This window comes from Phoca vitulina, unplaced genomic scaffold (genome assembly GCF_004348235.1).
Source record: "Phoca vitulina isolate PV1807 unplaced genomic scaffold, GSC_HSeal_1.0 scaffold25, whole genome shotgun sequence".
Taxonomy (NCBI): Eukaryota; Metazoa; Chordata; class Mammalia; order Carnivora; family Phocidae; genus Phoca; species Phoca vitulina.
Genome location: NW_022589728.1, coordinates 40,198,150 through 40,335,691, shown reverse-complemented (window position 1 = coordinate 40,335,691; position 137,542 = coordinate 40,198,150). Strand labels below are relative to the sequence as shown.

Sequence of the window (137,542 nt, the reverse complement as noted above, 5' to 3'; positions counted from 1 at the left end):
GATCCCAGGACCCTGAGATCATGACCTGAGCTGAAGGCAGATGCCGACTGAGCCACTCAGGCACCCCAGTACTAAGCACTATTAATAGATCTATCAACATCTCTCTCATTATTAATATATTAATCTTTTTGCATATTGCTTTGAAAAATTGATAACAAAACAAAACAAAAACCACACACGGAAGGGAGGTATGTCAGATGAACACAGGGACCAACTGAAAAAACTTCCAATGGGCAAAGCTGGAAAAATTTGAGCAATAAAATACAGTAGTAATGGATTATAACCTGAGGTGAAAAACAAATGGCCCTGAGTCCATGCTGAGATCAACGATTGAATGAATAAAGGACTGAATAAATAAGTACATGGGAAAGAAGAGACAGATCTCCCATGCAGAGAATACCAAATAATTTATGCAGGTTCTCCGCCCTCAAAGAGGTGAAGCATAACTACCCACTCCTTAAATGTAGGCAGCACATAGTGACTTCTTTCTAAAGAAAGGGAAAATAGAGTATCTTTACAGTGGAGAAACATGACAAACACCACCTCAACCAGGTGATTAAGGTCAGTATCAACAGTGAGAGTTATGTTACAAGTATGTACCTTTTATGGGATGTAATGATAATGGTAACTTACACTGTTGGTCTTCCTCCTCAAAATCCATAACTTCAGGGTGATCGTGAGAAACACATCAGATGAATCCAGGTACAGGGACATTTTACAAAATATCTGACCAGTACTCCTCAAAACTGTCAAGATCATCAAAAATAGGAAAATCTGAGAAACTGTCACAGTCAAAAGGAGCTTAAGGAGACATGACAACTAAATGTAATGTGGTATCTCGGATGGGATCCTGGAAGAGGAAATGGACATTAGGTAAAAAGTAAAAACTAAGGAAATCTGAATAAAATATGGAAAAAAATAAAGCAAAGTTCTTTCACTTTTAGAAAAAAAAGAATACATATTCATTATTAGAAGTTCAATCAAAACTTGAGAAGTGTAATAAAGAAAAAAATGCCAGTGTTATATGATACAATGTTATGTTAATATTAGGTGAACATTTTTCTAGATCTATCTATCTATTTTTCTAGATTGATTTATCTATCTAGCTATCTGATAGGTAGAGGTAGAGCACATATATACATATATACATTTACATATATATAGTAGACATGAAGGCAAATAATCTTATAAAAATAGAATTTTTGTGTGTGTCTTAAATTTTTACTTTAGGCATTATTTAATTTTTTTTTTTACATTAGGAAATATATCAAACACACAGAAATAATTAACTGAGCCCTAGATATTCATTGGGCAGATTTTACCATATTTGCTTCAGATTTTTTTTTAATAAACAAAAGTTCCAGGTAGGTTAAAACCCCACCCCTTCATCTTGTTCCTTCTTTCCCTTTTTCTTATGATAATCACTATGTTCAAAGTGGTACATATTCTTTCCATGTCTGTTTATATACTTCTACTTTATATGTATGTATTCATTAATGATATGGTATTTTTTATGTTTTTAAACTTTTTATAATTGGTATAATATTTACATACCTTTTCAAAATTTACTTTTTTTAACACAACATTATGTTTTAGAGGTTTATCCATATTGCTACATTTAGTGCTGTGTAGATTTCTATTGTGTGAATAAACTAGTGTTTGTATTCTTCTGATGAATATTGGTTGTTTCCAATTTTTCGTATTATAAAAAATGCTGCAATATATATGTACCTTATTTTCTCTAGAGTATCGATATAGAGATGGCTTATCTTTTCATGTTGTTTGTAATAACTTTTGCAGAACAAAAGTTTTTAATATTAGACCTTTAATCTAGTTGGAATCTATTTTTGTATGTACTAGAAGGGAAGGATCTAATTTTATTTTCTTCCATATGGATAACTACTTGTACCAGATTAATTTATTGAATTATTCATCCCCTCCCCCCATCCCAACTGATTTTTATCACTACTTGTGTCACATGTCAAGTTCCCATACGTAGTTTGGCCTTTAATAGGCATTCTGTTCATTGGCCTATTTGGTTATAGCTGGGCCAATTCTAAACCATTTTAATTAGGGATATTTTGAATGGATCAAATTACTTGAAACCAAGAGAAACTTGCCTATAGATCTGTAAGACAAATCAAGTTGGCCTTAATGTGAAAAAAAACTTTTTTTGTTAAAGATTTTATTTACTTATTTGAGAGAGAGAATGAGAGAGGGAGAGAGAGAGAGCATGAGAGGGGGGAGGGTCAGAAGGAGAAGCAGACTCCCCCGCTGAGCCGGGAGCCCGACGCGGGACTCCATCCCAGGACTCCAGGATCATGACCTGAGCCAAAGGCAGTCGCTTAACCAACTGAGCCACCCACACACCCATGAAAAAAAAATTTAATGGATAGGACTACAATTTATTTTCCTAATCCTCCTTTTTAAGATAGCTTTATTGAGATATAATCTACATACCACATAATTCACCTATTTAAAGTGTGCAATTCAATCATTTTTAGTATATGCACAGATTTGTGCAATCATTACCACAATCAATTCTAGAGCGTTTTTATAACCACAAAAAGAAACTCCATACACATTAGCAGTCACTCTCCATTTCTTCTCAATCCCCCCAGCCCTAGGCAATCAGTAATCTACTTTCTGTCTCTATAGACTTGCCTCTTCTTGACATGTCATATAAATGGAATCACAGTGTGTGGTCTTTTGTGATTGACTTTCACTTAGCATAATGTTTTCAAGTTTCATTCATGTTTTAACCTGTATTAGTATTTTATTCTTTTTTTTTTTTTTTTAAAGATTTTATTTATTTATTTGACAGAGAGAGACACAGCGAGAGAGGGAACACAAGTAGGGGGAGGGGGAGAGGGAGAAGCGGGCTCCCCGCAGAGCAGGGAGCCCGATGTGGGACTTGATCCCAGGACCCTGGGATCATGACCTGAGCCGAAGGCAGTTGCTTAACCGACTGAGCCACCCAGGCGCCCTATTTTATTCTTTTTATTGCTGAGTAATAGTCCATTGTATGGATCTACCAATTTGATTTACCCATTCATCAATTGATAGACATTTGGGTTATTTCCACTTTTTGGCTATTATGAATAATGCTGCTGTAAACATTTCTGTACAAGTTTTTGTGTAGACATATGTTTGTATTTCTCTTGAGTATATACCTAGGAGTTGAATTGCTGGATCATATGGTAACAGTACGTTTAACCTTTTGATGAACTTCCAGACTATTTTGCAAAGTGGCAGCGCTATTTTACATTCCCACTAACAGTGTATTAGGGCTCCAATATCTCCACATCCTTTGAAACATTTGTTATTTTCTTTTTAAGATTTTATTTATTTATTTGAGAGAGGTGGGGGGCGGGGCAGGGGGAGAAGCAGGCTCCAATTGATCCCAGGATGCTGGGATCATGACCTGAGCCAAAGGCAGATGCTTAACCAGCTGAGCCACCCAGGCGCCCCACAACATTTGTTATTTTCTGAGTTTATTGATTTTAGCCATCCTAATAGGAAGAAACGATAGCTCATAGTGGTTTTGATTTCCACAGTGGTTTTGATGGCTAATAATAAGCATCTTTTCATGTTCTTATTGGCCATTTGTCTTTTTTTTTCTTAAATTGAAGTATAATTAACATGTAGTGTTATATTAGTTTCAGGTGTACAGTACAATGATTCAACAATTCTATACATTACTCAGTGCTCATCACAAGAACTGTACTCTTAATCCCCTTTATCTATTTCACTCATCTCTCCACACACTTCCTCCTGGCAACCACCAATTTGTTCTTGTATTTGAGTCTTTTTTGTTTGTTTGTTCGCTTGTCTCTTTTTTTCTTTGTTCATTTGGTTTGTCTCTTAAATTCCACATATGAGTGAAATCATATGGTATTTGTCTTTGTCTGTCTGACTTACTCACTTAGCATTATACCCTCTAGGTCCATCCATGTTGTTAGAAATGGCAAGATCCCAATTCTTTTTTATGGCTGAATAATATTACATGATATATATATATATATATCACATCTTTATCCATTTATTTATGGATGGACACTTGGGTTGCTTCCATATCTTGGCTGCAATAAACATAAGGGTGTGTATATCTTTTTGAATTAGTCTTTTCATTTTTGGGGGGATAGATACCTAGTAGTGGAATTACTGGATCATATGGTAATTCTATTTTTAATATTTGGGAGACTCTCCATACTGTTTTCCACAGTGGTTGCACCAATTTGCATTCCCACCAATAGTGCACAAGGGTGCCTTTTTCTCTACATCCTCACCAACACTTGTTATTTCTTTCTTTTTGATACTAGCCATTCTGACAGGTGTAAGGTGATATCTCATTGTGGTTTTGATTTGCATATCCCTGATGATTAGTGCTGTTGAGCATTTTACATGTGTCTGTTGGTCATTTGTATGTCTTCTTTGGAAAAATGTCTATTCAGGTCCTCTGCCCATTTTTAATTGGATTATTTGTGGGGTTTTTTGTTGTTGTTTTGTTTTGCTTTTTGGCATTGAGTTGTATAAGTTCTTCATATATTTTGGATATTAACCCCTTATTGGATATCTTATTGGCCATTTGTAAATCTTCTTTGAAGAAATATCTATGTAGATCCTTTGCCTATTTTTAAAATTGGTTATTAGTCTTTTTATTACTGGGTTATGAAAGTTCTTTATATATTCTAGATACAAGTCCCTTATCAGATATATGATTTGCAAATATTTTCTCCCATTATATGGATTGTGTTTTCACTTTCTTGATGGTGTCTTTTGAAGTACAAAAGTCCTTAATTTTGATGAAATCCACTTTATCTAATTTTTCTTTTGTTGCCTGTGTTTTTTAGACATAGATGGCTTTGTTTAACCTAAGGTCATAAAGAATCACTCCTATGTTTTCTTGTAAGAATTTTATAGTTTAAAAAAAAAAAAAAAAGAATTTATAGTTTTGGTACCACATTTCTTTCTATGGTCAGTTTTGAGTTATTTTTTTATGTATGGTGTAGGGAAGGGGTTGAATTTTATTCTTTTGCATGTGAAAATCCAGTTGTCTGAGAACATCATTGAAGAGACTATTTTTTCCCCCACTGAACTATTTTGGCACCCTGTTGAAAATCAACTGGCCATTAGTATAAGGGTTTATTTCTGGATCTTAGCTCTTTTCTATATATTTTTATGTTGATTTATATGATTTATACCTTGATCCCTATGCCAGTACTAGGCTGTCTTGATTACTATAATTTTGTAGTAAGTTTTGTGGTGGTAGGTTTAGAAATTGGGGGAAAATAAGATATTTTTAAGACATGGTTTTTAATTAAAATAACTTTAATTTTATTGAATCTAATGAGAGAGGAAAAAAATAGAGAAAAGGATGTCTTGAAATTTAGGAAATAAGTTTCCCATCCCACAAGATGTTAGCTTTTAAAAGATCTAAGATTTAAAAAAGGGAATATTACAGAAGTCATTAAGAATTGAAGTTTTTATATTTTGTAAGCATGTAGTTCAATTTCAGATTCTATGATTAACTCTGCTATGAAAAATAAAGAAATTAGGGGTGCCTGGGTGGCTCAGTCGTTAAGCGTCTGCCTTTGGCTCAGGTCATGATCCCAGGACCCTGGGATCGAGCCCCGCATCAGGCTCCTTGCTTCGCGGGAAGCCTGCTTCTCCCTCTCCCACTCCCCCTGCTTGTGTTCCCTCTCTCACTGTGTCTCTGTCAAATAAATAAATAATAATAAAATCTTAAAAAATAAAGAAAAATAAATTAGCATCTTTATGCTTTCTATCACTTCCCTTTCCTCACATTTTGTTTTTATTAATAATACTATTTTTTTATATTATCAATGTTACTAAAAATATGTTTGAAACTATAACCCATACGGTGGTTTAGTCTTGGTTGTACATTTACATTGACTCAATGCTCCCTATCCAACCATTTCATCTAAGTTATTGACTTTATAAGCTCAAAGTTGTATGTCATATTCCATTATCAGTATTTTAATATCTGTGGGACCAGTAACGATGGTCCTTCTTTCATTTATGAGATTTGTAATTTATGTCTTCTCTTCTTTTTTCTTGATTAGTCTGGCTAGAGGTTTATCAATTCTAATGATCTTTTCAAAGAACTAGCTTTTGGTCCCATCTGGTTTCTTTTCTCTCTCTACCTTTCCCTCTCCATTTCTTTTTTTATTTTCTACCTCCTGCTTGTTATAGGGTTAATTTGCTCTTTTTTTTTCCTAGTTTCTTAAGACAGAAGCCTAGATCATGGTATTTAGACCTTTGTTCTTTCCTAATATATGAATTTAATGATATATAAATGCTATGCACTTTTCTCAAGCACTGCTTGTGCTGCATCCACAAATTTGAATATGTTGTGTTTTTCTTTTCATTCAATTAAAAAATATTTGCTAATTTCCCTTGTGGATCCGTCTTTGACTCCTGAGTTATTTAGAGTTATGTTGCTTAATTTTCAAATTTTACAGATCTATGTTATTGATTTTTAGTTTAATTCTGTTATGATCAGACAATATACATCTTATGATTTTGGTTCTTTCATATTTGTGGAAGGATTTTTTTTTTTTTAAAGATTTTATTTATTTATTCGAGAGAGAGAGAATGAGAGACAGAGAGCATGAGAGGGGGGAGGGTCAGAGGGAGAAGCAGACTCCCTGCTCAGCAGGGAGCCCGATGCGGGACTCGATCCTGGGACTCCAGGATCATGACCTGAGCCGGAGGCAGTCGCTTAACCAACTGAGCCACCCAGGCGCCCAGGATTTTTTTTTTTTAAGTAATCTCTATCTCTGTGCCCAATGTGGGGTTTGAACTCATGACCCTGAGATTAAGAATCACATGCTTTACTGACTGAGCCAGCCAAGCACACTTGAAGGATTTTTTTTTTTTTTAAGATTTTATTTATTTATTTGAGTGAGAGAGAATGAGAGATAGTACGAGAGAGAAGAGGGTCAGAGGGAGAAGCAGACTCCCTGCTGAGCAGGGAGCCCGATGTGGGACTCGATCCCAGGACTCCAGGATCATGACCTGAGCCAAAGGCAGTCACTTAACCGACTGAGCCACCCAGGCACCCACTTGAAGGATTTTTTAATGGCTCAGAATATTATCTATTTTACCACCTCACACCAGTCAGGATGGCTAAAATTAACAAGTCAGGAAACAACAGATGTTGGCGAGGATGCAGGGAAAGGGAAACCCTCCTACACTGTTGGTGGGAATGCAAGCTGGTGCAGCCACTCTGGAAAATAGTATGTAGGTTCCTCGAAAAGTTGAAAATAGAGCTACACTATGACCCAGCAATTGCACTACTGGGTATTTACCCCAAAGATACGAATGTAGTGATCCGGAGGGGCACCTGCACCCCAGTGTTTATAGCAGCAATGTCCACAATAGCCAAACTATGGAAAAAGCCCAGTTGTCCATCGACAGATGAATGGATAAAGAAGATGTGACACACACACACACACACACACACACACACACACACACACTGGAATATTACACAGCCATCAAAAAATGAAATCTTGCCATTTGCAACAACATGGATGGAACTAGAGGGTATTATGCTAAGGAAATAAGTCAGTCAGAGAAAGACAATTATCATATGATCTCACTGATATGTGGAATTTAAGAAGCAAGGCATAGGATCGTAGGGGAAGAGAGAAGAAAATGAAACAAGATGAAACCAGAGAGGGAGACAAACCATAAGAGACTCTTAATCTTAGGAAACAAACTGAGGATTGCTGGAGGGGAGGGGGGGTAGGGGGATGGGGTTACTGGGTGACAGACATTGGGGAGAGTACGTGTTGTAATGAGCACTGGGTATTATATAAGACTGATGAATCGGGGCACCTGGGTGGCTCAGTCGTTAAGCGTCTGCCTTCGGCTCGGGTCATGATCCCAGGGTCCTGGGATCGAGCCCCGCATCGGGCTCCCTGCTCCGCGGGAGGCCTGCTTCTCCCTCTCCCACTCCCCGTGCTTGTGTTCCCTCTCTCGCTGTGTCTCTCTCTGTCAAATATATAAATAAAATTAAAAAAAAAAAATATAAGACTGATGAATCACAGACCTGTACCCCTGAAACAAATAATACATTATATGTTAATTAATTGAATTTAAATTAAAAAAAATTAAAAAAGAATATTATCTATTTTGGTGAATGTTTCATCTGCTTTTTTTTTTTTTTTTAAGATTTTATTTATTTGTCAGAGAGAGAAAGGAGAGAGAGAACAACACAGGGAGTGGCAGAGGGAGAAGCAGTTTCCCCGCTGAGCAAGGAGCCTGATGTGGGACTTGATCCCAGGACCCTGGGATCATGACCTGAGCCGAAGGCAGCTGCTTGATGACTGAGCCACCCAGGAATCCCTGTTTCATATGCTTTTGAAAAGAATTTGTACTCTGCTGTTGAGTTGAATGTTATATAAATGTTAATTAGGTCAAGTGATTGGTATAGATTTTCTATAACCTTACTGAATTCATTTCTACTTGCTCTGCCCTTTATTGAAATAAGAATGTTGAAGTCTCCAACTGTAATTATAGATTTGTCTTTTTCTCCTTTCAGTTCCATCAGGTTTTGTTCATTTTGAATCTGTGTTGTTAGTTTCATATATATTTAGGTTATGTAACATATTGATATATCTTCTTGATAAAATGATCCTTTAATGATTGTGTAATATTGTTCTTTATCTCTGGTACTATTCCTTAATCTGAAGACTATTTTGTCTGATATTACTATACTTTTCATTAGCGTTAGCATAGGTATAACCTTTCCCTTCCTTTTACTTTTAACTTATCTATGTCTTTATATTTAAAATGGGTTTCTTGGGGCACCTGGGTGACTCAGTCGTTAAGCGTCTGCCTTCGGCTCAGGTCATGGTCCCAGGGTCCTGGGATCGAGCCCCGCATCAGGCTCCCTGCTCAGCAGGGATCCTGCTTCTCCCTCTCCCACTCCCCCTGCTTGTGTTCCCTCTCTTGCTGTCTCTCTCTCTGTCAAATAAATAAATAAAATCTTTTAAAAAAATAAAAAGATAAAATGGGTTTCTTATGTAGTTAGGTTTATGATTTATCCACCTGATGGTCTCTGTCTTTAATTGATTTGTTTAGACCATTTACATTTAATGTAATAATTGATGTAGTAATATTAAAATCTACCATTTGCTAGTTGTTTTTTATATATTCTATATTTCCTCTGTTGGAAGACCTAGGTCCTATTATATTTTGATGTCTTTGTTAATATCCTGTGTCAGGGCCTTCTCCATGTAATTGCAGTAGATCCTATGCCTATGGTGGGGGTTATCTGCTAGCTCCAATTCAGCATGTGGCCATGGGACGCAGTTACTTCAAGAGATTCCTCTAGTGTAATGGTGCTCAACTCTGGATGCATGTTAGAAATACACCAATGCCTGTGTCCTACCAATAAAAATCATAATTTATCTGGAATGCAGCCTAGAATTGATAATCGTAAAAAGCTTCCCAGGTGATTCTAATGTGACTTAGGTTGCAGGCCCTGGGAAGATCTTGAATGAAAAGTAGCGAATTCTACTCTCATTGATTTTCCTTGATGCTTCTCTGAGCTGCCTACTTACTCTCTTTTCTCACTTCTCTAAAAATTTGGGGGTGAAAGGGAGAATTCCCAGGATTTAGATGAAGTCAATATTTTCCCTTATAACTATTCCTTGGAAGAAGATATGGGATTGTGATCCAGTCATGGCTGAAACTTTTCAAGGTTTATGACATGATTTAGTATCCTTTACTGTGTTTTACTTTTGCTTGTAACTTTTTGGCTGGTTGTTGTGATTTTTATTTATTTGCTTATTTTGTCAGATATTGGAGAGAAAGGATTCTGTGATCCAGCTTTATTCTTTTATCTTTACCTGGATGTCCTTACATTTTTTATTGTATTATACTATTTTCTCCAATCTTCACAATGACCTTGTGAAGTAGTTGTTGCAACAACAACTACTACTATTACTACTATAGTTATAGATGTCCTCATTTTACAGATTCTTAGGCTTCTTCATCTGCACAAAGGTGACAATAATGATGTCCACCCCATATGTTGCTGTGGCGATTAAATGAAAGAATATAAGACATTTGCACAATACCTGGAAAACGGCAAGTGTTCAATGACTGTTAACTAATAATAATTGCTCTATATTAAATATCACCCATGAATATGAAGACAATAGTTATATTCTACTCATGGCCCATTAATTTCATGTCTTGGTCCTAGTAACTTTTTAAAAGGATAAAACTAAATATAAATGACCATTTTTTTTTTTCTGACAGAAATTTAAAAATTTTCAAACTACTATATTTTGGGCATACTTTATAACTTTTTTTTTGTCCTTTAGACTGGAAGATTATCTTTCTTAACTATAAAAGCATGTGTTAGCAACCAGTTGTATTTCACATATTAGCTTCATAGTTCTGTCCATATGAATTTTTTTCTTTATTGGTTTTCGGTGTTGATAACGGCTTTTCTGGGTCTTCACAGATATTTTTAGTGAGCAGTTGGATATTACTTAGTCAAGGTATTACAAGTGATTGCAGCCATTATTCTTTTTGATGTTCCAATTACCCAAGAGTTGGCCAGTGGGAGCCCTTCCAGCTGGCTCCTGTGTTTGACATGTTCCTTCTCTTCTTAAATGTGTCCTGGGTTCTGGCATAAGATGTCCCAGACATGACTTGGAATCAGCGAGTTCTCCAAGGAACAGCTAGAAATCACTTTAAACTGAAAACTCCAGATTTCTTATTGAAGCATTTTCTTGAGATTGTTTTGGGAATAGCTAGCCTGCTGAGCAAGAGTTGAGAGCATCTATTTTGACTGTTAGCTGTAATGGTCACTGAAATAATAGGTTTATCTTTTTAACAAAGAATATCACAGTCAAAATCTAGGTTAAATCATAGCTCATTGTGCTCTTCTACTTTCAACCTATAGAAGCAAAATTTTAAAATAGTCTGTTTGAGACTGTATTTGTATCAGAGACAATTTTGTGCAGTTTAACATACTCGTAGGCTTAGCCAAATGGGAAGAAAGCGTAATGTTTCTTCAGATCATCAGTTTTTGGAAATACTTCTCATTCTAATAGTGAGTAAGATCTAATGAATACAGTGTTTCTATGACAAATACCATGGAGTGAAAATTCAGTCATTTATTAGAATATGTCCAGATCTATATTCCAAAAGTAACTGAAGCATTGAAATAATTTTCAGAAACATTTCCTTTTTTTATCTAGATAATATTATAGAAAAGTGTATATTTTATTATTAAAAAAGAGGGTACCTCAAACTTTTATTTTATTTAAAAATTCTCACATATTTATTGCTTTGTTATTATTATAAAAGTTACAATAATTTTTTTTTTCTTTTTCTTTTTTTTTTTTAAAGATTTATTTATTTATTTATTTGAGAGAGAATGAGAGACAGAGAGCATGAGAGGGAGGAGGGTCAGAGGGAGAAGCAGGCTCCCCGCTGAGCAGGGAGCCCGATGCGGGACTCGATCCCGGGACTCCAGGATCATGACCTGAGCCGAAGGCAGTCGCTTAACCAACTGAGCCACCCAGGCGCCCCTTTTTTTTCTTTTTAGATAGCCTGCAAGATGCAGAACCACTGTTAATTACTTCTCTATTTGATATCTCATACTTCTCCTCTGTAGCACTGGTCACAATTATAAGTACATACTTGATTGGGTAATGAGTTCTATTTGTGTCTGTCTGTCCCACTAGCATGTAGACTGCATGTGTGCAGACACCTGTATTCATTCACCACTGCATGCCCAGGAGCTAGAATAGTGTCTTACATGTAATAGACGGTCAGTAAATTTTTGTTGAACAAATTATATTTGCTAAAAATATTTTTTCTCTAATTTGTAACTTGTCTCTTAAGTTTGTGCTTTAAAACAAACAGATAATTACATTTATGTGGTCCATTTTAGCAGTATTTATCCTTGTATTTGCTTTTATATTTTGAAAGCCCTTTCCCAATTTGAGATCCATTAAATATTTACCTTTTCTTCCTCATAGCTTTTATAAGGTTTCATCTTATGTAATAACTTTTGAATCCTTTGAAAATTTATTTAATTCTAAGTTGTGAGGAAACAGTGTTAAATGGCCAGTATGGCCAGTATGTCTAATTAGCCATTTTCCCCAGTACCATTGATTTAATAATACATGCCTTCTCTGATAATTTGGGGCTCCAGGTATTTCTTTTCCTCTTATTGGTCTCAAGGAAGCTTCTCTAAAATATGTGCCTAGGAATGGAACCAGAATTCTAAACCACAAAAGTGTTCTTGACCCTATCCCTGCTCTTCACTTTTGCACATTTTGCTCCAGAAATGTTGAATTTGCCCAGAACAGTGGGAATACTCATTGAGCTCTGGGCCACATTTGAACTCCCAGCTAGCTCTGTGTCGCCAAGTCTGCCCTATGAAAACAGTTTCGATTAAAAAATATATATATGTATATATACATATGTTCTGGCAATTTGCTTTAGGAATTGCATTAAGCAGCAGGCCACAAGGGTGAGGGGGACTTATACAAGATAGAAATTAATTTTTCTCGGGCGCCTGGGTGGCTCAGTCGTTAAGCGTCTGCCTTCGGCTCAGGTCATGATCCCAGGGTCCTGGGATCGAGCCCCACATCGGGCTCTCTGCTCAGCGGGAAGCCTGCTTCTCCCTCTCCCACTCCCCCTGCTTGTGTTCTCTCTCGCTGTCTCTCTCTCTGTCAAATAAATAAATAAAATATTAAAAAAAAAAAAAGAAATTAATTTTTCTCTCACATAAGAGAAGTACCAAGGTAGGTAGTCCAGTCCAGGGCTTGTCTGGAGGATAAATTAAGTTATCTGGAATGTAGATTTCTTTCTTTCTTTGCAATAAGTCATTATATACAGATTTTTGGCTGCCAACAACTTTTGGAAAGGCTGAGGGCAAAAAGCCTTTCCCTACAGGTTTGTTCCCCTTTTAAGGAGCTTTTTAAAAGTCCCACATATCCGTGTGTGTATGTACGTGCATATATATATATACACACATATATATATATATGCAACTGTAGTAATTATCCCATCTAAAACTCTAGCCAATAGAAAAGAAATACACATAGATTTTCTATTAGTAGAAAAACATACAATGAAATAAATTAATTTTTTAATTAAAAATGTGAGAGACAGTATTAGTTTTTTTACACCCTTGCCTTAAAATTCTTGCCAGTAGTGAATAGTACTTTCTCATTGTTTTCATTTGTGTTCCTTTGAATAGTAGTGAAGTTGAGCATCTTTTTAAATACATATTTTTTTTATCTTTTAAAAAATGTTTCATTTGGAAATAATTTCAAGGCTGGAAATACAGAAACAGTACAAGTAACACATGGATAGTCTTTATCCAGGTTCATCTATTGCTAACATTTGATTCCATTTGCTTTGTCATTTGCTCTGTGTATTTTTGCGTGCGCACGCGTGTGTGTGTATAATTTTTTTACCAAACTGTTTGAAGTTACATATATGATAGTCCTTTATTCTTAAATATTTCCACATATATTTCCTAAGAATAAGGATACTTTTTTTTATGGAACCCATGAAGTTATCAAATTCATAAATTAATATTGATAGAATACTTTATCATTTATATTCCAATTTTGTTCATTGACCTAATAATGTCCTTGATAGCATTTTTTTCCTACTCCAATAAAAGATCCAGTCTAGGGTAAGGTATTGCATTTAATTGCTATGTCTCTTTAGCCTTCTTTAATATGGAACATTTCCACAGCCTTTCTTTGTCTTTTATGACATTGACATTTTGTGAGAATGTAATCCTCCCATGTCCCACATTCTTAGTAGAATGTTATTTTGTGCTTGTCTGATGTTTCCTCATAAAAGACTGAGGTTATGCATTCTTGACAAAAATACTGCACTGTGCATTATAGATGGTGTGTTCTCAGAGGATCACATCTGGGGCCCATGTTCATCTCTTCCTTATTGGTTATGGTAACAGTCATCTGCCAAGTCTTCAATGTGCATCTCTTATGAGTTAAATATTGGGTTCAAAGATGAATAAGATAATTCCTCTGTCAAGGAGATTACAGTCTAGAAAGGAAACAGAAATGGAAACAGAAAAAGGACAGTGTGCTGTAATAGTGGAGTAATTACTTCAGGAGTAACTCTGGCCAGGGAAGTTGGGAGAGCTTCACAGAGATAAGTTACTTGGGAACAGGGACTATGCTTATGGGTGTTTGTTTCCTTTATAGCATCTTGCCTTATTCTCATTAAATAAGTATTAAATAAATGAAAAAAAATCTATGTACCTCAAAATAAAACTGTCAAAACAGAGTACATAAATACATGATTTTATCTCTTCTTTTAGTTCACCATTGATTACAGAATTGAATGTTTTAGACACTAAGGAAATATATTTACTTGCGGAGAGAAAATGCTCATCGTAAATTATGTGCAAAAATGTGGTTTATAAATTTATGAGATAAGCTTTTCTTATATCCAGTTAGAGACCTGGATTACAAAATTGAAATATGTACAGAATCATAGATCTTGATGCAGAAAAGTGCTCAATAGCCACATGTAGCTAGTGTTTACCACATGGTCCAATACTCACGGCGTGTGTGTCGGACAGTACAGATCTAGAATGACCCTTGGTAATCTATCTTTATGTTTTGCATTACTTAATTCCACCTGCCAAAGGGCAAATGTCCCAAAAAAGGGTTTCTTCTCCCACCAGACTGGACTTTGACATAATCTCAGGGTTGTGAGGGCAGATTCTTATGTAATTCTTTCAAAGAATTGCAGAGTTTTGGAGAGGGACAAGACAATATAGTAGTACTTCAATAAAAACATACACACAACCACTTACTTCTCATGCCTCTGGTATTAACAGCTAGTTGTGCTGTTTTCAGAATTTGATCATGGATAATGTGATTATCAAAATTGATCTCCATGTTCCTTTTATAGATTGATATATCACAGCATCAAGATAAAATTGCTTACTTTTAGATTTATGGGGAGAAATAGAAGGAAGCTTTCATAAAAATGACATTCAGATTTTAAAATCTTTATTTCATATATTGATAGGAAACATTTTTCTTGGTTGCTATTAATGGCAGAAGCCTTTAATAAGATAACGTTTCAAATTAGTGGGTAAAGATAATGTAGTTCATAAATCATCTCAGGACAACTAGGCACAATCTGTAGAATTGGAAAATAATAAAGTTGGATCCCAATTTACTTATATATCAGTATAATGCCATGTGAAACTAGGACATTTTGTCTCACATACTGTTGGTGGAGTGCAAAATTGGAGGGCAACTTGGCAATCTCAATTTAAATTGTTTGCTTCCACCTCTAGGAATTTATCCAACATATGTATTCACATGTGTACAAAGAAGTATGTAATATATAATTCACTAAAGCAATTATTTATAACAGCAAAAGCAACCAAAATGTCTACCAATAAAGGATTGGCTAAATAAATTATGATACATCCATAGAGTAGCTTATAATATATTCTTTTAAAAATGAGATCTCTTTAATGTCCTGATACAGAATTCACTCTAAGATATACTGTAAAGAGAGAAAAACAAGGTACGGAACTGCATTTAGATCTGGGGTCAGCAAACAATCCAACTTGCTGCCTGTTTGGTAAATAAAGTTTTACTGAAACACAGCTTTTCCCATTTATTCACATATTGTCTAGGGCTGCTTTTGTGCTACAATAGTAGAGTTGAGTCATTGCTACAGAGACCATATGGGCTGAAACGCAGAAAATATTTACTATCCGCCCTTTAGAAAAAATCTTGCTGAGCCCTGTGTATTACTATCTGTGTTATACAACTTTACTAAATAAAAAAGAATACAGTAATCTCCTTATCTGCGGTTTCACTTTTCACTATTTCAGTTACCCATGGTCAACTGTGCTCAGCCCTGGTTTGGAAGCAGATGATCCTCTTCCTGATCAGTTGTGCGAAGGCCAAGAGAAGGCTAATGCTACGTCATAATATTTACGTCATTCCCCTCACTTCATCTCATCACCTAGGCATTTTATCATCTCATATCATTACAAGAAGGCTGAATATAGTACAGTAAGATTATAATTGTTCTATTTATCTGTTTTATTATTATTGTTGTTAATCTCTTACTGTGCCCAATTTACAAATTAAGCTTTATCGTAAGTATACATATACTTAAGAAAAAAACAGTATGTATAGGGTTTAGTACTAAGTGTGGTTTCAGGCCCCCACTGGGGGTCTTGGAACATATCCCCTGGAAATAAGGGAATTCTACTGTATAAAATAATGGGAAATATTCCCACCTCCAACATTTTACAGTTGTAAACCTGAAGATATTCTCAGTGTCATGTTTGTTGAAATTCCCTGTTTTTAAGGAGGTTGCAATAAAAATAATCAAGGATACGTTTTTAAGTGATTTTTAGTATGATCAATCCATAGAAAGAAATTCCATTTTTTTTTTTTAAAGATTTTATTTATTTATTTGAGAGAGAGAGAGATCACAAGCAGGGAGGAAGGGTAGAGGCAGAAGCAGACTCCCCCCTGAGCAGGGAGCCCGACACAGGACTTGATCCCAGGACCCTGGGATCATGACCTGAGCTGAAGGCAGACACTTAACTGACCAAGCCACCCAGGTGCCCCAGAAATCCCATTTCTTTATGATGGGATCTATACTGTGCCAAGAAGAGCCATTAAAAAGTGGAAAAATTCAATCACTTCATCATTTTGTGTACAGAGTAACTGGTTTGAAAGCTTTTTCTTTCCTTCCTGAACTCACTCTAACAACTGCCTTGCCTGGAGACAAGTTGGCAGAGTAGTGTGAGCTGCTGGCTCTCTGGATGACTAACACCAACGGTTCTGTGGCCCAAGGATAAGTACTTCCCTTTTGCCGTCCCAGTTCTGGCCAGCTCCCCTCCCTAGCGGCTGCTGGTTGTTCTGACACACGGATGCATACACAGAATAGAGCCATGGTTGTCTCCTTGACATCCCTCAGACTTCCTCTGACTCTCATTTCTTTGTAGTTCCTGGTTCCTTGCTTGCTCTGATCCTGGGTTATCTACCTGTAACAACCTGGATTATCTGCCAATGGCAATTTGTCCTCAGTTAGCCTGGTCACCACCCCTCACTGGGACCCTTCCTCTCAGTTTGCTGCTTTGCCTGGTTCAAACCAGGCCAAACCAAACCTAAAACTGTCAACACCCATAATCGCAACACCGCCCTTCTGCACCTGAGGGCATGTCGGCCGATAATTACGTACTAAATCACCTTACCCCATCCCAAGCTATGTTCCTCTGTGTCCCCCAGACACACAGTGCTCTGCCAGGGGTCTGTTTCAAGCTGCTCCTATGCTGGAACATACCCCGGGCTCTGGCCAGAGAGCATCTCTCATCCTCGCTCAGTTGTCTCTTGACTCCCCTGGAGAGATTTACACTCTTGTTTTCAGTCCTCCACATTTTATTCTTTATTACAGTGTGGAGATTGTACCGAAATTATTTGTTTTTTGTGCTTGTTTGCTCCTGGATGGCAAATTGTGCCGCAGACATTTTGTATACCATGTCCCTTTAACAATGTCGGGCCCAGAGTACGTCTGTCACAAAAGGCTGATGCGTGAAGGTGCTGTTCTTGAAAACTGCTTGCAACCCTAAGAGCCTCGGGTTCTGCAACTATTGACAAAATGACAGCAGCGAATTTATTCAATAGCAAATATGCATGAAGTACCCAATATGTGCTGGACTATGACACGGTGCTAGGCAGGGGTCAGAGAACAGATTCCCTTGGAGTTTACACGGTGATGAGGTGTAGGCCAAGAATAGACGTTGTAAGTTATCCAATTCTGTAGTATGTTAGAAGGTGTTAAGTGCTACGACAAAAGGGAAAAACAGAGCAGGGTCCAAGATTAACAGTGTTGGTGTCGCAGTGGAGGACGGTTTTCCAGTGCCTCATGGCTGCTTTCAGGCATGGCGTCCAACCTAACAGTTGAGCCAAACACTTGGGGCACTATATGAGCCCATTGAATTCTCACACTAGCTGTATGAGGTAGGTATTATTTTTCTTATTATCTTCATGAGCAAGGGACAGGCAGGCTAGGTAGGGAGAGATAGGTAGGGCGCTATGGGATCAGGCTCAGAGAAATCCCAAACTCCCGGGAGGTATAAGGAAACCAGAGATAAGAAAACACACCAGAGGGCACCTGGGTGGCTCAGTCGTTAAGCGTCTGCCTTCGGCTCAGGTCATGATCCCAGGGTCCTGGGATCGAGTCCCATATCGGGCTTCCTGCTTGGCAGGAAGCCTGCTTCTCCCTCTCCCACTCCCCCTGCTTGTGTTCCTGCTCTCGCTATCTCTCTCTCTGTCAAATAAATAAATAAAATCTTAAAAAAAAAAAAAAAAAAGAAAACACACCAGACCACCATGCCCTAGGTGTCAGAGGTGGGGTCTTGTTAAAACAGTCACTTGGGACCAACAAAGAATTACCAGACCCTAAAAAGGAAGTAAGCCATTAAAAGTGTTATCACTAGCCCTTACTCAATGGTGCTATCGGTGGAGATGTTAAAAGGATTTCAGTTCCCCGGTCAGCCTTCAATAAAAGACCAACCCTAACAACCCCCACTGGCAACCAAGTCCGTACCACTCTCAGTCCTGACAGCTTTTTCTATATCCTTGCTTAATAAAACTTTATCGCTTTACTCACTGTCCTATGTCTGAGAGATTTATTCTTCGACTCCGTGAGACAAGAACCCCTCACCCTCCCACTTCAATACTGATTAGGAAATGAAGAGGGAAGTTCAAATACTAAGGTCACACAGCTCGTATAGGGCAGAATGCGGTTTGAATCCAGTTGGTCTGATCTAAAAGTTCAGATTACTAATCAGTATTAATTAGTACCCTCGTATCTATAGGAGGTGATACATTTCCTAAATTCTCCACTACACTTTTTCAATTTACAGTAATTTTTTTCTTTTAATGATAGTAGTTTTATGGAAAGATAAGGAATTTCTTTACAGCCAGGGGGCAGCAAATGATTGCTTTTGAACTATGTGTAGGGCAGATGAAAAAAATCCAGAGATCTTTTTGAACTGTTTAATTGTAGTTAATAAGCTTCAAGATAAGTAAATGGAAGTCTTCCTTGCACATTTCTTTAATCTTTTAGAATAAAATTACTTTGTTAAAAGTAACATTTAAAAATATTTCTTTAAAATGATAAATTTACAGAAAGAACACCATCTTGATCTGAATCTTGATCTAAATATCAGTATCCCTAATATATTTCCACTTTGGCTTTATAATATTTTAAGTTGCCAGAATATGTATATTCTTTACAAATAAACTGAGTCGCTTAGAAATGGAATTTCTTTTTTGTTCATTAGAAATGGAATTTAAAATTCATGTATATAAAATATTTTTTAAAGATTCAAAAAGGAAGACAGTGGTGTGGAAAGATGACTAACTTAAATAATAATTTAGGTTTCCTGAGTTGTAAGAGGTATACTGTTGACCCTTGAACAGCGCAGGTGTTAAGCACTGACTCTGTGCAGTCAAAATCCCACACTTTTGAATCCCCCCAAACTTGGGGTGCCTGTGTGGCTCAGTCAGCTAAGCGACTGCCTTCAGCACCCATTAGGTTGGGCTCCCTGCTCAGCGGGAAGTCTGCTTCTCCCTCTCCCTCTGCCCCTACCCCCTGCTCATGCAGAGTCTCTCTCTCTCTCTAATAAATAAAATCTTTAAAAAAAAAAATCTCCCCAAACTTAACTACTAATAGCCTACTGTTGATCAGTAACATAAAGTGAATTAACAGATATTTTGTACATGTATTATATACTGTATTTTTATAATAAAGTAGGCTAGAGAAAAGAAAATGTTATTAAGAAAATCATAAGGAAGAGAAAGTTTACAGTATTGTACTGTGTTTATTAAAAAAAAAAAATCCAGGTATAAGTGGACCAGCACAGGTCAAATGTCTTGTTCCCACCTTGTTCAAGGGTCAACTGTAATTCGCTAGAACTGTAGGTGAAGATTTGGGGGGTACTTTTAGAGCTTTTTTAAGGGATCACACACAGAATAGCAGAATGGGGCATTTGGTCCTTAGGGAATGTTAATAAAGAGCAACTCAATTTTTAGATGGTCTAATGGTAAAACGGAGACTTAGAGCTTATTTCCCCAAATCAGATGGAAACCATCGGCGTGGGGGGCACAGGATCCCTAACATTCTGATGGACGTTTTGAAGCACAGGGAATTCATAATTGTTCATTCGGCGGCAGGCAGAGACACCAGTCCAAGTGAGGAATACAAGCACTGCCCTGGGAGAAGGGCAAGGCTGCCTGCGGGGTGGAAAGTCGGGGGCAGCACGGTCAGGCCGGCGGCGGGGCGGGGAGGAAGGGGTGGGGGGAGGGGGACCGGGCCGCCGCCCGGGGCGGGGATGGGGTGGGAGGGCAGCTCCCTCTCACACTGCCGGCCTCCTCCCGCAGCGGCCGGGCTCCGACGCCTGAGGTCCCAAGCGCCTGCTCCCGGGCCGCCACCCAAGGTGGGTTTCGCACAGTTAGCTCTTTACAGACAGCCCGTGCGCTCCAAGGACAACGTGTGTAACCGCCAGTCCGTAGGAACACTTCGGGGTAACGTCCCGGGGATGACGTCCTTGGCCCATTTTCTGCAGAGTAGGGCGGGGGTTGGGGCCGCCGTCCGCGCTCACGCTGCGGGTCCTGGGGGTCCCCGCCGCCTCCCGGGGCCTCCCTGCCTCCTCTCGGCCGACGCCACAGCCGCGGGGGCTGCCCCGGTAGCTCTGGTCCCACCGTTTCCTAACCTTGGATGACTTGTCTTCCCCGCCGCGGGGTGAGCGGGTTTCAGTCCCTGGGGGGCCCACGGCCCGGCCGGAACGGCGACGGACGGAGCGGGCACCCGCGGGGGCTGCGCGGAGGAGGGGGAGGAGGGAGGGGGGAGGAGGAGGAGGGGGACGAGGAGGGGGCTGGGAGGGGGCTGGGAGGGGGAGAAGGAGGGGGCTGGGAGGGGGCTGGGAGGGGGAGGAGGACAGGCTGGCGCCCGGGGCCCCGTGGGGGCTCGGCACGTGGGAAGGGCGGCCGCGGTCCGTCTGAGGCCGACAGCGGGAGGGGAGGGAGCGGGGCAGGAAAGCAGGCTTCAGGGTATCGCTAACTGGGTGTCTCCTGCCAAGGCGAGAGAAAATAGTTACCTGGACTCTTCTGGGTTCTGAATCAACAGCCGGATGCCATTTCCTACCCCTCCTGCTGCCTCCATTTATAAGGCTTTATATTTGACAAAGAATTTTTTCACTTCTTTTTCTCAGATAAATGTAAGAAGACGCCCATTTCATAGATACATTTGAGGGGCCAAGGCAAGTTTTATGCATAGGGAAATACGATCTATTTAGTCTATGTCCAAACATTTTATGTATAACAGACTGAATAATACTTTTATGTATAGACTTAGGTAACATACATACACAATATTTATGAGTCAACATGGTATTTAACATTTCTATTTTCCCCCTATTTTGGTCCTATGTCAAGTTGGCCCCATGCATGCCGCTTCAGTGGCCGACATGCTTTGCACAAACTCCTCACAGATTGGGACTCCTCCGTGGACCCCACTGTAACCCCACCTCACCCTGCCTGCTGAACTTTCCCAACTATGTTATTGCCATGGAATCTGAATTACTATGGAATCGCGTTTGTATCTCTCTTCCAACTCTTAAAACAGTCTACTTGATATTAGTTTTAGTACATTTGTATTCTAAGCTTCCTTACTAGAGTCTTAGCTCTTTGAACTTACTCGTCTTTATATCCTCTGCAGTGCTTAGCTCTGTATGTAACAGTGTTCCTACCTCTAGGCCTTTGCACCTGCTATTCCCTTCCTCCAGATACCTGCATGGCTAGGTCCTTCACCTCCTTGAGATCTTGACTCCAGAATCACTTTGTCACTGCCTAAAATCCTTCTGCCCCTCAGTATTTTGTAGCTCCCTTTCTTGCTTTATTTTTTTCTCCTTAGTACCTTTAACATCTAGCATTTTCTGTATTTTACTCATTTATCTGATTCATTTTCTATCTAAATTACAATTCCATGAGGACAGAATTTTAATGTATTTTGTTCAGAACGGTATCCCTAGTGCTTACCACACAGTAGGTGTCCAATAAATATTTAACAAATAAAGGAATAAATAAATAGAAGCATTAAATAAATACAGTAGAAATGAATCAGAGTATATGGGCATTGGATCTGAGCCTAGAACTGATGTCAAGGGAAATGAATGATTCTTTCCAACATGTGTAGAAGGGCACTAGCTAAATTAATTCACATTTACCTGGGTCTGTTAAGTTTATGAGAAGCCAACTGATTGTTTCATTAATGTTTCAAAATATATACTTTAAAAATAAAGAGTGGGCATATGAGTATTTCCAACTTATCTTCACAGACCAAAGGGATACATAGGTCTTTGTTTCCTGGATTGTCAGAGAAATGATTATGCTTCTAAGACATCTGTTCAGCTCATCATTTTCATTTCCTCCTGTGGTTTATACAGTTGAGCCCATTGGTACATATTTGTTTATATAATATGGCATATGGTATCGGTCAGTTCTGACCATAGAAATGTCCTGAAGATTTGTGGTAGCGCTGGGTCTTACAATGTGTGGTTTTGTCATGGAAAAATTAGATTTCTGTTCTGGTACACAATTGAGTACTGAGTATATTAACAGGAATTTTGAATAAAGATATTTAGATTTCTCACCTCACTGCAAAATAGTGAGTTGCAAGATTTTGTGAGCTAATACTAAATTAAGTAGTTCTTTCATTCATTGAAAGGTAAGCTTGGGGCTGGGCACATTTGGGGAACTTGATATATCAGGATGAAACTTGGAAAATCCTGGGACTTTTAGTAGAATTTGTAAAAAAACAACCAAACAAAAACAAAACTAATTTCACTATTCAGTTGAATGCAAATATTTTCCAGGAAGCAATGCCCTTGTAAAGTTTTGGAATTTTATCTTGGGGTAAAGAAAAGATAGGAGAAATAGGAATATCCTTATGTTACATTATATGATTTTGCTTCTAGAGTAGGAAGACTTTATCTTATAATCCCGATCTGTTTTATTTAGTCAACTTCCCTCAGCTTTAGAGTTCTTGGTTTTGTCAAATAAAAAGCAAATCCGGACTTAGTAAGGAGAGACTTTGTTTGAAAGGATTATTGCAAGGGGGGATGGGGCTATTGCATTTTGTGAGGGGGCTCTTTCAATAGGGAGAACACTGTGACCATGTGATCTGCAGGTGTCTCAAGAATTAGGCCCAAAGGGCTTCTTTTATAAGAGGAGTGAACAGGGCTAACAAGAGCTAGGTATAGAGAAGTGGGGTGAGAGCATGGCATATAGGACAGAAGGTCAGAGAATGCCTTACCCAGACACTAGCCTGTTTTCCAGGAGGGACCCATAAATAGGTGTTGTATGCTGTTTTGGGCTGAGAGCGGGCTCAAGTTCAGGGCCCCAAAGCAAAGGAGAGAAGCTTAACCAAAGTTTGGTTAACAAGTGTTTTATTTCAGTTAATCAGTGGGGACAAGGGTCTCAGCTAATCATTTATGAGGCCAAAGCTGCCCTTGTCATAGGGTGAACAAGTGGGGCACCTGTGAATTTTATCTGAGTCATATGGGAAGGGTGGTTCTTTGCAGGAAGCCATTTTCCAGAACACAAAAGCGAGGGGAAAATTCCTTTAACCTGTGCTGTTTTCCAGGCGCATAGGGCTCAGGTAAAATTCAACTTTGTCAGCTTCTCTACCTAGAATGAATTTGGAAAAATACTCTGGCCTTGTTCTGTCTGCTTTATAAAAGGATTACAACGAAAACAATCTGATGGTTGCTAATTTTTGAAATTTGAAATTTTTTCTCCTAGAAAAAGAAAAGGTGAATATATTAAATATCTCATTAAAAGAAAAAGGTGTGTTTGGAGCTTTATTCTTGCAGGTAAAGTACATATGAAAGGATGTGATTTTCTGGCTTATGTAGTAGCAGACTTACAGAGGCATTGCATATTTAATCGTTACAAAAGAGAATGGTAAGGGAAAATAAATCTTCTTTAAAACATGGATTAATCAAAATCAATATTTAGAACTTTACCAAAAAGGCAAACACCCAGGTCACTCTAAAGTACTTGCTTTATGAAAAAAATTAGACTATTTCCTGACCCCCTAGGAAGTTTCATTCTATAGTGAATGACTATGTTATGGCAGAAAGTTGCATAAAGATAGAGGGAATTAAAGATAAAAAGCTAGGTGTTTTATTTTGTTGCATTGTGTTAAAAAGGACCATAAAACCACAAAATGTAGATTTAAATCAGTTTATTCTTTTCAGAAACATATTGTATTGGATAAATCAACTTAGAGATATATGCCCATTTTATTTTCTCTTGTAGCTATGTATTTATATTGAATTCTAATTTTCCTCAAAATAGCTCAGAGAAAGTGAGGAAAATATGTATGAGGAAAATATATAATTTTATTAAGCCTCTGAAATTCCAAACATATGCAAAACAAATAAAAAAGGGCTGGAGGTGGGGAAACTTCTGAGGAACATTTTGTAGGTGTGGCTTCCTTGCTGGAAAATTGATTCTTACAGGGCCCAATCCAGGAGGAAAGCTCCTATCCAGTTTGTGTTCTGTCACTCACCAGCTGGGTGACCCCAAGGTCACCTACATTGTCCTAGTTTCAGTTCCTTGACTGTTACATGCAGACTAAGATGGTCTGTAAGGATCAGTTTATTTGTAGAAGTTTATGTATTGTCTTAAAGCCAGAAGTTCCTTAATTTATGAAGCAATTTTTAAAACCTTGGATCATTTCCAGCTCTAGATTTGTAGAAGGTGCTGTTAGGGTGAGGGGTGGGAAAAAGGGAGAAAAAAGAAGTGTATATAAAGTAAACAACACAGGAGAGAGATTTTCTCTGAAAAGAGCTAAGTGCTCAGGGAAAATGTAATTCCTGCTGGCTACACTTTCCTCAGGATCCTGCATTCTTCCTTACCTCTTACAGAGGCTCATCCTGGCCCAGTATCTTTACATGGTCATCATTTATGCCAAAGTAACTCTCTTCTTTCTGTTTTTCTTCTCTTCCTCCTCCTCGGTCTCCTTAGAATACTCCATACTCAGTACCTCTCACCAGCCAAGGCTCATGCAGGTTTCCGGAGTGAGCTACACCTGTGACGGCCTCTCCACTTTTTCCCAGCACCCTCCCCATGCTGGGTAGGACAAGGCCTCCACGACTATTTCCATTTTCAGACTGTAGATGTCGCTGGCTTACTGTTAAAAAGGTCTTCCTGGTTGTCATCCCTGTTCCCAGGTACCCTAAATCAAGTTCTGCGTTGAACCACCTTAGAGTTAGAAATGTTTGATTTTTACTTGTTTATAATCATATCTTCTAGGCAGTAGTTTCACAAGTTTATGTAAACTACTCAAACAGTGCTTCCCCATTTTAGAAATCTCTGTAGAAGAGTTATTTTCTGATTGTGATGCCAGTGTGTGGGGAAAACTAGCTCCCTGCCGTACAGATCTTCATTAAATCATGCCATCCTCCATGAGGTGTTGAGACGCTGCCTTTTGGAAAAGGGATTTAAAAAAAAAAACTTGTATAATTGACAATATCTTCCAGCTAAACCTTTGAAGTTCTAGTTCTAATATTTTAAAGAAACTTTTTAAATTGTATAACGCATTTGATTTTTATTCCTTTGTGTATTTCCCTTCCTCTTTAAGCTGTAAGACATTCTTCAGTCTTAAAGGATGCAATGAGAATCCGTTTTCTGGAAACAGTTTGCCATTTTCTCCCTAATGCTGTGCCAATAAGCCAAAGGGAACATTACAGAGCAGACATAGACATCTCCATGATAGAAAAATAAAATATACTGCCACCAGAAGGGTCTGCCTACTTTTGTAAATGTCTCAAAGGTGCCTTCATGGGAGGTATCTGAAGAGTTTTCATGGAAAACAAAATTACAGAGATTCTGAGGAAAATGTATCCTATCATTAATAAATGTATAATTTTTGTAACTCTAGGGGCAGGTTTTCCCAGTGTGCAATTTTGTTTATTTCACTGAATGTACTTTTAAAAAAATTTTTTATTGTTATGTTAATCACCATACATTACATTATTAGTTTTTGATGTAATGTTCCATGATTCATTGTTTGTGTATAACACCCAGTGCTCCATTCAGTATGTGCCCTCTTTAATACCCATCACCAGGCTAACCCATCCTCCCACCCCCCTCCCCTCTAGAACCCTCAGTTTGTTTCTCAGAGTCCATCATCTCTCATGGTTCATCTCCTCCTCCGATTTCCCCCCCTTCATTCTTACCCTCCTGCTATCTTCTTCTTCTTCTTCTTTTTTTTTTTAAACATATATTGTGTTATTTGTTTCAGAGGTACAGGTCTGTGATTCAACAGTCTTACACAATTCACAGTGCTCACCATAGCACACACCCTCCCCAATGTCTATCACCCAGCCACCCCATCCCTCCCACCCTCCACCACTCCAGCAACCCTCAGTTTGTTTCCTGAGATTAAGAATTCCTCATATCAGTGAGGTCATATGATACATGTCTTTCTCTGATTGACTTATTTCACTCAGCATAACACCCTCCAGTTCCATCCACGTCGTTGCAAATGGCAAGATCTCATTCCTTTTGATGGCTGCATAATATTCCATTGTATATATATACCACATCTTCTTTATCCATTCATCTGTTGGTGGACATCTTGGCTCTTTCCACAGTTTGGCTATTGTGGACTTTGCTGCTATAAACATTGGGGTGCACGTACCCCTTTGGATCCCTACATTTGTTTCTTTGGGGTAAACACCCAGTAGTGCAATTGCTGGATCGTATGGTAGCTCTATTCTGAATGTAGTTTTTAAAATGGAAATTCTTTCTTCCGTTTTTCCCCTTGCCATGTAACAAAATGCTACTTAAAACCAAAAAGCTGAATGTATAAATTAAAGAGGGTTTTTTTTTTTAAAGATTTTATTTATTTATTTAATTGACACAGAGAGAGAGAGAGAGAGAGAGACAGCGTGAGAGGGAACACAAGCAAGCGAAGTGGGAGAGGGAGAAGCAGGCTTCTCGCTGAGCAGGGAGCCCGATGTGGGGCTTGATCCCAGGACCCTGGGATCATGACCTGAGCTGAAGGCAGTCGCCCAACCAACTGAGCCACCCAGGCGCCCCAAAGAGGGTTTTAACTTTCCTTAAAAAGGTCTTTAAAACTCACAGTTTTTCACAAAAACCCGAGTCATACTGGCATTTTTGGAAAATGTCTATTTGATTTTAAGAAATTAATCAATTCTTGGTGCTGCAATTTAAGCCAGTAATCTAAATATATTTTAAGAGATTAGTTACACTTTTGATGAGCTCTGTGATTAGAATTTCAAACACTTAGGGGCGCCTGTGTGGCTCAGTCGTTAAGTGTCTGCCTTTGGCTCAGGTCATGATCTCAGGGTCCTGGGATTGAGCCCCAAGTTGCTCCCTGCTCAGTGGGAAGCCTGCTTCTCCCTCTCCCTCTACTGTTCCCCCTGCTTGTACTCTCTTGCTCTCTCTGTCGGATAAATAAATAAAATCTTAAAAAAAAAAAAAATAGAACACTTAAAGATCTCCCATATACTCTCAAATCTGGTGATGTGAGGTCCTGTCATTTCACTGTTGCCCTCCTGTTCTCAAATTACCCAAATGTCTACATGCTGAACATGGTGCCTCCCTGACTTGATGATGGATTTATGTAGCTGTCAATTCTAGATTTATTGCTTAGCTTGGGAATGCGCTGTTTCAATAGCACGTGCCCTGCAGATCTCTCAGAACTAGCAAAAACCCTTCATTGGAAGCAAAATATTAGTCTATACTTCATATGCTTGTAATTCTGAGATTATATAGTTATTTTTCCCTGAATAAAGTTAGATTAGAAATCCAAAATGACAACAAAAATTTCTTAACTTCATCCTAACTCTGTGATATTGCTGTCTGGCAACAGCTATAGCCAAACCTATGATTTAAATTTTAAACTTAGTAAGTGAGAAATCATCTTTGAGAGCCAGAATACACAAAGCAGCAATTGCAACAATATCCTTCTATAGCACGTTAGGAAGAACATCACAAACACATTGCCAAAATTATTAATTTTCTAGAAGAAAAACACATAAAGCAAATGTTCTTGAGGGACTAATACATATATGCCTTGAAAATGGCTTTAACTAGCAATAATGTATAATTGTTGAATTATATGCTCAAGACATTGGAGTTCTTGTTAATTCATACTTTGTTTCGTAACTAAATGTACTTGAGGAAACCAAATAATTATCTTTAAAAGCTGAAGTTCTGAGGACTCAGAATATTTTCTGGGACATAGCCCACTGCTTTATATCTAAGAATTAGACAAGGAAAGGAAAGGTTGCAGGGACTGTTTGCTCTTTCTTTCTCTCCTTCATGTTTCTCATAACCAGTCATGATTTGATAAAACAATTTCACTTAGGTGATCTGTCTTCAAGTTCAGTATCTCAGACATAAACCAACCTTTCTTCCAAACTATAGTATTAAACTCTTAGCTCTTCCTTCGGATTTAAAAACCTGTGGCCATTTGGAATCTTCTCTTTTGTCCCTCCTCTAAACCCTTGTGGTCACTAAGTTCCTCCTCTGCAATGCCTCCTCTTTTTGAGCATTAAAATAAATGTTTTTACTCTTCCATTCCCATCTGGTTTGACAGGTCAAAATTCAAATTAGTTTTAGGTCAACCTTGTTTTTTATGTGTTTCCCCTCATCTTCCCCACAATTTAAGTAGAGACTCTGTTGCTGGTAGATTTTTCAAAAACTTGACCCAACTGGTGTAATTCTTACTACCCTTCCCAAGTTGATAGCACCTTTTCTCAGATACCTCTTCACTGCCTCTCTATCCCTTTTCATGATCATTCTACTTCTTGGCCTTTGTTCCATGCCATCTCTGCCCCAGCTTTGTTTTGCCTACTCAAATTCATCATATTCATCATTGAAGTCCCAGAGCAAGTCCAAGATGCTGCATTGTTTCCCCAAAGAGCACCCACATGGCCTTTTACCACTGGAAGTTCTTAGCTGGTACCTCTAATGTACATCCTGTGACTTTCCTTGTGTTCTTTCTGTGGCCTTGTGTGATCATGGCTATGTCTCCAAGAATATTTCAAACTTTTGGGGCTGAGAATATTGATGATCTTTTTCAAATTACCCACCATGTTTTGTTGGTGGTGGTAGTGATGACATTTATAGTCTCCTTCAGGATCCTGATGTCTACTCCTCCAAGTAATCTTTACATAGGAGACCATGGTTGTTGTTCATTTGGAAATCCCTCTCTTTTTCAGAGAGAGAGGATTGGTGTGTGATTGCAAACGCTTCTTCTTTTGGCTTTTTAAAACAGCTTTTTTGAGATATAATTTACATACTCTAAAAAGCACCCATTTTAAGTGTACAAATCGATGAATTTTAGTGTATCCACAGAGTTGTGTAACCTCCACTACAATCTAATTTTAGAATATTTTCATCACCTCCAAAAGAAACCTCGTACCCATTTTCAGTCATTCCTCTGTTGGTTGGCATTTAACACACCAATATTTTAAAATACTGAATGCAAAAAAAAAAATAATGAATGCATTAGAACATCTCCATTCAATAGTGTGGCTATTGTTGAGGGAAAGCTATTAACCAATTTTTAATGGATTTTTAAATCTATTACAAGTTTTCCCATCACTCACCAATGCTTAAAGCTACTTGGTTAGGCACTCTAGTTGTAAAATTCTGTTTGTTTTTTGATGCATCACACCCCAATGCATAAGAACATTTGGCTGTTGTGCAATGGCAGATCATTTTTGTTTTTTAACAAGAAACTGTGTCAACAGGACAGCTAATTCAGCCATCTTGATTGAATTGATGAGTCAATTTGGTGTTTACAACACTGTTAAAAATGATTATTTGATCAAGAACATTTGTCATCTTATTTAAGATTGTCAAATAATTTGAGTGTGTGGACATAGTCTTATTATCTGCATTAATTAATTTAAAACTTGGAGAAATAGGACCTAACACACACACAAAAAAGGAAACATCTTTTTGGAGTCTAGCTGTGTGTCCAGCTCCAAAGCTCCATGTACTTCTTGAAAATTGACAATAGTAATTTAAAATATCTCATTAAACAAATGGGCTTGGTTTAGTGAGTAAAGACATGGATTCATAGATGGCAAATCAGGACCTGCTGTTACTGGAGGGAACTTAGTACTTGTGACTACGGCGAGTATTTGGAAACCATTAGTCAAAGGCTGACATTTTGATACTCATTTACTTCTTCACGGTTTTATGTGTAACCTGTTGATTTTACCTTCTAAGCATTTCTTGGATCTGTCCTCTTATAGCATCTCCCAGCAGAAGCTCTTGTGCTTGTGCTCGCTCTTGGGTTTCTGCAGCTCAAGCCTAACTCATGTTCCTGCTTCTACTCTCACACCCCTTGCCTCTAACCCCGTCCCCAAGCTGACCTCTACACGGCAGCCAGAGTGATCCTGACCCTTAAGACCAAATCCATTCAGGGCAGCTCCCTTCCATGTACTTCCACCACAGAGAGAACGAAGGGCAGGCTTCTTAGCACAGTTGATAAGGCCCTCTGTGTCCTGTGCCCTGCTCAGACCTCCTTTGCTGCCATTCCGCTGCACATTTGATGTTCTCATAACACTTTATTGCTGGATGCTTCTCTGCACACAACCTAGTATTTCATGCTTCTCCTCAAGCGGTTCATTGTGCCTGCAGTGGTTGCCCTCCCATCTTTCTTCACATGGATAATTTGGATTCATTTTTCAAGACAGTTCAGGTGTCATCTTTATTGGAAAACCTTTCCTGGACTGCAGCTTAGGCGAATGGTCCTTCACTGGTATGCCAACTCCTTGCTATCAGGGAGCATGGTTTAGTCATCTCCATGTTCCCGGGGTCTGGCAGGAAGTACCTTATAAAAGTTTGCCGACCTGAAGGCAATTTTGTTGAAAAAGTAACTAAATTTCTTGATTCATGGATTGCTTTTGCCTTTTTCGTGCCTTCTTTCTGAATGCGTGTTCATCTCATTCTAATTTATAACCAGTGTTTTTAGAACTTGGAACCTAAGATCAAGCCTGATCTTAGGATGCAAAAAGAGAGGTAAAGGTCTGTGTGGTATTTCTTGAACTATAATAACCCTAGGCCAAAAATGCTCTTTGATAGCTTTAGTGTCAAGCTTATATCAACTCTTTATATGTTTACATTTATTTGTCGATCAGACATTTTCCAGACTGAAAGTTAGATTAACATATTAATTATTATAGCTACCATTTCTTCATTTATTAAGTACTTACTATATACCAGCCTCTGTAAAAACCCCTTTGCATTTATTATATTTAAACCTCCTATCAACAAAGGCGGAAGAAATTATTGTTCCTATTTAATCCAGGGAGACTGCATCTCAGAGAGGTTAAGTAACTTGCCAAAAGTCACACAGCTATGGATTGCATAGCTAGGATTTAAACTCTGAGGTGTTGAGCTCCAAAGCCCATGTTCTTTCCACTTAGTCTCAGTGCCTCCACGAAAGGATATTTCTGTAAGAATGAGCCCCACAAAGTAGGTACGCTGTGATAATGAGGTAGAGAGCAGGCAACAGTCAGACTACTTGGAGGGGTAAGCGTGGAATAGGTCATGACTGAGATTAGGGTGGCAGAGTGGGTGTCCCTGGTGGGAGAAAGGCAGGCCTCTTACATGTGTAAAAAAAGACACTGGCCTGCCAAAGACACAGTGTACCCAAACCCCAATTTTTCAAGTGACTGGCTCTGATGGGATACATTTTGGTGCTTGTTGCTCATCACATGAATGAGGAAAAACTACGAATGGAGGAATCCTTCCTCTGCCCCTCAGTTTTTTTTTTTTTTCCTTAGAAAGTAATGAGAAAGACAACAAAGGGAGAAATTAAAGTAAAAGGAAAAAAAAAAGAGTATATATAGATTGGTAAAGAAATACAGAGAAAAGGTTGAGAAATAATTATAACAGAGCTGGGATGGGTCACCAGGCAGTTTTATATGCAAACATCAGATCTTTGGAGAAATTATTCCTTTCCAAAATATTTTGGAAGCCAAAATTATATATGCCACAAATTATTTTTCAAGAAAATCCATTTGGCTGGATTTAACCTTAGTATTTAAAGACTGGCAATCATTTTTCTTATTTACACTTTCTGATTTTTTGAGGTTTTATTTTCTCAAGATTTGACCATATTATTAAAACAAATGGAAACACATGGATTTCTCCCAGATGGTGTGAGCATTGCTTTATAATTTGGTTAGCATGTAGAGGTGATAGAGTGTTATTTCATTTTGTTTATAAACTGGGTGTGGATGTTCAGTTTTAAAATGAACATCATTTGTGAAAGTTGTTATATCACTTGCTTCTAGAATTTTTACAATAAATCAATTTCTTCTATCTTTTTGGTACGGAGTTAAAACTTTCTTGTAGGTGAGCTTTTTCCCAGTATAAAGGCAGATTTGAATTCACAATCTTTTTGACATTAAAGAAAGGGTAAGTGTATTGATAAATTGTGTGATAAATGGTTGTATAGAAACCATTGACAGACATTGCATGGTGAGTTACAATTTAAAATAAGGCTTAATTTTCATATATATATATTCATTCTTGTAAATTAGACTCAATCACATGCCTTTGCTTTTAGCTACATATCTGTGTAAAATAGTACATTTGGAAGTAGTTTATTTTAAAATGAGACAAAATTTAAAAATTTGACTTAGAGCAAAATTGAACAATGGGGAGAATGAACTTCCTTTGACCTGGGGTAAATGAAAAAGTGATTTCAACCAAAAATAACGTTTCTCCCTATAGAGCAGGAAGGTAATATATGGAGATACCTTTGCAGCATCCAGACGTGTGATTTCAGGATGCTGCCAGATGTTATATGGGCTCCAGGAGACCTCACAGAATTGGGGAGAAAGTTTGGAAAATGCTGCCTGAGCCACACACAAGGCGGACCGTGGACCAATAAGAAAAGATTGCTGCATAAATCAAGATGCTCTAAGAGGAGGCTTAGGAGTGTCCAGTGCTTGCCTTAGTTTACCCCCATCAAATAGGAGGCAAGGCCAGGTGGAGTGAGGAGAACCAGATCCCAAACATACTCCTAATCTCTTTCCTTCTCCTCTTCCCCTTGGATGTGGGACGAAACGGCATGTACAGCATTCACTTCAATTTAAATTTCAGGCCATAATGATATGACTACAATGGTTAGGCCTACCACTTATTATATTCTCCTGTTATATATGGGCCAATTTTTTCATTTATTTCTTCATTTCTTCCTTCCTTCCTTCGTTTAGGTATTAAACATTAATTGCATTATCATTTTGCGAGGAGCTGATGGTGAGACAAGGCAGGGACCCAGCCTGCAAGGAACCTCTGAATGGGTCCCTGCCTTGGGGGGCACTGCTCTTGGCATTCGGTCTAGTTGGGGATATACTCAGTAAAGTCGTAAATTGAACAAATAAATTGTCGCTCATCGGGATGGCTGCCGTGAAAGAAACGAACAGGACCATGATAGAAAACAATGCTTGACAGCCTTTTTGAGGAGGGGACATAGAGGCTCACACTGAGAGTAAAGAGGAGTCAGCTTTGCAAAGAAGGGGAGAGAACATTCCAAGCAGAGGGAATAATAGCATGTGCAAAGGCCTGGATGTTTGCCCTCCTTGAGGTGTGAAGGAGTGTGGTATTTTCAAGGCACAGAGAGATGACTTTTTTCTTCCACAGCTGGAGGCGTGAGTAAGGGAGAGAATGGCATGAACCAGGAGGATGGGGAGATGCACGCCAGCCAGCTTATGCAGGGTCTTTTAAGGACAGGTAAGGAGCTTGGATTTTCTTTGAAATGAAATGCGAAGTCATTTAAAAGGGCTTACTTAGGGGTGAAATTTGAACTAGTTTAGGTTTTAAAAAGAATGCCAGGCCTGCTGTGTGAAGAACAGATGGAGGTGGGCAGAAGAAGGAGGAGAGCCATCAGGAGGCTCCTGAACCGGGCTGGGTGAAAGGGCTGTGCCGGACACCCACCAGTGTCCGGTGGCGGTGGCGGTGGAGGCGGAGGCGGAGGCGGAGGTGAACACGCCAGGCTGGGGCAGACTGCAGCGAGCACCTGCATGCCCGACTCTGGGGCTGTTTTCTGCTTCCCATGATGCCCAGCTCTGGAGCCCTGCAGCGTGGGGAACACAGTTTGAAAATCACAAATCCGTGTATCATACGTGTAAAAACGAGGTTGACTGACGTTTTCAGAGACGTAACCATCATTTGACTCGACTGATCTGATGACCTAGTGGTGGGGTCTAGGGTTCTTCTGAAGCCAAGATCCTAGTTTGTCATATTCAAAGGTGACAAGACACTTTTCGATGGTGGGAGTATATTTATTGAGGTACACAAAAACTAGACCACACATATTTTATTTAAAGTATTCTTCGGAGGAAATACTTTCCAAATCCTTGACTTTCAGTCTTTTGATTGAAATCTCATGATTGGAAGTCAAGATCAAGGGGACGACCTGAGCAAAGGAAAAGTCCATCAGGAGAAAGAGCAAAGAGAAATTGAATCAGTGATTGAATGGCATGCACACACACACACATACACACACACACAATCAATCAAACTAAGTCATGATGCCGGGCTTGATCTCAATTTTGAAAAACTATCGACCCCTCTCTCAATGAGCGGCATTTGGGAGAGGAAGACAATGGTGTTTTGCTTTTCAGGCTTTAGGCAGGTTGTGCTTCTGTATTTTTGCTGCAGTAACACATGTCCTGATGGAGCACAGGCTTGATTATTGTAATTCTCTTTTAGTAGGACTTCCAGCAGGGCTTTTCTGTCACTTGCTGCTCATGCAGAATGCAGCAGCACATCTGCTGGCTGATTGGAGAATGGGCAATCAGATTACCCCATCCTGTATAATTTGGTATGTGTGGGTCACTGAGGACTCTGGCGATGTTTCTTTGTTTCTCTCTGTCTCTCTTTCTCTCTCTTTTTAAAAAGGATGAAAATTGCATTTCCTCCATATCCAAGCCTATCTATTTTCACAATCATTTATCTTTTCTTTTTTCTTTTTTTTTTAAGATTTTATTTATTTATTAGAGAGAGAGGTGAGAGAGAGAGTGCAAGAGGGGGTAGGGTCAGAGGGAGAAGCAGACTCCCCGCCGAGCAGGGAGCCTGATGTGGGACTCGATCCCGGGACCCTGGGATCATGACCTGAGCCGAAGGCAGTTGCTCAACCAACTGAGCCACCCAGGCACCCAATCATTTATCTTTTCTTAGAATTGTGAGGCAGTTTACCTACTCTCAAGTCACCTGTCATTTTAGGCTAAAGGTGTATCCATATGCTGTTTTTCATATGATGACAGGAAAAAGAATGAGACTATGTGGTAAGATTATGAGGCACTGTTTTAATAGATTTTATTCCTACTTAGTGAAAGAAGCTTATATCCCATGGAAGTATGAAGAGTTTCTCTTCTATTCCATCTATTCTACTCTATTCTATTCTATTCTATTCTATTCTATTCTATTCTATTCTATTCCATTCCATTCCATTCCATTCCCTTTTATTCCATTTCTTCCTTCCACTCACGGATTCTTAAGCTTGCCAACAGCCTGGAAGAGGGAGACAGCTGCTGTGACCATTGCAGCTTTGCTGGTGGTTGGTAATGTCGCTTTTGACCCACATGGTTAGTGAATATTGGAAAAACTGTGGATGGGGAGGTCAAGTCAGAGTCATGACCCTGTGGACTTCTCGGGACTGCCAGGTGCCTCTGCTTGTTGTTCCATGAGCATCCTAGTTTAAGGTTGTTCGGAATGGTGGGAAATCGGATTGGAAGAAAGATGAGCCATTTGTGTGCACAACGCTGGGCTCCTCCCCAGAGGGGAAATGTAAGACAAGGCGCACAGGTCGGGGACACACATCCTGCCTTCAAGGCCAGGTGGTCATTGGACCTCTGGTTTCCTTCACTGGCAAGTTTACTGATGTTAAATTGAGTGTGGGGGGAGGACAAAAAGATTGGAAAGGGTGGCAGGCTGCTCAAATGGTAGATTCCAGTCACCGCAGGTGCCCCCACAGGTAGAGGCACCTCTCCTCTACTCTCTAGGGAGAGTACCTCGGGGGGCATCATTCATAACTCACCGTTTCCTAATTGTCTGCTATTTTCTGGATAAGGAAATCAATCTTTCTCTATGGTCTTTTATAGCATTTAGTTTATTTATTCTTTTGAAACTTTTAGTCACTACTGTCAGTGCTCGTTTAACTTTTCAAAAGACAAAAACAAGTTTGAGGAAGGAAATAGAGCTCTTGTAGAAACTGTAATTTTCATAATTAAGCACTAGTGTAATTTGCTAGAGGCGTGGACTACCTGGTTGTAGGCTGGGGTGGAAACCCTAGCCCTGAATCACAGCACCAGTGTCTCTGTAGGCAGGTTCCTTTACATCTCTGCTCTTCGGTGTCTTCATGTGTAAAATGTGGATAATCATATCATCCTCTCAGTGTTGCTGTGAGGATTAAATGAGATGATAATTGTGAAGCTCCTGCCAGCACCTTTTCCTGCCTCCTTCAAAGTTAACCTTGGTTCTGTCAAGGAATAGAGTTAATTTTTTTCTGTTATTTAAGTATAATTTCTCTCTTTTGTGATGCATTTTCATCTTGGGAAATAGCTTTATTCAAGCAAGTTTCTCCCTCCCTCCCTCCTTCCATCCTACCTTCCCTCCTTCTTTTTTTTCCCCAAAATCCAGATAGGTCTTTTTTTTTTTAAGATTTTATTTATTTATTTATTTGAGAGAGAGAGACAGAGAGAGTGAGAGAGCATGAGCAGGGTGAGGGGCAGAGGGAGAGGCAGACTCCCCGCTGAGCAGGGAGCCCAATGCAACGCGGGACTGGATCCTGGGACTCCTAGATCATAACCTGAGCCAAAGGCAGATGCTTAACTGACTGAGCCACCAGGCACCCTCGTTCCTTCCTTCTTTCCCTCTTTCCTTCCAATACATTAGTCAAGGTAGGCAGACACAAAGTCTTTTCTAATTAGTCTGAAGACCAGATTAGTGATTATGTGACTATAGTAAACTAATCAAATTCTATGATAAATTTGTGAAAAACGTTCACTTTAACGTTCTTTTGTCTTTTAAAACAGAGTAGTGTACCTGAAAATTTATCTTCTACAAATACAGTGGAAGCATTATGTGAGAGACTAACACAGACTCTAATATAGAGTGAAGTCTAAGAAAAGCCAGAGAAGAAGGAATCCTAATGAGTAAGCATTTTAATGGATGCACTGTTCCACTGAGATCAGAGAGTGGTTAGTAGAGAGAAGTAGGCTGGCTGTAATTAGTGTTGGATGCTTAAAGCAAGGAGGTCTTATTTCATGGAGCAGGGAAAGCCATTCTTGCTGTGTAAATATCATCGCTTCTGTTGGAATAAACTGTACAGTGTCAGTCTCAGCTTGGTGATCAGAGAACCTCATTCTTGGGACACTTCTGAACCAAGGAGTACTAAAGCTCTTGAGAGAGTGTGAACGGCAAGGTTAAAACCCTTGGCTTTATAGACTTACAGTGATACATTGGTGGGTTTTGTTAGAGAATAGATTTAATTGGTTTTTGGAGGGACTTCAGTTTAAATTTGGACTCTCCAAGCCAGGAGTGGGACCTTTATTTGGCTGTTCCTTATAAATAAACAGGTCCTCAGGGAAGCCATCTTCTAGTCAGAACCTATGGGGCAGGGAGCCCCTCATTGAAGGCATCGTTTCTTGTGGGTGAAGGGCATGTGGCCATAGGATGCTACATTACAGTATTTTCTTAAACAGTTAGAGGAGATTTGCCTATGGTTTATACTCAGAAGTAACACAGTATTTTGGTGGCATATATTAGAATTAGTCACTTCATGAATTTTAATATGAGTGTGAAAAAAAAAAAAGCTTTGTGGCATGTCGCAGCCTGTGGCTTCCCCAGGACACGTCCATGTGGGAAGTCTGACAGACACTGCTATGTCTGAAGGAGACGTTGTCTAATGGCACCCTCGAAGGCAGCAGTAGGCTGCAGGTGGTGGCAGGACTTGAGGAAATCGCTTTCTCTTTGGGATTTGGAAAGGAGATGCCAGGAAGGATAGGACCTGAGGCTTGGAAGGAATGGGGTGAGCTCAGAGGCATCCTAGACAAGTGTCTAGATTGTTGTGATTAATATGCTTCCCAACTCCTTTACAAAAACATTTCTGAAGATCCCTAAGGGAATTTATATGGATCACATGGGGTTTTTAAAAAATATGCCTAATATACATCATGGTGACTATAGTTAGCAATACTCTATTGAATATTTGAAAGTTGCTAAAGGGTAGATCTTAAAAGTTCTCATCATAAGAAAAAAAATGTAACTGTGTAGTGATGGATAATTAAATTTATTATGGTAATGATTTTGTGCTGTGTATACATATATGAAATCATTATGTTGTACACCTAAAATTAAGACAGTGTTAATGTCAGTTATGTCTCAGAAAATATGCCTAATAAATTATCTTCCAACTCATAATATCATAGGTGGATCAAGTCCACAAAACCTTTTAAGTAATCAGTATAGCCTTATAGAAATAGTTGGATTCATAGAGAATTTTTGTTTTGAGATTTAATTAATATTTTTATGAATGTGTGTGATTAATTTCATTTCTTTCACAGTTTTTTTTTAAAGTAGGTTCCATGCTCACGTGGAGCCCAATGCAGAGCTTGAACTCATGACCCCGAGATCAAGACCCCAGCCGAGATCAAGAGTCAGACGTTTACCGGACTAAGCCACCCAGGCACACCTTTCACAGTTTTTTGTTTGTTTTTTTTTCTTTTTTTTACAGTGTGTGTGTGTGTGTGTGTGTGTGTTTTCATTTATGGAAATGGCCAAAGAACTTACTGAAAAACAGAGAGTACGGATGGCTTGGGTTTTAGTTCAGCTCTGACTCAGATCTCGTGACCGTGCGAAAGTCACTTCACTTCTCCCGTCCTCAGTTACTTCAATCATAAAATGAGAGAACTGATACAGGTTCTTGGATTTGTATGGATATTTATGAAATAAGTGATGCTGCTTGTATGTGAATATGCTGTTAATGTGTCTAGACCATTGCTTATCCTTTCCACTCACCGTCACGAAGGGGATACTTACGTGGAGGAGTGGGATAGGAACGTGGAGGGGGGTGTGGGGACAGGTAGGGCAGGAGAGGGAGCGTGGTGTGGATGCAGACGTGGTGTGCCGGGAGCCGGGGATGTTACTAGCACAACTCTCTGCACTCGCGGTCCAAAAAATTAAAGCAAAAAAAGAGAGATTTGGACCAAGTGAGCAGTTCCTAATCTGTGTACTCACATCAGCTAGCAATATTGAAAAAACAATGTTTGGGAATTGATAAATCATATTTAGTAAGGATGTTAAAAATTTAGCGTGATGCATTACCTTCTTTTTATAAACAAATGACATTCAAATATATAAAATACAGGGAGCATATATTACCCAAAAAGGAGACAGTTCCTTAAATTCAACAAATACATCTTTTGGGAGACTCATCCCATTGTCCTTATTTTTCCGATTTTTTCTTGGCTTGGTAAAAAAGGTATCTTGCATGGTCACAGGCCCCACGGCTGGCATTTAGAAACCAGTGAGCGTAGTTTCTGAGAGAGAACTATCATGTGAGTGCTCTCCTAGGCTGATTTAAAATCCCGAGAGTCTAATGTGTAGTGGTGCTGGTAATGCAGGGACTGGAGGGGAGGAAGAGCTCCTTGCTTGTTGCCTTCTTGGGACACCAGCCGAGCTGCTCTGTGTGTATGGAGGGAATGCGTGCATGAGCGCATGTGCCTTTGCAAACAGTGGGGAGCACTGAGATGGAACCTTTGCAACCCTGCTGGGATTATCATCTTTAGATCCAGTTTTACAATTAGAAGGGTATGAATATCATAAATAAACTGATGGTGATTTACCTTGCTTTTTTTATTTCATTTCCTGGAGTTTCATGACTTGAGTTTTGTGAAAATCTTCATTATCAGTCGGTGGGTAGCCCACCCATCTAAGATTATTTGTGGAGTGTCTGAGAAATAATTTTTCCCCAAGGAAGTCCAGCATTGACATAGCACTGATTTAATTGTTAAACAATTCTGCTTATTTTTCCATAGGCTTTTGGCCACATTGTAGCCTTCCGGTGTTCTGAGGGCGATCCCTAGCATTGTAGTAGTATTGTCTGTGTGAATCAGTCTACACTTGAGTGGGAGAGCCTGCTTTCAGGGTACTCAGTCTCCCCTTTGTGTTTGGGGGATGATCACAACCAGAGAGTCATCTCCTGGAGGCAGAAATAAGCGCATCCTTCTTTCTGCCCTGTCATGATTCTCTAATCGTGAGCGACCAATGTCTATCTAGAATGTGAGCTTCCTACTACCAGAAGCCATGATTTCTTGTTGTAAAGTTGTAGTATGTATAGTGGCCTAATAATCAACATCCCTTGAGAAGAAACTAGAAAGCACCTTGGATTATTTTTGTTAGTACATGCATGTCCTCTAAGCTTTGGCCTTTTTCTGCTCAGTCCTTTTGGCAGGCAAGGGGCCAAAGTTAGTCCTGGCCCAAAGGCACACCACAGTGGGAAGAGGGTGAGGGAGGGATGTGTCTTCCCTTGTTTAAAGTCACACAAGGACCTTAAAAGACATCTCTCTGATGTCTATACCAGGTTACTCTTTCCCTCTATGAGGGATGTTAAGTTCATTAAGTGGAAATTTTGTTGTACTCAACTCCAACTGAATGTTGTATGTAATTGAATTTACTGTCTATATTTTTTTCTTTTGGTGAAGAGAGGGCTCCTTAAAGATGGGGAAGCAAAGGAAAGGGGCCCGTGATACCCTGAAAAGGTAGCAGCCTAGGAAAAATGATGTGAGTGAGTTTGTTCAGCTTGCTTCCTGAACTCAGTCTCTTAGCCCGCCACTCTGTTCTGAGTTCTTGTTTTTGGACTTATCTTTCCTCAACCCCATTCATATCGCCATCTTCCCCATCTTAACCAGTATTGGTGCAAATCTCAACTCTGCTATTTGAGCTTCTCCATGATTCCTCTTCACATGTATTTACTGAGCACCAACAATGCATCAAGCATGGTGATAGGGCCTGGATATAAGAAAAAGATATAAACCCCACCTTTGATGAGCATGGATTCTTGTGCAGGAGAGGGATGGATGGTGTAGGAGGAAGTTCTGGAGTCCGGGAAGGCTTTGCAAAGGAGGTGAAGCCCATCTTGAGGGAGTGGACTTCATCAGACAAAAGGGATTTCCAAGGAGAAGGAACTGTGTGAAGAGGGATGAAGGGGCACCAACTTGAGAGGTGGCATCAATTCAGAAGTTAGCTCAGGGTGACTTGAGGATGGGTGTCGGTAAGAGTGGCTGCAGGGAGGCTTGACAGGTGGGGAAGAGGCAGTGGCTGGAGCCAGGCCCCCTCACTGTGGATCTCACCCTCCCCAGCAGAGAGCCTCAGCACTGAGCACACCTGCCTTGTGCCCTCTTGTTCCTTTTCCCAGCTGGGGGGAGCCCTAACTCACATTTTCCCCTCACTCAGAGTGTGCCATTTCCCCAGATCTTCCTGTCTCTTAAGGCACATTTCTCATGCCACGTGCTCTAAAGAGACTTCTTGACTTCTTGGGCCTTCTGTGCAATGCCTTCTGTTTCTAAACTTCTTTTTAATGGTAGAATTTACATAATATGAAATTGACCATTTTAACCATTTCTAAGTGTACAGTTCTGTGGCATTAAGTACCTTCACGTTATTGGGCACCGTCACCACCACCCATCTCCAAAATGTTTTCATCTTCCCAAACTGAAACTCTGTGCCCTTAAATACCAGCCCCGCCCCCCCTTTCCCATTTCCTCCAGCCCTGACAACCACCATTCTATTCTGTCTTCTGTCTGTGACTGATTACTTTAGGAACTGGAATCTTTCACTTAGCATAATACCTTCAAGTTTCATTCATGATGTAACATGTATCAGAATTTCCTTCCTTTCTAAGGCTAAATAATATCCTATTGTATGTATAAACCACCCTTCATTTATCCATTCATTCCTAGATGGACACTTGGGTTGTTTCTGCCTCTTGGCTGTTGTGAATAAGACTGCTGTGAACATGGGTGTACCAATATCAGCTTGAGTCCCTGAGTTCACTTCTTTGGGGGTGTTCCTTTACTTTGATTATTTATTTATTTATTTATTTGTTTGTTTGTTTGTTTTAGAGAGGGAGGAGGGAGGGGCAGAGGGAGAGGGAGAGAGAGAATCTCAAGCAGGCTCCATGCCCAGTGCGGAGGCCGACGTGGGGCTCAGTCTCCCAACCCTGAGATCATGACCTGTGCTGAAATCAAAAGTCGGACGCCTAACCGACTGAGCCACCCAGGCGCCCCAGTGTTCCTCTACTTTTAAAAGGTTATTTTAGTCTGTGTTACACAATTTGGTATGAAATCATTTATTGTTTCCTTGATCGGCGATACTGTTTTATCATACTTTGGAACACCTCCTAAGGGTATGGAGTAGGTGCTTCATGTGTAGCAGCATCCTTGGCCCCTGACATTTCCTGGGTGCTTACCTTGTACTAAGCAACCCTCTGCCTGCTTTACATGCAGTCACACATTTCGTTCTCAGAATAACCTCATGAGAAGAACACTTACTATCCCAGTTTTGCAGGTGAGGAAATGGAGGCACTGAGCATCTATGTATATAGAAGGGCAGATAGCAGATAGGAGGTATATATTATGAACTCTCACAGCAACTCAGACCAGCAGATTGTCTCATCTTCATTTATTCAGAAGAGAAAAGTACTGTTCTGAGCAATTAATTGGCATTCTTAATTGCATACAGTTACGAAGCAACAGAGTTCAAATGCCTTGTTTACTTGACTCCAATTCCCAGGTTCTTTCCACTGCAGTGTTATTTTATTTTTCTTTTCTATTCTATCCTATAATATCCTATCCTATCATTTTATTTTTAATCAGATTGCACATTCTTGAGAGGCAAAAACATCCTTCTGATTCTTTTCCCAGTACATAGTCAGTGATCACTACATAGTTGATTTCTCATTGTTAGGTTAATAAGCAGATAAATGTATAGGATTCAAGGAAAGGACACAGTAGTTTTGCGTAGAGACTTGAGGAATTTGAGGACAAGGGAATGGGAAGAAATCATTTAAAATGATACTTTCACAAAGAAATTAGTGCTCAATAACCATTGTTTTTCTTCTGTATTTCTGTAATCTAGAAGTATGTCATAATACATGGAATGCACTGTTACATATGCTGCATCCCATGGGGAAAAAAAAACCCCATTGATTATTCACAAGAGTTACACTACTCTCGTGAATTATTAAAATTTGCTAATGAGATGAGAAGCAGCCCCAAACTCCCATCAGACTGCTCTTTCTGCTCCTGCCATAGAGGGGCCTTTTCTGGAAGAGGGGAGAGCTTGGGGGGAGCCAGGCTGGGGGGTTGCTGGCTGACAGGGAGAGTCAGTGTGAGGATGGATGGCCCCGGTGGGAGGAGGGCACGCGTGAGTTGAGAAGTAGGATCCATCCATTATATAAAAATAAACAATAAGCAACTTTAGAATCGCGATGCTGTATTTCCTTCTGGGATTCAAATGACTACACAAACCACTTGAGCTTCATTTTTATGGTTTATGAAGCTCAAGGGAATTATATGCTTGTAATTTATAGTTGCTGGTTCCACATAGTGTTTATGGCTCCGTATGCTATGTATGATGATATCGTGTGCATGCCTGTACATAGGATTTAATTAATGACCTAGAGATTATCCTTGGCCTGACTTATTGATGTCTGTGTGTTGGAAAATGTGTGCTTCCACGCTGAAAAATAAGAGCGGTTCAGGGCCAAGAACAGTAGCCTTGGAGTTTGGAGTGAAATTTCATGCCGCTTGCAGATTCAGTCTTTGGAATTCTGCATGTATTGTGCACCTTTCCAGCTCATCCTCTAAGCTTTTGCAGTAAGTGAAGCAATTAAAAGTTAAATTAGATTCTGAGTCCCTCTGAATCAATTTCTTTCCTATATGTTTTGGAGAGTGCGAAGGACATAAAAGTTACAATTGATATTTTGGGGTTATTCTTTCTTTGAGAAGCAGTGAGTCTTCTCCATTTGCTGGAGTTGGGAGGGAGTCCTGCAGTGGACCCGTGCAAGCATGTCTTTTGGGGTTCCACATGTGAAGAGCAGAGGGAAAGTCAGGAATGCAGGTTGCAATTTTATTAACTTTTTTCTTTAGAGTAGCTCTTGCTAAAACTAGATTTTAGAGTGTTAAAGTGACTTAATTAGATTGACATCATCAGCGGTTTTCAAACTTTTAAAAATCCATAGATCTCTTTTTTAAAGAAGGAGCTGTGTAGAATCTGACAGATGAAACAGGTATAAGAGTAGGTGCCCTAGTCCCTCTGGGTAGTTGAGAAGTGGTGTGGCCCAGTGGTTAAAGTATGAACTGTGGTGATAGACTGCTTGGACTCAGGTCCCAAGTTTTCCCACTAACTGAGATGGGCAAGTTACCTACTAGCCTCCTTGTACCTCAGTTTCTCCACCTATAAAATGGGGATGATATGAATAAAAGCTGTCTCATGGAGTTGCTGTGAGGATTAAAGAAGGGAGTTGCTATGAGTTAAGTGCTCACTACTGTACTTGCATGTGATACCTTCTATCAGCTGCTGCTCGTATTATTGAACCTACCCAACAGCTCAGTGAAGCAGCTTGAACGCCTCTGAGTTATTCAGATATTTGCTGTATACCTACCATGTGCCAGGCACAGGTCTAAGAGCTGGGGAGATGGTGGTGAAAAAAACAAAGTCTGCTTTTCTGGCTCTTAGATTCTGTTGTTCTAGCCCATGGGTTGGCAAATGTTTTCTGTAAGAGGCCAGACAGTCAGTGTTTTGGGCTCTGCAGCCCATCCTGTCTCTGTCATCACTGCTTAACCTTGCCATTGTAGCACCAAATAGATATAGATATAGATAGGGGTTCCTGGGTGGCTCAGTCGGTTAAGCATCTGCCTTCAGCTCAGGTCATGATCCCAGGGTTCTGGGATCAAGTCCCACATTGGGCTCCTTGCTCAGCGGAGAGCCTGCTTCTCCCTCTGCCTGCTGCTCTCCCTGCTTGTGCTCTCTGTCTCTCTCTCTGTCTCTCTTACAAATAAATAAAATCTTAAAAAAAAAAAAAGATACAGATATAGATAATACGTAAATGAATGGGCATGGTTGTGTTCTAATAAAACTTTATTTACAAAAACAGGAAGTGGGCTGTATTTGGCGTGAGGGCAGAGGTTTGCTTCCCCCTGTTCTAACCTAATCTCTCCTTTTATGAACTAGACAGTTGAGGGCCAGGTCACATAATAGTGGCAAAATCAAAACCAGAACATTGTTTCAGACATCCTATGCGATACATTTTCATTTTCACCGTGCTCTCTGGCATACTGGCTTTGTGAGGACCCATTCTTTTCCCTTCCTGTCTTTTATCAAACTGCACAGTGAGTTGAGTAACAGTGGGGTGACTGAGAGTCTCACCAGTAGATCCCATGATTTGTTTGCTTTTGTATCTGTCTTCAGAATGGTATATTTGCTCATTCAACAAATATTTATCAGGTGCCTACTACGTACTAGGCACTGTTGTAAGACACAGTGGCTGCTGGTTAGCAAAGCAGATGAAGATCCCTGCTCTCTTGGAGCTTACCTTCTAGAGGGGAGGAGAGAGGAAACAACACACAAAATAAATGAATTATCAGATGATCAGGAGGATTGAAGGTATAGGAACAGGTCGCGGGGGTTCCGTAGGGTGGTCAGAGCAGGCCTCACCAAGAAGGGCAAATCTGAGCAAAGCCTTGAAGGGGACGAGAACGTTGGCCCAGGGAAACCAGAGCAGTAGCCTTTGGGCAGAGGGAACTGCTGGAGCAGAGACGGGGGGCCATGTCAAAGGTGTTGAAAGGATGGCAAGTCGGCCACTGTGGCTGGAGAGGAGTGTATGGGGAGTGGGTAACAGGAGACAAGGTGGGGATGGCTGAGGGTGCTTGTGTGCGATGGACAGCCATGCAGCATTCTGAACAGAGGCATGCATTGCTCCAAAAGAACAGGCTCGCTCCCATCGGCTCTTGGGGAGGGGAGATAGAAGCAGAGGCCGTTGCCTTGATCCAGACAAGAGGTGATGTTGACTCAGGCCACAGTAATAGTGATGGATTGAGGAAGTGAGAGGAGGTCAGATCCTGAATACATATTTTGAAGGTAGCATCAATAGGCATTTGTGATAGATTGAAGGTGGCCTGTGAAGAATGAGAGGAGTTAGGGACGACTCCCCCCTTATAGTATTTATAGGATTCCCGGGCCAATCACACTGCGCAAGAACTTTCTTTTGTAGATGAGAGAACTGAGGTACAAAGAGGAGTGACTTGTCCAGGTCCCAGCAACACGCAAGTGGTGGCCCTCCATCTGTGGGGCACAGCTCTATCCCTCTTTTCTGTTCTCCATCATTTATCTTCTTGGGTTAATCTTCCTGCTTCCCTGACCATAGAGCTAGGTGCCCCTCTACTCTTTGTGATGTATCCTGTTTTTACCTACCCCGCCATGAGACTTTTCTCTCTGTTTTCTAATGGCCTGCTTACTGTCTGTCTCTACTTGGCTCTTTGAGGGTTCCTAGCATAGTGTTTCACACATAGGAGGTGCTTTATTAATGCTGTATGAAGATAAAACATTTTTCAAATGGTCTTCTCCTAATTTACAGCCATTCTAAAATCTTGTTCTTTTATAGTTTTTTTTCTTTCATTGACTTTCTCTTATGTGGTTTCTTTATTTTTTTCCTTATAGAACCTCTATTTGGATTTGCTTTATGTTTTCTATTTTAAGAGTTTCCCTAGAGCTTGTCACTTTGAAGGGAAAAGTCCTTTGATTTTCATTTTAAATTACATCCGTTAAACAGTAACACATCAGGTAGTAAGGCATTTGATATTTTAAATCTCTGTTTTTACTTTCTTTGGTTCCTCAACAGGTCTCTCGGGGGGCATACAAGTTCAGAGTGTCTTGAAATCCTGCCAGTAATGTGGTACAGTTGTAGCGGTGTGTATAATACTTGAATGCATGAAGTGCAGCTGGATAATGCAGGGATTCCCCATGCCCAGAGTGTAATGCATCTGCCTCAACTCGGTCCTCTCTTCTGCCATTATTCTTAGTCAAGCATGTGCTATAAAAAACACCAGGTGTCAACAATGTCGGCAACCATGCCCTGACTAAATCTTCTGCGGCTGTAGGTGCATCTGCTGGAAGCATCTTCCAGAACTGTTAGTTGCTGAAATTGCAAATTCACATAACCCTTTGCTTTTAACCAAATTATTGCTCCAAGTCCTGCAAGATATAAACAAGGAAAAGAAAAAAAAAATCAGGTGAGTGTATATAATGGGTAAAATATCTATTAAATACTGGAACCTGAAAGATATTTTTATTCTTTTGTGTATTTTTTTGAGGGATATGTGAGTCTTCTTTTTGTTGTCTCAATAAGGACTGTGAATAAGCAATAGATTATTGGTTCCATATTTTTGGTTTTATGACCCATTGTTTATAGTCTCATTCTTTTGAAAACAATGATAAAATGGTAGCTAAAATTTATAGCCTGGCGTCATGCTGAGTATTCTACATGCATTCTTTAATTCCTATAGCAACCTAGCACCATACATCTGAGGTAGATGCTATTATTATTCTTATTACTCCCATTTTACAGATGAGGAATGAAGTTAAGTAACTGGCCCCATGACAGTATCTGTAGAGCCCGGGCCGTACTTGTTATCACAAATGGTATTTGCATATCTACAGGCTCTGTGATATTGTACTGGCTTATGTTCATTTTTTCCTTATAAATATTTTAAATTATGATCATTTGGAGAATATAGACTATATCTCAATAAGCTTTAAGGTTAATTTGTGTTTCATTTGGTATATGATATTTTATGAAAATTCCCAACATTTATATAGCATTGTAGCATTTACGAAATGCTTTTACAAATAATTTCTCCCTTAATTTTAGTGCTCTGTGGACACTCCCCCTATTTTCCTAGTGTCAGAGACACACGGATCATTTTAAATGTGAAGAAAATCTTCCGTGTACTTCCTGTCCCCTCTTAACTTCCCCCATCCCTCACCTCTCCCCACCTCTATTGCTTTACAATAGTCAAAGCAATTTCGTATCTATTACTCCACTTACCCTTCAAGCCAGTCATCTGAGGTAGATGTTATTCTTCCCATTTTGCTGTTGAAGAAGTTGAGCACGAGACAAGTGATTTGACTGGAGATGAGGAGAAGGGAAGTCGGAGAGATTCGAAGTGTGGGCAAGACTCGATCCAGCATCGCTGGCTTTGGAGACGAGGGAGGTCACGGCCAGGGAATATGGGCAGCCTTGAGACGCTGAGGCAAGGAAACAGGGACCTGAACTCTGCCAACAACTGGAATGAGCCTGGAAATGTGTTCTCCCCTTGCGCCTCCGGAAAGGAATGCAGCCCTGCCAACACCTTCATCCTGCCACGTGCAACACTTCACAAAGAACCTGCTGAGCCCTGCTGTGCCTGGACTCCTGGCTCATGGAAATCATGAGGTAATACATTGGTTGTTTTCAGCTGCTGAATTTGGGGTAATCTGTGGCAGTGGCAATAGAATACAAATTCAGTCACAAAAGTTGTTTAGCGGTGACTCAGGTGATTCCCAGTTCCATACTGTCCCCACTGGTTGCCCAGGACAGCACTCAGCACTGTGGTCTCTAGGGGGGGGGAGGTCCGTCAGCCCCAGGCGTGCACAAGAGGATCCATTCAAGTGAAGAAAGAAAACTCAGCTTTTAATCTTCTAGTTTTGCAAAGGTTTTATAGTATAATTAGTGTATTAGTATGGCAGAATAGTTATCGTTTGCATATAGTGTGTTGCCTGCCCAGTTATTTTTTACTGACGGGGTTGCATGATCAAAAAGATTGCATGATAGGTTGCCTGTCATGTGGAACAGTGACCTAGTGGACAGCAGAAGGTAGAGTCCGTCCGCTCTAGTGGAAAGCTCACTAGTGTGTTTGGAGTTGGAACCATCAATTTTATTTTCATCTATGAAGGTAATTAGCCCAGTGACTTTGGCTAAACCACTTAACCTCTGGCTTACATTTCCTCATGGAATCTGAGTTAGGCATCCTGGATGCTCCTTGAGCTTTCTTTGAGAATATGGAGATGCTGCATTGACACCCAAATCATCTCTGAACTCTCATCTCTTGAACCATGTCTTTGTTCTGATTGAGAGAAGAAGAGAGAAACAGACTACCCCCCCAAAAAAACCCAAAACAAAACAAAAAAAACCCAAACCTCCAAAAAACAAACAAACAAAAAACCAGGTTTTACAGAGATGGCTGGTTGTTTGGACTAATGGATCATGATGTTTGACTGAATTGATTTAATATAGTGAGCTACTTCTGAGCAGGTATTTTTCTGATTCATTTTTAAAAGTCTTCCAAACCTCTAATCTGGTACTTTGCACCAGATTAATAATAAGATCTTGTGGAATGAATGGGTAGACTTAAAATGGTAAAATGAAAGCATTAAGGTTAAAAAGAAGTGTTAAGGTTAAAAAGAAGCATTAACAACATAAATTACAGTGATATCTCTTATTTAAGAGATAAATAACTCTTCCGGATAAGTGACTACTTTCATTAGACCACAGGATCTCAAGGGGACTGGCAGTACAATTGATTGTTTCTAGGGGTATTCAAAAGAACTCTCAGATTAATCTAGCTACATGTATACTGTACCTTTTATGCTCCAGATGTCGTTCTAAGTACTTTGTGTATATTAACTCATTTAATGCTCACAGTAACCATATTGGTTTGGTACTAATATTACTCCCTTATTACAAGTAGGTAAAGCGAAGCACAGAGAGGTTAAATAACCTCCCCCAGGTCGCATAGCTAATAATTATCTGGGCAGGGATCCAAACCCAGCAGGCTGGCTTCAAGGTCTTTGCCTCTCAGCACTATGCTCTGTTGTTTCTCCACGATAAGAGGTCGGGAAGCAGGCTTAGGAGGACTCTTCTGATTCCTTCGAGCATAAGCATTTCTCAAATCTCTGACTCACCAGGAATAATCAGGACCACCTTCCCTCCTCAAGGACTCTGAGTATGGGACCAGAATAGGAAAGTCCACAGTGGGGTGTTCAGTGTTGCCACAGAGAGGACTAGAGGGGGGATCTTGGCACAAGGAGCCTTCTGGCCTTGGGAAAATTGAACTTTCTGAGTCCTGGTTTTCTCATATTATCAACATGGAACTGACAATACCTCCTGGATAAGGCTATTGCTAGGATTAAGTGAAATAACGGGGATAAAGTGTAATGTTTCAGGCACAGAATGTAACAGGTGCTTAATAAATTTTTGTTGAACTGCACTGCGTCCCCATTCTGAGTGACTCGGGAGCCCAGTGATGTTAAAACACAGGAGAGCGGATATGCAGCATGGCTCTTCCTACACAGCATCTTTGTGGTCTTCGTTGTGTCTTTGTATAAGTACACCGAGGCTAGAACACATGCTTCTCTGTTCTTCACTCAGTTGTTAGTTCCCAGTGGTAGTAATAGTATATTAGGAATGCATTATATTATGGATGTACTTGAAAGTATTCCTTCAGAATTCTAATAGCCACAATGCCCTTGGGGATTGATGAAGCTTAATCAAAAGGCCTGCGTGATTTTTATTCACTTCCGTCACATCTGTGCTTCCTTGAATCTTCCCCACCTCTGTTGGGGGGACCACTGTTAACCCTTGCATTCTCTTTTCCTCACTTGTTTTGGGAGGATCACTGTTCATCCATGCATTCTGTCTCCCCCGTTTCTGTTGGGAGGACCTCCATATATCCATGTGTTCAGGCTTATCACCGTGGATTTTCCTTGACTTCTCTCTTATTCCCATATCCCACATCCCAGCCCTCCGTGGATCCTGTTAGTATTACCTTCACAACCTGTCCTCAATCTAACCACTTCTCTTCTCTACCAGATGAATCCTGGCCTCTATCACCTCTTGCCTGGATCACTGCACGAATCTCCTTTGGTCTTGCTTTCTTTCTTGCCCTTCCAGTATACTCTCCATAGGCAGCCAGAGTGATCACGTCACTCCTCTGTGCTCACCTCCAGTGACCTTCTGTCACGTTGAGAACACAACCCAGTGTCTAACCGTGGCCTGTGAGGTCCCTCATGGTCCTGCCCCAACTGTCGCTTTGTCTTCATTTCCATCATCTCTTTCCCCCGCTTGCGGCTCTCTGGCCACTGGCCTCCTTCCTTCTGCTCCCGGAGCACTGCAAGTGGCCTCCCACCTTGGGCACTCCCTGTTCACTCGCTCTTCCCTTCTGGAAGACTCTTTCCCCAGAATTCCCTTGGCTTCTGCTTCTTAGTCTTCACATCTCTGCTCAAACTTTATCTCCTCAGAGAGGCCATTTCAGTGTTCATTGCTCGCTCTCCCCTAACCCCGTTTATTTTCCTTAATATACTTTTTTTTTTTTTAAACTACATATTTATTTGCTTTCCTGTTCTCTGTCTAGGATGTATAGGGACTCAACACCTGGAATAATAATTGGCATATATCATGAGTTTATTAAATATTTGGAATAAGTGGATGAGTGAATTATTGAAGAATTAAAAATGAATATAGTAGAAGAAGAAATTGGATATTTCAAAAGGATTTCTTCTGAGAGCAGCAAGGGAGGTAGAAGGCAATCTACCTAGGGGTGATTCCCTCCCCTTGACGGCAAAAGAGAATTTAAGTACTCAGGGAATAAAGTGAGCCGGGGCTGAGGCAGTCCTCCCCACCACTGTGTTTTATACACCTGTTGCCTCTCTGTGGGGCCCCCCAGCCTGCTGGTTGGAGGCTTAGGGAAGAGCACCTGCTTGGCCATTACCAAACAGAGCAGCTGTGCTTTCCTCTCTTCTGTGTTTGGGGTCTCTCTGGGAGTGGGCCTGCAGAAGCCTGTGGGCCTGTTATTCCCTCCCCGGATAGTTCGGCAGGTACCAAGAGCCTGTTTGTCCACTTGGGAGTCAGGGTCCTTAAGGAGAAGCTCACTACTTTGGCTGAACAGCAGAGCTGTTCTCAGGGAAGCTCTCCAAGGAGTTTCTGCACAGGCCTCCCAGATAGAGCTGCGATTTGTAGCAGTATTAGGCCTCTTTATATTCCAGTTTCATCTCTACCCATTGATTTTGTCATTTGCAGCTTATAATGGAAATGAGGATAGCCGGTACGGATGGAACAGTTACCAGACGCTTCTCTCTGTCTTGTAGCTGGGGCACTCCTGGGGAATCAGCTGAATGGGCATTTGCTTCCTTAACTCTTCTCTGGGTTTCACCAAGTCAGGGTTGCCTGGAAGGTGGTCATCAATTCTGTAGATGGTTCATATTGTACAGTGTGAAAAGAGATGAAAGAATTAGGAGCAGCCCCCAACATAAAAGCTTAAAGGAGAACATAAGTATATAAGTTGTGACAATTTATACTAATTTTAGGAATACACTTTGCTTAGACAGGATGAAAAATACATTATATTTGGTCAATTTCCCTCTATGCTATTCTTGGGGGACAATGGGATCTTTATTTTTCTGTAGATTGCTTATGATGCTAGTGCCTTATGGAAGGCTGATATTTATTTTGCTTTAAGAAACTAAAGATGGGGTGCTTGGGTGGCTCAGGCGTCTGCCTTCGGCTCGGGTCATGATCCTGGGGTCCTGGGGTCAGGCTCCCTGTTCCTCGGGGAGTCTGCTTCTCCCTCTCCCTCTGCCCCTTCCCCTGCTCATGTGCGTGCACGCTCTCTCTCTCAAATAAATAAATAAAATCTTAAAAAAAAGAAAACTAAAGATATATATGGTGGCATATCACTTGTATGTAGAGGTCAATCTGGAATACAACTTTGATCTGAAAAAATAAATGGAAAAGGACTATGAAGATGTGAAGCAGAAGACTCATGTCCCTGCATGAAAGCCAGGCCCCTGAGCACTTTCTATTCTTGATGTCTATTTAGTACTCTAGTCTCAATATTTTCAGTTGTCTTTCTCCCCCAGCCCAGTTGGGAAGCAGCAAACTGGACGAGGGCAGAGGAGGTTTCAAGTTAAAGTCATCCTAATGGAAGAGAGAAATGACAGCTGACAGCAGGGGAGGTGACAGCAAAACTTAACCAGCAATGCAGGACTGCTGTAGACTAGCCTGAAATTGTTGGGTTTGTCTGCAAGTCCAAGACAGACACAGTGGGGATTGCCTTCAGGCATGACACCCGGGAAGGAGACATTGGAAGGAGGCACTCTTCATTTTTATTATTGCATTTATGATTTCTAGCATTTCCTTTCAACTCTTTCTTAGAGTTTCTATCTCTTTTCTTATATTACCCACGTGTTCTGGCCTTGAACTGATTTTGCCTATCCACCTACTTTCCCCATTAGAGTCCTTTATATATTAATCATAGTTATTTTCAACTCCCTGTATGATAATTCCAACTTCTGTGTCATATCTGAGTCTGGTTCTGATGATGGTTTTTTTTCTCCTCATACTGTGTTTTTTCTTGCCTTTTGTCAGACCTTGCAGTTTTTTGTTGAAAGCTGGGCATGTTGTATTGCATAATAAGAACTAAAGGAACTAGGTCTTTAGTGGGAGGGTTTATGTTAATCTGACTAGGAGTTGGGCTGTGTTGAATGTTTATTTTAGCTATAGGTGCCAGAGGCTTTAGCTTTTCCTTTGTTTTTGTTCTCTCTCTTGGCTTTGAGGCTTCCCTGTGTACTACTTCTTGGAGAGAGTCTGCATCTTACACTTTCTTTAGCCATAATTCACTGTTATTACACTGGAGTCTGTTGGTGGGGTGATGGTGTGTGTGTGTGTGTGTGTGTGTGTAAATGTTCTGTGATCTTCTGATTAAGTCTCAGTCCTAGGCTCACAGAGAGCCTGTGTGTTGAACTGTAGCCTTCACAAGGGATTCTGTCCCTCTTCCAGTGGTATAGCTCTTTCTTCCTTGCCTTTTACTTCATACTGGAGCTACAGTTTTCCCAATTTATTTCCTTGAAGTCCAGCTCCTTGATGACTATGGGATTCCTACCCATACCCCCGCCCCCCCACCCCAACTTCCCTACAGGAAGGCTATAAAGTGCTGGAGTGGGGAGGAATTCCTTTCCCCCAGGTAAGATAAGGTTTCAAAATTGTGCACAGGTAAAGTCATTTTCCCTAGAGAATAGGCCTTTGTTATGGTGATGGCTCTGGATGGGTTTCACAATGATCACTTGGCCAGGAGGGGATCTTTCTCAGATCCTTATTGTCAACCTGGTGGTGTTCCTGGAGGGAAAGCTCAGGAAAGTCCCCTTGTCTCAAGACTGTGGACCCCAGGAATTTCTCACTCTTACCCTAGTCTACACTGAGCCTCCAGCAATTTGTCAAAATTACCAGTTCCTACCAGTTTATGGCTCCTGCAACTTCTGTTCCAGGTAAACAGATCTCGGTTGTTATATTTCTTGGGATGTACCTATCCAGATTTCAGGGAGGCAATTTGCCCCACTAATTGATTTTCAGTTTGTCCATTTTTTTTTCCTTGTAAGGATGGGAACAATGACCTTCACATATCAGAGCTGAGATCGAAGTGCCTCACTGCAAGTCTCATTGTTTACATCATAGTCCTGTTACTTCTATTTCCAAAATATCTTTTGAAATAGTCTCAGCTTTAGTCAAGACATCATGATTTCTTATCTGGATCATTGCAGTAGTCTCCTGACGATTCTCTGTATCGCCAGAATGCATGCATTTAGTAGATCCTTGAAGTCTCATCTTAGGACTGTCCTTACTAACGTCTTCGAACGGCCCATCCACCTTAGTATAGGATACGGTGTCCTCTACAGCCACTGCCCTCTAGTCCCTTACAACATTAGTAGAAAAGACCAAATGTTCAGGGTTTGGAGACAAGAATGTGGATGCATTTTATGATCCCTTTAAAGTGGGACATGTTCACAACGATCAGAGATCAAAGAGAAGGGACTGGATTGAAACATCTTTTATTTTGGCCACAACTCCGATAAAGTTCGGAGGGTTGTGATGTGACACGCATTCTGTCGGAGCATACATGAGACTGGACACAGGTAAGATGAGGGCCCCTAGCATAAGCATTTGACCTATTTTCAACTTCAGGCCCTCTTAATTCACTACCAAAGACCAAATGAAGTGATAACTATAATGCATCAATAGTCTAGAATTTTGCTGGCCCTGGAGACGTGGCATTAGGGTCCTGTGGGTGAGGTCTAAATCAGACAGCAGTCAGGTGTGTATGTACACAGGAGTGGTCATTACTGTGGGCAGATGTGCACAGCTAATAGCTGGCAGTGGAGATTGCTGCAGGGGGAATTCCTTGATAAAAATGAGTTAAAATGAGACAATGGATTGTCCAGAAGGGTGCTTTTCTACAGACTACGCTTTTATTGGTGGAGGTGATCAAAGGAAAAAAATCGAGCCATTAAAAATGAAAGCCACTATAAGGTATTTATTTAATACCATCTATGCAGCACACAACTGTATGCATATATATGAATTTTTTCTTAGGCTGAGTAAACTAAAGGAAATACTGCTTTTATTTTTTTCCCAAATAAATGTAGATGGGAGGCTGGTACATTAAAGCAATGTAGGAACCTAATGTACTGGGGCAGAGGGACTACTTGCAAAAGAGTTAAATCTTTATGCATGTAAGCCAAACTGCCCATGATCTCATTACACCACAGAGAGCTTGCAAGCATTGCTCCCCAATCACAAAGAAAAATCAGCGCACAAGTGACCTGTGTATTAGCATCTCTGCAAATCTCAGGCAGGAGCTGAGATTTATATAGACTTTACACACCCCTGAGGAAATACCCATTTTATGCCATTGATAGGCCAGATGTATTTTGCTCTGTGAAATGTGATCAGAATGTAATTAGAAGAAAATACACTGCGTATTCAAAAACAAATAGACAGTATTCTTTAAAACTCCATGGTAATTTAGAACAGGCAGCAATATCAAATTATAGGAGTTATAGGGAAGGCTTATTACTGTGTGATTGGGCCTGTGTGGTTATATTAGCCACACTGCGCTGGTGTAGTTCCACAGCCGTTGAGATGAATTGAAAATTTCACATGTCCAAAAAATCTTTGTCTCTGAATATGATTACTTATGTGATAAAATATCATACATTAGATAGTGTGAGTCCTTAAAAATGCCAATGTGGATTTGTGTCTTTTATTTTTTTTTCCCTCAAAACCAGTTTTACACGGAAGGAAGAAATTGAAGATGGCTTTGGGGGAAAAATACACACGTTTCTCATAGAACTTGTGAGAGCAATACACAGGCTGCTATTCTTCCGCATCTGTGCATTTTACTGTAACAAAGTGATTAATATGCTTTAAATTTTGAACTTATGGACTCAACTGTTTTAGTGTCATATTAAAATACACAAAAACCCGACACATCTAATTTCTATGGAATCCCAAGTAGTGTAAAATTATATGTGTATTTGTAATGTTTAGGCTTTTGAATGGATTGTGTGACATAAGCGTGGACAGTTACATACTGAATAAAACATGGTCAAATGTATAAACAACACAGACAGCAGCCAAAAGAATTGTCTGTGTGCATGATAAATTAGGATGAAAATTCATCCTTTAATCTCTTCTAGACTTTGGATCATAATATTTTATATAAGACTGAATATAGGAAATATCGGGGGGGGAGGGCATAATTTATAACCTGTGTACTACAAGGATTTTAATCCTTAGTTTTATATGAACCAAAAGGATGAGTTAAAACATTGTTAATGTTTCTAAACCTCTCTGAAGAGGTCCAAAGAGAGTATGGATTAGTGGCAATGAATTTAAAGACAGGATTAACAAGGGTTGCTTCCAAATCGAAGGTATTAAGGACCAACTTTACAAAGCAGAATATTCTCATAAGCAGATTTGAGCATCATCTGGGACTATTGATGAGTTCCAAGGAACCAGTAACCCATAGCCTAGTATTGGTCAAAACCTTACCAATGTGAAGAATGTCTAGAGAAAAGGAAAGTTTGTGGGTGCACATTAAAGACTGACACAAGACATGGGGCAGTTTAAAATTCTTTGATAGTCCTCCCACTGAGAGGCAGGGTTCTGTCGGTCCCCTCTGAATTTAGGTGGGTCTCTGATGGCTTGGACCCACGGAATGCAGCAGAAGTAATGCGGCGTGATTCTGAAGCTTGGTCAGGAGAGGCCATGTGGTGTCCACCCAGTCCCCTTTGGAATGCTCACGCGGGGAGAAGCCGGCCCCACTGTAAAGAAATTCCACCACCCTGAGACTTCCAGGCTGGAGAGGCCACTTCCAGGTGCCCGGGGCGACAGGCAGGTGCGACTGCAGGTGGCTGCACCTTGAGGTCTTCGCAAGCACGGAGGAGCAGAGACAAGCCATGCTCCCTTTTCCTTCTCCCAGCCTCTGATCCAGGGAATCCATGGGAAGGGTCAAGTTATCGTACACGACTTAGTTTGGGGGATGTTTGGTTCACAACAGCAGTCACTGGGGCTAGCCAGTATTTCCCAAACTGACCTTTAAGAACGGCCACTTGGGGAGCAAGTTAAAAACAGATTCCCATGTTTCACTCATGGGCATTCTGACTCACTAGGTCTGGCTGGGCGTAGGGGTGGAGAAATCTGTTTTTAACAAGGAGCATGGACAGTGAACTATGATAAAATGACTCCAAGATGCCGTATGATTTGTTGGTCAATTTTGACATATGAATTTTTCATGACAAACATATTTCTTTGATTACTTGGAATGGGCTCACGGGCCCGTTATTTTCCTTATTTCAAGACTGTAGAACACACCACTTAAATGCCTATCTATTTTTCTAGTCCCAATTGTGGAAAAGCAGTGAATAAGACAAGACACTCTCATTAAGTACTAGATCAGAGCAGAGAGAGGGAGGAAAATGAGGTCTGGCACAGGAGAGAGTTTTATGGAGGAAGTAGGGCTGCAGTTAGGCCCTCTGATGCTGACAGCACTGGGAGTGGCTTAGAGGAGAAGGAAGGTATCATGGGTGGAGGCTGGAAGCAAGAGGGAAGGCACACAGTGAGTGATTCCATCATAGCACCAGGGACACTCGATTGCACTTGTTTATGACTACTGTTTTACTTCTAACGACGACGACAGCAACCCAGACCATCTTTTATTGAGTGTTTCCTTTGTGTGCATTGCCCTCACTTGCTCTCATCTGTCTCCTGCCTTCCCAATGCCAGCACTGCATCTTGCTTCTCCTGGTATCCTGTGATTGGTGTGGTGCCTAGCACATGGTGGGCAGGCCCGCAAATGTTTGTTGAACAATAATAATGATGATAATAATAACAACTGATAAGAAATAATATTTATGGGGCACTTCCTATGTGCCAGACTTTGTGCTGGGCACTTTAAATAGATTATCCTAGTTCATCCTAATAGCACATCTATCACAGAATAAAATCCTTATCCCCATTTTACAGAAGTGAGGACTGAGGCAGATTTGTGACTTGCCCAAAGTCATGCAGATTGGAAATGGTGGCCCCTGCGTTCTGACCTAGGCAGTTGGACTTTGAACTCGACTCTGAATCTGAAACTTGACTTTAACAAAGCTGTAAAAGAGAATGAATAGAGTCGGTCACTCTTGACCCCTCCGCATACTGCCTCTACCTGGGGCACTCTTCCCATCTTTCCTTGCCCAGCTGGTACCTACTCATCCTGCACCATCCTTTCCTCTGACGCTTAGTGGGAGACAGAAATGATGGAAGTTTCCTGCAATACATGGAACAATCCCATACAGAATGCCAGTAGCACGCCGGTTAAGAAACACTGCATAGTAACACTAACTAAAAGCTCGAAAGGAAGCCCCTGGCCCCAATATTTACAGGGTTTCAGGTGGTGAATAATTTTATTTTATTGGTAAGGAGAGGAGATATTTTCTCTTGACGCTCTTTTTTTTTTTTTAAAGATTTTATTTATTTATTTGAGAGAGAGGATGAGAGGAGAGAGAGCACATGAGAGGGGGGAGGGTCAGAGGGAGAAGCAGACTCCCTGCTGAGCAGGGAGCCCGATGCGGGACTCGATCCCGGGACTCCAGGATCATGACCTGAGCCGAAGGCAGTCGCTTAACCAACTGAGCCACCCAGGCGCCCTTCTCTTGACGCTCTTGAAGTGCCAGACTTACGGGGAACAATTTTATTTAAGGGCTGATTCCACAGAAGCCTATAAACAGCATCATTTTAACTTTCGGATATGAATCTCAGGATATTTTAATCTTCTAGGTCTTTTTTTTTTTTCAACAAATATTTATTAAACACTTTTTATAGGCAAAGCACTATTCTAGGCTTAGGAGATACAGCATGAACAAGACAGGCAAAGACCCTGTCCTCATGCAAGAGGGAGTTTACAACCTTAAAATTGCAAGGGGGGATAAAACATGAGAGGGAGGATTCAACTGCTTCTTTTGCAACAAGAATTATTTATGTGGGATCTCTGAAAATATAAGTAGGGCCACATTTCTTCATAACTAGACAAGCTTATAACCCCAAGGGTGTATGCATTGTCCGTGCCTTGCAAGAGAGGTAGATGTAGACTGTGTCATTAAAACCAATTGCTACCACATACCCAGGGCTGTCTGGGGACTAAGAGAATTGAGGATTTATTTAAAACTGGGAGAACAGAAGAGTTGGCACCTGTAGGAAGTCTTGCCAGTGCAGTTATGTTAATGTCATAAATATTTCAGTAAAATCAGTGGTTAAAAGGATATCAACATTGACCTAATTGGTTGTAAATGAGGCAAAACCCAGAGACTGCCAAGAATCCTTTTAAAGCTGAATTGGATATACTTTTTGTTTCAGCTCATTTTCCCCAAACCTCTTTGTTGGGGCCAGCCAAACAGGAAGAAGAAATATAGGTAGGATAGAAAGAGGGTGCTCTTGTTGTCATCATTGTTGTCATCATGATTACTTTTATGTTTTTTCTGTGTTTGTGTGTGAGTGTGGTGATACTTCAGATAATGTTCTTCTTAATTAGATGGACCAGAAGAAAGAAAGCTAAGATAGTTTCCTTTTCACTAGTTTGATGTAATTGACGGAGGGAGACCAAGAGAGAGATTTCCTACCTGTGCCTAAAGCCAAAGATACAAAAACGGAGTAGAGAGATGCCACTGGTAGAAAAAGATAACAGAGCCAAATTTTACCATGTTGAGCGGGTGCTATTGTGGCAGGATCGTTTATTGAGATATGGCCCGTGTCTTGCTTTCCTGTGCCTGAAGAGGAGGTGACCACTCCTTGGGTCACTTACTCAGGGGATGTTTGGGCTGGGAGGGAGCTTCACTTCCTGTCTTTGGTGAAAGCCTAAACTTGTTAAGCTGATTATACTAAAGTGTCCTGGAGATCAAGAGAGAGAGAGAGTAGAGAGGTAAGAGAGGGAAGAGCAGGAGAGAGGAGAGATCCTCTAGAACTGGGCAGGATCTTGGCGTAGTGGATACGTTCTCTCACAGTGGGCCTCGAAGGGAATGGCAGCATGGAAGACTGGACCCTAGGTGCAGGGTTTGCTAGTCAAGCCAAGGATCCCATGTGTGTTTCCACCCAGGACTCTTGGAGTCACTGACCCCATCTGACAAAGTGAGCCTGGGCCATAAAGCAGCAGCTGTGCCCATATGGATGGGAGATTGGAGGTCTGACTTTGTGTTCTGGGCACATGGGTGCCTCTCAGGTTTCCATGAGATCCTAGAGAGGGGAGGATGTCCAGAATGGTGAAAGGTCAGAGAGCGTAACCCACTTGCAAGGTGATAACTTATTACTGTTTCATGGATGCTGGCAGAAATATACTTCTGGGTCAGAGACGAAGCAGCAACATTCACGGAAGTCATAGCAGCCAGAGCCCCATTATTTTCGTATTGCCTCTCTGAGCCGCGGTGCTCGGAGGGTGCTGGGACAGGAGCCAGATGATATCTGCCCGTGCACTTGCTTGCATTATGGGAAGAGGAACCTTGAGCTTAGGAATGCTAATCTTCGTAATGGGCAGGAAGCATGTGTGCCCTTTGCTCTGCAGACGGTATCTCTATATTCCAACGTTGTTTGCTACAGAAAATGTCTTTGAGAAGATGATCTGGAACAAAGGGCAGTCAGTACCACTGCTCACCAGATGTGCAGAAACATCAAAGACACACGGAGAATTGTCTCCCAACAAAGAGGACATTCCGTAATGACTGAGATTAAATTTCTGCTTTGTAATAGGGACTTGAAGCCAGATTTAATTTGGTTAAAAGAAAATAAAGAACATGACATTTCTTAAAAATAGTCCACGGAATACATTTTATACCTACTGTGCTATTACCTACCAACCACAGTGCCAGGGCATTATGTGATTTATCTCATGAGCATGGCTTTTGGAGTCAGACAGATCTGAGTTCAACCTCTGGTCATCCCCTCCTGAGGAGGTCACTTAACCCTCAGCCTCAGTTTGCTCACCTTTGAACCAGGAATAACAATTTCTGCCTTGAAGGTGGTGTGAGAAATCGATGCAATGATGCCTGGAAAGAGCTTAGCACATCGCCTGGCATAAAATAAATGCCAAATGTTTGGGAGCTATGATTTAAGGCATATAATGCATAACACTAAATGTGTGTGGCAAATGGGGTAGTCGAAGGTCGGAAAAGAGAGAAGGACTGTTTTTCAAGTCTTTTGTCTTAGTTCTGAGGTTCTCATTCTTTTGAATTGGAAGGCCTTTTGACTGGGCACTTGCCTTTGAAGAAGATTCGAGTTTCCTGTACTTGCGTCCCTCACATCTTTGAGTTGGTGTAAAATATGGAAACATTATTGCTTTGCAGAGAAAATCAGGGCTAACGACAGGAAGACCTGAAAAATCCAGGCTGACCCCAAAACAAACTCTTAAAACAGTGAACCCAGGCTAGAGGCCATGCAAGCAGGCCATGAATGGGTTACCACCAGTGTGACTAAACAGTGGTGCCCTCAGCTAGAAGGTAGCTAAAGAAGGTCTGAGGTGACCGGAGGCCCTTCTCTGGTCCAGTCGTCTTTGACTGGGAACATCTGTACAATACAAGAACAAATCTTGTATGTATAGCATGGTGACTATAGCTAATAATACTGTATTGTATATTTGAATGTTGCTAAGAGAGTAGATCTTAAAATTTCTCATCACAAGAAAAAAATTGTAACTCTATGTAGTGATGGATGGTAATTAGACTTATTGTGGTGATCATTTCACAATATATATAAATATTGAATCATTATGTTGTACACCTGAAACTAATTTAATGTTTTCTGTCAATTGCATCTCAAAAAAAGGGAGCAAATCTTATGTTTTATGTGTGCCATGATGTGTAAATGGTTGGGAAGCACTGATTTAAGGATTGAGAACTTCGGGTCCATGTTGGGGAAGATTGCAGAGGTAGAAGGTGATGGGGAAAGTATCCTTAAAAAGCTAAAACTGAATTTAAGATTTATCAAACCCAAGCAGGGAGAGGATAAGTGAATCCCAGGAGTCCACGAAGGCCAGTGATTTGCCATGGAGTCGCTCATGTGGAGTTGCCAGTGCAGGAGGGTTGTGTAATGCCCTGGATCCTATAGGAGGAGCCAGCTGTCAGGTCCCAAGAACCTTGGAGTTTGGAAGTGGAAATTCTACTTCTGCCAGTGGGTTTGGGGCCTGGGACTTATTTGTAGGGCAAGATACTGCCACTTACAAAGCAGAAACCTCCTTACCTGGGAACTAGGGTGCCAATGCCAGAGTGAACCTGGAAACCAGAATAAAGTCCTATCAGCTGCCCAGACTAGTAGCTCAAGGCTCCTTGTCCATCCTCAATTTAGGGCAAGTGGACAAGTTTGGTGCCCAAGGCTGGAGTAGCGCCAGGTTTTAAAGTAAAGGCTTAAGTGGATTTAGGTTTGAATGTTAGCAAGGAAGCCAGGCAGGGAGCCAAGCAGACCACAAAACCACCCTCTCTGTAGGGCTCTTGCGGCTGTGGAGTCTGGAATCCACCAGCTGACCACGTCCCGCCCCCATATCAATAAATAGCTTTGTTCTTTGCTGGAGCTCAAGAACACTTAGGTTCTATTCTGCCACATCAGATCACAAGATTTTTTTCTTTTTAACTGAGTGGGTTAAGTAATAAGCTCAGATAATCACGCTCAGCCCTTGTAGCAGCATTTGAGTCATTTATTAATGCAGGGACATTAAGCTGCTCTATTATAAATACAGGATAATTACCCAGATGATGTGTGAAGCTCTTTCCAAATTTCTTTTCTTTATTTAGTCCAACACAAGAACTAACATATGGTGCCTTTGCCATGAGTACATGTGGATGAGGTCAATTATGAAGAAAGCAAAAACTGATTGATAAGTGGGTGTGGTTTCAAGAATCAATCCATCAATAAAGACATTAAGGCCTTCTTGTATGATTGGAACTAGGTATTGGGGGCCTAGGGACAAAGAAGTAAAATCTCTGAGCGTATCCCCCAAAGGATTTCTAAACCGGCAGGGAAAGGAAGGCTATGCTGTAGGAGTCAGGGTGGGTGAGAATTTGGGAACCCTTGGAGGTGCTTGGGAATGTCAGCCACATGCTGGAGGAAGGTAGGCATGCACAAAGACAATAGTTCACATCTCTGATTTGTATCTTCTCTTTAAGGTGGGGAGGGCTCTTTAAAAAAATTAAGGGTTCACTCCAATGTAAGGAAGGTGGTTGTGGAAAGAGGCAATCCTGTAGAGAAACAACAGCAGCAAGAAAAAGAAAGCAAATCTTTGATTCACAGCTTTGATGCTTTTTGAGAGAGTCTGAATGATAGGACTAAGGTCGGTGCTAAGAAATTTTTTTTTTTACTTTTTTTTTTATTATTATGTTATGTTAATCACCATACATTACATCATTAGTTTTTGATGTAGTGTTCCATGATTCATTATTTGCGTATAACACCCAGTGTTCCATGCAGAACATGCCCTCTTTAATACCCATCACCAGGCTAACCCATCCTCCCACCCCCCTCTCCTCTAGAACCCTCAGTTTGCTTTTCAGAGTCCATCATCTCTCATGGTTCATCACCCCCTCCGATTTCCGCCCTTCATTTTTCCCCTCCTGCTATCTTTTTTTTTTTTAACATATAATGTATTATTTGTTTCAGAGGTACAGATCTGTGATTCATCCATCTCACACAATTCACAGCGCTCACCATAGCACATACCCTCCCCAATGTCTATCACCCAGCCGCCCCATCCCTCCTACCCCCCACCACTCCAGCAACCCTCAGTTTGTTTCCTGAGATTAAGAATTCCTCATATCAGTGAGGTCATGTGATACATGTCTTTCTCTGATTGACTTATTTTGCTCAGCATAACACCCTCCAGTTCCATCCACATCGTTGCAAATGGCAAGATCTCATTCCTTTTGATGGCTGCATAATATTCCATTGTATATATATACCACATCTTCTTTATCCATTCATCTGTCGATGGACATCTTGGCTCTTCCCACAGTTTGGCTATTGTGGACATTGCTGCTATAAACATCGGGGTGCACGTACCTCTTCGGATCCCTACATTTGTATCTTTGGGGTAATACCCAGTAGTTGTGCTAAGAAATTTAGAACATTTCTTACCCTATAAACTTTCTGTTTTTTGTTTTTTTTTTAATTTTTTCCCCCTCCATGGTGATTATGAGTATGTTTGGGTGAGGAAAACAAATTTCAGGAGATTGGGGCTGGTGGCCTGTTAATAACAGGAACTGTAAGAGTAAGCATTCAGCTGTTTGCTGTGCTGCTTGTACCGGAATTTCCCTGTCACCCTCAGAACTCTGCCTTACCCCTCACTTGGGGGCGAGGGAAGAGGATGAGAGAGCTGCATCTCACATGGGTATGGATATGGGCTGGAGAGCAGAGTGTGAGTGAAAGAGGCCAGACAATAGAGGTCGAGAGACCTCACTGAAAGCAGGCAGTCCAAGCAAAGGGAGACTCAGGAAATAGAGTTCTTTTGAGAGGCCTGAGATCCTGCGGTGATGTTAATTCATGCTTGAGCATTTTTTTAATTTTTTTTAATTAAAAAAATTTTTTTATTGTTATGTTAATCCCCATACATTACATCATTAGTTTTAGATATAGTGTTCCATGATTCATTGTTTGTGCATAACACCCAGTGCTCCATGCAGAACGTGCCCTCCTCAATACCCATCACCAGGCTAACCCATCCTCCCACCTCCCTCCCCTCTAGAACCCTCAGTTTGTTTTTCAGAGTCCATCGTCTCTCATGGTTTTTAAATTGATGCTAAGCCTGTCCCACCATCTTTGCCTCCTCAGTGCCAGCAGGTTTTATGGGGATATTTAGGTAGCTGGCATTTGGCTTGTAAAGGCCCCCGTGTTTTATTTTGTGGCAACAAGGAAGGGGTGGGTACTGTAGAGACTGTCCAAATCTACAACAAACGTTTTTGGGGAAAAAACCTCAAAAGGATGGTATAGAAGGGCAGAAAGGTAAGCTGACCTCCCATCACCATGGTCTGCGGTGGAGAGGAAAAGGCAGACTGCCATGCAGCTTAAGAAATTGTCCTGGCTACCTGTGCAGTTTCCACAGAGAGCAATCACCGTCGTGTGCCATCTACTCCCAAAGAAGGGTAACACATCGTTATAAATTCAAAGAAGAGGGTGAGTGGAGCCCCCATAGCTTCTTGGAAGAGATCAGGCTTCAGTTTGATTAGAAAGAGTGAGAGGGCTTTGGCTGGACAAAGACGAGAAATAATTTAATACTAGCGTCCATGTGTCAGGCTCGTGCTGTTTTACATACGTCACTTCATTTAATCTTTGGACAGTTTTCTTTTTTCTTTTTTTTCTTTTTGGCCAGCTTGTTTGTGTTTTATTGACGCCAGTGCTCGGGCTCGGACCGCTCCGCCCGCTGCTTGGTCCGCAGGTGCTCTGCGTGCTTGTTCAGCCGGCGGCGCCTGGCACGGGGCTTCTGGGGCCGCGGATCCAGGGGCTTGTGCCTCTTAACCCTTGTAGAATTTCTCGTGTCTGGTTGATGACGGTGAGACCAGGGGCCACGGGTTTGCGAACAGCTGGGATCTCGGAGAGCTTGGAAGCCGCGCGGCTGGGACAGGTCCTCCTTCAGGTCCTCCAGCTGTTTAAGCAGCTCGTCCTTCTTACCGCCAAGGTCTCAAGCCTTAATCTTGGCCGTGTCCCCACAATCTGGTGCCGCCGCCGCCGGCGGGACAGCTTATTTAACGCATGAACAAATGAGGTGGAAAGAGATGTTTTCTGATAAGTGATGGAGCTAAGTTTCGTATCTAAGAACCTTTAGTGCCCAGGAATGTTCTTAGTCACTACACTCTGTATTTCTTCAGGTTGGACTGTGTAGTTTTAAACTGGGGACAACACCCCCCTTCTGGAGGCTATTGTGAAAAGTGAGGAAGGGGGAAATTTAGGGTTGTCACATGAGATTATCAATGGAGATTCTGTGAGAATTTAGCGGAGGGGCCTGCGTTGCAAAACATTTTGCAATATGTGAGTAGTCCTACACTGTGGAGAATTGCCCCAAATGCTGATAGTTCTACTAAGAAACGCTAAAAAGCATAAATGCAGTAGGTAAGGCAATGGGAAATGGGAATTGCCAGCAATAGGGGACATAGAGGGGCTGAATGGAGACTTGTCTAATCCGTGTACAGACTCAGACCCGGGAGAAAAGTTTGTTTGCTTCTGAAATGTTCCAAGCCCCTTCCCATTTCTGCTGGCTGGTCCTTTAACTTAGCTGGGTTTTGCTTGTTTGTTTGTTTTTGCAGAGCTCGTTCTTGTTCTTTAGGTCTCAGAGCAAATATAATCTTTTCAAGTTGGTCTTTGCAAACCGCTGCTCAGTTTATTTCAGCATCCTTGTATTGTCATTTATTGCTGTGTAACAAATTTCTCCCATATTCAACAGCTTAAAACAATAAGCCTATTTGTCTTACATTGTCTGTGTGTCAAGAATCTGGGAGCTGGTGGTCTTGATGGAAAAAATCCGTGTCCTAAGATGGCCGACCGAGCCAGCGAGAGAGTCCCAGTCCTTGACCTGGGGCTCTTCCGTGTTCTTCTCCCTGCTCTGCTTCCCTCAAGCACCAATCCGGGTTCTTTTCTCTGTCCCGCCTCACACATGCGCCAAAAGTGCCAAGTATGCGGAAGTGTAAGTGTATAAATTGCCCCCTTTGTTTGTGCTCGGGGTTCAGACCTTTGGAGACCACTCTCCTCTGAGCCCACCAGCGTTAAATAAACCTCCTAGCCTCCAAGATCTCTGGGTGCCGCTTGGTTCTTCCATCAGGTGATCCAGTCCAGGTTCCGTAACATTTGGTTCCCTGACTGGGAAACCCAACCTCGCTGGCCCATTGTTGCCACCGGTCTGGGGGCAATGGTGGGGCGGTGACGGAACAAGGGATCCTAACGGAGAAGGCGCTCCCTGCCTAATTTTCGGCAGTCTCCCGTCCCGGTCGCCTTGGGCTGGCCCTGCTCCGCTGTTCCCGCCGAACTTGAGGAGACTTGGCAGGTGAGGACCTGGTCCCGACATCAGATTCCAGTAAGTCCTGGGGCTCCAGGACCCAGACAGACCCACCCCCATTGGGGTGGAAGGGGAGTCTGATCACCTCTCAGAGACCTCTTAGAGGTCTCACAGGTAGGGATTCCCAGGGAGGTAATGTAATAACTTCTGGAGTGTGAATGTGCGAGTGAACGTGCAGTCCGACCTGGCTTGCTCAAGCGGACTGATTCTGTGACTCCATGGGCGGGCACCCTTTAAGGTCCCCAGAAGCCTACAGAGTCTCAGTGGGCCTGTCTGCAGTTTCATGGTGAACGGCATACAGTCTATGGTGGCATTGGAATAGTTTCCGAACGTAAGTCACAACGTTGAGAATTTCAGAGGAAAAGACTTTCTTGAGTAATAATTTTTAAATCCAAGGACACAATGTCTAGAAACATGTTTTAATACTAGTGGGTACACAAATAACATTCAGACTTGTCTCCAAGGGGTACTGTTCCATTGTCCAGCGAAAGCAGAAGATGGATGCCTTTGCCCCATACCTTGGTTTCCTCCTCACCCAAGGGAAAAGAGAACTAGGGCTGGAGAGGAAAAGGGTCATCATCTCCCTGCCACAGCCCCAGACAAAAAGGGGCCTATGAGAATTCCTGGAGGCTGCAGGATTCTGCCGCATCTGGATCCCTGGGTTCTCGGCAATAGCAAGACCCCTTTATGATCTCTTAGGGGGACCAGATTGAGAACCCTCTGCCTGGACTGAGGAAGCAGAAGCTGCTTTCACAGAGATAAAGACCGCCCTGGGGCAGGCTTCAGCCCTGGGCCTACCAGTTGTAGAGAAACCCTTCAATCTCTTTGTGCATGAAAAGGAAAAAATAGTGCTCGGGGTACTCACCCAGACTGTTGGACCCTGGCAACATCCAGTTGCTTACCTGTCAAAGAAGCTGGACCCTGTGGCAGCGGGATGGCCACCGTGCCTCAGGGCACTGGCAGCCACGGTCTTACTCATCGAGGAGGCGGACAAACTTACTCTGGGGCAAGGACTTAACATCAGGGTCCCTCATGCAGTTGTGTCCCTCATGAACGCACAGGGACACCACTTCCTTCCCAACTCTCGGCGAGCACAATACCAAGGGCTCCTCTGCAAAAACCCACGGGTCACCCTCAAAACAGTAAGGACATTAAATCCAGTAACCTTTCTCCCCACGGAAGAGGGGGGAACCAGACCATGACTGCTCCAAGGTGACTGATGAAGTCTACGTGAGCCGTCCAGATCTGCGGGATCAAGCCCTAAAGAATCCAGAGCTCACGCTGTTCAGTGATGGCAGCAGTTACCTACAAGAGGGTGCCTGAAGAGCGGGTTATGCAGTAACCGCAACCACTGAAGTCCTAGAAGCTAAGGCATTACCAGCTGGATGGTTAGCACAATGGGCTGAGTTATATGCTTTAGTCTGAGTCCTCACCCTCGGGGAAGGCAAGCGAGTCAACATCTATACTGACTCTTGGTATGCCTTCGCTACTGTACATATGCAGGGAGCCATCTACAAGGAAAGGGGCCTCCTAACCGCCGCAGGAAAGGCTATCAAGAACAAGGAGGAGATACCGGGACTCCTTGAAGCCGTGTGGCTTCCAAAGGAAGTAGCAATCCTGCACTGTAAGGGACACCAGAAAGGAGATGACCCCATAGTGTGGGGAAATCGTTGGCAATTGAGGCAGTGAAGACCGCAGCCAGTGAGGACATGGACAGAGCCCCTTCCCTTACCATGGCCCTAACACCCCCAGAAGAACTCTCTCCACCTAGTTACATTGAAAAGGAAAAGGAATGGGCCATGGCTGAGGGGGCCACCCTGACTGAAGAGGGATGGTGGATGATGCCGACGGGCACATCTTTATTCCAACAGCAACCGGAGGGCATCTAGTCAAGGAACACCACCGACTCACTCATCTGGGAAAAACTGCATTAGAAGCCCTTCTCAAGAAGCACTACGACATCAGTCAGCTGCCAGCACTGTACCGAGCAACGAGTGAACGACGCATAACGTGCTAAAAATAATGCTCGGTCTGCACCAGGATCCCTGCCAGGTGTCCCGAGGATGGGAGCAACCCCCTTCGAAGATCTAGGGGTAGACTTCACAGATGTGCAGCCGAGCAGGGGCTTCAGATATCTCCTAGTGATAGTATGCACATACTCTGGGTGGGTCGAAGCCTTCCCGACCAGGACGGAGCAAAGCCGGGAAGTAGCTAAAGTCCTCTTGCTGGAGATCATGCCCCAGTTCGGCCTGCCATTAACAATCCATAGTGACAATGGACCCGCATTTGTGGCAGACATTGTACAGGTCTTGACCAAACCTCTTATCGTCACTTGGAGACTCCACACTGCTTACCAGCCCCAAAGTTCAGGGAAAGTAGAGTGAATGAATTGCACCCTCAAGGGAACCTTAGCAAAGTTTTGTCAGGAGACTAACCTGCCATGGCCAGATCAGCTACCCCTAGCTCTCCTGCGTGCTCGGTGCATGCCTGGGACATCAAGTTTCTCCCCATTAGAATTAATATATGGACGGCTTCCCCCGTGCTTGGGAATTCTTCCAGGAAACTTGTATCAGGTTGGAGATAAAGGGATAAAGGAGCAGCTTCAGGCCCTGGGGGCCACCCTAAACAAATTACAAAAGTACACCATCGAGAGGGCCCCAGTCTCCTTAGGGCCTCAGGTACACTCACTCCTTCCAGACAGGGGACTCAGTTTGGGTCAAAGATTGGAAGAAAGACCCCCTCAAACCGCAGTAACAGGGCCCCACACTGTTGTTCTAACCCCCCTACTGCCCTCAAGGTGTCAAGGACCCCGTGGGTCCACCACTCCAGAGTGAAGAAAGCTCATCATTGGGACGAGGAGCCGTGCCAGTGGAGAGTCCAGCTAGACTTCACGAACCCGCTCCAGCTTCACCTTCGACGAGACCCCACCGACCGATGGACACCTGCTCACCTTGGTCCCTGGCTCTCATCGGCGTGGTTTCCCTCATCTTGGGAGTCGGACTCTACACTGTTACCCCTCCTGACTGGACTTTCCCCCAGAGGCTTACTATTGTCATTGCTTATTGGGTGTCCCTAGGGTGTATTACTGCACTTACTTGTCCACAGGTTTCATTTGCTGTCAAGTTAGCCATGATGGCTCCCTCTAACTAATGTTGTAGGCCCCACTTTTACTGGCCCTTTGCTGTCTACTCCTAAGCGCATTTCACCATGGTTTTCCTGGCCCCGGTCAGTCCTGGTCTTCTGCTGCCTGGTATGCTGTTCCTCCACACTGCCTCTAGCTTGCCCGGCCCAGCAAGGGGGGCAAACTGTCATATCACCATTACATGGACTTTCCAGCTTATCCCCCTCAATCCCGCACCAGTGCCGCCACTGACTTCTTCCACCTGGGATGGGCACACACCAAAGGTTAACCTCCATTCTGATGGATGCCAGCTTCTTGATATCTCCTGGGAACCTCATAGACGGTGTTCCTGCCATGGCCCTTAGGTTACTGGCTGGTAGATATCTACATCTGTGGGGGCCCTACGCCTCAACAGCCAAACACCTGCCCTCAGTTCTGCTTGCAAGCCTGGGGATGTGAGTCATGGGTGGCGACTTGGCGGGGAATGGAGCGATGGTCCACCAGGGGGTGGCACCTCAAACAGCGCAGTGACATCGGATTTCCCTGTCACGCAACACCACCCCATCCTCTTGCTCTAACAATCACTGTATACTGCTCACCCTCTCAGTCTTAGAACCCAATGCCACATCATGGGCTACAGGAATCATTCTCCTGTTGGGCCAATATCACCCTATGGGAACTGACCCCATGGCCAAATTTATTATTAAGTCCCTGTTCACTCCAAGCCTTACAGTCAACCCCCAGAGTCAGACAGAAAATAACTCACCCTGGCGCATCCCTGGGTCCCCCATACACACAGTGCAAGCATCTATAGCACAATTGTTAGGTATGATTAACGCCTCCCACCAAGCGCTTAACCACTCAAATCCACCCCTAGCGTCTGACTGCTGGATCTGTATAAAGCCCGGTCCCGTCCTATACCTAGGTGTCATCCTCAACCAATCTACTGTGTCACCTCCCATCTCGACACCAGGGACCTCAGATTATCCCTTTCTGGCTCCAGTACTGCTGTATGGCAACTCTTCCTCTCCCATCATGGGCCACAGTTGGGTCTGTGCGCCTAACAACACTTTTCTGGCTTGTGATCAAGGTGTATACATCTGCATCACCCCACACAATCAATCATGCACGCTTTTCAGTTTCTTACCCGATCTTTCAGTCCTCCCCGGGAGCAATGCCCCACTCATATGGAGACCTCCTATCCGCCCTTGACGCTCCCCCACGGCCATCCCTCTTATTGCGAGCCTGCTGGCTGCATCAGGTGTTGCCCTCGGCGCCACTGGCGTCAAGATGTCTCAGGTTCAGTACCAGGGGTTAACTCAGCAACTCATGATGGACTTTTCCGCCCTCACTCAGTTGGCCCTGGCCCTGCAGCGCCAACTGGATTCACTGGCCTCAGTGGTCCTCCAGAACAGGCGCGGGCTTGACTTACGACTGCGCAGGGGGGCTCTGCCTCTTCTTACAGGAGGAATGTTGTTTCTATGCTAATGAGTTGGGGGTGGTCCAAGAAACTCTGACCCAATTACAGGAACGAGTGCATCGTTGGTGGAAAACACTCCAGCGGACAACTTGGTGGGATGCCCTCTCACAGTGGTTCCCTTGGTTCGCCCCCCTCGTTGGCCCCCTCCTATTGCTTCTCCTCATAGTGGCATTGGGTCCTTGTATTCTTAATGCCCTTACTAGGTTTATCACTACTCAAATTGCTAAAATCAGACTCCAGTTACTCCTTACTCACTATGGCCCCATAGAAGATGAAAATGATGCCCTCTAAACTAGGTGTTTAAAGGGGCATCAAAGTGGGGGAATAATGGGGAAAATCTGTGTCCTAAGATGGCTGACCGAGCCAGCGAGAGAGTCCCAGTCCTTGCCCCAGGGCTCTTCCAGGTTCTTCTCCCTGGTCTGCTTCCCATGTGCACCAATCCGGGTTCTTTTCCCTGCCCTGCTTCGCGCGCACACCAAAAGTGCCAAGTATGCAGAAGTAGAAGTGTATAAATTGTCCCCTTTGTTTGTGCTCGGGGCTCAGACCTTTGGAGACCACTCTCTTCTGAGCCCGCTGGCGTTGAATAAACCTCCTATCCTCCAAGATCTTCGGGTGCCCCTTGGTTCCTCTGTTGGGCGATCCAGTCAGGTTCTGTAACAGTCTGGCTCAGGATCTTTCATGAAGTTGCAGTCAACTTGTTGACTGGGGCTGCAGTCATCTGAAGGGCTGGAAGATCCACTTCTAAGACTATTCACACTATTTTTGTCAGCCTTCAGTTCCTTGCTGGCTCTTTGCTACATGGGACTTGCTGTAGGCTTTCTGAGTGTCCTCAATATATGGCAGTTGGCTTCTCCCCCCGGTGAGAGCATGAGAAGGTGAGCAAACAGAAGCCACGCTGTCTATTATACCCCAGTCTTGAAAGTGACATATGATTACTTCTTTTGTGTTCCATTGGTCAGTCAGACCAACTCTGTCAAATGCGAGAGGGGACTACACAAGGTGTCAATATCAAGAGGAGGGGTCAGTGGGGGCCCTCTTGGAAGCTGGTGACCACAATCCTGCTTATTTACTTCATAGCACTTGCCCCAATCTTGGATTCTTTATCTGTTTACTTGTTGATTGGTGATCTCTTGCCCACTAGCATGAAAGTTGCACTAAGGCAGAGACACTTACCCGGCTCACTTTTGAATTTCCAGCCCCTAGGAAAGTGTTTGATACAATAAATGTTGTTGAAAGAATGAATATGTGAGTGAACCCCATGGTAAAGTACAGGAAGTCCCTAACCAGCATTCATTTCCTCTGTCTAACTTTGTTTTTGTCACATTAGTTTGTGATTCTGTTAAGAATGACGTAGATCACTGACTGGACAGAGGCAGGAGCGTGATACAGATGTCTAGTTTTATTTTTGTTTTTTTACTTGATAAATGGTTTAAAAGAATTAGCTATATTCTTAGTCTTTCTTTTTCATTCTGTCAAATACATGTTCTAATAATAAAAATTATGTCTGGTATAGTACATCATAGTTTCAAAATTGCTTTCACATTCTACCTTTCATTTGATCTTAATGCCATGTTCAAGTTGGTAGAACTTGTATTTACAGATGAGGTATTGGAACTTGGAAAGGTCAGAGATTTACCAAAGGGATATACTTTGTGGGTAACATGGGGACCTAAAAAAAGCCTCTGTCTCCAAATCAAGGACACTGTCCCTGAGCCCAGATTGCCTTTGTTTAATGCTTATATGATACTTCTCTCATGATAATTTTTTGATAGTCTTATATAAAATGATATTTTCAGAATAGCTATCTCAGAATAACTGTCTTTCATAAGTGCATGGACTGTTTCTTGTACACCAGGGTGATTGTATTAACTTACCATTATGGCATGGGCTTTGCTTATTTTATTTAATTTAGTTATCATTTATTTGAGTGTCTGCTGTGTATACCAGCACTGTGTTACGTGCTGCATATAAAAAAGGTGAATAAAATATGTGCCATGATTTTAAAAAATGACCTTTTTTTTTTGTATTTTATTTTCCTAATTCTAAAAACAACTTAGGTGTTTTTCAGAATTTTTGAAAAATATGGAAATGTGTAAAGAAGAAAAAAAAAATCTCCCATAAACCAACCAAATGTTAACTACCATTAACGTTTGGAGTATTTCCTTCCAGTGTTTCACTTATATGCATAGGTACATGTACATGTATATGTCAATATGTACTTTCCTATATTTTAATGCAAGAAAAAAATCACATTAAAATTTATTTTTTCTCATCCCATTAAAAAAAGACTTAGTCCCTAATTTACCTGGTCTTGGGCTAGTTAACGACTCCCTTGAGGTTGTAACAGACCCCAAGGGCTTGTACAGTCTGGGAAATTTGGGAGGGCTTCTGGTCTTCAGTCCGTTGTGGTCTCAGCCCTCATAGACCATTCAGTGGTGGAGGCTCCTGAGTGTCAGGGCTCACAAGGGACTGTTGAGACCCCAGATCTCCAGGACCCATGCCTTCCTGTAGGGCACATTGAAGAAAGCCAGGGAGCAGAAACCCAGGGCTTGACTCCTCCCATCCCAGTCTTAAAAAATCTCTCTCCCCCTCAGTCTCTAACATCCTTTAGTCATCCCCTTCCACAAAGGTCCACCTTGCTCACTCTTGCTATGCGACTGGAATACCATGGATGTTAACTCCTTTTTGGAGCAAACGAGTGTCCAACCTCACAGACCTTGCTATTCTTCTGTGAGAGGAGAGGGGGAGATCACATTTCTATCCTCTTGCTAATGATTAAGCAAAAGAAAAAAAAGACAAGATGATAATTTATTAATTACACATGCTACTTTCTATATTTCTCTCTACCTATATTTAAATTTAAACGATACTGCACATAGTTTTGTATCCTGCTTTTTAACTTGATGCCATATCATGAACATCTCCCACATTATCAAATATATAATATAAAACAGGATTTTCCTACTTTCTGATGTTCCAAAGAGTTCTGAAATCAACATTTTTGAACATAAGTCTTTGTTCAAACCTTGTAATCATTTTTCTGCTCTTAAAGAGTTCATGTCTGACTTGGGAATGAGAGGAAGACAATGAGAGACAGAGTTTTCATGTAGGTGGTGAACTGGACAATGGAGATAGACTACCAGGCACAAAATGGGTCAAACATGGGGGCCACCTCAGCATGGGTGACAGATTTGCTAAGATGTGTTTAGACGTGCTTCCTTAAATCCGCTGACAGTCAGTGGCATAGATTTCAGATCTGACCCTGAAAGAGTGGTGTGGTTTAAGGCCTTACTACTCAGTGTGGCCTCAGACCAGCAGCATCAGCAACGCAGGGTGGCTAAAATGTGGAATCTCACACCCTACTCCAGACCTTGATAAATTGTAGTTAGCATCACTATTATCGCATCCTAAGTCTTTGTGTTCCAACCAGCTGATAGGCATGCATTTTTAGCTTACAGCCTAATTTCCCTTTCCATCAACACAGAGCCCACGTTTGAAAATGCATGAGCAGTTATTGCTATTATGATGATGACTATTATTACTATTACCTTGATTTTATAGTGCATATTTTCTTTTAAGAGCCAAAAAGGCTTAAGAAATATTATATCACTAATCCTTATAACATCACTGTGAAATAGGTAGGTGGCAAATATAAACAAGTATCAATATTATGCTAAATCATACTTAAGTATATGGTGTGAAATCCTGAGCGATCTAATGAAAGCAATATCCTTTTGCGGCTGGTGAAGTATTTTATGTTTTTATCTCTTATGTTAAATCAGTGAGGGGTAGGGCTTGGTGACCTATTATGTTTTTCTCCATCTCTCATTTAGATAATGTTCCTTTCTCATTTATATGAAAACGTTTAGATTTGTTTTTGAAAAATTCTAGGCCCAAAAGAAATTTTACAAACATGACCTCAGCAACGCATGTATATAAGGGAAGCAGAGATACTGAGAATTACCAAGTGGAACTGAAATCAAAGGCCGTAATTGAATCCAGTGACCTTCTATATTGAGGCGTTTCCAGCCTGAGTCCAAATCGTCTTTCCATCTTGCCAGTTAGTATGCCATATTAGTCCTCTCCAAACTTCCATCATTTGTTCATCACATTCACTAATTCTACTTTTTATCTTTAAAAAGCAACTAATTTAAGAAATCTTAAATAAATTTTCCCTAAAAGGAATATACTAAATAATAATAATATATATATATATATATTATTATTTTTTAAAGATTTTATTTATTTGACAGAGACACAGCAAGAGAGGGAACAGAAGCAGGGGGAGTGGGAGAGGGAGAAGCAGGCTTCCCGCCCAGCAGGGAGCCCGATGTGGGACTCGATCCCAGGACCCTGGGACCATGACCCGAGCCAAAGGCAGACGCCTAACGACTGAGCCACCCAGGCGCCCAAGGAAATGTTATATTACCACTGCAAATGGAAGACCAGTAAAATCCTACTTGGTATCAAATAAAGTAACACTGAAAACCAACATCGTGAAAGCAAACAATGTTGTTAAATTCCAGTCTGTAGACTTTGGGCCTGAGGCTGGCTCTCTTTGTGAAAACGAGAGATTCAGGGAGTGGTGTGAAAGATATATAGGCACCAAACCGAGATTGTCTTCTTGAGGCAATTAGGAGAATTAACAGAGTTAGTAGGAGATTATTTTCCTGACTTTCTAATTCAGTGTTATTTGATGCCTATATGTGTACCACTCAAAACCATTTCCCTTCACTCCCATAGTTTTGAACATTAATTCTCAAGCTGTAACCAGTGCAGGCTCCTCACAGTTTCACCCATTACTCCTGCTTCCTTACAACAAAATACTTCCTGCTGTGGGCCTTTGTGAAGCTTCTCCCATCTGCTATGACTTCGCCTTTTCTCTGACCATCTGAATCTTACAGCCTTTGAGACTGATTTTAAATTCCTCTTGGTGAGGTTCCTTGATTTCCTGGGCTTGTGGAAATCTCACTGTTTTAAAAATTCCTTTTGCCATACTTGGTTCATATATTTTTTTAAGATTTTTTTTATTTGAGAGAGAGAATGAGTGAGAGAGAGAGCACGAGCAGGGGGAGGGAGAGGGAGAAGCAGGCTTCCCGTGAGCAGGGAGCCCAGTGCGGGACTCGATCCTAGGACTATGGGACCATGACCCGAGCTGAAGGCAGACGCTTAACCGACTGAGCCACCCAGGCGCCCGTACTCAGTTCATATTTATCACACGCCAACTCAGTGGTTGAGAATCTTCTTGTGGGAGAATCTGTCTCCATTACCAGCTAGCTGGTAAGCTTTCTGTGGGCAGCATGGCGTCTTAGGCTCCTTCTTAGCATGATGCCTTACAGGGAGCAGGTGCTCAGTCAGTAACTTGATTATTTGGGACAGAATTTCTCTGAACTGGCTCTATTTGTGGTTTGAATATCCATGTGCTAACTGGGGCTGTATGTACAGTAGATTGATAGCTTTGAGGGTTCCTGTTTCACCTTGTCACTCTGTTCAGTGTTGCTCCAGCTGTAGAAACTTTTGGCAGCCTGTAAGTGAGAACACTAAGTTCCAATTTATTTCTGCTTTGACCTGGAAGTTATGGTTTGTGCTATTTGTGACATTCTTAGGGACCTTAGGAAAGCCTGTCTAACTCAGAGAAGGTAAACTAAATTGAATGGAAACTTTGGGTTTGGATTCAATCTAGTAGCCCAATCATCTAGAATTCATAGAAAGCATTCCAGGAAGAGGCAAGAAAACCATCTTAAGCCACCTGACACAGTTTTCATTATCCAGTCCACCAGATCATACTTCTTTTTTCAGTGTGCAATATTTTTCAGGCTCTCTCTACCATGATATGATTGTTTTTCAATTGAATCCTTTCTTTTGGACTATGTTTGCCAGGTTAATTAATTGCATATGTCTCAGATCCTGATAGGTAATTGTTTCTAAGATTTGGATGCAATATTCCCCAAAAGATCACTGAATTTACAAACAAGTTGTTACTGCTAAAATCTTGGTATTTCACTTGGGTAAAATGGAAAGTACCGAGATCATTATCTAAATACTGATAAACTTTCTCTGTTTGAAATCTTTCCATTGTGTATGGTTACGCTTCATATGACTTGTAAGATACCTGATGGTTGTGAGGACTCTTTCAAGAATATACTCTTATTTCAAAGGACTTTCCTTCGTCTGTGACACTTTTCAAAAACGGCTACAGTGCATTTTAAACAACACAGAAAATTATTATAAAACACTGGAACTCACATAGGAACCAGAGATGTCAAATCCAAACGAGTAAATCCATAGTCCCTTCTTATTTTTGGTTAGAGGTGTTGAGATTGCATTTTCATGGCCTTTGTAAAATTGTCAGTAACTGTAGGACTATTAAGGGGTTAATCCGTTTCATTGACTTAAATATTCCAAACCACGATGAAAACATTTTTGCACCTAAGAGGAAAGATTGTGGGTGAAAAACTGAAGATACATGATTTATCACTCCCCTCACAAATAAAATTTATTCATTGCATCCACCAGCCATCACACAGATGGTCAGAAAATTGGCTTTGTGTAGGGATGTGGATTCAGGCATGAATATTAATATGAGACAGATGTAAACGCATATTAATATGCATTTGCTTTGCATGGACTGACATTACAATATTTTCATTAAAGAAACTGCATTTGAAAAGAAAGTATAGGTCACCTTTTACAAAGCATAAAATTGTATGGTAGAATATATTTGTTGGCTCTGGAAAACTACTGTTGTTAAGAAATGGAAAAATTAATGTTGAATCTGTGGTCGGGTGTTTACAACACAGCAAAAGAGGCATCAGAAAGATTTCACTCCTCTGGATTACAATTAAACTCTATTTTCGAACTTCAGCCGTGTGGGGGGGCAGGCTGCCACTCAGCAACCTAGGAAGCAAAGCCCTGTTTGGAGATGATACATGGACAAGTATAAATTATGAGGACTCTGAGATAAGCTAAACTATCAAGAAAGATCCATTCACATCCTAAGACAAATTTTCAGTGTGCGGTTGCCATAATGGCAGTGATTCATAAAAATATAAGATTTATGCAGGCATGGTACTTTGGGAATTTTTTTTTTTTTTTTTTTTGGTGCGGGACAGCGTTTATGCTCACATCAGCGCCAGCATCTGTGCTGTTAGTATCTGCTTATGGTAGCATTGTGCTTCCTTCCCAAGTGGAAGGAGAGAACGTGACATTGTAAAAAGCTATTCACATGCTTGCTGCTTTGTACTCACAAACCATTCACAGGGTGTTTTGCCACTAAAATATTGCTTACTGAAGAGAACAGCAGCTTTCTTCTGTTTGCGGATCCCTTTAAAACTGCTGTGTTGGCTCTTCAGACAAACATGATTACATCCCAGCACACGAACATGCAAGTTAATAATTATAAATGATCTGTTATTGATTATTCACTTCAGCAACTTCACTAATCCTTACAGAACCTCCGTGAAGCTTCTGAATTCCATTCTCCAACCCTCCTGTCTCCCCACCCCCCAGACTTCCTCATGCCTTTCTAGCTGGCCGTTGAAAAAATTCATCTAGAGGTCCAAGAGTGTGTCCAAAAACAGAGTTGGAATCCCCCCCCCCCACCCAACCCCAGCACTAGCATGGATTCCTGGAGAGAGCATGGAATCTGGTCTGGGATCCGGAAGCTTTGGGTTCAGATCTTGATTCTGCTTCTCACTGGCCTCATGATTCTAGGCAAATAACTTTTCTGAGCCTCAGTTTCTTATGGGTAAAGAAAAGGCCACTTTCATTTGGTCGTTTGGCATATTACTTGTGAAAACTTACGGGAAATTGCTAGCATGTCTGGCACATAGTAATTTCTCAGTTCCATTTTCATAGTTTTCGATTTCTTTTGCTGGCCCAGCCATTTTTCCAATCTCTCTGTCTCTTTAGTCAGCTATTATCCGTTCTGTTTCTTACTCATCTTCACTGTCGTCATTCTGCTTTGGCCTCGCTTACACTTCTCCTGGTGTACAACCATTTGTAATACAATGGTTTTGTACCTGGTTTTCCCATGTACTCATCAACCGCGGGACAAGTTGATTTTCCTAAAGCATAGCACTGATCAGGTTTCTTCTTTGTTTAAAATCCTTCAGGGGTTTAGCATTACTTACCAAGCAAAACCCAAATCCTTTGTTGGCAGGCAAGGTCTCTTTTTGCTGAGCCTCTAATCTGCCCCTTTAGGCCAATCTGTCTTCTTCTTCTTTTTAAAAAAGATTTTATTTTTAAGTAATCTCTACACCCAAAGTGGGGCTCGAACTCATGACCCCGGGATCAAGAGTCACATGCTCCGCCGACTGAGCCAGCCTGGTGCCCCCAGTCTCTGTCTTCTTGTCGTACTTCTCCTGGACTGCTTTTTCCAAACCTGCTCTCACTTTCCTGCCTTGTCCTTGCCTGGATTCTGTCGGGAAGAGCGTCTCTCTGTAGAACCACCTGGTGCTCCTTTCCCAGGAATATTTTCCTCAGAATACCCGTAGCATTTGGCTTCAGTCCAATAAATGTTTGTTACAAAGTTTATTTGACAAATACATTTTTCGAACTCGAATTCATTCAGCCTTCAGCTCTTTCATGTGTCCATTCTACAGATGAAGAAGCTGAGGCACAGAGAGGGAGTAACTCTCTTGGTCATAGAGCTGGTAAGTGACAGATTTGGGATTCCAACCCAGGTGGTCTGGCTGCAGGCTGTGTTATTAGCCACATGTATTCTATACCATGCGCTTCTCAACTTCAAAATTTTTAACATTTCATGTGTGTTCCTGCTAGTCCTATTCCTGTTAATGTACTGTTGCAGTTCTCTACCAAGCTTTCCTTTTTTTTTTTTAACAAGAGATTATTTGTCTAGTTTATTGAATCATTTAGCCTTTTCTACCATGTTTGAGTCAAAAATTAAACCAGTGGTTGTCTGAAAGGGTTCTGGATGAGCAAAGCTATTTGATAGTGGATATCTATCTATCTATCTACCTACCTATCTATCAGATATTTCTTTATATATTTATGTGTTATATTTCTTTTAGGGGCTGATATAAAACATTTCCACTCTGGTTCCATAATCCTTATGTATCAATTATACGTATTTTTTTTTTTAAAGATTTTATTTATTCATTTGAGACACAGAGACAGAGATTGAGCATGAGCAGGGGGAGAGGCAGAGGGAGAGGGAGAAGCAGGCTCCCCGCTGAGCAAGGAGCGCAATTCGGGGCTTGATCCCAGGACCCTGGGATCATGACCTGAGCCGAAGGCAGACGCTTAACCATCTGAGCCACCCAGGCGCTCCTATACATGTTGTTTATATATTGAAGATTTTCAACAGGATGGGATGTCTTGCATTAAGCAGGCCAAGAACATTCCCATGCCTCTAGGCACCCGGTGGTTTCTAGGTGGAAAACAAGCCTGTTTTTCTCACTGCCTTATTTCCAGTGTCTAGCATATTGCCTGGAATATGGCTGGTAAACAAATGCTCAAAGAACCATTCTATTTCCTCATGTTGTTCTAAGTACTCTTAGTAATAAGTTATTTATATGTTAATTTATTCCTTCATGTTTGTTATGATCACCCTTGGTGTGGTTCCTAAAGTTGCAATACAGAGTTCCACATGTAGTCACTTCCAAAGAAACAAAGAAATGAATCTTTATTTCCCACTTGAGGGTGGCTGGGTGTTATAGCAAATGGAGCCCAGGGTGATTACAGAATATATTTAATAGGTCCCTTGATCCTACTTCTCTCCACGTCTGAAGGCATCAGTTTTTTTAAAGCAGGGGTGCTTAGTCAGGGGCACACATACCCTTTAGGAGATCCATGGATGGACTTCAGGGTCTAGGAGATTGCTAAAATTGTGTACATAATTGTATATGAATTTTTTGGGGGAAGAGGTCCATAGATTTAAAAGAATAATTTATATTATTCTTCTTTGCCTTTTAAATGATAAAGTAATATGTTCATACTGTGAAAAATTCAAACTGTACAGAATATCAAGTAAAAAAATTCAACCAGCACAGAAGCATATCAAATAATAAGTTAGAATTTGTTTTTTCTTCACTTTTCTCTCTTTACATCTTCAATCCCTTAATCTCATAAGAGGATCATACCATGGTTCTATTTGACGACTGACTTTAATAATACAAAGTTATATTTCCATACAAGTACATATAGACCAGCCATTTTGAAAACCTTTATTTTGATATAATTACAAATTCACATGAAGTTGAAGAACATGTATAGAGAGGTCCGGCGTTTCAGGACCAATGGTAATATATCGCATAACTATAGTACAGTATCAAAACCGGGAAGCTGACGTTGAGGTCTACAGAATTTATTAACATTTTTCCAGTTTTACCTGTCCCTGTGTGTGTGGTTCTTTGCAGTTGTCTTATGTACTATGCATGACCACAATCAAGGTACGGAACTGTCTGCAATCATAAGGACCTCTCCTGCTACTCCTTTGATAGCCGCATCCACCTCTCTGTCTGCTATCCCTAATCCCTGGCAACCACTTATCTGTTGTTTAGCTCTATAATTTTGTTATTTCAAGAATGTTATATAAAGGGAGTCATACAATTTGTAGTCTTTTGAAATTTGCTTTTTTTTTTTTTTTTTCACTCAGCATAAGTCCCTGGAGATTTATCCAAGTTGTTGAGTTTATCTGTGGTTCACTTCCATTTATTGCTAAGCAGTTTGTGGTACAGGAGGTTGGTGCCACAGTGGGTTTCTCCATGTGCCCACTGAAAACCATTTAAGTTGTTCATGGTTTTTGGCTATTGTGAATAAAACTGCTATGGACACTAGTGTACAGGTTTTTGTGTGGAAAAGTCTTCATTTTTTAAAAGATTTTATTTATTTATTAGAGAGAGTCAGTGAGAGAGAGAGCGGGGGGCAGAGGCAGAGGGAAAAGCAGCCTCCCCGCTGAGCAGGGAGCCTGACACGGGGCTCGATCCCAGGACCCTGAGATCATGACCTGAGCCGAAGGCAGACGCTTAACCGACTGAGCCGCCCAGGCACCCCCAAGTCTTTATTTCTTTGGGATAAGTGCCCAACAGTCAGTGCAATTGCTGGGTCACATGATAAGTGCTTGTAGTTTTATTAAGCACTACAAAACTATTTTGAGGTCTGTAGCTTTATCACAGGTTATCAAAGGGAACCGTGATCCTAAGAAGGCTGAACCAACTTGACATGACCCACATATGGTCTGTGACCCAATTATTTGCTCCAAATTGTCATGTAAGGAAACTTTTCTTTTCTCATTCTTTCTTCTGTTACCTCATAGGCACTTCACACGAAACCTTCAGCAATGTTTCTTTGAGGACATTCCTTATTTACAACCCTGGTCCTAGGACTCCTCTAACTTCTATTCCTCCGCAGTCTTTTCAGTGCCCATTATCTCTAAGAGGAATCAGCAACAACTCTTGCTCTCAGGGATTTTGACTGCATTTACCATACTGTTCTTATTTATTTACATTGTCGACACTTCATCTACTGATTGTCCGTGTCTGCTCTGTTAATCCTGTGTCTTATAGACAATTAAGTCCTTTCTACTTACTCTTGCACTGTGTTTCCAATATTCCCTCTACCACATGTCGGCTGGTCTTCACAACACACTGGATGCTCGAGGCCAGTGGATTATTCTTTCAGTGCACTGAGTCCTTCAGCTGCTTTCAGTGGAGGGCTTCAGCTCGGAAGGATCAATGGAGCTTGTTCCCAAGCCCGTTTTCCAGATGCGTTTGTTGTTGAAATTATGTAAATTGATTAAATATTATGTAAAGTGGTCATATATAGGTGGGAAAGAAAGATATTGTTTTTATGAAAACTTAAGTTGCATGTTTAGAAAGTCTTAAGGAATTCACTAAACAAGTTGCAGTTCAATTTAGTGTGGAGGAAAATCTAGAAGGATTTTGCCCTTAGACTGTTTTACAAGTGTCTGCATGTTCTGTTTCTTGTTAAAGAAAGTACAACTGGAAATTATAGATACATTATGGGTGTGGTTTATGCAGGAAAAAAAGGCTTTGCACTATTTCATAAGCTTGATGAATGTTCATTTGTATATTTTAAGTTACTGAAAATATGTAAGGTATGTTTGTATCACTTTAGGACTCCCCCTTTTAACGGATATTTTTGCTTATGTAACTAATTCCAGGACTGAGTTATGTGGGAAACGCAGCCTGCAACAATGTGATGGCATTTTGCAGGTAAGGAAACTGAAATTTACAGAGATTATGTAACTTGTCTTCTTTTTCCAGAGGATTAATGATCCCCCAGTGGATATTGCAAAACTAGGATTGGGTATACATGTCATGTGTTGGGAAATTGCTTGATCCTATATCAAGGTTTTTTTTTTTTTTTTTTTTAAACCTTTATGTAATATGCATATTGGCGCCTGAAACCATTATTGATAGTGATGATAAATTTAAAACACTGTGACATTGTAATTAAAATACTTAAGAATGTTGAGTGAAAAAAAGCAGGTTACAAACTCTATTTATAATATAAATCCAGTTTTGAGAAGAAATATATATATATCCAATTTTGGGGAAAAATATATATGCTTTAGATTAGCATTACTATCTAATACACATCTTCCACATAAAATAGACTGACAACATTTTTACCAAGTCTTAATGATTGTTTTTCTTTCTGAGTGGTAAGAGGAGAGATCATTTCTTTATTTTGCTTTTCTGTATTTTAAAAAATTGCCTCTAGGCATACATAATATTTTTATGATCATTTAAAGTGTTCTGAAAAACCAGTCATAGACTTGATTTTTTTCATTCTCCTTCACCTTAAAAAATATGCTGACTGGTCTATTATTACAGTCATTTTAATGCTGGTGGCATGGGATCAGGGGAAGTGAAGGACTCTTCCACAATATTTTCCTTTTGTCTGGTCTTCTGGACAAATCGCTTTAAAAAACAGGCCCACATTCTGACCTGCTTTTCTCTGATACCTGACAATTCGTCTCAGATGTTTCTCTCCTGGGTCTACCAATGTCTTATCAGTGCTGCGTTCTGAAGAATTGAATGCAGTATGAGTTGATTTAACAGAGCTCTGTCATCCTCGATCTCTATTATGTCTAAGATTATAAGAAGTCTCCTGTCTTGTGACCTGGAATGGCCCTGCTAGAATGAATAATTCACCATCTAGGCTTCTGTGAGAGTCACCTTATCTATGCCTTACCTGTTTTTAATGGAAGTTTTCTAACAAATGAAAAAATATGGGTAAATAATTTTTCAGATTTTGTTTCTTAGACCCCTGTAGTAGATTCCTGAGCTATATAAATGTGCAAATGAAAGCTGTCTCTTATTATCCACCTGGCTTTCTCCGTGCAATTCATTTAGCTACACCTCTGTCTTTTCTTTTTGATGTAACAATTGCTGAGATGAGGATGAATTGTAATGTTACTTGTTTGGAATCGGAGTGAAATATGCCCGGAGAATGCAATGATTAGGGTGGGGGGAGGGTGTTTCTATGTGAGAAACATACTCTTTTTTAAAAATCAGCATTGGTGGAAAATTGCCAGCCGATACATGGAGTTTTAGTTAAAAACAAAGTCCTAGGTTATAGTTTTCCACAGAAACATGGTAATAATTCATTAAACTTTAACAGTTTAATCCAGAAGTCAGTGATGGTGGGGGGCCTCCGTGTGAAGCATAGAAAAAAAAAATCTCTCTGAGGTTTGGTGCAATTTTCTTGCTTTTAATCTGGTGTTCAGGGTGTTTCCAATCATCCTTGCTTCACAGTTGGGAGTTTTTCCTTGGCGTTCTCATAGATTGTAGAAGGAACGATAAAACAGCTGTTATCAGGCTGTGTGAGAATCTCCCTCTTACCTCACCACAATAGGAGGGTGAGGTACAGCTCTTGTTTAATGAAGAACTTAAGAGACAGGTCAGCCTGTCCAGCCTGGATGAACACAAGGCTGTAATTGCTCAAGTAGGGACACATGTTACACCCCAAAGAGGATTCTCTTTGACAGCTCCAGCTTTTCTGGCTGAGTCCTCCGAGAGGCGAGAATAATGATGTCTGTGGATGTATCTTGATGTGTGTAAGGGGACACAGGGAGGGTGGCGGGTGACAGATATGAGGGTCACGAAATGGTTTAACTTTTCCTTTGTCTTCCAAATTTAAGACACTTGTGGCATAAGAATTGTCCTAAGAGTTCAGTATTTGACTTTTCTTGAACAATTCAATGCTCAGTGCTAATCCACCTGCCAATCAACACCTCGGAAACAAATGGAAAGTATGAGAGGATGAGTCAAATGCCTTACTCATTACAGAGATTTCATGAGCAGAGAACAAGAGGGAGTTCACTCAAGTGATCTCTCAGGACAGCATCCCAGAACTTCTGCTAACAATCAACTGATCCATAGAGGCCTGATTCTACTCTTGTTCAACTGACACAGGCTCCCCAGCCATCCAAGTGCAGGGCTTGAACCTTTCTAGTGATTAAACACTTCTCGCACTTTGGTGGGCCAACAAATCACATATGAGTGTGATAAGGGCTCTAACAAAAAGAATTGTAGAAGATAAGTTTCATTTTTTAAAGTACTGTCACTTTTTGTCTATCTTTTAAATACAATATAAAAATTTTTTTACCAAAAAAAGAAAGAATTGAAAAAAATAAAAGAGAAATAAAATATCTTTGAATCGTAACCCCAGTAACCAGTGGTAATTATTGTTAACATCTTGGTGTAGGCTTTCCCGTCCTGTTTCTTACGCGTGTGTACACCACCCCCCCACATACATTTTGATTTTTTAAAATAATAATCACATGAGTCATCACATTCATATTGTTTAATAATCTGCTACTTTCACTTGATAATGTCATGGTCATTGTTTCATGTCAGTGCATTAAGCCTAGGGTTATAATTTTTAATAGCCACATTGTAATCAATTGTATAGATTTATCTTTAGTTATTAAGCTGATTCCTTATAGATGGACATTTAGTTTTTTTCCCACCATTCTGCAATTATAACAAACTCTATGATAAATACTTTTGCAATTTTTTTTTTACACATTTGACAAATTATGTTAGAAAATAGAATTTATGGAAAAAAGAAATTGATAGCTACAGCCAAACTGTCACCTAAAAATGTTAAACCAATTTATGTTCCTGCCAATAGTGTATGAGAATTCCTGTGTTTTCTCAAACACTTGCCAACATTAGGTTTTGTGTTTAAAAAAATCTATATTAATCTGTTAAATTAAAAATATTATCAGTTTGTTGTCCTGATTTGCATTTATTTTCTAACTAATAAGATAGAGCATTTTTTATATGCTTGTAACCACTTGTATTCTATCTTTTACCATCTGCCTTTTCATAACTTTTGTTCATTTTTTATCCTATTGGGCTGTTTATATTTTCCTTATTGATTTTTAAGTTCATTATGTATTAAGCATATTAATTATTTTGTCATGAATTCTTTCCCATAAGTCCCCAATTTGTCAACTGACTTTTTAAAAACCTTGTTAATGGTTTTTTGGGTCAAAGAGAAACTTTAAAAATGGTATGTAATAAAATCTGTTCATCTCCTCCCTTTATGATTTCTATCTTTGCTGTAATTCCCAGCCCAAGATTATGTAAATTTCACTGATATTTTCTTCTAGTACTTTTATGATTTATTTGTTCTTATTTGAATCTTTAGTCTATATGGAATGTTTCTTACATTCCAGTGTACAGCACTGGTTAGGAACTTAACCCTTTCTCCTTAAATGGTTAACTACATTCTCCATCATCACATATTGAATTTTCCATCATTTCATTATTGTTTTGAGTTGCTTTCTTTATCAGATTATAAGTTCTGATACATACTGGGTCTGTTTCTGAATTTACTCTTCTATTACTCCATCTACTCTTAGGCCAGTGTCATACCCTTTCAAAAACTCTGACATAATGTAGTGAACAACTGGAGGGCATATCCTTTTGTCTACTTAGCCATTGCACCCCACCATCTTTCCATAGCGGTTATGAATGTATGCCTGGACTTGAGTCCAACCCTGTTACTTACTGCATGTGTAATCACAGGCAAATTGCCCACCTCTTTCATGCGTTGATTTCTTCCTGTGTTGAATGAAGAAAATATACCTCACAGAGTTGTTGTGACAAGTGAAGTAATCTGTGTAAAGCTCTCTGTGCGGAGCTTGGAATATAGTATGTTCACCAATAACTTAGTTCATAATAGACGTTAATTTTTTAATTTTTTATTTATTTTTATTTTTAAAAGATTTTATTTATTTGACAGAGAGAGAGAGAGACAGTGAAAGAGGGAACACAAGCAGGGGGAGTGGGTGAGGGAGAAGCAGGCTTCCCGCGGAGCAGGGAGCCCAATGCGGGGCTCGATCCCAGGACCCTGGGATCATGACCTGAGCCGAAGGCAGACGCTTAACGACTGAGCCACCCAGGCGCCCCATAATAGACATTTAGGACATGGTCCTTCTCATGGTTTTGCTCATGACTTGACTGGAAAGATTAAGGATAAACATGAAAAGGGAGATAACTTGATGACACACCGTAAGGTGAACACGCACATTCCAAACCTCCCCTCTGTTAGGTGGCAAACTCAGGGCTGCTGTGGCAGGCACAGAGTTGTGTGTAGGGCAGCTGCAGCTCAAGTCATATTTCAGGGTGGCAGTGACTTGATTTGGTCATCAGTGTCCAGGAATTGTTCTCAGCTTTGTGGTCCAGTTGATCTAGAGTCAGTTCAGATCTGGAGTCACACCCAGCAAATATATGGTTTCAGGTTATCTGATCTGAGAAGACGCACATGTCTAATGCTCTCAGATCATGTGCCCTGTCCAGAAACCATGGAGATCTGCATTCTGCTGGCTGCTTTTATAAACATGGTACAATCCCTCTCCTCATTTTTTTGTCTACCAATCATTATGATGTTCAAGTTTCCCAAATCAGAGGGGTGGTGCCTATTGCAGGTGCCCAGATGCAGTGGCAGCTTATCTGGTGCCTTCTTGCTCATGGAGTCTGAGTCTCTTAAATTGTTTATGAATGTGGATTTCCACTGTTTGGAAGGCCTGCCTTTGATACCACGTATGACACTAAAATGACTTAATGTGACTTATATTAACTTGTTATACTCTTTTCTGTTCCTTTACCCAGCAGCTATTCCTTATGCCAGCCTCTCAAAGCTGGATAAATTATTTCTGCACCCCCATATAGAGTAACTCTTCTAGAACAGGAATAGTTACTTTTTAATGCGATGTCTATCTCCTGTTCACTATTGGATAAATACTTCATTCTTTTTCACAGACAAATTCACATTCTTTGCCTACTTTTCCTTGATTACACACACACCTCTCTTTTGTTGCTATAGCTCTCCTTTGTACTTGTTATCAAATACAGTTGATTAAGTTATAACCTTCGTTCCCTACATTCTAGCCTTTAGAATGGTGGGCTTGGCAGATTCCTAAGTCCATGCAACAACACATTTACACCCCAACTCTTAGGACCACTGAATATGCTAACCCTTGTACGCTGACTTTTCCCACCTTCTGTTTCAATGGGTGCTTGTTTCCTGACCTTGCCTTCAAATTCAGAGGGTGTAGATTCTTGATTATGGCCCCTAAATGAGCGGCGACTTCTTTCATGCTACTAAAAGGAAGCTTCTGCTTTCATCTTAGTTCCATTTTCCTTGGGTGACACCAGACAAGGGAGTTAGCAGTTTTCACATCTAATGTTATCTATCTATAATATAATAGTGGGCTTTATTGTTCCAAGCTGCTGTTGAAAGACACAACCACTACTGAGCCATTACCTATATATATTTTTATCACCCACTATTCATTATAATGCCTTTGTGTTCTGTCTGCGTTATCAGAGGCAACCAGTATTTATTAGGTATCCCCTGGATGTGTGATGTTGCGGGAGGTGCCGCCAGGGGCACCTGTTTAGAATGAAGCATTACATGGGAGGAAGGTGACAATTTTTCTTTATAGGCAGTGCACCACTCTACCTTTCACTGTAGTTTTGGCCACCAGGTTGGTCCAATTATTCATTTTGTCCCTTGGACTCTGTTAGGATTTCCTAGAAATGTGAGTGTGTTTGTCATGTGTTTTAGATGGGCTCACTGCAATATGGCCTTTGCATGAATACAATAAGAAAAGATAGTCCCTTCCATTATATATAAAATGTGTGTGTGTATTTATATCTCAAGTGGCATAAGAACTTCTGCTTTCATTTCAGTATGTATGCTGTGGAGCTGGGTTAATTTAATAGAAGACTTATAAATATTTCTAGACCCATTTCCCCAAATAAACTTAGCTGACCGGGGTGCCTCGGTGGCTCAGTCGTTAAGCGTCTGCCTTCGGCTCAGGTCATGATCCCAGGGTCCTGGGATCGAGCCCCGCATCGGGCTCCCTGCTCCGCGGGAAGCCTGCTTCTCCCTCCCCCACTCCCCCTGCTTGTGTTCCCTCTGTCGCTGTGTCTTTCTCTGTCAAATAAATGAATAAAATCTTAAAAAAAACAAAAACAAAAACAAAACTTAGCTGACCTTATTCCACATCGTATCCTGGAATTTCTGGTGAGGACTTAATGTTCCCTTCTGGGAGTAGTTTCTGACTTCTTGGCGTCTGATTAGTAGAGAATCTGAGCTCCCAATTTTCTTCATCTTTGGCTTCATCAACCATCTTAAGTCTCACAGTGTATATGTAGCTGCAGGAATCACCCTGTTGGTACAGTGGGTCTGAGCTCTCTGTCCATCTTGGCGTACATAGTCCTCCCTCTGATCCTACTGTCTCTTGGTCTCTGGGGTACCTGCCAATTTATCACAGAGTCCTGGCTCCCACTCGTCAGGTACTGACAAGTGGCAAATCTGACATGATCCTTTTGAAGTTTTGGATGATTCTTTTATTATGAGAATGATGATGGTTTGAGTTATGACTTGTTTCTTGTTCTCTACCTAAAGTTTCTTAGCGGAGCTAGAATCAATCCTGGTGTGATCACTGGTCATACGAAGTAGAGAGTTGCATGATATTTTTTTGGACACCAAGAGGGACTCATTTTATCAAACACAGAAGCAAGCTAACTCATTAAACAAGGCATTTCAGTGCAATGGAATGTACTGGATAGTCATCATTATTAATAAAAATATTGATAAAAATTTTAATGCATGCAATCTCATCATTTTACATAATAGCCAGGTATTTATTAGGCTTTAACTTGCATGATGTGGTATGTTTTCCATGTGTGTCCTTTTATTCAACGGAGGCAAAGTAGATACCACCGCCTTGTGGGGAGTCATCATGGGGTATTGGAGAACCAGACAAACCTGGTTTGGCTTCCACTGCAACTACTCTAATCACCCAGTAGTACATGCAAGCAACTTACATGCAAGCAAACAACTTGAGGGTTGTATCATTTGGGTTCCAGTCAGGAGGCTGAACCATACGAATTATGTTAACAGAGAATTTAATAGTAAGAATTGTTAACCAAGTGTTAGAGAAATGAAAAGGTTAAAAACGAACACCTAGGTATCATGGCGGTGGTGATACAGGAAGAAGCTACCATCCTTCAGCTAGGGAAACAAGAGAAAGAAGATGGAATTATTAAAACTTAGAAGATTGGAGGAAGGACCTCACAGGGCCAGGACGCAGATCTCTGAGGAGGGTGTGCGGGCTGGGCTCGTGTCACTGAAGAGCTGCTTCTACGAGTTTTAGAAAACCTGTACACTTTCCTCGCTGTTGCTACTGGAGTGAGAACTGCTACTGTGAGCAGGAATGAGCTGCTGCGGCCAGAGCTGGGAGGTGGTGTTGCTGGGATGAAGCCGACAAGAACAGGGAATAAAGCAGGAAGGCGCGAGTCCTTCCTCCTGCCGGCTTGCGGTCTCTCTGACGCCCCCTAGTGACAGAGCCTAACAGGGAGCAGCAGGCTCTGTCTGTGGTCTGCAGAGTCCCAGGCCCACCCAGCCCCACGGAGCAGAGCGGAGCAGAGAAGGCTGGTGCCAGAGGGAGAAACAATCGTTTCTTAGCCAGCACGGGCTTGATGTTGCCTACCCCAATGGGTTATTTTAATCATTGTTGATATTGAAATTTATGGAAAGAATCAAGTATGATGACTAGTTCATAGTAAGGGCTAAAACTCCTCCGTTCTTTTCAATTCTTACTGCTTTACAAAGTCTTCCACCAGCCTAGTTCTTAAAGCTTGTCAGTTACCCTTTGATACTCTGATTCCTCTGTTTTGACCCCAACCCCCACCATAGTAGCATTTTATGTGTGGATCAGTGGAATTGGCTCTGGAATTCATTGGTTATTAGCTGTGGCCTTTGGGTAAGTTAATTAAGTTCTCCAAGCCTAAATTTACATTATATGAGATAACACATGGACAATGCGTAATTCAAAGCCTTGCAAATAAGTGTTTAAACATGTTAGCTGCCATTATTGTCATCCTCATCATCACTGTCATCATTTCATGTACATGGAGAAGGAGCAACAAAATAAGCCTCAACCTAAGATACAACATCTGAGAAGCCAGCTCTCTCCCAAATCACCACTGATTACCTTTATCTCCGAAACCTAACCATTCTAATGAAAAAGAAACAGTTTTCCTCTTCAGCCATCTACCTCATTTTTGGTTCTTTAGAAAATTTCTATTTTTATAATCTTTGATCTGATATTCTGAAAGAAGCCAGCATTACCAATTCTGTTTTGTATTAGAGGCCATTGAGACCTGAGATTCTTTGAGACTTTCCCTGAGTCATGCATGTGTTTGTAAAAAAGCCTGGAAGGGATTCAAAAATCCATCATGCCACTATCAGGGACTCTTGAATTCTGAAGCATTCCTGGCTCCCACTTGCTCAGGGATATGGAGACTGTCAGTAGAAATTCAGAACGAGTGTTCTGCATGGTAATGCGGTACATCACTGCTAGGTCCTGAGGCAAGCTGAGGACATCCTGAATTTTATGCATTATGCATGAGAGGGTGTAAGAAATAAAGGATCAATCATCTTCTCCCTCAGATAACATTGATCATTTGCTACACATTATTTGGCTGGGCTCTGTGCAGATTTATTTTCTCCAATGAGAACGAGAAGCAGATTGCCTGTTTTCTTAATGAGCAATGACATCAATCTAGCCAAATCTATCTAATGCACTGGATGACTCTCTCTCTCTTTCTCCCTCTCTCTCTGCCCCCCTCTCTGCCATAGTTAGAAGAAATGGGGACAGCTTCTGAAGACCGTGCCAGCTCCTGTGAGGGTGGTGACAGAGTGGGAAAATTGGGTCTAATTCAGGGTGATGAAGAGTCTCTTTCTCTCCCTTTACTTTTTTCTCTCTTTAATTTAAAGCTGTGTTTTCGCTCTTCATTTTTCCAGATGGCATATTCTGAGGGGCTGATCTGCAGAAAAGGCCAAGTGAAAAGTCACCCAATAATGAGAAAGGAGAAAGATGGCATGTGAAATGCATGACTCCGTAGTGATGCTAGGACTCTGAGCAGGCTGGAACAGCACAATCACCAGGAAAAATAACAAATACCAATCAGAGAATGTTATTATAGGCACTCCCGCCAACACGAATGACTCTCAATAACATTGGAATCAACACGTGGCACCATGAGCAATTGGAGTTGAAACTTCTATTGATAACGGTATTCCCCTCATTGTGCTAGCCATTGGCAGTAAATGGGCAGGTGTCGGAGGTAATGGTGTGACTAAAGGTTTGAGAGGAGAGTGGGATGATGTTTTGCCAGGCACTTTCCCTCCTTCAGTCAGACAAGTGTCCACTGAGGGAGGTGGGGGCTTTGGGACATTGATTGGGTGAGGTTGGGCAATTTGGGATTTGGTGGAGTAGACTACTGATGGCAGATCAGGGCTGGCCTGGAGTCCTGGCAGGAATGGCCCCACTGGAGGCTGTTTGCAGGGAAGCACCATGCCTATGGGAGAGCATACATCACAGGCCCCTGGCCTGGCAGACGGTAGGGCAAGAGGAATCCCAACAGAGGAGGAAAATATGTTACTAGGTGGAGGGAGGAGAGGGATAGGGCAACTACCAGGAGATCCTGCCAATAAACGGCGGTGGTTCAGGTCCCAGAAGGAAGAAAAGAGGCTCTTGTGAGAACAAGGCAAGACATACATCCCAGGCAAAGGCCAGAGCGGTGGGACACAAGGCTTCCCACATCGGAAATTTCCACTTACACTGCAGTGTACCCACCTCCACTGTCGCAAAGTCACAGAGAAAGAAATGGGTTTGAAACTGTAGGAAGCTAATTAATCGTGAACCATGATAGCACAGGGAATCAGTGATGTAAATTGTGAAACCTAAGTCCTGCTTCTGTTATTTTTCACCCCGCAGAAATGGAAATATGGGAGAATTTTTACCCAGCTAAAATTTAAGAAGAAGCCTGGGGGAGGGGGTATTGCCTGGAGTGTCACGCCTTTACTGCCTCAGGCGAGGGACGTGGTTATTGGAACCACAGCTCAGGAACAGGTGTGGGAGACCCAGTTAAACAAGCGGGCCTCCAGTGGAGGGGAAGGAGAGGCTGGGGGGGTGTTGCAGGCGCCGCTGAAATAATAGCTCTCTGCCAGACTGTTGCTGAGACTATAAAGATTTTCTCATAAAATGAGGTGTTCTTAGCATTTTTTCTTTTCTGTTGTTTCTTTCCTTCCCTCGCGCCCTTCCCCTTTTTTTTTTAAGATTTTATTTATTTATTTGACAGAGAGAGACACAGCGAGAGAGGGAACACAAGCAGGGGGAGTGGGAGAGGGAGAAGCAGGCTTCCCGCTGAGCAGGGAGCCCGATGTGGGGCTCGATCCCAGGACCCTGGGATCATGACCTGAGCCAGCCGAAGGCAGACGCTTAACGACTGAACCACCCAGGCGCCCCTCCCTTTTCTTTTTTAACAGATGAGGAAACTGTTACGGAGAAGCAAATGAACTTGCCCAAATTAGTGTCAGGTAGAGAGCTGATCTCTCATCTGTTAATGTGAGTTCAGAGCCTGGTCTCCTAAGCACCGTGTCACACAGAGTCTCAGTCACCTGCTCTGGGATGTAAAGTCTGAGTCAGCCCTGCTCAGAGACTGCCCTGAGCCAAACCATCACCTTTCTCATTCTGGAGCTAGAGAGAGTCCTTTTATCGATTCACCCTGAGATCAACTTACTGTTTGGGGAGTTCAACCACAACACGGTGTACGCGGCATGAACTTGCAGTAGGCTCCTGAAGGTTCCTTTTATTTTGTACCCCAATGTAGATCATTACATTGTAGATCTTATTAAAGTCATCTTTTTATATTTAGCCTCTTGCTCTGGCTTGTCAAGATCTTTTTAAATCCTTACTAACAGCAGATTCTTCTTTTTTTTTTTTTTCCCTTCTTTTTTAAATCCAATACAACATGAAATGAAAACCACAACTCTCTTAAAAGCCCTCCTGTTTCCGAAAGCTCTGACACATTCAGCAAAGATCTATTCCTCAGTGTCTGTCTGCGCTATGTTTATTTTCTGCTTTGCCGATTCGTGGAGTGTAACTGTACCCAAATGTGCCTTTAGACGGCAGACTCTTCAGGGCAAGGGCTGGGCTCTTTGTTTTGGCACATGCTACCTATTACAGAGCTCAGTGTGCACCTGGGGCTCCAGATAAATAATAACAATCCAGGAGTATTTCTCACTTGGAGAGCTGCACGGGCCTTTCCAGGCAGTGTGTCAGCTTTCTTTAAAGAATATCCAAGTGACCTATTTTACCTTGACATTGGGTGCCCATCTCTCCGCACCTGTCCCACCTGCTGCCTGGCTCGTATCTGCTGCTTTATTGTTTGCTGTTTCTGCACCACCCTTAGGAGCCATTCCTGAGAAGTAGCACTTTGGCTTGCAGGTCATGCCCGCGTTTATGAATGTTTTGGTTCTGACTCCAGCCAGGCAGCATTCTTCCCCCTTTCCCTCCCCACCCTGTTAGTGCTGAAGTGTGAATCCCGGATGCTTTCCAATGGACAGAAGCCAGAACAGGAGGAGGTAAAGAGGTGGGAGGGGACAGTTATTTGATTTTTGGCAGTAAAAACAACTAGCCGAAGCTGGAGTTTCACAGATTTTAACAAAATAGTCTTTGATTTTGGTTTCTTTCTCTCCCTTTCTCATGAGGAGCTGGAAATGGGGGGAGGGGGAAGATTACAGCTTTTTTTGTTGTTGTTGTTAGCTTTGAAAAGAATAGTTTAAATATGGTTAATATACATGTTATCATTTTCAAAATATAGAACGAAAGAAATCCTGGTTGGCTCCAGTGGATCTGGAAGCAAAGTCGCCTGCTTTGGCTGCAGCCAGATTAGATCACTGTAATTCTCTCAAGTGGGACTTTTGCTAACAATTCAGGTGGATCTTTTAGAGGGACCAGGATTCAGCTGAGAGGAAGGTGTCTTACAGCCATGAATCAGCCACCTGTTCTCAGATTTAGAATAAAAAAAATTAACTTTTAATCGTCGCACTTTTAAGTTGCTGTGGCATAAGGAGGGCTTGCTTTTTAACAGACCGACCCCTCAACCCTTGAATTACCTGGCTCCGTCTCATGCCTTCGGGCTCTTCTTGGCAAACCAAACTCCATCATTAGATAGTGCCTATATTCTCTGTCAGATGGTCCTTTTGAACATCATGCTTACATCTCATTCACTCACCTCCAGAGTAGTCAGGTCAAAACTTGTCTGTCTGGGAAACTACTGTTATCCTGTCGTGTGTGATACATGTAATTGATATTAACTGTATGGTCATAACATTGTTGTTCCAAAGAGTAGCTTTATTTCTTGACTTTATTTATTTATTTACTTACTTATTTTTACTATGAATGTTTTATTTAATCATTTTTATTTACAACTGAAGCTCCGGAAGCTCTAAGTTAACATCTTTGCCCACGAGCTTCTTCTTTTTTTTTTTTTTTTAAGATTTTATTTATTTATTTATTTGAGAGAGAGAGAATGAGAGAGAGCAAGCACATGAGAGGGGGGAGGGTCGGAGGGAGAAGCAGACTCCCTGCCGAGCAGGGAGCCCGATGCGGGACTCGATCCAGGGACTCCAGGATCATGACCTGAGCCGAAGGCAGTCGCTTAACCAACTGAGCCACCCAGGCGCCCCCCACGAGCTTCTTCTTGACTGACTTTAATTTCTGCCTTTGAGTCTTCAGATTTTTTTTTTTTTCTTTTCAGATTAAAGCTATCTGGTGCACTAGGTTGTTGGTCAAGATCTATAAAGTGGACATAGTCTAGTTCAGCATTCAACTGTATCAAGACTGTTTTCCCCAGGCAAAGTTTCTTCCTGTTCCTCTTCTGCTCTAACTTCTAAGTTACACCGAGTTGAGGGGTAGTTGCTCTTGTGACGTTGAAGGCAGAGAGGTCACGTGCATTCTCTGCTCTGTTGATGTGCCTGTGGTCCACCCTCCTGCATGTCTAACACCCTGAGGAATCACACACAGAAGCAACTGTCCCCTTTTCAGCCTCCCGGTGGCTGCATTTGCCTCCTCTTCCTTCCCCCGCCAGGGGTCCCTTCGCAGACAGGCTCTTAGAACCACTCGTTGGCTTGTCTTCACTTTGGGCCCATGAGATACCTGTCGTTTCTCCATGCCTGGTGTCTGGCTGACGATGGTGGTGGGCCACTTCTCAAGTCTGTGTGCATATGCCACCACACTCTTGTTTCCTTTGAGTTTCGCTGGGGCTGGATAGGTTTGCACAGACTGCCACTCTCCCTAGAAAAAGTATTAGCAGCTCTCTCTCTCTCTCTCTTTTTTTTCCCCCCCCAGATATCCTAAACATTACAGGAGAAACTCTGGTACCCTTCCAGCCCCAAGTTTGGCCAGAGGTGAAAAAGAGTAAAAAATTTCCCACTGCTCATTTTTTCTATCTTTTAATCTTAGTTGGATTCCTCCATCTGTCCTCTCCTCATATACTCAAACCCTTTTGGAGTGGCAGTAGGCGGTGATGTTGGGCCTGGGGAGATAGGGTGGGGACCAGCTCCCCTGCTTTGGATATATGGACCGGTATCTTCTTTCTTACACCTGAGGTCGTTTATCTCAAGGTGAGGGCTTGGGCATATCTTTTTACTGCTTCCTACATGTAATATGTCAGCTCTGTTTATTTTCAGATTTAGACTTAAAAAAAACAAACAACTTTTCACTTCCTCCCTTGGGTTGATGTTGCCCTGATGACGGGAACAACTCCTTGCCCATGACACATGGTAACTCAGTGTCTCTAGGTCTGGATGCAGATGTTGCCTGAATATTTTATATTTCTTCCTGCTTCATATGTGTGTATGTTTGTGTGTGCATTTTGGCAACTAACATAACCAAAGTATTCACACAAATAACAAATTTCTGAAGTAAAAAAAAAAAATTGTACTATTAATGATGCCAAACATACAACTACTTAGGAATATCAACTATGATGTCACCTCAAGAACCATACATAAGAAAGGATCAACATAACATTTTTGTTCCTAGAAGAAAATATGCATGACTATATCAAAGCAGAACTATCATAATTAGTTGTATGTGAATATTTGATTATATTTTGCTGTTTTAGAGAATCTGGAAGCAAGACAGCAATCTTTCTGTAATACTGGGCTGAATGGTACTGGAGCTGGGATGGGCATGTGTGGGGATGCTGGGATGGAGATCTGGTGGGCAGGAGCAGTCGATGTGCAGAGAGGATTTCATCCTTACTGTACATGGTTTCACCATGTAGCCTTCGTTTAGTGTGATCATTTGAAATGAAGTCATATTAATCATGTGCTTTCTTTGGGAGGCACTTAAGGAGGTTTAGTTGCTCAAGTTATTAAAATCCAGAGAGGATAAACTAGAAGGAGAAATATATGGTAACATGATATCAACCCAGTTACTAGAATCTAGTCTTTGAACTGAGGGGGCAGCTCTGCCAGCCAGGACCAGAACTAGCATGAAGGGTGTTTGGGCACAAAACATACTCTAGGAAATGTGTGACATCATCCCAAAGACACAGATCATAGACTGCAACTGAATAGGGACAATGTCTTTTAAACTCACATACATCTGAGCTATGACACCACCTTATACATTTCTTTGTATGTTACAACCTTGGTAGTGTTGAGTTTCAAAGTTGTATTGTTACTATAAACTGGAAAGTATTAAATTTTACTCTAGGAATATGATGTGGAACTCCAATCAGTAGACCCATCTTAAGAAAAATAAAGAGTTAAAGAAATAGTTTAAACTCTTGGCTGTATAGCAAAATATACAATATTAAATTTGTGATTATGTACTTTAAATTAAAACAAATGTTTAAAGTATATATATATATTTTTTATGATTACTTGCTTTAATGATGTTTTGATCAACTCACCAAAAGTTGTACTGAATTTCATTTAGGGCCATATCATATGGAACAAACTGCATTTAACCTTTATTTATTTATTTATTTATTTAAGATTTTTATTTATTCATTTTTTTTAAAGATTTTATTCTTTTTTTATTTATCTTTTTTCTTTTTCTTTTTTTTTTAAAATTTTTTTTATTTAAAGATTTTATTCTTATTTACTTGACAGAGAGAGACACAGCGAGAGAGGGAACACAAGCAGGGGGAGTGGGAGAGGGAGAAGCAGGCTTCCCGCGGAGCAGGGAGCCCGATGCGGGGCTCGATCCCAGGACCCTGGGACCATGACCCGAGCCGAAGGCAGATGCCCAACGACTGAGCCACCCAGGCGCCCCTGCATTTAACTTTTAAAAGCAAACTTAATGCAGGTGAAGTGTGGGAACATAGTCAACGGAGGCAATAGCAGATTCTGCTTTTCCTTATCAAATTCATTTTAGAGCTATGCTTGTTGAGTAGAATCGTTTAATAAATTATGGTTGCATAATGTAAATTATTTTTTCTTATGCTCACACTTAACTCTTTTTCTCCCTCTTTTGCTGAGATCATAGAGTTAAATTCACATTAATTAAGCACACATTTACACTTTATTGTTATCTTCTCCTCACAGATGAAGAAATAAAGCTTAGAGCAGTTGAGAAACTTGTCAGCTTCTCAGAGCTTTAACAACCATGGAGAACATTTTGAAAGCAAGCCCTGGGGAATGTTTAGGCTTGCATCGGAGGCTGGGAGAGCTGTCTCCCTCCGTGTTCCTTATCCATTTCCACCTAGCTATTTGCTCAAAGTCAAAACACAGTAATCATTCTTGATTCTCCCCTCTTTCTCTCCTTCCACACAATAAATATTTAAAATCTATCTATTTCTATAGTTTAGGCCATCGTCATCTCTCACATGGATATTAAGAATATGTTAATAGCAAATGTGTGTTTAAAGCACATACTAAGCATTATACCAAGCACCTGACTTATACTGACCTATATTTAATTCTCACAATCACTCCTTGAGGGAAGTGCTATTGTTTTTCTCATTTTAAAAACAAGAAAACTAAGGCACTCTTAGATTCGAGGCAAAGATAACACAGTATCCTTCTTGATTTTCCTACCTTAGTTTTGTTTTCTCCAGTTCACTTTCCACAGCACAGCTAGAGTGATAGTTCTAAAATAAAAATCTTCCTATATTGTTCAAGATGTTAAAATCTTTTTTTTTCTTTTTGGCATCTTGCTGCCATTTGGGGTCCATATTTTGTACCCCTTTTCCATGGGGCCTTACCCATGTAAGAATAATAACCGATGGAAAGTTACTGGTGGAAGTTGGATATCACACAAGGATTGGTGGAAGTGGACAGTTGTCCGGACCGACACCTTCTTGGTGCCTTTGGCAGGCGATGTTCTAAAGATGACTGCCACAATATCTCTCCTCCCACATGGTCTTCTTACAAAGCCACACTGAGACGTGCTCCCTTCCCGTGAATCTGGATGGGCTTATAACTGTGGTCACTCTGACATTATGAGACTTCCAAGGCTAGATCATAAAGGTGATATGGCTTCTGCATGGATCATTGGAATCACTGCTCTTGATCTCTGTGTAAGCAATCAAAATGCCCCAAGGCCACTGGGTTATGAGGAAGCCCCGTCTAGCCCTGGGGGAGAGACCACGTGGAGAAACCCTGGGACTACTAGACAGAGATGGCCGGGCAGCCACCAACTGCTCCAGAACCAGTCATTGTCTGACTGTAACTGCATGGGAGACCTTGAAACAGCCAGTGATGGCCTTCCCAGATAATGACGCAGAGAGATGACTGCTGCTGTTCTAAGCCATTAAAGTTTGGGATCATTTGTTACACAGCAATATATGACTGGAACCGTGTCTTGCAATTTATAGCCCTTGAGAGTAACTGTGTGCTTGAGGAGGACAGGCTCAGTGTTTGGATCCCCAGTTTGTGCTGGGAACGTGGGTCTCCTGTCTTTCCAGGCTACCATATTTGGGGCTTATGTTGCCTGGTGCTGAGCTACAACCTTGACTTTGCGATTCTAAAAGGTGAGTGGCTAAGACAATTGTGTGGACTTGAACTGTGTTTCTTACTGAACTTTCGGCATCTTGGTGTGTCACAGGTGATGAAACACACATTTTATCCGTTGAGGACTCTGCCAGCTATCTCCTGCCTTCGTGCAGTGGCTTGGCAGGGAGACGAAGTTGCTAGATGTACTCACCCCGACCCTCATCCTACCAGCTCCCTGTCAGGTAGTTCACGGGTGTCTCCCTCTCCCCTCCCAGCTTCTTGACAAAAGTTTCCAGCAGCAGTGGGGTGCTGATCCTTTTGCTGGAACACTTTCCACGGTGCATCCACTGGGCTGGCCAGCCACATTCTCTGCGTGAGCTCGAGGAATTATAGGCACTCCTTTGCCACTCTGCTTGGGTGTTTCTCAATAAATCTCACTTTAGGCTTACACTCTGTGTCACTAGTGGTGTCTTACACTGTTTGTCTGTCTTCTTACAACAAGAAGTAGGGTTAATGGCCAACACATTCTATGGATTTAGTCCGTCCGAGCTGGATGAATAGTGACAGAATGGGGAGGGGGCATCCCCTTCCTAGTTAGTGTGAGAATACTTCATCAAAAATATCTCACCAAATATTAGGATGCCTGTCTCTCTGCCTGATATTTTACCATTAGAGATTTATGGAATCAAGATGGTGCATGTTTTCAAGGACCCCAGAGTTCAGACGGGGAGACGGACAAAGGAGCTGGCACCTACAACTCAGGATGAGCACTTCCACAGTAGGACGATGTGCAGGGCATGTTGGGAGGGAAACTGATCTCAGGGGAGGCAGGGGAAGTCAGGAACATCTGAGGAAGCCATAATGTCAGGGTTGAGATCTGAAGATTGAGATGGATTGGCCAGGTGAAGGGAAGGAAAGGAGGGAGAAAGCCTGCCTCATTTCAGAGATTGAAAAACCACTCTGCTTCTGGAGACTGTGGGGGGATGAAAGGGAGGAGAGCAGCAGGATGGGGAAAGAGAAAGTGCACAGTACAAGCAAACCAGGCAGGGGAGTTGCCCTCTATTTTGAGGGCAGTAAGGAGCTACTTGTCATTCTTAGGCAGAAGGGGTACAAGATGAGATTTGTCTTTTAAGAATATGGCTTTGTCTGTAGTGTAGAGCACTGGAAAGGGCTATGCTGGTCATCCAAGGGAGAGATGCTGGTGGCCTCGAAATGGGAAAAAGTGGACATGTTTTAAGATGCTTTTCAGTGTGACCTCAAGAGTGTTTTTTTACCCTCAACCTCCTTAATTCCCAGTTCCCTAACCCCAAACACTTTGTTCTATCCTGCTAGTCTTTAAATATATCAGCTCTTGAGCAGTAGTAGACATCACAGCCCTTTTTCCCCTCCACAGTTTTTCCTGTCTGTCATGTTCCTTGTCTTCCACATTTGGTAAACTGCATCCTTCTCATCCTTCAAGACCCATCTCCTCTCTATTTTCCCTGACTTCCTCAAGAAATATTATTTTCTCCTTGATACTTCAGTAGATCTTTTTTCTCTCCTCAGTTATGTGTATTGTATGCTCCTGTTTTCCCCTTCAGATCTACTCTTTCATCCTGTCCACCCTGCTGGTTGCCTCGGAAGTCAGTCTGAATGGATTCCAATGGACTCTCTTCTCCAAGACTGAATGGATATCGATGGACTTCTCTCTCTTCTCTGGCTTCTCATTGGGTTGGACATTTTCAGGAGAAGAGAAGGGAGAAAGAGAATGAATTTGGGCTCTTTATTCCCCTAGTTTCCTTTCTGTGAGGTTCCTCTGGACTGGTTGCCTCCCACAGCACAGGTTATACCTAGTGATGCACTGGTCAATGATTAACCACCAACCTGAGGGATGGGGAATCCCTGATTTGTAGTGTTTGCCCATTTCTGTGGTGTAAATACTCCTACCATGACCAGTTTCAAGAAACCAGTGTGATGTCACTAACTGTGGAGCTGGGACATGATGTACACTTTTCTCTCAAAGTGGCACAAGTCAGCTCCAGCACCTCCCGGTTCCAGTCTTTCCTTGTAGATAATTGTATCTGTTTTTCCCCTAGCCCTTCAGGCCTGTGAGGAGGGCTCTGCCACAGTTTTTAGCCCTGGGACACTGCACTATCTTCTGTGGCTTTCTCACAATACCCATACCTTTGAAAATAGTCCTTTTATTAGGCTCTCCTCAGATTATCCAATTTGAGGTACCATCTGTTTCCTGATGAGATCCTAATTGATTCACCAAGCAATACCGTGTTGAAATTAGTCATTTAGAAATCTTTCTCCTGCTGTATTACAAATACTTAGAGTGCAGGGATTATGATTTATTAATTTTTTATCTCCACCACCTAGTCAGTGGAGGGTGAGAAGGGAAAGAAGAACTAATTGTCATCGAATACCTACTATGCACCCGATACTGTGTCAGATGCTTTAGAAATGTTTTCTGTTTAATCTTAACAAATCAAATTAATTCTAGTACTATCATTATAGGCACTTACAGATAAGGAAGCTGAGGCTCAGAATGGTAAATAACTTTTCCAAGGCTCAACAGTTAAGAAGTAGCTGAATTAGGATTTGAACCTGAGTATCTGGCTCTAAAATCTATTCTCTTTGCTCTGTTGCCTCAATTTGTTTTTAGTGAATGGATGGATGTTTTAGTCAACAGAGAAGACAGAGTGAGTGCATCAGAGAGAGATGCCTGCTGAGAGGGATCTTCAAGTGGGAGGAAGATGGCAATTGGCTGCCTTCCGTTCCTCAGAGTAAAGTTTCTAGCAATCTAGCACTGTATGAAATGTAAACTGTTCACGTATAAGCATTTTCACTAAACAGGATCATTTTAGGTAACATCAGGGATATCATAGATTAGTCATAAGTCTGGCAGATGTTTTTATTAGTAGCTTAACAAATTCATATCTTATAATAGTACTGGGCAGCTTCTAATCTCCTTAGGGCTTAACATTAGCTTAGTACTCGGAGATGAGGAAAACCATGTTTGTACAGTTGCATTAAATGATGGAGGAAATTGCAAGCATGATCCATTCAAGAGAAATTTTATAAAAGAAAATACTTAGATCATCCTACATCTCAAATTTTGTGCTCCAGTCTTTTCATCTAGAAGATACTGGTGACCCTAGTCAAGACTTGGAGGGATCTGTGGGAAGTCTGCTTTAAAGAAACATCTGTCATGTATTTCTGCTCTCTTGAAAGGGCTTAAAGCAACTAGCATTTTGTTTTAATAATGAAAAACATTCGCTGGAAAAATCGATCTTGTTTTGGCAATTTCATTCTGTTAAGATGGCATGAAAGGGAACATAATAGGTCTAGTGGTCCCCTTAGAAGCCTGAGTGAGAAAACTCGAGTCTGGTTCCGGCTTTGTTACTTGCCTAGGTTTTTGTTTGTTTGTTTTTAAGATTTTATTTATTTGAGAGAGAGAGAATGGGCACGCGTATGAGTCAGGGGAGGGGCAGAAAGAAAAGGAGAAGCAGACTCCCCACTGAACAGGGAGCAGGACACAGGGCTCCATTCCAGGACCCCGATATCATGACCTGGGCCAAAGGCAGACACTTAACCGACGGAGACGCCCAGGCGCCCCGTTGCCTAGTTTTGTTATTACAGCTGAGCCACTTAAATATGTGTGCCTCAGACTCCTTATAGGTGCAATGGGTAGTTAGATTAGAAGTAGACTAATTTGTCTTCCTAGCGCTAACAAGCTTATGAAATGCTTAAGAATTTTGCTTTCTTTTTAGTAAAGCCATTATAATTTTTCTACATTTATTAGCCACTATGACTTTAATTCCAATTTTATTCCTGTTTTCTTTTATAGCAATAATTTTATTATTTAGTTAGTCATCCTCTGTCCCTCTCCCTCTCTCTCATTATCTATCTGTCATTTGTTTACCATCTATCTATATATCGATAACTTCTAAGGAGAAAAGCTGCCCAGTGTCCAATATGAAGGTACAAAAATAAAACAATCCCTACATCATACTTCTGTCTAGCCTTCTATTCCCTAACATATGTTTTGTATATGTGTGTGTGAGTGTGCACATACACATATACGTATACACATATGGGTATAAACATATAACATTTATATACACATATAAATATTAACATATCTATGTACACAGTTGTCTTTTGGTAATAGTTTACTAATCAACTCTCCTGGAAAAAAGAAAAACACTTTGATTTATAGCATCTGCCAATTTCTATGGTGTAACTGCTCCCACCATGGCAATTTCAAGTTACCCATGGTAAGTCGCTGAATGTAGAGCTGAAAAAAAATGCACGAGATCGGTTCTTGCAAGCGATATGAGCTTGTCCCCCTAGATCAGCACACTTCTGAGTGGAAGCAGCTGGTAGGGTACAAACTGCTCTCTTTCGTGCTAAAATACTTATTTTAACGTATATTTTGAGAACTGAATACTGAACCTAAAAGTAAGGAATACAGAGCATGTGCTTTCTATTTGATTTTTGTTCATTAGGATCTTTACTTTGAATTACTTTTAATAGCTCTCTCTCGCCCTCATACCAAATGTGTGCATACATGAGCACATATAAGCACATATCCAAATTCTGTTGAGTTTTTTTGATGATTTCTGTGCATTATGTAATTGTGTATGAGTAGACAGTATTAAAATATGGTGCAGATTTTCTTTTTCATAGGTCATCTGTCCTTTCAAATTTAAAGTTAAGAGAGCTTCCTTAAAAATCTGTATTTCTGAAGGGTTTTATACCTGTAAGCCTTTCCTCGTGAATGTGTCTGTATTTGTTCCCAAGATTTTCATTGATTAGTTGTTTATCAAGGGAGTTAGGGCTGAAAGAATCCCCAAACTATTAGAATCAAGTCTGAGAATGATATAAATTTGATATACTCAGAAATCTAAAAAGCTGCACATAGTAATTTGGTATTTAGTCAATCACAGAAAGGCTACAATGCGTTAACTGTTGACTGAATGATGAGCATCAAACAGAGAGTGTAATTAACACAGACAGAAGCTTACTGCCAACAACAGTTTGAAACAATTTTAGTCCTCTGTCTCCTGCCAACTCTGATATATAAAGAACCCTTCATTGCATGGTGGAGAAAATTTGTTTTTGTATGGGGAATTCAGCTTGTACCCCAGAGCCTCCAGAATAGTGGCTTTCGCAGGGTAGGAACTTAATGGGTATTGGTTGGATTGAACCAGATCTACATTTAAAAAAATTGGTCCTCAGACACCACACAATTTTTGTTAGTAAATTCTCACTGAATTTCATGAACGAGGGTAACATGTATTCTGTACCCTCAAGTAGTAAGGGGGCCTTTGCCAAGCTAGTGAACACTTTTCTAAGGGAGAAAAGACAATGATGAATACATATCTTACTCTATCCAGGGAAAACTTTTACAAAAAATTGAAGTATGTGCTGATTCAAGAATTGACCTGTGCAGATCAAATGTGCAGGAAGGAATATCAGCTCTAAGGTATCCATTTCAGCTACCACTTGAGCTCTAAGTTATCCACTGACAGTTTATCTGCTATCACTGGAGCCTTGATAATTCGCTGAGTCTTGGGCAATCAGCTTGAATTATGAGCTGAGAGCCAGGTGGGACAGGACTTGGAAGAGTATGTGGCTGAGTGAGTTGCAGGTAGATTGTGTGTGTGTGTGTGTGTGTGTGAATATTACAAAGTGTGTATCATTCATTCACACTGATAGAGATAATTGTCAGGACATAACCATCATCTGTAGCCCTCGATTGTCTATTTAGGTTACAATTCAAAGTCATGAGCTGCCCCTGTGTGTATGTCTCTGGCATCATATCCTGCCACTGTCTTCCTTGTCCCCCTAGATCCTTCATGCTGAGCTGTTAGCAGTCCCTCAAAGCAGTCCGGCTTCCTGACCCCTCTGTGCCACAGGACTGTTCTTACGGCTTGATATCTGCTTCTTCCCATCCAACACTCTCCTCCCACCTCTGACTCAGCTTGGTTTACTCTTCTAAACCATTCTGCTGAACCCACTTTGGATGTCTCTTAGAATGTCACCCTTGTCTGCACTGAGTGCCTATCTTGCGAGGTCCATTGCATGCAGTAATACATTTACCAGTGTCTTTCATGTTGTATTGTAGTTGTTTGTCTGCCTGTCTGTTTCCCCTGCAGACTGTATGTTCTTGAGGAAGAGACTGATTATTGTCTCATTGTATTTCCAGGACCTAGCACAGCACTTGGCCAATAGTAGGTACTCCATAAATGTTGAGTATGTCAATATATAAATAATTAAAATTAACAAATATGTAATTTACCAGTTGAGTATTCACCTATTCAGTCTTGAGTTGCCTTTATTCATCAGGATTTTTTGGTGTAGCAGAAACAGAACTCAAAATCACTTAAGGAAAAACAGGAATTTACTAGTTCAAATAACTGTGAGTCTAAGGAGTGGTGCTACCTATGGGCATATTGGATCCGGGTCTCAGATGATGCCATTAGAAATCTCTTTTCTCTCCATGTCTCTTTTCTCCTCTGAGGTGCTTTACCCAACAAGATCTCTCCATGTGATTGGAAAAGATGGTCCTCGTAGCTCTAGGCTTACATAGTCCAATATAGATCACAATTTCACAAGGATACTGAATGTCTACTCCAATACACCCAAAATGTCTGTGCTTGGCTCTAGTTGGGTTCCATGTTCACCCTTGGACCAATCACTGTGCCCAGGGCAGTTAGATTGTTCGGGTTAGATCACATGTAAGCACCTGTAGATGGTAGGGTTACTTAACTGAATACTTCTTGGGAAGTGGTTCCTGGGGGTAGTTTACAAAAGGAAGTGATACTGAAGTCAAAAATATAACAGGTTGATTTTGCAATATGATCAACAAATACACATTTTAACTGGTGCAGCCACTCCGGAAAACAGTATGGATATTCCTCAAAAAGTTAAAATTAGAGCTACCCTACAACCCAGCAATTGCACTACTAGGTATTTATCCAAAAGATACAAACATAGTGATTCAAAGGGGCACATGCACCCCAATGTTTATAGCAGCAATGTCCACAATAGCCAAACTATGGAAAGAGCCCAGATGTCCATCGACAGGTGAATGGATGAAGAAGATGTGGTGTATATATACAATGGAGTATTACTCAGCCATCAAAAAGAATGAAATCTTGCCATTTGCAAAGAGGTGGATGGAACTAGAAGGTATTATGCTAAGCGAAATAAGTCAGAGAAAGACAAATACCATGTGATTTCACTCATATGTGCAATTTAAGAAACAAAACAGATGAACATAGGGGATGGGAAGGAAAAATAAAATAAGAGAAAAACAGAGAGGGAGACAAACCATAAGAGACTCTTACTATAGCACACAAACCTAGGGTTGCTGGAGGGGATGGTGGGTGGGAGGGTGGGGTGGTAACTGGGTGATGGGCATTAAAGAGGTCACGCGATGTAAGGAGCACTGGGTGTTATATGCAACTGATGAATTACTAAACTCTACCCTGAAACTAATAATACACTATATGTTAACTAAATTGAATTTAAATTAAAAAAACCAAAACAAATATGCATTTTATTTATTTATTTATTTATTTATTTTTTAAGATTTTATTTATTTATTTGACAGAGAGAGACATAGCGAGAGCAGGAACACAAGCAGGGGGAGTGGGAGAGGGAGAAGCAGGCTTCCCACAGAGTGGGGAGCCCGATGTGGGACTCGATCCCAGGACCCTGGGATTATGACCTGAGCCGAAGGCAGACGCTTAACAACTGAGCCACCCAGGCGCCCAACAAATATGCATTTTAAAAAGTCTACCATGTGTCCAGGCCAATTTAACTCCGTACATCTTTTCTGGGCCCACTGAGATGCACCAACACTGACGTAAAAGAAATCTCTGGAGGACACTCAGTTTTCAGGTACTTAGATGCTGAACTTAGGTGTATAATTCTATGCCTCTATCTTGCTCCTTTCATTAAGGAACCTTTTAGTTATGGCTTTAAAAAACTTTGTTTAAATTTTAGAATACTTTTTTATTTATAGACAAGGCACACGGATAGTATAGAGAGTTGTCATCTACCCCATCCCCCAGTTTTCCCTGTTGTTAGCATCTTACCTTACTATGGTACATTTGTCACAACTAAGAAACAACATCTGTGCATTACTGTTAACTGATCGCCACAGTTTATTTAGATTTCACCAAATTTTCCTTAAAAACTTTTTACTTTTTTCTTCTAGGATCCCATTCAAGGTACCACATGATATTTAGTCATCATCTTCTTGACCTCCCCCTATTTGATAGTTTCTTGGGCTTTTCCTTGTTTCCGATGACCCCAACAGTTTTGAGGAGTGCTGGTAGGGTATTTTGTAAACTGTCCCTCAATTTGGGTTTGTCTGATGTTTTTCTCATGGTTAGACTGGAGTAATGGGATTTGGGGAGGAAGACCTCTGAGGTCAAGTGTCATTCTCACCACATAACATCAGGGGTGCATACTATCCGCATGACTTACACTGTTGACACAGAGTTTGATCACCTGCCCGAAGTCATGTTTGCCGGGTTTCCCTATGTAAAGTTATTTTTACCTCCCTCTTCTCATACTCTACTCTTTTGAAGCAGGCCACTAAGCACCACTTACACAAGAGGTGGGGAGTTAAGCTTCGCCTCCTCAAGGGGAGGAGGATTTAGTAAATTATTTGGAATTCTCCTGTATGGGAGCTTTATCTCTTCTCTATTTATTTACCCAATTATTATTATTATTTTTTTTTTTTAAAGATTTTATTTATTTATTTGAGAGAGAGAGAATGAGAGAGAGCACATGAGAGGGGGAGAGGGTCAGAGGGAGAAGCAGACTCCCTGCCGAGCAGGGAGCCCGATGCGGGACTCGATCCAGGGACTCCAGGATCATGACCTGAGCCGAAGGCAGTCGCTTAACCAACTGAGCCACCCAGGCGCCCTACCCAATTATTTTTTAATGTCAGTGTGGACCCATGGATATTTATTTTTTACTTTGGGTTATAAGTAAGAGCTGCATTATTTATTTTGTTCCTCAAACTGTTGCAGCTTTAACAATTGAGAGCTCTTGCAGTGGCTCCTCTCTCCCTTTGCCATGCTCCCATCCTTTTATTTTTGAGCACTTCTTTACCTTCTGGCTTTACAAGATACCCCATTCTCATTTTGTATATTCTGTCCCGGTTCTAGAATCAGCCATTTCTCCAAGGAGCCTTGGTTCCCTTTATTGGAGAATGGGATTAGAAGCCAAGATCTGGGAGCTGGTGCTGGTGGATGCTGGGGTATCATTACTTCTCAGTCCTCTCAGTGGACAGAGCTAGTAAATATATGCATGTATACTATCCCAGTTCACTACTTGCTTTTAGTTTCCTTTGTTGCTGACCTTTCCCTCTCTCATCTATGCATGCCTTCCCCTTGTCCTTCGGTTTGACGCATAATTTGTTTTCTCCTGGCTTCCAAATTTGGCCCCATTTCTTGGTTATGCTTTTATTGCATTTTCTCCTTGATTCAGTGATTATGATGTAAGAAGTAATATGTTCAGCTTGATCCAGCTGTTGAAATAGCTACTCCTCTGCTGTGTCCTTGCAGACTGCATGTTCTGTCCAAGACTTACTGGTGACACCCAGATGCTATAGGACATTTAAACAAGGTTTTCTTTCTGGCCTCTGTTTTGAGAAGCTCATATAGAATTATATAACTCTATTTGAAAAAAATATGTATTCTGTCTGAATATCCATTTTAAATATGCAGCAAGTGGTAAAGTAAATATTTTGTGCCAGAAAGCTGGATCAGGTTGAAAAAATTCTAGAATTTTGCTTCTGCAAAGATAGAACATTCTTTGGAAATTATGGCATTATTGGGAAAGAGAATGAGTTATTTGAAGAGACATATGAAGACCATCTCAGAATTAGAAGTAGATACAAGAAATTTTCTGATAGCTCTTTTTATTTCCTTTTAAAAATTGAATATATTTGACATAAAACTTTGTGTAAATTTAAGGTGTATCTTTTTCTTTCATTTTTCTCCTTCCTTCCTTCCTTCCTTTTTTTTTTTTTTTGCTATGAGTAAGGAAAAGGATTTATGAAAGTCTTCAGGGGAATTTAAAACACCAAACCATGGCAAACAATGTGTAAGGAAGAAAGTGAGATTTGTTCCCAGAGAAACTGTGTAGAAGGTAAGCCCTTGAAGAATGAAGGAGGGAAATGAATGCCCACACTCTTATAAGATGCAAGCAGATATTTTAAGACCGGATGCTGCTTTAGGTCCCGGGGAGGTAGACATCAGCAGAACACATGTCACAAAAGGGCTCTGGCTTCAGGCTGTATTTGCTACATAGGTCTGGAAGATAAAACCAGAATTAGATCATCTAGTCATTTCTGAATAAGAATTTTAGCAAGCAAATTATTCTATTAAATTTCATCACATATTTACTTGTTTGATTTCTGAAAATAAGTGCAAAATGAATAAACAGTATTTTTAAAATTGATATTACATTTTCCTCAAACATTTTTTTCTAGAAAAAACACAGCTAGTACATAATCTTGACTCTCATTTAGGCTTCTTGGGGAAGGCTGGTTTATTTCAGGCATTCATTAACTCATTCAGTCATCAATCATTTATTGAGCACTAATGAGCCAGACGCTATTCGAGGCCTTGAGGATAGAGATTTGAGTCAGTTACAGTCTTTATCACCACCCTTTGACTCCAGAGTGGGAATGTAAAGGGGACCACTGTGTGAGGAACCCAGTGTTTAGGTACTATGCTAGAGGTGAGTGTGAAGAAAAGGGGAAAGGTGAATCCATTCTATCTTGGCAGCTCCCCGCCCCCCCCCCTCTCCCCCCCCCCCCCCCCCCCCCCCCCCACTCTAGGCCCTGTTGCAGGCACAGTGCTTGAGAAGGAAACCAAATGCTACTCTAACAAATCCTATAAACCCAAACCCATGCAAACACAAGGAAGCCATGCTTGCTCCCCTTTATACCTGCTTGCTCCCCTTTATACCTGCTCTCTCATTCTCCCTCCTCCCCTCTCATTCTGCCGCTTACCCTCACAGCAGAGGTCAGGGGTTTCCAAATTTTGAAGTATTAACACAATCAAGCAATTTCTTTCTCAAGGGAGTGTCTTTAGATTCCATGATCAGAGAATGAAAAGTAATGAGGATTCTTGGATTTAAGATAGGCTGGGTGTTGAGGGATGGGGTGGGGAGAAGGTGTGCAGGAAAGACAGCAATGACAAGGGTAAGTCCAAAATGGTCTGTATTTCCAGGCTTGGTGAGTGGGAATGGTGGAAATTGACAAACACAAGAGTAGAACAGTCATTAAACACAGACGTCAGTAGCCAGATGGTGTAGGTTCAAATCCTGCATGACTTACTTAACCCCTTTGTACTTCTGTTTCCTTACCTGAAGGTGGGGAGGGTAATTGTTGTACCCATATTGTGTGAGGATTGTATGATTTCATATGTCTGAGATCCTTAGAACAGTGCAGGGCACATCATCAGTGCTGCATAATTAAGTGTTGGCAGTTGTTAGATTTATATATTGAACATCTTGTGGGTACAAGATACTGTACTAAATACTAGGAACAGTAAGAGATCTTCCAGGTAGCGTTCCTTCCACAATATTCATCAGCAAGTACTTCTAACTCCTCTTCACCTGAACATTTTTTATAATCCCATTTTGTGCTATCCCTTTAAGGAAATAATCCATCCTCTCTCCATATACCTTTTCATATAGATCAGCATTTTCTGTTGGTTCCATATCAGGCTGTTCATTGAACAGGGAAGTATTGTAACTCTATGAAAACTTTGACTTGGAGTGGAAACATCATCTAAGGCAATGGTGTCTGGATAATGAAGAACCTGATATACTTTGCTGAGAAGGGAGTGAAGTATTTGTATGCTATTTTTTTAAAAGATTTTATTTATTTATTTGACAGAGACACAGCGAGAGAGGGAACACAAGCAGGGGGAGTGGGAGAGGGAGAAGCAGGCTCCTCGCAGAGCAGGGAGCCCGGTGCGGGGCTCGATCCCAGGACCCTGGGATCATGACCTGAGCCGAAGGCAGACGCTTAACGACTGAGCCACCCAGGCGCCCCTGTATGCTATTTTCTAATAGCAATATATTCAGATGCTCTGAGGGTCTTTAATTATGACTGCCACTGCTAAAACTATTGGAAGCATGCTGCCTACATAAAAACAGCCATTTAGCCTCTAATATGAACAGACCAGCCTTGATGTAGCATTAAAAAATTCAGCTACTTTAATCGAACATACCGTTAAAAAATAATGAGAAAATGTTGACAATTTAGTCAAGAAAGAGTGGTCACTCATCACTTCTTTGAATTTATAAACTGGGGTTGCAAGTCCAGGGCTGTTGACCAGCCAAGTAGTTCTAGGTGTGGGTCTGTGGGCCCATCAATTACCTTCTTTCTCTTTAGTAGTAAAAAAATCAAAAAGGTAAAATCATCATGTTTCTACTGTTTAGGAATACCATGAGGTTAGAGAAGTTAGAGAATCTTTCTGAAACTCGGAGACCTCAAGTGTCAATAAGTTTCAAAATAAAAACTTTCATATTTGAGTTAGTAACCAAAACTGTGCTCATAGTATACTGAAAACTTTACTTTTAGATGTACATCAGATAAAGGCAGAATCAAGAAAAGAGTTTCAGCTTCAAATAAAAATGGATACTTTTTAGAAGTTCAAAAATAGAAATTTTGACTGGTCTAGATTCCAAATTAGTAGCTGAAAAGATGTTTGGGCATCTGACAGGCGAGCAGTGGTTACATTTTAAAAGATTTCATATTATCGAGAAGCTGTAAAAAGAGAAACAGCTCCACAAAATCTTCCTATGGCTCTTTTGATCTCACAAAAAGAAATCCAGAATATTTCCTTTTGTCACGTTTAGCTTTAGGATGCAGTCTTTAAGAAATCTGGTATATGCACTAGGAAATTTCACGGTCTTTTCCCATGGGCCCCGAACTCTCCTTGCTTCATATAAAGACTTTCAGTGGGGTTAGTTTCAAAATTAATCCAGGCATTTGAGGGCAGTTGGGCCCTCCGCGCTTGAATAATTAAGTGAGTACCATTAAAGAAAAGGCTACACATTAGTAACTTAGAAGAATCAGAGTGGATGAACCACTTTTCAGAACCTGCATGACAATTTTGAAAATTAAACCCAGTTAATAGAAAAAAATGCTAAATCAATGGCCATAAAATTTAATGGGTTTATAGCAGCCTTAACACAGTAGGACTGAATTATCATGTTAATTTAATTTCCATTTCTAAATGAACCAGAAGGCACAATAAAGGTCAATTAACCAGCTACCTTCCCTGTCTTCTTTTTCTTTTACTGCTGGTTTTAAATCACATTCAGCCCCAAAGCACTCACACTGCTTCTGGAAACTCATTAGTTTTTCTCGAAATTAAAACAAAAAAGAAAAAAAAAAAAAAGAAGAAACAAAAACTAACAACTAACCATGTGCTGAGAACAACCACTGAGAATGTGCCACAATTACGGGGATATATGTATTCATTGAAAAAGCTTTACTCTTGTCACATTGAGGCTACAAACAGTCACACCAAGCCTAGGGAAACATACAAGTTAAAGGTCTCAATTATAGTGTTTACCAAGTGTTCATCTACAGTGAAAAAGCTGTGTGTGCTACTCTTAACATTTATGAGGCGAATAAGGAAAGGAACTCCATCTGTGTAATGTGGGTCTGTTGTTAGTACAGTGAGAAGCTCAAGCTTTGCACAGCCTGCATTTTTCACATTGAAATGTGTCACTTTATATTAATAGGCCTTTATTATTTTTTTTATTTAATGAAAAGAGAAAAAAAAGGAGTCCATTTCTTCCTCCTCACCTGCAAGAAAATTCAGTCCTTGTTTTTGGTGTAATTAATTTGTGGTGTATTACCTGTAATTTGATACAGTGTGGATCAAAAGCTTCAAACATTCTGGTGTTTTGAGAGATTAAAAACAACATCAAGGGCACTAGATTGGTGAACAAAATATATTTTTATTTTTCACAATCTTTATAGTCACTAATACTGGTTTCTAACCCCAACGTTTGCCAGAATTGAAACAGTGATGTGTAAATATTGCAAAATGATCATACTTTTCATTCCAATAGGAACATCTTTAAAATAAAATAAATATTTGTTGTAAAGTATCGGGTAGCTTTCAGTGAACGTTAGCCTTCTTTCCATTCTACCTCTTCAGTATAAAGTAGAAAATTGAAATATTCATTATTTAAAGTTTAGTTGTTTAGAATTATTTCTTAGGATTATAGAACTTTAAGACAACAATGACTTCCATACCTTTGCTTATCAAATTCTTATGTCAAAGATACTGAATTTAAGTGTAATTTATTTTTTATTATTTTTTTAAGATTTATTTATTTATTTGAGAGAGAGTGAGAGCACTTGCACTTGTGCCCAGGGCAGGAGGAGCAGAGGGAGAGGGAAAGAGAGAATCTCAAGCAGACTCTCCAATGAGCACGGGAGCCTGAGCTCAATCTCACAACCCTGAGATCATGACCTGAGCCAAAATCAAGAGTCAGATGCTTAAGCGACTGAGCCACCCAGGCGCACGTAAGTATAATTTAGATCAGGAATGTAAGAGTTTTAGTTTATGGCTAACATCTATTTTTTTTCAAATAAAAACATTTAGTTCACCTTTCATTTAATAAAAACCTGCCCCGTTGCCTCCCCTTCACACCAAAGATCAGTCGATCTCTATTTGTCTACCTGTCTGTCCATGTTTATCATCTAGCTATCATTTCTAGAAAGTGTAAGTAGGATTTAATGATCTCACAACAATTTCTGGACTAAGGTGAGACACATTGCATGCAGAATGTTGATGTAGGAGTATATGTTCACAGTGTACAGATTTGACAAATAATATATATGCCTAGATGTGACTAGTTTTGAGAGGCATCTTTTTTTTTTTCCTCTCTGAAAACCTGTAGGCTAGCAACAGAATCCAACCTTTTAATTGGAACCTGCTTAATCCACTTTTAGAGTTCCTCTAATAGAAGAGAAAAAAAGATTGAAGTTTTGCACCTGAAATTCTTTAAACTTTAAATACATTTAAATGATTTTTTAAATTACATATGTATAATAAGCAGTGCTTTTATGAGATGGAGGGATTTCTTGTGCTGTTTTACTCCTAGTCTTTCTTCAGATTGACATTGGGGTTCGCCTGTAAAGCACGCATTCGGTCCTCTGTGCAAGGTAGCTCTGCAGTGAATACTCTCTTCCCCTCTGCTCTCCTCTTGCCCTCTATTCCCTCAGAGCTCTCAGTGAGCTCCAGAATGCGGCCCTAGGAGCAAGTGAGAGCCGAGTGCCTGCGGTGGCCCCCTGCCACTTGCTGTTTTCTACGATTGATGAGGACGCCCTATTACAGTGGAGTCTCAAAAATTATTGCTGATTAACTGAACGATATCATATCCTATGATGTAATGACCCTGCCCTGCCCCACCTTGCTTTGAGACTGCAGGGGCTGCCTTTAACCATTAGGGACTGTGTCATGAATTATATCACGGAACCGTTGATGTGATTTAGTTGTTGGAGTCACGGAGGTCACCAGACTGGGACTGACCATGTGCAGACGGGGTGTAGAGGAAGCAGTGTAGGTACATGGTAGGATAATAGGAAAAGAAAGAAGAAAGATGGCAGCAAGAGGAAGGGTGTAAGAAGAGAACAGGAAAAAGTGTGGCAAGGCATGCCCTTCATGACCATGTTCACAAGGCAGGATTCCCATTCCCGCATTTGCACAGCTGTGCCCCCCCCCCCCCCCCGCACACACACCCTGCTTATTGACCCCTGCTAGCATTACTGCTGGTCTTACTTACAATGTCATGGTCAGGTCCAAGGATGATTGAGTTCAGAACTTTCTGTCTTTATGGTTTTAAGGAACTTTCTTCCAGGTGAGGGTCTAACTGGTGTCTCTTCAAGCCATTACCCAGTATTTCATAAGCCCATGTCTCCCAGGAGTTGTCTTATCAGTATAAGAATGCATTTCACAGCTCTTCTGCCATCTGGCTGTGTGGTTTTGGGAAGTCACTTTACTTTTCTAGGCCCTGGTTTCCTCAGTGGTGAAAGGAGTTTGCCCTTTGATCCCGAAGGAACCTCTGGCTCCTATATTCTGTGCTTCTCTGAAGCCCCATTTCAAGTGTGGGGTATGAATGCAAAGCAGGACCAAAATTCCCTGGTTTCCCCCTTTTCCTTCAGTTTACCTATCTAGTACAGAGATGAAGGGAAATGAACTGATTTTTGCTGGAATATTACACATGTGCATATATATGCATGCAGAAAACATATACATATATAGATACATGTGTATGTTCATATATGTGTATATATGAACATATATGTATATATAACATATGTATTTGTTCATCATATATATATAGATAGATAGATACGTATTCTATAGTAGTTTGAAATTTTATTATGGTAGTAAGTGACTTGGAGGCAAAATTTAGATGTTGCCTAAATAAAGGGACAATAAACAGAGGGAAAAAAGTCCGTTTTTTGACTTCTAAAATTTTTTGACTGTTACATTCTTTTACTGAAATGGGTTTAGTGTACGTGCAGTCGTATGTTTGGTTTTAATCAGCCTGTTAGGAAGACTGGAGAAAAGTGATACTTATTACTCACTTAAGAAACATCTGTCCATTTTTGTATTACGGTGTATATGTTTTTTAGTGACAATATTTTATATTACACTTAGACCTCGCCCAGAAACCTGAAGATATCACGCGAGGAGAGGGAGGCTGATGCCTCGCGTGAAATGGGCCAGGTGGCCGACTGGTAAAGGAAGATGTAAGTTTGTTAGCTAGCGGGACTTACTTTATCTTCTTAAAAACATGTTTGCTAAGAATGTAGATTGGAAGGAAAAATCTTGGGATTGTGTACTTTGTTTTACATTTGGAACGAATGAATAAATACGTGATGTGAATGCAGCTTGGGCGCCCTTCCCTCCCACTGCAGAGCCACGGTCAGGAGAAGATGATGGTGACTATGGAAAACTGGGCCAGGGTGGCTGTGGAGGGGCCGCTCCCTGCGGCCAGGAGAGCCATTTGACTCCCTCGGAGCTCCCTCCCCTGCAGAAGCAGAGAGGAGAGGGACACAGGTGACAACTCTGGGCCTAATGGCCCTCTCTCTCTTTATTTCTCAGCTGGGGGCTGAATGTTCCCATATACAGGCACTTGTCCCTTCCAGCTCTGAGAATAGAGATGGTTTCTCCCTCCCTAACTCTGTCATCTCTATCTCTTATTCTTTGTTCCAGAAAGAAAAGAAAAACAAAGCGCTAGGATGATTTCCTCGAGAAGTTTCTTACTTTCGGAAAACTACACAAATGTAGCTGAGTGCTGTGCGAAGTAGTACAGTCTGCCCCTCCTGCCCAGCGTCTAGAGAGGCTGCCGAGGGTACCTACAGCCTGGGCATCGGGGAGGTATGAAGATGGCTCAGGTAGGTACAGAGAGATGAGTATGATGTGCCTGAGAAACAAGTAAATAATCATTAAACCCTGTGGGCACCACTAGGATCTCCATTGTAATCAATGAAAGGGCGGCTGGTGCTGTCATTCATCCATCAACTTGTCCATGTTCATGGACACTTGACTCACTATGCACTTGATGAGCTTCTTCTCTGTGTCAGGCACAGATGCCCTGTATGTAAACTGGAATAAGTCTTCTAAGGGAAGACACTTGAAATAATGACAACTTTGATTTTGAGTTTACAATTTGCCAAGCATTGTGTTAAGCACTTTATATGCATCATTTTATTTAATCTTTTTATGACCCCATTTTTCAGATTAGGAAACCAAGACTTTGAGACTCTCAGGGGCTTGCCCAAGACCACATAGCTAGTAAGTGACACAGTCAGATGTGAACTTGAGACTGTTTTACTCGGGAACTTCCCACAAAGAGGTCATTGCACTACAAAGTGGTAAATGCAATGATGGAGGCCTGCCTGGAGACTGAGGGAACAGCAGAGGGATTCGACCCACCGTTGGGAGTTCAGTTAAGGTATTTGGAGATAGTGGTTCTTGAGTGTAACGTTAAATTATGGACCTGAAAGCAGATTGAAGTATATTTGTGATTTGAGACAGAAGGGATAACTTGTGAAAAGGAGTGTGTGAGGAATTGCAAGGGCTTTGGTGTTTCTGAAAGATCACGTGTAAGGCAAGGAGCTGTGGGAGATGAGCCTGGAGAGGTGGGTGGGGCCAGTTCCTGGTGGATCTTTTAGAATCTATCATGTAGCCAATGCCAAATGAGCTGGGAGCCTGTGCAGCGGTCTGGGAGAAATGTGATGGGGGCCGGTCATGGCCAGTGCCACGGAAGGATGGAAGGAGGGGAGGGAGAGAAAACTTGGCCAGATGGGTAGACAGAGGGAATGAGAGAGATGGAGAAGGTGTAGGAAACCTCTCAGACTTCTAGCCTGGTGGATGGATGGATGGAAATGCCAGCAATATAGACACAGGGGATCCAAGAGGAGAACACATTTCAGAAGCGTGCTGAGCAGTTTTATTTTTCACCAGTCTATAGTTATAACCACATATTATTATTATTAAGTTTTTCTCTAGTAGGTTAAATTGGTAATGCATGGATTTCAAATTTACTATAATTTATAGTTAATTATTATGTTTTATAATTTCACAAATAAGAACTATTTTTCTTGCCTGGGGGAAATTAAATACATTTGTTTTAATCTAAAAAAAAAACCAGAATTAGGTCAGCGGTAATTTTATGGATACTAACCATAACAACAACCGCCCACTGAGCATGGCACATGGTCCAGGTCTTATTCTATGGATTTGACCTCCATCAGTTCCATTCATCTTGCCTTCAGTGATTTTAGTCTGAAAACCTAAGTTGGACCACTCTGGAGTTCATTCATACCCTGTTACGGAGGCCGAGTGGGGTGGCTCTGTCAGGGGTGAGTTTGAGCATGGCCTCATCCCCATCGCCTGGTCACTAAGACCCAGGAAGACAGCTTTGTGGAAGTAAGTTAGAGCAAGTTGTTTCGCCATAAGCTGCACAAGGATGGAATGTGTACTTTCTTCAGACTGAGTTTGTATTCTGGTAATCCCAGTTAGAAGCCGTGTGACTCGTGGATGTTCATAGCAGTATTCATAATAGCTGAAACTGGGAACAACTTACATGTCCATTTACTGGTGAATGGACAGACAAAATTGATAGAAACCCCACTGAATACTATTCAACAATAAAAACAAACTACTGACACATGCAAGCTGACTATGGATGCGCCTCAGAAACGTCACACTAAGGGAAAGAAGCCAAGCACAGGAGACCACATATTGTATGATTCCATTTATATGAAATGTCCAGAAAAGGTCATTTTCTAGAGAAAGAAAGATTAGTGGTGGCTTGAGTTTGGAGGTAAGATAGATTTAATGTATGTATGAGGAATTTTATTGGTATAAAAATGTTCTTTAATTATGGTAATGGTTGCAACCACTTGTTAAGTTACTAAAAATCATTTAATTGCACACATGAAATGGATGAATTTTATGATATGTAAAATAGACTTCAACAAAGTTGTTAAAAAACGAAAAAGAAGCTGTGTGACCTTGGCCAAGTTCTTGAATCACTTTTTGTTTAACCGTCCTTATCTGTACAGCGGGGTGGTAAATTTTTAGTCCTTATTTCGTCTCTGGCAGCATTTGGCTCAGGTTATCATTTACTGCTCCCCCTACTGCTGGCCCCCATTCATGTGCTGGGATACTTTCCTGACTTGATTTCTCTGATACTGAACCCTCTTGATTTTTTTTTTTACAACAAAGGCTGGAACTGGGTTCTATGACAGTGTGGGGACTGGTTTAATTGCTTCACTCTGCAATTAATTATCCAACTCAATGCCTGGGGTATGCATCCCCATTCAGCCTCTGCTACTTCTGATGTTGAGATTGTTCTGGGTTCTGCCTGAGATATTTTGGGATTTGTTTGAGAGATTTTTTTCTGACACCTGAATATCACTTCAGGTTCCTTAGCTCTATGGGCATTTTTATCAATCATTTCCCATCAATTTCTAGGAAGTCTTCCATGTTCAGTTTTGCTAGAGACACCTCTCCTGATATTCTAAATTCATTACAAATTCACTTTTGTTTTTATATTTTGCTTGTTTTGTCAATAAGATTTTGTGAGGGGGTACATAGAGGATATGCTGTGTGTGCTACTGAGATCACATTCAGGACTGAAGGGCTTATTCATCCAGCTGCCCACTGTCGGCTTCTTCCCTGGGAGAGCCTTCATCCAATGACTCATCTACTCAAGGCTTACCCTTCTCACGCAATTTGCTACGACTCTGAAGGACCACCCAGGTTCAGAGCTTCCTGGAGTTGACAGCAGCTTTCATTGAGAATCTGTCCAGCCTAGCTTCTCCCTCTATTTTTATTTTCTTCCTTTCTTTTCTATGGAACTGATCCCAGGAATACCCCCTAATCAACCTTCTCTATGCTAATCTCCATCTCAGAGTCTGCTTCCTGGAGAGCCCAACCTGTGACAGAAGAGATGTGAATATATCTGTCTGCTCAGCCTTCGGGAATGCTTTTTACAGGGCTGATTTTGAGATCAGGAGCCTTTTCAAATAAGATATTGAAATGCACGAATTCTTTCTATCCAGAAGGTGAGGTTAATTTTTCTCTCTAATGCCAACTCACTTCTTTTGACTTTTGATAGAGACATCAGGCTCAGCGGGGTTCCCAAGTTCTCTCTTCCCCTTCTCCCCACAGCTAAGACCAGGTGACCCTTACTTGTGAGCTCAGCCTGCCACTTCTCAGGGCTAACCTAACTCTAAGTAGAAAAATCTTAGCATTTGTCTTAAGTCAGGCTTTCCTCAAGCAGATCCTAAGATGAGGGTTTGCATGTAAGTGCTTTACTAAGGAAGTGTCCCTGGAAGAAAGGGGAAGGAGAAGCAGGGCAGGGAAGGGGGAGGAAGTCAAGCAAGACTAAGGTCTCGTGGAGAGTTCTTTGGAGGTAACGTGATGGTTAATTTTATGTGGCAACATGACCGGCCACAGGGGGCCCAGAGTAAACATTATTTCTGCGTGTGTCTGTAAGGATGTTTCCAGATGAGATTAGCATCTGAATCAGTGAACTTGGTAAAGTAGGTTGCCCTCCCCAAGATGGTGCAACTTGGGCATCACCCAATCACCTGAGGGTCTGGATGAACAAAAGGCAGAAGGAGAGGAATTTGGTTTTTTGTTCCTGCCTCACTGGCTGAGTGTGGACCCATCTCATTCTCTCTGCCCCGAAACTGGGATTTACACCACCAGCTCCTCCATTTCTCGGGCCTTCAGACTTGGACTGAATGATACTGCTGGCTTTCCCGGTCTCCAGCTTGCAGATAGCAGACTGTGGGACTTTTCAGCCTCAGTAATTGTGTGACCCAATTCCTCATAATAAATCTTTATCCATCCATCCATCCATCCCTCCATCCTATTGATTCTGCTTCTTTAAAGAACCCTGACTAATATAGATAGTGTTGTTTGATCCTCAAAAGAACTCTGTGATGTAATTTATGCCTCAGAAATTTTTCCTCCTGAGGCAGAAGAGTTGGGCTTTTGTACTCTTGCACCCAATATTCAGATTGATTGACAATGACTCCTTGTGGTGGGGCTGGGAGCTGGGAGGAAAACTCTCAGGCACTTCTGGCTCTCTGCCCGTGCAGAGCAAAGCCACTCCAGTACCATGAGGTTGTCCTCCAAGAACATAGATGAGTGCTGGATATTGGGAGCCAAAGCACACAGAAGCTAGGGAAGGGGCATCCAGAAGGGTCTCAGGGTATCTTGGTGGAGCAATGATATCATCTGCTGCGTGGTTCAATCACCAGCATCCTTATCAGATTAGCTTTGGTGCCAGGCTCCAATTTTGATAGTGGGTCAGGACAGGAGACTTTCGAAAACTGACCTTATAAGTAGTCTGTCTCTAGGCTAGTAGAACTTATAGAATATTTAATTTTGTGTTGGACTGCATTCCAGTGAGCCTGTTTGAGTGAGTTAGTTGCAAAATGCTCCATTAAATAATGAAAATGAGTTAATCTTTTTATGGAATTGCTCTATATTTGCTAACAAAATGCAAAAAGTGTTTGCCAAAATCAGCAATCCTAGTATTGGTCTAATTGATATTGAGCTGTTCCTCATAGTTGTAATTGCCCACTAAGCTTAGTGGCTCCTTGAGGCCACTCTGAGAATGATAATAGGACTATGTCATCAGCATAAAGGAGGATGCTATGACAGGAGGTCATGTATCCAGGTTATCAAAGGATGTATCAAATGGTTGGGTGAAAATTAAAGAGGTGGACTAGGACATTTGTACCATTTAGGGCTGTAAGCTGCTCTGTCAAGAGCCCATTTCTCATCCATTTTGATCCTTTTTTGATATTACAGTAAAGGCTCTGAAGGACTATTAAAAGCCAGGGATCAATATCAAGATTATGCAACTTGGCCCATAAATGGTTTCTGTCTATAAAATCAAAGGCTGACAATAGAGTAATAAATGCCACAAGTCTCAAATTATTTTTAACCATTTTCCCTAATAGAGGAAATAGAGTATAGTAATAATCCATAATAGAAAAGCTCTCTCTCAAGCATTTGTGCTCTTTCTGTAGGATATCATATTGAGACACCCAGACAGGCAGTGTGGAAGAATAAAGACTTTTTTTAAAAGGATATTCTGAAGATTGCTGGGTGGTAAGCAAAGATGAAAGAAGGCTGCTTCTCCTCCCCCTCCCCCCCCTTTATTTAATACTAACAGCAGACTATTCTCTTGGTCTATTTTATAGAAATTATACTGTTGGTGATTATGTCAATAATTTTGCATGGATTAACACTTGCAATGTAGAATAGGATCTGTGGTGGGAAAACTCTCCCTGCTACACAGTTCAAAATAGTCATTTTGTATCCGAACCAATGTGAGTGTGCTCCTTGGTGAGTCACAGATACACCAGGTGGAGTTGTTGCACAAAGTGAAGTTTATTGGCAGCAAATAAGGAGATCACAGGAAGTAACTTCCAAAGCCGTGACTCCCTGAGCAAGGCTGAATGAGTTCCTTTTATTTAGGGTTAGAATGAACATTTAGATAAGGAAGCCTTGTCATTGTATGTAGAGGCAGGCATCAGGCTACACATGTGCCTTAAGGAACATGCCTATATGTATATTGTATGTGATGTAAATGAAGCTTGTGCTTCTCCTTGGGTGGAGATTTTAGTAGTAGAATGAGGTAAAGGTAGTTTTCCATCATTCTAGAGGTCACTCCATGATCCATCTGCATAGGCGCAAGTGGGGGGTTACACTCAAACTGGGCTGGTGGGAGGTCTTGTCAAAGTAGTCACTATCACTTTTAATAGTCCTTCAGCCTATCTCTTAATTCATTTACCTGAGTTAAGAGATAATCTGGAAAGAAGAGCTCACAGACAGATACAGGACAAAGGTTGGAGAGCACAAGCAGGTGGGCAGTAAAGGTCAGGTCTTAGGGTCTAGCAGGTGACAGGTTTTTTTTTTTTTAGCTATTTATATATATATTTTATTTTAATTCAGTTAATTAACATTTAATGTATTATTGGTTTCAGAGGTACAGGTGTGTGATTCATCAGTCTTATATAATACCAAGGGCTCATTATATCACATGACCTCCTTAATGTCCATCACCCAGTTACCCCATCCCTCCATCCCCCTCACCTCCAGCGACCCTCAGTTTGATAGCTGGTGACAATTTTTTTAAGATTTTATTTATTTATTTGAAAGAGAGAGAGAAGATGAGTGGGAGGAGGGGAGAGGGAGAAGCAGACTCCCCGCTGAGCAGGGAGCCTGACACAGGGCTCGATCCCAGGACCCCGAGATCATGACCCGAGCTTAAGGCAGACGCTTATCTGACTGAGCCACCCAGGCACCCTGCTGGTGACAATTTTTAAGTGAAGTTTAATGAGTAGGGGAACGGATTTGAGCTAGAGAAAGTTCTAGTTTTCTTAAACTATGAGGTGAATATAAGAATTCTAAAAAATAACTCTGAAACTGCCTACCCACATCCCTAGCCAAGATAGTAAAAAAATAATGTAACATTATGGGAGAATGGTGAAGATGAGCATCACTTTTAAGGATCTCAAAGATGTGGGGGTGCTGGTCCCCATCATATCTCCATTTAATTTACCAATCTAGCCCCTGCAAAAACTGGATGGATCCTGGAGAATGACTGTAGACTCCAGAAGCTCAATCAAATAGTAACTTTGATCACAGAGAATGTGGCAGGGTGGATCTAGTATGCTAGAGCAGGTTAACATGCCTTTGTTATACAATATGCAGCCATTAATTTGATAACGGAGCTCTTTTCTTTCTCTTTAGGTAAGAGGTTAGAAATAATTTGCCTTCACAAGGAGGGAAAACCATATATATTTATAGTTTTGTCCAGGATGATGTTAAGTCTCCTGCCCTCTGCCAGAATATAGTCTGAACATATCTAGACCGTTGGGGTACCCTGCAGAATATCAATTGATTACATTGTTGGCATCATGCGGATCGGCAGGGTGTGCCAGAGAGGGTGGCATGCTGCAGGCAGTGGTGCTCAATCCAGAGGGTGGGAGATAAATTCTACAAAGGCTTTAGGACTTGTCACTTCGGTAGTTTTCAGGAGTCCAGTGGTTCGAGGGGCATGCTGGGACATCTCCAAAATACAAGAGAACTTGCTTCAGCCTTCATCCACTATCACAAAGAAGTCAGCACAAGACCTGTTCAGGTATTGGAGGAACACGTTCTACGTCTAAGAATACTGCTCCAGCCCATATATCACGTGACTCAAAGGCTATCAGTTTTGAGAAGGGCCTGGAACAGGAAAGGGCTCTGCAAGAGGTTCAGATTGTGATATAAGAAGCTCTGTCATCTGGGCTGTAAATCAACAAACCTAAGTGGCTATGCATCAAGAACTTATGAGTTGGGTTCTGTTGGACACATTAAGTCATAAAGTTGAGTGGACCCAGCAGCAGTTTGTCATAAGAGGGACATGGTACGTTTAAGATTGAGGACCAGAGGTCATGAGTAGCCATGACCCCCATGTCACACACAATGGCTGCACCAGCCCCTGTCTTTCAGCTCAGAGCTGGCAGGAGGTTGAGATGGGGAGGGCATGCATACAACCAGTTAAAGGAGGATAAATCTGAGCTTGGTTTGTGGATGGGTTGGCTTGGTAGGTGGGTCCAGGCCAAAAATGGTTGGCAGAAGCACTATAGCCACAGGCAGGGGCAGCTTTGAAAGATAATGTTGAGAAAAACCTTTCCATAGTAGAGCTCTGAGCATGTGCCTAGTCATCCACTTTATGAGCACGAAGAAACAGTCCATTCACCTGGGCCATGCTGAGTGGCCCGACCAGTTTGGTTAGTGGCCTAGAAGGACAAAGACGAGAAGGTCAGAGATAAAGTCTGGGGTCGAGGTAGTGTGAATGGACATGTGCGGTTGGCAGGAAGGGAGAATTCTGTATCTTGTATTAATTAGTGCTTCCCAGAAAGCATGTATCATTGAAGTAGCCACAGTCAAGTGGATGACACAACTCAGACAGCTGACAGCAGCCACGCTTTGTCATCAGCTCCTTCAGGACTGCACGCTGGGCATGTGAATGAAGAGGCCACAGAGGCAGAGGTGAGAGCCACACATGGGCCTAACAGCAGGGAGTCCCCCTCATGAAGGCAGGCATCGCTATGCCAGCTCTGAGTGTCCAGCCTGCTAGCAGAAAATTTCAAGGCTGAGCCACTACCACGGAGCCCTTCCTCACAAGTAGCTGAGACCCACTAGCTAACTGGTAACAAGTTGACTACACTGGGCCCTTTTTGTCCTGGAAGTGCCAGTGATTTGCTCTAAGAGGAATCAATACCTATTCCAAATGAGTTTGCCCACAGAAGTGCAGCCAGCACTGCTGTCTGGAGGCTTACCTAATCCTTAGCATTCATACAATGAAGGAAATGGAGGAGTGGGCCCATCATCATGAAATTCACTGGCAGGATCATGTGCTGCACTATCCGGACTCTGTCAATCTAATAGAGTATTGGATTGGCCCATTGAAGGTGCAGCTAAAGTGCCATGTTGGGGTCAATACTCTGCAAATATAAGGCCTCTTGATGAGAAATATAAGGGAAGATTCTCAGGTTGCCATTGAACAGTAGACTAGATTGTTGATGTTCTTAAAGGATATAACCTCATTACTACTCCTCTGGAATATGATTTCCCTTATAAAATGTAATACAGTATAACTCCACATTAAATGATCTGTTCACATTCAATGATAAGAAAACAACAAAGCCAAGCTCAGTGCCCTTGTGCCCCATCAGAGCTCTTCTTTCCATCTGATGGCTCACCCTTCTCTCCCGTTATTGTTCTGGGTAAGACCATGTTGCATTACATGCAGTTCAAATGAACTATCCCCAAGGTTATAAATGATGACACGTTTTGGAATTTTAGGGTCACTCAGAAGGGCTCAAAACCATAAATGTTATATTTGCCAAAGTTAGGGTTCATCTGAAATTATTGTGATTGCAAATTAATTTGATTAAACGCTGGCCTTTTCAAGTGCATGGCTTTTCTTAGAGTTAAAGCAGTCTTCTACTCCGAGAAACAAACTGAGGGTTTTAGAGGGGAGGGGGGGTCGGGGGATGGGTTAGCCCGGTGATGGGTATTAAGGAGGGCACGTACTGTATGGAGCACTGGGTGTTATACGAAAACAATGAATCATGGATCACTACATCACAAACTAATGATGTATTGTATGGTGACTAACATAACATAATAAAATAAAATAAAATTAAAAAAATAAAGCAGTCTTCTAGCTCAGGTCTTACATGAATCCCACTTGGAAAAATAATTTTGATCCTTGTATTCAGGTCTCTTGTAATATTATTTCCTTTAAAGGGTAAAACAAATATGTGCAATGCAAATAATAGGAAGTGGGACAAAGTATCTCATACATAGAAACATAATTTGATGGTGTAATATATGTATCTAAGACATGCTTGGTCTGTCTTATTAAGGAGTGGAACCATTTATTGTGTGATAAAAGGTCCCATTTCCAGTATTCATTTAGTCCTAAAAATCTTAGAAATACATTCTGTCTTACAAAATGATTGCCTTATTTTGAACCCAGCTGCATGTGAGTTATTATTAACCACAAATCCAAAGGAAACACTTCTCTTTACATATGTGGTTATTTATTCGAAATAGATAGAATCAGTATCAGATGGTTTTTAAAGAGAATGGTTATATTCTTAATGGAAGCTGGAAGACTATGATACTGCAAAGAGATATACACACTATATAAGGAAAATGATATATTAACTAGTTAAATTAGTACTTAAAGGTAAAGAGGTTTACTTTTCCTCTTACCTTTTAAACATATGTTTTTTTCTCTATAGATTCTATTGAACAACCATGGTGTATTTTATTTTTTAGTGCTAATTTTTTCATTTGAGTTTGTAAAGAAACTTAACATTTCCAAATTATGCTATCATTCTGCAAAAGAAGTCAGTGAACCAAATAATTCTGTAAATATATTTCCGCACAAAGGCAGAAAACATGCACAAGAAGAGTCAGAATTTGTCTTGGGTAACACAGTGTTGAGTTCATGGAATAAGACTTCTATTCATTAAGAACTGCTTCAGAACCACCTATGGAATACAGAAAATGGTCTACTTAAGGTTTAATGTCAGATGCCAGGAAAGAACCGCAGAGCGCTAGCTTGAGAAAAGTTGTAAAGCCTCATTTTCGGAGGAGGCAAGAAGGAAGGAGATCATCTCAGAGAATATCCATGGTAAAGGAGATAAGAAGTTTTCCAAGGTGGCTAAGTAAACACTGCTTTCTATCTTAAGATGGGGAGATAAATTCTCTATTGAGAATTCCTGCCTTTACAGGAGACCTTCTTGACAGAGAGGGTCAGGTAGACCAAACAAAATACGCTTAGTAATCTAGGGAGTACGATCCATTTCCTATAAGCTGAGTAGCTGAGTACCTACTATGTGCTAGGTACCCTTCTCAGTGTTGTGGAGCTTACAAAGTTAAGTAAAGGGAAAACTGATTTTTCTTTGAGCTCCTACTTTGTGCCTAGCACTTGACAGGAATTCTGTGAAATGGGTATTATGGTTACTATTTTTATACATAGGTAAATGGGAATTTGGAGATTAAATAATATGCTACAAATTACAAAGCTAGTAAATGATAACCATAATATCCACTTTGCAGAGTGGTGGTTAAGTCCTTGGTGCAAAGTACAAGCTCAAAAAAGAATTAACTTTTTGGGCAGATTGTAAGTATGTATTTGGGAGTTATTTTAACTTAATGTTGTTTTCAAACTCTATCATTCAAGTATTGCTTAATTATAACATGTTCACCTTAAGTAATGTTCTAGAATTCTTTCTTATGTGTTAGTTTATGCTATTATGGCAATCTGTAAGCTTCTGAGACTGATTTAATCAAACTTTCACTGCTCCACAAATTTCCCCCTTGCTCACTGGATGCTGCTTAGTGAAGATCTAGGTTTCACTCTTTTGCCCATCATTCATTGGTTCCTACTGATGGCAGTAGGGGTGAAGGATGAAAGACATGCAAAATCAGAATTTTACTTTATATTGGTATGGCTTTAAAATAGAGGCTTCAAATTTTTATCTGAAATCTACAGCAAGAAATGTATTTTTCACTGGACCTAGCTTGTGTGTATGCATACATACTCCAGTCAAAAGTTTTATGAAATAATACTTACCTTATGGATGATAGACTCTGATACTTTCTATTTGATTCAATTCAATTCAATTCAATTCAATTCAATTCAATTCAATTCGATTCGATTCCATTCCATTCCATTCTATTCTGTTCTGTGCTGTTCTTTTCTGCCATTCCATTCCACTCCATCCCATTAAAAAATGGTGATCACAATCCACTGAACTGATTGAGTAGCCCACTAATGGGTCATGGACCACATTTTGAAAAAAAGTTTTCTTTAAGACATTTACAATGCAGGGCACTATATGAATTTTGAACCTCCTACAGTGACTAGCATGGTACTAAAATAAGATGGGTAATCTAATGTGTTAGGTTACCAGTGTGCTCCAGTTCTTTATCCCCTCCCTATGTCTGCATTTTTTGCTATGTAACTTTGTAGTGTATACCCATTTTGATGCTGGCCTGGGCCATGTGACTTGTTTTGGCCAATGGGAAGTTAGTAAAAGGATGCAATCAAAAGCTTGAAAAGTGCACTTGTGCTTGGTTGGGCCTGTTTGCTCTTGCCCCTATGTCTTGGTTATGAGAACATGCTTTTTTTTTTTTTTTTTTTTTTAAAGATTTTATTTATTTATTTATTTGACAGAGAGAGAGACAGTGAGAGCAGGAACACAAGCAGGGGGAGTGGGAGAGGGAGAAGCAGGCTTCCCACGGAGCAGGGAGCCCAATGCGGGGCTCACTTGATCCCAGGACCCTGGGACCATGACCTGAGCCAAAGGCAGACGCTCAATATCTGAGCCACCCAGGCGCCGTGAGAACATGCTTGACCAGCTACACAGGGATAGGGTCAGAGATGTGATCACGGCTGACTTGTTCCGGGTGTACCAGCTGAGGTTATCCTAGATCAGCTCACAGCCAGCCAGCACTGACACATGAGTGAGCCCAGCCAAGATAAGCAGAGGCATCTAGCCATCTAGCCAACTACTCCAGACATGTGAGCAATAAACATTTATTGTTAAATGCCACTGAGGTTTTTTGGTTTGTTACACATTCTTACTGTGGCAATAGATAACATGCACCTGATTGCACCTGCCCAATCCTGTACTGTTCATGTTTGAGTACATGAAGTAGATCTATGTAACTTGAAACCTCGCAGAATCCAAAACAACACCATTCTGCCTCACTAATGCTTATGTGTCAGAATTTATCCAGCTTGTTGATTGGGGTCAGCTAGTTACAGGTATTTCCACTTGAAAAAAACAAACAAACTGTTGTTCTCAAATTTTAGTGTCCATCAGATCATCTGATCTATCTGAATTAGAACCTAATGTTTGCTAAAGTTTGAGAACTGCTGACTTGGTGAGTTTATGTATGTATTTATTTATTTTTGGACTTGGAAGCAAAGGGCTTAATTGATAAAGACTGGTGGGTAAAATCCAAATGGTTTGCTTATGCAATTTGTTTAAGTATATTTATCTTATATACAACCAATGACAACAAATATAACCCACATCTTCCTTGCTTAACTGTTGAGTCTTTGCACATTAGGTAATTAAAAGTGAAACCTCAATTCTGGTCCTGATTTTTTAGTGTAGTGTCTCTCCAAAGGTTCTGCCTATTATAGCTGCCAGAACATCCTTAAGTGGTTGTCAAGTTCTTAGAACTGTGTTGGATACCAAGTTACCTAAGATTCCCTTTTCTTTTAACAAAATTCAATTTCTAATGTGTAACACATTCTACCATTGCTGCTGTTTATTTATATTTTTCATTTTCGCTTTTCCTTGTATTTACCAACTGTCAAACTTCACTGACCTGTGCTGGACCTGGTTTCTTGGTGTTGGACAAATTTGGGAGCACCTTGAAAATCTACTACTTTCTCTTTGATCACCTTAACCACAAGGATGGTCCTTAGTATGTTTGATTTCCTCAGGAGGTTGTTCACAACCTCTCAGAGACCACATTTGGGCTTCTGGATGTAGGGCCATTGATATTGTGGTCCCAAGTTGCCTAAGTCTTACACAGAAGGAACAAGGAATATGGGTACCTACTTGGGGAGTAATAAAATGCTTAAGGAAATAAGACAAGGGTAAGTATCAGAGAAGTCCTAAAACAAAAAGCCGGAAAACTAGAAAGAACAGTTAGAAAGGGTAGACTGTCATGCTATTATGCATTAAAACAACTGTCAAATTCCTAACACTGGCATGCCAAAGTATTTCTGTGCACCTATATAGTGTACTTCATTCTAACTAACATCATACCTTTATAAATGACATCTGATAAAGGGTTAGAATCCAAAATCTATAAAGAACTTATCAAACTCAACACCCAAAAAACAAATAACCCAGTTAAGAAATGGGCAGAAGACATGAATAGACATTCTTCCAAAGAAGATATACAAATGGCTAACAGACACATGAAAAGTGGCTCAACATCACTCATCATCAGAGAAATACAAATCAAAACCACAGTGAGGTATACCACCTCACACCGGTCAGAATGGCTAAAATTAACCAGTCAGGAAATGACAGATGTTGGCGAGGATGCGGAGAAAGGAGAACCCTCTTGCACTGTTGGTGGGAATGCAAGCTGGTGCGGTCACTCTGGAAAACAGTATGGAGGTCGCTCAAAAAGTTAAAAATAGAACTACCCTATGACCCAGCAATTGCACTACTAGATATTTACCCAAAGGATACAAAAATACAGATTCAAAGAGGGGCATGCCCTCTATGTTTATAGCAGCATTGTCAACAATGGCCAAACTATGGAAAGAGCCCAAATGTCCATTGACTGATGAATGGATAAATGAGGAGTGGTATATATATATACAATGGGATATTATTCAGCCATCAAAAAGAATGAAATCTTGCCATTTGCAACAACATGGATGGAGCTAGAGTGTGCTATGCTAAGCAAAGTAAGTGAGTCAGACAAATACCATATGATTTCACTCATATGTGGAATTTAAGAAACAAAACAGATGAACATATGGGAGGGGGAAAAAAGAGAGAGAGGGAAGCAAGCCATAAGAGCCTCTTAATGATAGAGAACAAGTTGAGCGTTGATGGAGGGAGGTGGGTGGGGGATGGGCTAGACAGGGGATGGTAATGAAGGAGGGCACTTGTTGGGATGAGCACTGGGTGTTGTATGTAAGTGATGAACCACTGAATCCTACTCCTGAAACCAATATTGCACTGTATGTTCACTAATTAGAATTTCAATAAAAATTTGAAAAAGAAAGAAAGAAAAAAGCTCTCAGAGTAGTTTCATTGTGTAGCAAAGTGGAAAGCGGTTAGTCAATTTCTTAGATCACATTTCAAACTCTACTTTCAGTAAGTTGGGATGTGCTGAGCTTTCATGCCTCTCTGATTTTGGGGTTGAAAGGACTAGATTATCCACACAGTGCCAACAAGAAGACTGTCCTCTCCAGATCTTCTTTTTCTTTTCTACTTTTCCTGTTTGTGAGAAAACTCATTTCTCCCCCCACATGGCTGTCAGTCAAAAAATAAAGTAGTTCTGCTTAAAATGTAAAGTATGTGGTTCATATTCAAACCACTGCTACCCCAGCAGAAAGTCCTCTGTCCTGCCATGAAATTCTTATGTCTTTCAAACATAGCATATGGTGTGAGGTAAATACATAGTTGTTAAATGAAATTGAAACATGAATTTTTTTATTCACTCATAGCAAGTACATTATTCTATGGTGTCTCTGTATGTCTGAAATTCTCAGGTAAGTTTGTGAATTGCTGGGACTAAACAGATCATTCCTTCTTTCCAGACAGTCTAGCTCCAAGTACTCACTGCCATGATGTTAAATCTTCTGTGAATTCTTAAACTCGAAGGATATTTGCAAGATGAACACAATATAATCTTGGCAGAGAATCGTGTGTGTATGTGGGTAGGGGGTGATAGTTGTTCCTATATATCTCTTTAACATAAAAGAAGCTTGGTCTAGTTTGCTCCTATTTTATTCTCCTAGGATTCAGGAAAAATACTCAAGAGGAAAAAGGATATTATTTTCACTCTAAGAGCTAACAGTGATGGAAACTTGGAAATGAAAGCAAGTATGCATAGGTACATAGGTCATGAATTTTAAATGTCTGAATTACCTCTGGTTTATTCATCTAAAATGAAAATATTCTTTAACCATCAAAATCATGTTTATAGCTTATTTGGGAAAATTTATCTTAAAACCAGATATAGATTTTGGAAGGGAACCAGGAGCCTGGACAGTACAATTCACTTGGGGTCAAAGGCACAATTGCTGGGAGATCGAAGTTTTTTTTATTAAGCCTGCAATATTAAGATTTGAGGAATATAAAAGAAATAACTTAAAATATCTTCCTAGAAGTAACCGTATATCATCAGCTTTAGACGAAAAAGCTGGGAACTGGCTTCATTTGAAGGAATAATTGCTCAGCTTTCTAGAGTTTGCTTAAATGACTTCAAGGACCATATTTACAGCTTATATCACAAACTGTTAAATCCTTTTTTGCAGAACCTTTCAAGCCAGAGTACTTATTAGGTTTCTGCTTATTTATTCATTTGGCATGTGCTTATTGAGTGTCTAGTATATGTCAGGTTCTGCTAGGTCCTGGAAATACAGGCATGAACAAGATGGTCCTTATCCTCATGGAACTTACAGTTTAGTAAGGAAGATAGTAATTGAACAAATAAATGACATGTATAGTGATTTAATTACAGTTGTGGTAAGTGGAACAAGAAGAAAATTACAGTGTGCATTGGAAGTCATTAGTGTGGGAAGTGCCTCGTCTTGGGGGTTAGAGAATTTTTTTTTTTTTTTTTTTTAAGAGAGCGTGAGCCGAGAGGGGCAGAGGGCGAGAGAGAATCTTAAGCAGTTTCCATGCCCAGCATGGAGCCTGGCACGGGGCTCGATCTTACAACCTTGAGATCATGACCTAAGCTGAAATCAAGAGTCGGACACTTAACCCACTGAGCCACCCAGGCGCCCCTAGAGACAGTTTTCTTTAGGAAATGATATTTTAGCTGGCATTGGTAGGATCAGTAGGTGTTAGCTCACATGTTGTTCTGAGATACATTTTAATTGAATCATTGAAATCAGATATTTATTAGTAGAAGAACCGATTCTATGTGATCAGGCATCTAGTGGGCTCCCATAAAATTTAATTTAGGAAATCAATAACTCTGTATATTCGTAGAAGCCAGGGGTTAACAAAGTGGCAGGAATGACTCAGAAGATCGTATCCATTCACTCAACAAGTATTTGTGCTGGGGACGTAGCAGGGAACAAAACAGAAAAAATCCCTGCCCTCATGGAGCTTGTGCTGTAGTAGAACAGACAGCCAGTAAACAAGGTAAATGAGTAACGTACAGTGCGTGCTCGTTATTGATAACTGCTATGGAAGAGAAAAAAAAAAAGCAGAAAGGGGGCTAGGGAGTGTGGGGGTTGCAAATTTACCATAGCCCACTTTTACATAATGCCTTAGGAAGAAAATGTCCTCCAATTCTATCACAGATGGGCTGCTGGGTTGCAGTTGGCTCGAGCTGGTACCATATTTGAACACTCAAGGGTATTCTTTAGAGCTGTCATCCCTGAACTGTTGTGAGGAGGCCCTAATGCCATTTTTCTCATGACTTGCGATTGGCCGACTTCAGAGGGAAAGGTGCTGCTGGAGAAACCTTGAGTGCGGGAAAGCGAGAGCCTCCTCTGTTGGCTGAGGGCTTTGTACGTCTGCGGATCAAGGTGGATATGGCTCTAACATCCATACGCCATGTGACCTTGAAAAATGAACCCACTCCTTGATCTTCGCTTTTCTTATTTGTAAAATAAATGGCTTGGACCAGATCCCTCAAACTCCTTAAACCTGAAGACTTTCTTCTCTTCAAGGCTCTTTACCTTTCCTAGGGGGATCTTTATTTTCTGGGACATCTATCTGAGCCTTTGAAAGCACCTTGTATACAGTGCTTCGCCTGTGTTGGTGAGGGATCTTTCTGTCAGGCAGGTAAAGAGCATGTTGCTCTTGTATTAGTATCATTTTGATAGTAACAACAAACATTTGTGTGTTACTAGCTAGGTGCCTGGTGCATTTCTCAACCTCTTACCTGTAGTCCTTATGGCAGTTTTACAAGGTGAATATTATTATCATTCCCATTTTGCAAATGGCAAATTCAGAAAGATGAAATTGCCCAAGGTCGCACATGCAGAACAGGGCAGAATTAGGGATCAATTCCAGGCAGACCATGTCATGGTCTCCAAACATTTTTTGAACACATATCCCATTAATAAAATAATTTGGAGCATTAATCCCAAGATGTGTGTATTTATTGATTTAAGATTATATGTATAAGTAAATGTAATAATAGGGTGTGAATTTTGAAACATCCATAAAAAAGAAAGTAAAAGTGAAAAGCTAAAAAAGTATTTAAAAGTTCACTTTAAAGTTTTATTAACAGTTCAAAATTTTTTTGCTTTCATAAATGGGATTGAATATGCTTCATTATTTTTTATACTTTGTGATTCAACTATTCAAAGATTTGTTTCTAAATTCTTAGCTGAAAAAGATGCCTCACAAATAATTCTTGGGTCTTTATGGAAGATGTACATCATTAGCTGCCCTTAATTATGATATGTGTTTATCAATCATCCACCCTTTATACAAAGGCTTTTTAAATTGTGATTGTTTAGATTGTACAGAAAAATTCCTATTGTTTCTGATTTGATCAGTTGCTCTTGCAAATTCCTTGGAAGAGAGTGCCTTTTCACATTTTAACAAATGAGATTAAGACCAATTAATACATTATTTTGGGGATGTTGAAACTGGTTATAATATTGTTTCTACAGCTTTATTTTTATGTAGCTAAGGGAGACCGTACAGGGACCATCCTGCCATTGTCGGGTTTTCCTGGAAAGCAGAACCTGGTTTATTTAGAAGCGTACAATCCCGGGGAGCAAGAAGGAGGGACACAGGGAGGGAAAGCCTGTCCAGGATTTATTACTGAGTCGGCCACTGTCCTGTATGGAGCATGACTGATTGTTCAATACTGAGAGATGGTCTTCCTAAAGGCTGTGTAATGACTGCTTCCCAGGACAGTCCCTCTGGGGAACGGGAAAGGAACGGGAAAATGTATTCTCTAGCTCCCATCTTCCGTAGTTCAAAGGTTCACTTTTGGATTGCACTTGGGTGGGGTACTCAGCGGGGTCCTGTAGCCTTTCAGTCCTCCATGTCCACAGGAAAAACCTGGAGTGGGAGGCAAGAAAGCAGCACCCCAAGCAGGTAGGAGGCTGGGTGCTGTCAGCTTGTGTCTGCCTGATGGAGGTCAGAGCCCATGCACCTTGGAGGGGCTGGACAGGAGAGGGG

General features: G+C 41.1%; 1 long non-coding RNA gene across 3 annotated transcripts; it reads left to right on the top strand.

The window, feature by feature from the left end:
- The first annotated feature begins 20,449 nt into the window (after positions 1 to 20,449).
- Positions 20,450 to 84,579, top strand: LOC116643079. Of its 3 annotated transcripts, none has more exons than XR_004301480.1 (4): positions 20,450 to 20,536; positions 33,807 to 33,896; positions 48,328 to 48,660; positions 84,341 to 84,579. It is a non-coding gene; the product is annotated as an uncharacterized LOC116643079 (long non-coding RNA). The 3 variants fall into 3 exon arrangements; XR_004301481.1 differs by lacking the exons at positions 48,328 to 48,660; positions 84,341 to 84,579 and adding exons at positions 37,202 to 37,321; positions 38,732 to 38,769; XR_004301479.1 differs by lacking the exons at positions 48,328 to 48,660; positions 84,341 to 84,579 and adding an exon at positions 37,202 to 38,328.
- Positions 84,580 to 137,542: the final 52,963 nt, after the last annotated feature.